The 131066-nt window shown below is 41.7% G+C and overlaps 7 protein-coding genes and 2 long non-coding RNA genes across 27 annotated transcripts in view; 5 read left to right on the top strand and 4 right to left on the bottom strand.

Moving 5' to 3' along the window:
• LOC148678363 (ADP-ribosylation factor 3) overlaps positions 1-7636 on the top strand; it is a 10364-nt gene extending 2728 nt beyond the window's left edge. For both annotated transcript variants that reach the window (XM_088633356.1, XM_088633357.1), the window contains exons 2-5: positions 132-388; positions 1964-2074; positions 2201-2325; positions 2708-7636. In XM_088633356.1, the coding sequence (XP_088489482.1) occupies positions 241-388; positions 1964-2074; positions 2201-2325; positions 2708-2869 (546 nt within the window). In that variant the 5' untranslated portion in view covers positions 132-240 and the 3' untranslated portion in view covers positions 2870-7636. The remainder of the gene's footprint in view (positions 1-131; positions 389-1963; positions 2075-2200; positions 2326-2707) is intronic.
• A 12391-nt stretch (positions 7637-20027) lies between these two features.
• LOC148678362 (5-aminolevulinate synthase, non-specific, mitochondrial-like) lies at positions 20028-35437 on the top strand. Its single transcript, XM_088633346.1, has 11 exons — positions 20028-20181; positions 20348-20436; positions 23122-23281; positions 26650-26760; positions 26971-27193; positions 28092-28276; positions 28375-28554; positions 29201-29365; positions 31382-31650; positions 33434-33596; positions 34176-35437. Exons 3-11 carry the CDS (start codon positions 23146-23148, stop codon positions 34232-34234), a joined length of 1491 nt encoding a protein of 496 aa, XP_088489472.1. The 5' UTR covers positions 20028-20181; positions 20348-20436; positions 23122-23145; the 3' UTR covers positions 34235-35437.
• Positions 35438-37629: 2192 nt separating this feature from the next.
• On the top strand, positions 37630-52392 carry LOC148678361 (butyrophilin subfamily 2 member A1-like). Of its 8 annotated transcripts, XM_088633345.1 has the most exons (12): positions 37632-38327; positions 38653-38821; positions 39341-39742; positions 40545-40656; positions 41870-42217; positions 42314-42595; positions 43877-43984; positions 45560-45586; positions 47313-47351; positions 49254-49280; positions 49390-49416; positions 50401-52392. In XM_088633345.1, exons 5-12 carry the CDS (start codon positions 41971-41973, stop codon positions 50985-50987), a joined length of 1344 nt encoding a protein of 447 aa, XP_088489471.1. In that variant the 5' UTR covers positions 37632-38327; positions 38653-38821; positions 39341-39742; positions 40545-40656; positions 41870-41970; the 3' UTR covers positions 50988-52392. The 8 variants fall into 8 exon arrangements, with proteins under 8 accessions (XP_088489470.1, XP_088489467.1, XP_088489466.1 ...); XM_088633344.1 differs by lacking the exon at positions 40545-40656 and having other exon boundaries at positions 37630-38327; positions 43880-43984; XM_088633341.1 differs by lacking the exon at positions 40545-40656 and having other exon boundaries at positions 37631-38110.
• A 1763-nt stretch (positions 52393-54155) lies between these two features.
• On the bottom strand, positions 54156-63813 carry LOC148678360 (uncharacterized). 5 transcript variants are annotated; one of them, XR_015938758.1, is made up of 7 exons: positions 63445-63813; positions 61309-61577; positions 60765-60845; positions 57117-58587; positions 55694-55963; positions 54680-54730; positions 54156-54571 (listed from the first exon to the last, which is right to left on the bottom strand). It is a non-coding gene; the product is annotated as an uncharacterized LOC148678360 (long non-coding RNA). The 5 variants fall into 5 exon arrangements; XR_015938759.1 differs by lacking the exon at positions 61309-61577 and having other exon boundaries at positions 57117-57456; positions 58537-58587; positions 63445-63666; XR_015938757.1 differs by lacking the exon at positions 61309-61577 and having other exon boundaries at positions 57117-57479; positions 58537-58587; positions 63445-63665.
• A 1535-nt stretch (positions 63814-65348) lies between these two features.
• LOC148678359 (uncharacterized) lies at positions 65349-76585 on the top strand. Of its 3 annotated transcripts, none has more exons than XM_088633354.1 (5): positions 65350-65526; positions 70252-70599; positions 73033-73143; positions 75408-75475; positions 75998-76585. In XM_088633354.1, the coding sequence occupies exons 1-5, from the start codon at positions 65496-65498 to the stop codon at positions 75998-76000; spliced, it is 561 nt and encodes a 186-aa protein (XP_088489480.1). In that variant the 5' UTR covers positions 65350-65495; the 3' UTR covers positions 76001-76585. The 3 variants fall into 3 exon arrangements, with proteins under 3 accessions (XP_088489481.1, XP_088489480.1, XP_088489479.1); XM_088633353.1 differs by having other exon boundaries at positions 65352-65526; positions 76052-76585; XM_088633355.1 differs by lacking the exon at positions 73033-73143 and having other exon boundaries at positions 65349-65526; positions 76052-76585.
• Positions 76586-79633: 3048 nt separating this feature from the next.
• LOC148678358 (uncharacterized) lies at positions 79634-93260 on the bottom strand. Of its 2 annotated transcripts, none has more exons than XM_088633348.1 (11): positions 93172-93260; positions 92422-92467; positions 90549-90608; positions 90272-90329; positions 89014-89346; positions 87326-87610; positions 86359-86646; positions 85771-86043; positions 84726-84758; positions 83545-83577; positions 79634-81985 (listed from the first exon to the last, which is right to left on the bottom strand). In XM_088633348.1, the coding sequence occupies exons 4-11, from the start codon at positions 90309-90311 to the stop codon at positions 81792-81794; spliced, it is 1479 nt and encodes a 492-aa protein (XP_088489474.1). In that variant the 5' UTR covers positions 90312-90329; positions 90549-90608; positions 92422-92467; positions 93172-93260; the 3' UTR covers positions 79634-81791. The 2 variants fall into 2 exon arrangements, with proteins under 2 accessions (XP_088489474.1, XP_088489473.1); XM_088633347.1 differs by having other exon boundaries at positions 90272-90321.
• Positions 93261-99075: 5815 nt separating this feature from the next.
• LOC148678357 (uracil nucleotide/cysteinyl leukotriene receptor-like) lies at positions 99076-104515 on the bottom strand. Its single transcript, XM_088633350.1, has one exon. The coding sequence runs from the start codon at positions 100792-100794 to the stop codon at positions 99643-99645; it is 1152 nt and encodes a 383-aa protein (XP_088489476.1). The 5' UTR covers positions 100795-104515; the 3' UTR covers positions 99076-99642.
• A 126-nt stretch (positions 104516-104641) lies between these two features.
• LOC148678355 (uncharacterized) lies at positions 104642-124002 on the bottom strand. Of its 4 annotated transcripts, none has more exons than XM_088633326.1 (5): positions 121311-124002; positions 118671-118843; positions 118272-118387; positions 107450-107617; positions 104642-106771 (listed from the first exon to the last, which is right to left on the bottom strand). In XM_088633326.1, exons 1-4 carry the CDS (start codon positions 124000-124002, stop codon positions 107491-107493), a joined length of 3108 nt encoding a protein of 1035 aa, XP_088489452.1. In that variant the 3' UTR covers positions 104642-106771; positions 107450-107490. The 4 variants fall into 4 exon arrangements, 3 of the variants coding, with proteins under 3 accessions (XP_088489452.1, XP_088489453.1, XP_088489451.1); XR_015938719.1 differs by lacking the exon at positions 104642-106771 and adding an exon at positions 108305-108398 and having other exon boundaries at positions 107478-107617; XM_088633327.1 differs by lacking the exon at positions 107450-107617.
• LOC148678356 (uncharacterized) lies at positions 116515-122742 on the top strand. The gene is made up of 2 exons (XR_015938761.1): positions 116515-116983; positions 121282-122742. It is a non-coding gene; the product is annotated as an uncharacterized LOC148678356 (long non-coding RNA).
• Positions 124003-131066: the final 7064 nt, after the last annotated feature.

Genomic DNA, 131066 nt, shown 5'->3' with positions numbered 1-131066 from the left:
GTGCCACATGTCATTTCTGAATCCCTGCAGAGATCTAAGCCCAGACTTGACGTGTCATTATACACACAGCAGACGAGTGAGATTCAGCGATAGTGCTCTTTCTAACTGGCCTGGTTCTGTCTCCCCCAAAGTCTGCGATCCCACTGGACGAGCCAGGCGCCGCCGTGAACCAGTCACTCATCCAGGAGCTGCCAGTGCCCACTGCTACCAGCACCGCCCGCTGAGGGAAGGACAGCCGCCATGGGGAATATTTTCGGGAACCTGCTGAAGAGCCTGATTGGGAAGAAGGAGATGCGAATCCTGATGGTGGGGCTGGACGCGGCCGGCAAGACGACCATCCTGTACAAGCTGAAGCTCGGCGAGATCGTCACCACCATCCCCACCATTGGTACAGCATGCTGTTCTCACCCACTTCCAGCCTGCCTGGGTGTAAACCACAGTCCCTCTCGTCGGATTGTTATCCGGGTTGGCTTCCTCTGTAGACCTCAGCATGTGGTTATGTGTTTTTCAGGCTTTGTTCAGTCCTAGAAGCTCGCTTCAGCCTTATTATTCTGCTTGTATTTGCTTCTGGCGTAATACAAAAGGTGGATTGTGGGTGACCGGCAGGGCTGGCAGTATGGAGCTGTTCACCCATTGTAGCACCGGTTGCGCCCACCTCTGTGCAGATAAATGAGCTGTGATCCAGCAAGGTTAGAGCTGGGAGCTGTCACTGCGTGGGCTGAAGGGAATATGTAGAGGTTCCAAGGTTTCTTTTTACTGTGCAGCGAGGAATTGACTTCGGCTTGTCACCTGAAAGGAGCAGAGTCTGTGCATGGTGTTTGCAGTGTGGTGACAATTTACAGTGCTCAGTGTCAGTGCTGACGCATCGGTGGTGCCCGGTGTCGGGGGAGAGGGCTGGCGTGTTGGTGGTGTCGTGTCGGGGAGAGGGCTGGCGTGTCGGTGGTGCCTGGTGCCCGGTGTCGGGGGAGAGGGCTGGCGTGTCGGTGGTGTCGTGTCGGGGGAGAGGGCTGGCGTGTCGGTGGTGTCGTGTCGGGGGAGAGGGCTGGCGTGTCGGTGGTGCCCGGTGTCGGGGGAGAGGGCTGGCGTGTCGGTGGTGGCGTGTCGGGGGAGAGGGCTGGCGTGTCGGTGGTGTCGTGTCGGGGGAGAGGGCTGGCGTGTCGGTGGTGTCGTGTCGGGGGAGAGGGCTGGCGTGTCGGTGGTGCCCGGTGTCGGGGGAGAGGGCTGGCGTGTCGGTGGTGCCCGGTGTCGGGGGAGAGGGCTGGCGTGTCGGTGGTGTCGTGTCGGGGGAGAGGGCTGGCGTGTCGGTGGTGTCGTGTCGGGGGAGAGGGCTGGCGTGTCGGTGGTGTCGTGTCGGGGGAGAGGGCTGGCGTGTCGGTGGTGCCCGGTGTCGGGGGAGAGGGCTGGCGTGTCGGTGGTGGCGTGTCGGGGGAGAGGGCTGGCGTGTCGGTGGTGGCGTGTCGGGGGAGAGGGCTGGCGTGTCGGTGGTGGCGTGTCGGGGGAGAGGGCTGGCGTGTCGGTGGTGGCGTGTCGGGGGAGAGGGCTGGCGTGTCGGTGGTGCCCGGTGTCGGAGTGTCATTTAAGTGTGTGTTTCACTGTTATGCAGTTTATAGAATCATGATTTTTTGTGGTTGGGTGGAGAATTAGTATAAAAAATCGCATTGAATAATCACTGTCAATTGTTCATGTGTTGACTGAATTACCAGTTGCTGTTTGAATTGGGACAACCAAACCATGACTGAGGAGTTAATATTACAGACTAATATATGGGGTATCCAGATATTTCTTGTGTTACGTGATGTAAGTCAGTCAGTAATCATATCCATGTTGGAGTATTTCAGCATTTGCTCGCTGTGTGCCGAGTCATGCTGAGAGTGTGGTTGCTGGAGGCTGGTGCCGAGTCGTGCCGGAGGTGTTGGGAGAAGTCGTGTGCAGCGGCTCAGGCCTGTTCTCTCCTCCTTCGCAGGGTTCAACGTGGAGACTGTGGAATACAAGAACATCAGCTTCACGGTTTGGGACGTCGGCGGGCAGGACAAGATCAGACCCCTCTGGAGACATTACTTCCAGAACACGCAAGGTGAGGCTCTGTGTTTCCCTGGATGAGGGTAAAATACCACCTGAGGCGCCAGGTGTATGTTTGAGACGGCAGGACCGAGCGCCCGTGACGAGAGAGTGACCGATACTGTCTGCTCCCGCTGCCCAGGGCTGATCTTCGTGGTGGACAGCAATGACCGGGAGCGGGTGAACGAGGCGAGGGAGGAGCTGATGAGGATGCTGGCAGAGGATGAGCTGAGGGACGCTGTTCTCCTGGTCTTTGCAAACAAGCAGGTGATCCCCCTCTTCCCCCCCGGCCCCTCGCTCTCTCACTGAGCCGGAGCTTGAAGTATTCTTTCGCTAATACTCTTTTCCTTATTTCTCTCCTCCTCCTCTCCCCCCCCCGTCCTCCTCTCTTCTCTCCTCCCTCTCTCTCTCCTCTCCCTCCTCCTCTCTCCTCTGTCTCTCTCTCTCCTCCCTCCTCCTCCTCTCTCCTCCGTCTCTCTCTCCCTCCTTGTCTAACCTCCCTCTCTCTCCTCTCCCTCCTCCTCTCTCCTCCATATCTCTCTCCCCCCCTCTGTCCTTCTCTCTTCTCTCCTCCCTCCTCCCTCTCTCTCTCCTCCATCTCTCTCTCTACCCCCTCTCTTATCTCCTCCCTCTCTCTCTCTGTCTCCAGGACCTGCCCAACGCGATGAACGCGGCGGAGATCACCGACAAGCTGGGCTTGCACTCGCTCCGCCACCGGAACTGGTACATCCAGGCCACCTGCGCCACCAGCGGCGACGGGCTGTACGAGGGGCTGGACTGGCTGGCCAACCAGCTCAAGAACAAGAAATGAGAGGGTGTTGTCTGGTGTGGGGGGGAGGTTGAGGGGGTTTGGAAGCATCACCGCTTCAGACCCCATCACCCCTGCCCCCGACTCCTGCCCCTCTGCCTCTCCCTCCTCGCGCTCGGCTGTCGGTATCTGTACTCAGCCCCCCTTCTGCAGCACGGTTCTCATCTGGCCACGCAGTTGTCCCTCGGCTCCCCCTTCTCACTGAATTCGAATCGGTAACTTGGTGTGCGTGCTTGATGGGTTGTGTCTCATCCCTTCCCCCAAAACCTGTAAAAACCAAGTCAGTGCTCCCGCATCGGGGATCCCCGATCTCCCATCTCTTTCCCCCCTGAGCTCCGAGGAGATGGGGGCTCCCTGTGTTGAAGTGCTTTGAAAGAGAACACAGCCTGTGCTCTGTTTGAGTGGTGTGACTACGCAGCCTTGCAAGCCAAGCTGTGTCAATCTGCTCTGCTTTCTGCCCACCCCGAGACAAGAATTAGGCTTGTATATGATGTCAGTGCTGCACACTGGGGAGGGGGTGAGTACAGACACTGGTCTTGAAAAGAATCAACAGCAAGAGAAATCCTCTCTTTCCACAGTCTGGGTGCAACAGGCCCAGCTTTCCTCCCCTCTTCACTTACAGGTCTTATAGTTACCCAGTTAACCCAACTACCACGTTAATTGTTACTTATGTCACTGTTTCACAGTTTGCTTTCCTCTCCCTTGTGGTTAATTGTGTGTGTGTTTCGGTATTCTGGAGCTCTGCCTCCGAACGCTTTGAGTGTAGGGGACAGAGTTGTGAGCCGGCAGAATCCATGAAGCTGGAGCTCCCAGATTTGTCGTTTTGTCTCTAGGCTGACCTGACTCGAGGGCATTTCTGGGCGTGGTTATGGATCTCGCAGAACTCAGCTCCTTAAACTGCAAAATACACACAGACGCCAAGGGCAAGGAGACACAATTTCAGACGTGAAGTGTTGGCCTATCTGTGTCGGAAACGAGCTCATTCACGCGATCAGCTTCACGACCCCTTACAGAAAATCACACAAGTTTAATCGCTTCGCGAATGACCTTGTTTCAGATACGTGGTGCTAATTCTTAGGTCTGCATCTGTAAGTAAGGTTGTATATATTTTGTCTTTTCGGTAGCACGCAAGTTTAATTCAGTCATTCCCAGCCTGTGTGGAAGAGTTGCGAAAATTGTGCAATTTGTCAGGAATGCGTAGTTCCTCCTCCTGCGCTGACACCCCGTAAGAATTCCTGCCCGCCTTGCAACAGGCCCGCAGCAGGAGACTGAGCCATTCCGACCCCTGGAGTCACACAAAAGAGCCGATCTCTTTTGCGGTAGTCCACAGCATCCCGCAGCGCCTCTGAGTCACAAACTGCAGCACCTCCGTGCTGCAGCAGACCAGGACTGGGAGGGCGTTTTCTGGGAGGCCTGCTGAAGCATCGGTTCTGAGGGAACAAGTAGATTCACCATTTCTGTTTTCTTGTACACCCTGTGACTTAATGGACCGTGACCACATTCACTGCAGTTCGGCATTGAAGACGTATCGGAATGGGTGACATGTAACCAGGGGTGTATCCCGCCTTGTGCCTGTTGCTTGCTGGGATAGGCTCTGGCTCCCCCGTGACCCTGGACTGGATGAAGAGGGATGGATTCATTGGAATAGCCTCTCCCTAACGCAGGAATTTCGGTGTATCCATGTCTCCCACAATGACTGGTTCCTGTAGCCTCCCAGTAAACAAAGCTCCGGTCCTGCGTCGTGCGGCTCTGCTGCCCTGTTACTGTCTCTGTGGATTCGGGATCAAGCGTGCTGCAGTGTCCGTATCGAGGCTGTCCCTGGGGCTGTGCCTGGATTTGAACGGCACGGATAGTCTTGTCATAGGAAGAGGGACCATTCTGGATTTAAGCTAAACTAATGTCATTACGGGAAAAACAAAATCCCGATTCTCGTATAGAGCCTTCGAGATTTTACCTGTTTGACAGGGAAAGAGTGTCGAGTGTGTTGCTCATGAGATGGGGCTAGACACTCCTTAAATCTCGCTGCATTATGAAATCTGGGTGTGAGATCGAGCCTCAGCCCTGAAGCTGAGGAGTGTTTGTCATTGTGATGCAAGCTTTTTTCAACACAATGCCCGCATTAGATTCCATTTAAAAACATCTTTAACTGACGGACATACGGTTTCCGATAGAAAAGTCTTTGCTTCAGTTGTAGTCACTGTGTGCCAAAATGAGCTACAAAGATGCCACACTAGAATTAAACAATTTCTTTGGATTTGCTAGTAGTATATTCCATGTTGATGCTATATTGAAGAGCAGGTTTGGCTGTAATTTCCGATTTCCATTAGGACAGGAAGCAGAGCTATGGAGCTGGAATCAGGCTGTTCCTGTCTCGAGTCAAGTGCTCTGCTTAGCCGACCTGTCCAATGAATTCTTCTCCATTTGTTTCCTGGGAGTGCTTTTTGTTGCGGGCAGCAGTGTGAGGTGATTCCCAAGGACGACGTTCCTTCCTCATGTCCAGGAAAATGCTTGGAGAGCGATTCCCGAATTTCCCCAGAAAGGACCTGATGGTTACGTTGAGCATCAGCCATTAGGTGGGCTTTTTTCCCCCATGTTTGATTGTAAATATTTTTCACTATGAGGCTCTACTTAGCTGATGTACTTTTTGTTACTGTTCTTTATTGATTATTGATAATTGATTTGCTGCACTGGGTCTGTTGGACAGTTATAGTCTGTAATCTTATGTCTCAAAGGCAGGGTATTTTGGTTTTTTTTTTGTCAAAGATGAAGTTGTTTATTTTATGAAATATTCCGCCCAAAAATCAAAGAAGATTTTTTATTCCACTCGTTCCACTAGCTGTCCATGGGTGTTCATGGACTCTCTCACACCACCACAGTTGTCACAGCTCTACACGAGATGTGGGTAGTGGGTCAGCAGCTTTTTTTGTGGCCTGATCGGACTTCCTCTGGGTGTTTTTTTTTTATTTGCCAACCACTGCTTGTGATCCCCGGATGCTGCCTGAGCTAACACATTAGCCGGGTCTGCTGTTGCCTTCGGGAGCGCACCAGTGTCACTTGGCCACAGCCATGCTATTTGTCAGGTCATATTCCCATAGCATGGCACACTGAAGAAAAAGCCTGGTTTTGCGCTCCTGTACACTCTGCAGGAATCATGGGACAAACCAAGTGCTTGGTTGTTCCTGCTGCTCTGGAGGGAACGAGTCAGTTCTATGAAACATGTCATTCTGTAGAGTTCTGCAAGGCTGAGGAAGATAAAGTGAGCTACGGTTTCTTTAGCACACTCTCTTTGGGCTTGTCCGATCCAGAGCCTGTTTTCAGCAGATCGTTTAAATGAGTGTGCCTGGTGAGAATAGGAATGGCAGACTTCTAAGGGGAAAATGTAGGTGGCATTGGTGGACCAGTAGGTGGTGGTCTTCCATCTGGACTACAATTTACAAAATTTCCCTGTGTGATGGCAATGGAAAAGGTGCTGTCCTTTGGAAGTGATACTTAACAAAGGCCCTGGAGATGTGAGATCCCAGGACACTTTGTAAGAGTAGGATTGCCACCCCATGTGTGCTGGCTGGATTCCACTCTGGCCTACCTACCATTTCCCCTTTAATTTGATCACTTCTCCCCTGATCTGCAGTGTCGTGGGCCTGCTGTGGGTCACGAAGGGGGGTGGACTAAGTGGGACCCCTCCTGTATGTAAAATGCTTTAGTATCCTTTTGGATGGAAAGTGCTGAATACATCCAACAGCAATAACAGGACTGCTCCCGAGCCTGCGCTCATCTCTCTGTCGATCAGGGGCGGAGGGGATGGAAGGCCCCTCTTGCTCTGGCATGGGAAGAGTGGAGGGAGTGCTTTCGGGACAGGGGGTTTGGGAAGGCCCTGTGCTGGACTGGCGTCCCGGCCAGGGTGAACCCTGCCTTGCACCTGTTGCTTGCAGGGATAGGCTCTGGCTCCCCTGCAACCCTGAACTGGCATCTCCCAGTAAAGAGGGAGAGACGAGCGCAGACTCGATGAATGGGTCCCGGTGCGACAACAGAGGCCAAGCCTACTGGCCAGGGCTGCACAATGCAATCGTGTTGCCTCTTCTCTGCAGACATTTTGCACTGGTAACATGAAGAGTAGCTGCATGTACATTATGCACACATGATAATTCCTGGGTGTACTTCCTCATGCTTTGCGAGTAACAGCCTTGAAAAGAGAGGTGAAGAATGGGCCTCTGGTCACATGACACGGCTGTTCACCCGTTGCCACGGTTACTGCCAGACAGGGAAGCGGTTACCTGTACATAAATCACCCAGCCGAACTGTCACCTGGATTTGTTGGGGTCTAAAACTCGCCTGCGATTTTACATTGACACTTGTACTTTGAGCCATTTATTTGTGTGGCCTTATAGCAATTTTTTTGATGGTATCAGTGTTTTAAGAATTTCAGCTTCTGTTTTTTTTTAAGTTGGTTTAAATGTGAATTATTAATGAAAAGGGATGTAGTTTCATATTTATCTCTCTGTTCACTTCTAGGTTTTTATGACATTTTTGTCCTTTTGGTCGGCTGTTTTATTTATTCTTTTCTTTCTTCAGCTCCTGTGTTTTTTTCCGGGAATGTGCTTGATTATTTTGTAGTAGGGTTAGTGTTTCCAGTCAGTTTTTCGATGGATAGTGTAATATTAATGCTACGTGGAGATCTGAAAGTCACAGTTTCCCCTGTGTCGGGGTGCACTCAGTTTGTGGCTGTACGTCCTGAACGTGATCAGAATAAACCTGTTTTGCGTATGAACTGTCCCACTGCCTCAGTCTTCACTCTGTCCCCCTCCTGTCTAATTACTGACGTCTCCAGGCCGCCTCCGGTTTGGATTTCTCACCTGAGGAGCCCGCTGGGGCTGTCGGTGTCCATCACAGCAGAGGAGAGGTGCCGTCAGGTAATGCGCTCGAGCACTGGGCTAAGTATTGGGAACCCCCCAGTCTACTGAACCTACTCTCCCAGTGGGGGTGCTGGAGAGAGACTCCCATTACCTTCCCTGGCCAGAATAGTCCCTTGACCTCACTCCCGCTGGGAACCAGTGGACCTGTCCAGTTCTGTCCCCACACACCACCACCCTCCTCACAACCCCAGCTGAAGGCTGTCCTGCTGAAAATAACGGTGTCCTGTTATTAGCAGCCCTTCTGCTTTTAACAGTACCAGATCTGCTCTTGCTGGGCAAAATACTAGGAACCCCCATCCAATGAACAGATCCCTCCAGCAGCAGACGGTGTGTGTGTGTGGTTGGGCTAGGAGAGCAGGAAACAGACTTCTATCACCTTCCCTGGCCAGAACAATCTCCAGGCCTCACTCCTGCTGGGAACCAGTGGGACCAGTGGATCTGTGCTGTCAGGCTAAAGGTTAACACTAACGAGGTTGTGTGAGGCAGACAGGCAGCAAGTGTAGGTGATACTGCTCCAGCACATGGTGCCCTCAAGTGATGGAGGGCAGATGAGAGCAATTGGGATACAAGTGCAGCATCCATCCAGAGCCCTGCCCCCTACTGCTGAGACGGTGCTGGCTTTATCTTTAAAGATGGAAAAGATTTTTCAGGGTTTCAGAATGGGTATTTTAAGTGTTTGATAAGGAAGCAAATAAGGGCATTAAAATAGGTCCTGCATGGAACTGACATTATTGTATTATTCTTGACTGTTGACTGTAACCAACAGCTGACATACAGCATCTTGACAGTAAATGCTTTATTCTAAAAAAGATACACAATGTGAACAAATCGATTAACCCATGCTTACTATCAAAGAAAACACTTCAGAAATAATTTAAAAACTCTCCTTCCATACCACCTCCATTAATAAATGGCAATTACTGTATGTACCCTTACAAAGCCTGAAGTAAATGTTAATTGATTGCAGATAAGAAGTTGATCCATCAGTGTTCAGCCATGTTTTGAACTATAAGAATGAGAAAATACTTGCATTAACACCAGGAGGAAGACAGGTTCTTCTGAAGTTCTGGTCCTGTTTGTAGATCACTGGTTTTCAGCCCTTATCTTGCGGATCCCCAATATTGAGTCACCCTAAATCGCTAATTTGATTGTAAATGCTTGGCAGTTATTGATCACGTAATGTGTTAAATGTGTTAAAAACTCTGGTCTTAAAGAGCTTAAGGGAATTCTGACAATGTTCACCAATGAGTAATAGATTACCAGCTGGAATGCTAAGAATCTCTTTCGTACTATTTAAAGAATATATTGGTTTTATGTTAGCGTAGTTAATTTCATACAAAGTACCACTGAAACTGGGGAGAATTACACAGCACTGAAATAACTGAGAAATCTACAATTTCTCACTGCAATGTGTGCAGTGTCAGGTTGGTCACACAGTACAGAAATAGCAGTGAGAATTATACACTGTGTGCGACGTCAGGTCACAGAGTACAGGAATAGTGAGAATTATACAGTGTGTGTGCAGTCAAAGGTCTAGTCACTAGTAACTAGTCTCACCAGAAACACAAAACCTCACTCGAGGCTAACATTGAACTAATTTACCCCCCTGCACAGCGCAGCAGCTGCTCTTAATTCAGAGATCTACACAGCCTGCTGCCAGAATGGAGCGGATAAGGAACGCTGGCCTTGGCTTCACCGATCCGGTTCTGTTTCAGGCAGGTTAAGGCATTCCCATTATCCAGGGACAGGCCAGAACGTGTTCTCCCAAAAGAGGAGTCCATATTGGACTGAACCTGCAGGATTGGGAGTTTCCAGACCAGGTGGATGAATCTGCAAGTTTCAGAAGAGGCTGGGAAAAAAAAACTGGAAAAAGATAAAGGCATCTTTTTGGAACAAGGATTGCCAAAGGAGGAAAATAAGCAACAGTGAACACTGGAATTTAAATCAAAGTGATTCGTGTTGGTTTGTGGCTCAGAAATGTATTGCCAAGGACTGCCTGTTAGAAAATGCAAAATGTACTGTTGTAAACCAGTGGTGTCCAGTCCTTGTCCTGGGGGGTCAGTGTGTCTGCAGGGTGTCCAGTCCTGGTCCTGGGGGGGTCAGTGTGTCTGCAGGGTGTTCAGTTCCAGTCCTGGGGGGGGTCAGTGTGTCTGCAGGGTGTCCAGTCCCGGTCCTGGGGGGTCAGTGTGTCTGCAGGGTGTCCAGTCCTGGTCCTGGGGGGGTGGTCAGTGTGTCTGCAGGGTGTCCAGTCCCGGTCCTGGGGGGGTCAGTGTGTTTGCAGGGTGTCCAGTCCCGGTCCTGGGGGGGTCAGTGTGTCTGCAGGGTGTCCAGTCCTGGTCCTGGGGGTGGTCAGTGTATCTGCCATGCTGGGAGAAGCAGATAAACTGGTCCATTTAATCCGGTAACCAGCTGGTTTAGCTCCGTAAGGGCTGTGATGTAATGAAAACACATCAGCCCTGCAGGACCTGGATTGTTCCCTACTGGTGTAAACAAAAGTTTAAATTGTTTCAGAGACGTTACAGCTTCAATAAGGTATATTTGTAAAAGAACATCATGATCTGTGTTTGGCTGAGCCTAGGTTCAGGGGTATATTAACAGTACGAGCCTGTTAATCCTGAACCATGAATAGGGTTAGAGTGCCACCTAGTGGCACAGCTGCAGATCAAACTATGAGTAAAGACCTACAGATGTCCGAGTCCACATCAACCTTTCTGACCTACAGATATCTCTTAAAGGTGATACCTCGAAACAAAATGACTGAAATATGACTAAATTAGTATAATTCATGTAATAAATAATGTACCCTTTTAATTACTTTGCACCCTAATTGCAAGTTTTTCCAAGTTTTTATTTTCTAAATTTAGTGGGACATAATTTCAGTAAGGTGAAACTGTTAAGTCGAGAGACGAGTGCAGCTACAAATTGTGGATATTGGTGAATTGGATAAAATGACAATCAGGCAACAGAGGCAGGACGTTCCGTGCACAGGCTGTGCTGAGCACAACAAGCCCCGAGTTTCCAGGTCCTGCTGATCCCAGTGACGGCTGGGTTTCATTCCCCTGGAGCCCTTGGTTTAACTCATTATTTACCAATTAGAAATTGCTAATTGTTTTTACATCTTTAAATTCACCCGTGAGTAATAGGAAGTAAACTGAAAACTGCAACTTGTTTTTTGGTCTAACCAGACACTGTTTTATTTCAGTGAGTGGCTGAGTTAAGACCCCATGTGATCACACAGAGGGAACATGAGGTCCAAGATGCCCTCACATGAGGGGACTGAGCTCGAGGAGGGGGAATCTGTGGAGCACAGGACCTAGTGTCGGGAATCAGGTGCACACTGGCATCTTGCCCCTGAAGTAAGAAATGACGCCATATTGATGCGTCTTTGCCCATAATTAGTGCTTCAGGTTCAAAACCCCTTCAGGAGCAGGCTCTGAAAGAATAGACCTAGAGCGGCGTTGACCTTTCTCTTTTATACTGAGACATCCCCTCAATAGCAACAGCTGTGCTTCATGACCCAGCCCCCAGGAAGTTAACAATCCTCCTCCCAGTGCTAACTGGGAAATGTAGTTTCCTCCTGCTCTGCTCGGTGAGAAGACTGCAAACATTACCAAAAACACATACAGAGGCTTCTTCTCATTCATATGGGCACACTACACTACCCTATAACCCCACCTGTCACTGTATTGTCAGTCACACTACAAGAACATGCGATTGCTATAATTGCTAATTGCTTACATGTATATAGCGCTTTTCTGGACACTCCACTCAAAGCACTTTACAGGTAATGGGGACCCCCCTCCACCACCAGAACTCTCACCACACATCACCTATCAGTGGGGAGGAGAACAGAGTGATGAAGCCCGCTCAGAGATGGGGATTATTAGGAGGCCATGGTTGGTAAAGGCCAATGGGAAATTTGGCCAGGACGCCGCGGTTAATGACCACAGAGAGTCAGGACCTCGGTTTTACGTCTCATCCGAAGGACGGTGCCTGTTTACAGTATAGTATCCCCGTCACTATACAGGTGCATTCGGAACCACACAGACCGCAGGGTGAGCGCCCCCTGCTGGCCCCACTAACACCTCTTCCAGCCGCAACCTTAGTTTTTCCCAGAAGGTCTCCCATCCAGGTACTGACCAGGCTCACACCTGCTGAGCTTCAGTGTGTTGTCAGTTATGAGTTGCAGGGTGATGTAGCTGCTGGCGAACATGTGGACTGTCTCCCCTCATCCCATTGTGAGAACTGTCCCACTGTGCACACCTTCTCCCCTTGTCTGTCCATGAGCTCTGTCCCACTGTGGACACATATCCCTCTGTCCCAGTGTGGAGAGTATCTCGGGTCTCTTCAGAAGGTCCAGTCCTCAGTAAGTGCAAGTTTGATGGAGTATAGAAGGACAGGAGAAAAGAGGGAACTACAGTATCCCCTCACCCTCGCCCTCTCTCACTTCTTCCCTGAACGCTCTTTAGTGCCAGCAGACTCACATTTCAGAAGCTGTGGCTTGTCCCTGTGCTCTCCAGCATGGTCCAGGCTGTAAGAAAACAAAAGCACACAGCTCAAAATATAAATATGCTGCAAAGAGGCACACAGAAACTCAGGAATGCCGACCACCAGTGTGGACAGCAGAAAAAAAGTCTGTTTGTATTTCAGAACCCGGGGTTCTCTGAAACAGCCCTCTGGAAATCTGGTGCTCTTGGGTTCCAAATTAAGTGTGCTGTTTTCAATGTTTAGCCAGCATCAAGTGCAATAGGTGCTTAGTTTATCAATGAACTGATAGGATCAAGGATTTGCTGTGGTCAGATCAAGAAGATAAACTGGCATAGCAAATGCATCCAAAGCTGTCATTGGAGACACAGGCAGGGTTCATCACTGGAAAGACACTGGGACAAAGCACACAGGGGAATCCACAAAAAAGGGTCAAAGTAACAAAGCAAAGTTCTTAGCAAGGAGAAAAACACAAGGGAGAATCCAAAGCAAAGTTAACGCAAGCCAGATCAAGTCCAGGAATAAACAACAAGCAGAGGGCGCTGAGGTAAGAGGATGGAAATCTGTCGTCTAAGCGAGAATGTGACATAGCCTGGTGTTAAATATCTGTTCCTAATGAGGCAAGGGAGGTGATTAATTATGCGCAGGTGGAACCGATCTTCCATCAGATCACGTAGTAACAGCAACTAGCTGATTGACAGGACAAGTAGAGACTCTGCCAGTTGCTATGGAGTTTCTTGTGCAGTGCTCCGATAGGAGTGAGTGTGACAATGAGGATTGTCCTGCTGGAATGTTGTCACTTGGACGAGCACGTAGAAAGAGCAGCAAGTCAGATTCCAGAACTTGATCCATGTAGCACGAAGCTGTCAGGTTGCCTTCGGTAGCTACAAGTGGAGCTCTGGAGCAATCAGATACTCCGCCCAGTCCATCACACTTGGGCCTCCTCATCAACTGGCCTGTTGTGCGCAACAGTTAGAGTATGGGTCTGCACTTCTGCAGTGCACTTGCTGATACCCGTTAGAGTGGTCGACCTCGACTCATTGGGCTCCAGGCTGAGTGACAGTGCCCTGACCAGTCCAGAGCCCCAGACACAGGGGACACAGAGGCATCATTCTCTGGATAAACTCAGCATTTTGGTATTCTGTATTTTTCTTTCTTGAATTTTACTGCGCTTGACATTGTCTTGCACTCTTTATTTGAACTGCGGGGAAAATCCAAAATCAAAGCTATCTTCATGCTCTAACTGCATTTCGTCAGTGTCCTCTGTTGGCCTGTGACTGTCTCTGAATGGGATTAACTGCTGTTCGGACATCATCTGTTCTTCCCGAGCTATTTTAACATTCGCTGCTGCTTTCTGTGTCCTCATCGGCAGTTCTGCTGTTACTCATCACTGCAGCTCCATCTAAAGACGAAGACAAAATGCACAAATCAGGAATCCCAGGAAGAAGCTGAAACCCCTCTATTAATGGCAGTGTGGAGCAGTGTGTGTGTGTGGGGGGGTTCTGGTCTTATAACTGGAAGGTTGTGGGTTTGAATTCCTGGTTTGACCCTCCTGTTGTAGAACCACTAGAGAAAGTCAAGGGGCTTTTCAAGCAGGGAGGATATTATCAGAATTGCAAAAAGAATTTTATACCACAGTCAATAACAGTATTACCATTTAATAGCTATCACGACAAAACAGGGTACTGCAGTGTTTTAGCTGCAGTTGTATTGAGAGGGGTAGTCTCTGTAAAACAAGAGCTTTAAAATGTGCCTTTAAGCATACAGAAGCGGCATGAAATAAACTGGTAAATTAGAATCATGTCAGTGGGATAGAACGAGGCATGCTGAGTGTTACTGGACAGTACTCTAATGCCTTTTGGCAGGCAGATCTACAGGGACAGGTTTTTCAACCCAAAACATAGCTAGGTACTGACTACATATTTTCTTATGAGGTGACTTGACTGCTTGAGGGAAAGGGACTCATTTTCTCTAAAAACGAATGTCACCCAGGTATGTCTACTTGTAGTGTAAGTGTTACAGCTCTTCCTTGATCTGTGCACAAGAGCATGTGTGTGCACAAGAGTGTGTGTGTGGAAGTGAATGGAAATGGGGAAAGTACAGTCATTCTTGCTCGTATACTCGGACTATACCCAAACCACAAGTCGTCACAAACGTGAGTGACGCAGCTATGATAAAGGGATCTGAAACTGCCACAGGGTGGTGATCACAGGCCTGTCTCTTCCAGTTGGTCGAGCTCAGTGTTCAGCTGTGTGGGTCAGACATCAAGCTCTCTAGCTGCATCAGCAGGAGGAGTGTTGGTGAACTCTCACCAGATACTTAAATGAGCAGCAATAAAAGTGTACAGTATAATTTTCTGAAAAAAATCAAAACATTGACGTGGGGTAATAATAAAGGATTGTTAATTTTAAAAAGTCTACAAAAACTGGTCGTTTTCATGGGTTGTCAGTGATAAATTATCTGCAATGAATCATTGTTCACGTGCTGTGTAGGAAAGTATTAGGATAAATGAATTAGTGAAACCGTTTTCTTCAAATACTCACCAGTTTTGTGACTAGACTACAGGTGTTGAGCATTGGTTTTCATTTTGCTTTGTATGAAAGTGTTAGATTTCAAAATCTCTGTTTCTGGAAATGCAGCTCCTGGTTTTGAATCTGAATAGAGAACCGCCTGAGTGGAGTTGCACGTTCTCTCCATTAAGTAAATCAGAACATATCTGCTTGCTGTTCTCTGGGTTGATTCCAATCTTCTCTGGATTGATTCCAGAGAATATCATGCTGTATAATACAGATAATTTTAAAATACTCTACCTCATATTTTGATCAAGATAAAAGTTCAGAATTGAACTTTAAGAAGTCCTTCAATCACGTCAGAAAATTATTATCCTACAGTCTGTAAAAACCAGCTATTGTTAAATGCTATTTATCATAGATCGAGCAAGGATTGTTCTCTGTCTTACTTAAAAAGAGAAGAGGCATGTTTTTATACCATTCTGGGCTGCAAGCCCTTTTTTCAAAAACTTAGAGTATCACTATTTATGCTAATATTTCTGATCTGATTGATTTGCAGTGCATTTCAGGTCAAAGTTGTTACGCCTCAGCTGTACATGAAGCAGAACTGGTGTGGGGTTAGGTCAGAACCCCGTGGCACTGGAGCTGACAGACCTGGCGCTCAGCGTCAAGATACATAATGAGCAGTGGGCACTCGGGTCGAGTGCAGGGCGCCCAGGAAAAAGAAGGTGAAAAGGAGAGAGTCACCCAGGCCTGGAGCTGGGTGCAGGCAGTCCAGGGAGAGCTCTAGGACTGCGCAGAGTGACAGGTGAGTCAGCAGCTGGGTGCAGGCAGTCCAGGGAGAGCTCTAGGACTGCGCAGGGTGACAGGTGAGTCAGGAGCTGGGTGCAGGCAGTCCAGGGAGAGCTCTAGGACTGCGCAGGGTGACAGGTGAGTCAGGAGCTGGGTGCAGGCAGTCCAGGGAGAGCTCTAGGACTGCGCAGGGTGACGGGTGAGTCAGGAGCTGGGTGCAGGCAGTACAGGGAGAGCTCTAGGACTGCGCAGGGTGACGGGTGAGTCAGGAGCTGGGTGCAGGCAGTCCAGGGAGAGCTCTAGGACTGCGCAGGGTGACGGGTGAGTCAGGAGCTGGGTGCAGGCAGTCCAGGGAGAGCTCTAGGACTGCGCAGAGTTCCTAGATTCTTCTCATAATCATCCTCCTTGGCACTTTGGCTTTCCAGTTTAGCAAGGAGACTCTCGCTTCCTTCCTTTATCTTCTGCTATCAGCACAAAAAAATGGGTAAGCAGTTAAAGCTCTGATTTTGCCTGAGTCTGACCACAACAAAAGTAATTTGGTTTCAATGCATGGTGAAATAATGATAAAATGTATTTATATATTAAGTATCAAAACCATTTATAATATAGAAATCATTCATAGCTCCCAAAAATTCACAGGAATATGAGGAAAATGAAATAATTGCAGCATGGACACTGAGATTTTATTGAACACATATGACTTGTAAATTCACTCTGCTGCTCAGTATTTATAACTACCTGGGCTGATCAATAGGGGGCGCTCTATGAAAGTCAAAGGTGTGTGGTGTATGTGTAGCCACAACAGGAAGAAATGCAGGCTGTACCCCTGTGACATCAGTGATTTTAGTGTGATTCTGTCCCATTCCTCTCTCAGAGCGTGGACAAGCTTGTGACTGATCTCTGGTCTCTGAGCCCAAGATGTCACATGTTTGTATAACATCTGACATGAACAAAGAAATTAAAGAACAGTTATTGCTGAAGTACTTCAATGTGCTTTACTGCTCTCAACAATCTCTTTTAAGAACAGAAGAAACGTCCTGAATAACAAATGGCCATTCAGCCCACTGGTCTTTATTGAGAACTAAATCACAGCAGAAATTCCCATCCCAATGTTAAAGATGCCTGAATTGAGTGTGATCAGAAATCTTACTCATTAAAAGTAAGCACGCAGCATGAACAGTTTACTTCAACACGCAGACTCTCCTCACACACAGGAAAACACAAGGCACCATTGTCAGAAGAGAAAGAAAGAGTTCCAGAGCCTGGACACCACGTTATTGTGGGAATTCATTTTAATACTTTAGTGCCATGTCAACAGCTGATTGGAATTAACCCACTTTAAAACAGCTGCCCAGATAGAAACCACAAGAACAAGAAAAACACATATCACACTTACACATACAACATATTGAGGTGCCTAATGGTCTCTGGACAGGTGCTATTTTGGAACCGAGCAGGACCACAATTGATGCTTTGAAACTCCCCAAAAGGAGAAGTATAAAAAAGAAGCTGGAAGGATGGAAGGGGTCTTGGACAACAGAGTGAAACCCATCTCGAAAAACTTCACCTGATACTGAACACAGGTACAGTACCAGCAGTACAGTGGGCAGATACCTGATCTTACAACTTACCTCCACATGTGTCTCTTATGTGTGGGTTTCTCCATCTCCACATGCGACCTTCGCAGATCCAGACTGCTCTGACCTTTTATCAGTGCAATGCTCTAACCTCTAGTTTTCTCCTAACCCTGAGCACATGGGCAAACTACAATACGAAATTACTGTGCCAGGAAATTTTATTTGAGAAAGTTTTTCTCTGTAAACCAAAAGAACCACCTACAGTACATTAACAACCCAACACCAACTCTCACCATGAGTCCTTTTACATATTGGCAGATTAATGGGTTTCTAGGAAAACTGGCCCTGGTGTGACTGTGTGTCTGGGTTTATGTCTGTCTGCTCTGCGGTCTGTGATGGACTGGTGTCCTGTCCAGGGTGTACCCTGCCTTGCGCCTGTTGCTTGCTGGGATAGACACCAGCTCTGCCATGATCCTGTCTTGGATAACAACTTGTTAAGATGTTTACCTTTGTGTTCCACCAAACTGCTCAGATTAAGATAGATTCTCACATGACCCAGAGTCAGTGTGAATACTTTTTTAAAAGCATTTTTCAGCAGTTAAAGTGTTGGCTCATTGTTGTCCAATTTGATTTTTTTGTGGTGTGCATGTCCGTTTCCTGAGTTGCACCACATTCATAGCAGAAATACTAAAGTCGCACACATCAAGCTCGACAGCTGAATCACTTCCTCTCCCTCCAGCATAATTCATAGGTGACGTGACACAAGTTGACATCAGTCCTGTCTTTCTCTGAGCTCTTGGCGCCTCTTTCAGAGGTGGCCGGTGACTGAAGTTCTGCTGGGTTTATAGAGCTGTCTGTGGCCCAGAGTGACTGGAATAGAGTTTGTGCTTCTGGTTCTGACTGGCTGTGAGTTCGTAACATAATAACCAGTGAACTTCCAGACAGAACAAAGGACTCACTAGGACACATGAAGGGAACTGAGTCTTTTTAGTCCATATTTTTTTACAGCCTCAGAAGTACTGTCCAGGTCATTCTGGGGGTACCTGAACTTTGATTCTGATTTTGAACTCGTGATATGATGTCCTGAGACATCCAAGCTTAGAGTTGCAGCATGTTTATTTATCAGTCTCAGCCAATAAAAGCTCTCTGAAATTGCAATGACTACAGTATGTATGCAGGAACACACAGCTTCATTTTATTTCCGGTGTGTGATGTTGTGAAATCTGTGCAAGAGCCCTACTGTTGTTTTGTGTGAATCATGTTAGGTGGGTAGTAAATAAATGCATTGTAACATTTATCTTACCTTGTGCAATACAGAACTCATGTCCAAATTGCTTCTTTAGTCCTGCCTTTCTCTGTGCCTGAGGGAGCTCCATCCATCTGTGCTGGAAATTTCTCTATAACAAGGGCTAATGTAGTCTTTCTAACAGAATAATAATAATAATAATAATAATAATAATAATAATAATAATAATAATAATTGCTTATACTTATATAGCGTTTTTCTGGACACTCCACTCAAAATGCTTTACAGGTAATGGGGACTCCCCTCCACCACCACCAATGTTGCAGAGTGATATGACTACTGGCTAAAATTAAAACCCATAAGATTTGAAATAAGGAAAAGGTTAACTTCTTTATTACATTCTTGCTATTATGTGGTGTCCTCTAATGTTTCATAATGGAGCTGCTAGCTGTGTTTACTCAGTCATGTTTCCACTCTGGATGCTCTGACAGCAATATCATATACAGCACCTATTATATCATCAGCTCAAGGTAGTGTTTTCATTAAAAGCAGTGTTAAAGGCTGGAGAAAAAATGATGGCACACATCTCTGTTTCAGAGCACAGAAACAAGAAGAACTCTTCTCGTGGCTCATCAGACTTTCTCGCAGTCTCCCAGTCAACTTCCGATTCCATATGGCTTGCTTGTCTCTACCTCTCATCTATCAGCTCCACAGATAGCTTCAGTTTAAGGCTGCTTGGCTCTCCCACTGAGCCCCTGTATGTACATTTGCTTCCTCAGCTTCTACCTCCACATTCCTACTAGAAAGAGCAGTAGATCTGTACAGAGAAAGCTGTAGTAGCCACCTTTCGAGGTAATAACTTATAGCAGCTGAGGTCTCTCAGGCAAATACTAACTGTCAGCCTGTCACACACAGGCTCCTGTCTATAGTCTATGGTCATCAAACATTACTTCAAGCACTTCAAAACACTTCATCTATTTTTAACAGTCGGGCTTTGTTTTAAAATGCCAAGTTCATTGCAATGCTGACTTCCCCGAGCAGCCATCTTCAGCATCTTCTCTCTGAGCCCTCTGAATACTTACTACTCTTTGAGATTCTATTCACCCAAATTCTAATCCACATTATCCCGTACAGGGCTGTGGGGGGAGCTGGAGCCTAACCCAGCCAGCAACAGGCACAGAGAGGTCATGCCCTGGACAGGATGTGTCTTCAAGAGTGATTGTGATTGTCATGTGTGATAAGGTAGACCATGACAAACGTTGTAGTCAGTGGGTGTTTAACCCAGATGTTATTCATTCTTACCCCTGTAATCCCCAAGTGAACGATCAACTATTTGTCAGATTGAGTCAAATATTTTATTACTGTTGTTGGTTTGCTGTGCGTATTTTAGTTTGTATATTCTGAAGCAGTGTGCAGTAACTTCTAGTTATAGTATTCCATCCAGTTGATTCCTAACAGCCATCAAAAATCTTGCAATTTACTAAATGTTTCAGTAAATTAAAACTCTCACATTACTACCTGCCAAAGAGCATCTCTGAAAAACAATGAGTAAATATAGAAAAAAAAGAATTCACACACGATGAGGTCCTACCCTCAGTCACTCAGTGACATCAGAAATCCATGCTCATCAGTGGGTTGTGGCTCCTCTGAGAGACTCTAGAAGGAAATGAGAGAGGCTGCAGCTATCGAGTGACCCTGAAGCCACAGGAGCAGAAAGGTGGTTTAGTTTGAACGCGGAACAGAGAAAGTCTGCTTACAGTTCATCACTTCAGAGCAGCAGTAGAGCTTGGAAACGGTAACAACTTTGTTTGTGTTGTATACAGCGGACAGAGCTTATATTTTCAAAGTGGTTTAAGTAAGAAACCAGCTTAGGTCTGCAACTAAAGATAAAAATGACTACATCAAAATCAATTAGGGCTCAGAAGTGATCTAATCACTATTTTGTTTAATTTCCAATCTAGTATGCATAGTTTTGGACAGGTCGGGTGCAGTTTGCCTTGAAGATTAAGAAGACACAGAGGGCACCAGTATTCCTGCTTCCAGAGCCCAGGTAAGCTCTTCCTCGTGTGTGCTGTGACAGAGGAACTGTAGAGTGACTGCACAGTTCAAAGGACAGACATAGTTCCAGTTTCCTCTTAACTTTCAAAACACATATTAGATGAGAAAAGTTAAAATAATTAAGAATCCTGTTATTGTTTTCCTCTCAAGAAATACACATTTTAAAATGGTATATGGTGGAACTATAAGACTCTATGGTTTATTTGGGAGTATTTTACTTCTCTTTATAGACCTGCATTGATTCGAGTCAGGAATTTGATTAAGACTTCTTTTTTTCACCTTAGAAATAATGCCCGCATTAGGCAATTTCTCTCAATGTCTGATGCTGAGTGCCTGATTCATGTATTTATAATATCAAGGCTTGATTTCTGCAGCTCTTTACTCTGTGGGCTCCCCAACACTCCTCTCAGTTAATGTGACCTTACATTGTTTGTGTCTGTGCTGCTCCTTGACAATCATTAGCCCCCAGTTTACCTAGGTACACTAAGGGAAACTTTATAATTTTCCCACCAGACCTCAGCAAACATCCTGTCTGCTTTGAAGCTACAGTAGAAGTGTTTATTCCATGCAAATGTAGTCAGTGTGCTTGTTTCGTGTCCTATATATTTAATCTGGTTTAGTAATACCAGTCCTCCCTGCAGATTTGCATTCCTTATCATTATATAACAGCAGCAGAGAAAACATTCCTGCTTCTCTTATTCATAGGAGCAACAATGGAAAACACACACTCCTTGGTTACACAAGAGCGTATATTCCTGCTGAGCAACAGTTGAAAGTTTCAGTTTCGTTGTGTCTCAGAAGAGATGAGTTTCAACAGCATCCAAAGTTATAGCAAGTTCACATGTCATGCCACTTCTTTTTCAAATTGGCTTGACTGTGGACTTTCCCCCATCAGCTGATGATCATGAGATAAAACTCAGAAGAAAAGGGAATTCACCACAGGCTAGAATACATGGGGAGAAGGGAAAAAGCCCACTAGCAATGACAGTTTTCTTGTGCTCCTAAAATCCAGCTTATTCAATATAATGTAGTATGTAGAGCGATTACACAGCTAGAAGCCTTCTGCATGGGCTTAACATTCAGTGCAGTGCTCGTGCTGTAGTGTACTACAGTATGTCCGTGCCTTGTGTTATTGCACACTAATCATTCAGGTTTGGAAAACAGCGGCTGTATCATGCCAATCTCACCAGCTGCTTGTTTAATTGGAGATCTTTAATTTATTTACTAATCCTTTAACTTCTGTCACTTACTGTACAACAGCAAGAAAAGTGGTGATGTTACTGACTTGTAAGCACAGGTTAACCAGTGACTATTTTCTTTTGTAAGACATACAGTACCAATGAGCATAGGATATGTCCCATCACTGTTCTCCAGACTGATACTAGAGCAGCAGTATTTTTAGTGGTGCACATTCTGGGGTCCAAATTTTGTACAGTCTTTAAATGAGATCTTACTAGTGCATTGCACTATTTAACATAATATTCCCTTCATTTAAACTGTATATATTCTAACATTTTGCTGTCTGTTTAGACTTCCTCCAGGACAGGAGTCTCCAGCCCTGGTTCTGGAGATTCCACTGTCTTGTAAATCTCCTGCGATTGGCTCTTTCAAAAGACCATTTGTTTAAGGGAATTCCAGCACTTTAAGGCTGAAAGATCTTCACATTTTGATTCAATTGACCTCATAATTATGTCATAAATTCTAAGTTTTGTCATTTAGTCATAGTGGCATCTCTGTGGTAGACTAGGTCTGTTTCATACCGGTATACAATACAAACATGCTTTTGATTTTTTCACATGTATCAAGACTAATGTAAAGTGGATTTGTAGTAAAAACCCCTCTGGATAAATTGATACTATTCTATCTGAATAGGCATATGCAAGAATAATTAAGAACTGTGTAGATCCAACAGGCTTCTGGCTTATCATGAATGACTGTTATTCCGGGGAGTAGAGTAAGGGTTGCTAAATTAAAAATGGAAAAGCCGGACTCAAGTAAAGTAAAACTCACGTACTGGATAACAAATCCATTGGTTCATTTGGTTTGAGAGTTTGGGGATTAAATGACCAAATCCTGTCACAGCGGAAGGCTTGGGTGCAGAGATGGTAGATTACCTGGCAAAATCCAAAGGAAGTCAGAGACACAGGGTTTCTGGAGTTAGACCATGTAATACTATTCCCCGGGCTGCAGGATCACGACGGCAGCCATAGTGCGCCAGAACGCTCCCCACACACCAGCTTTCAGTGGGGAGGAGAGCAGAGTGTTGACGCCAGTTCAAAGATGGGAACTATTAGGAGGCCATGATTAGTAAAGACCCAATGGGAAATTTGGTCTGGATGCCAGAGTAATACCCCTACTCTTTTCGAGAAACACTCTGGGATTTTTAATGACCACAGAGAGTCAGGACCTCGTTTTTACGTCTCATCCGAAGGACGGCGTCTCTTTACAGTACAGTGTCCCCGTCACTATACTGGGGCATTAGGACCCACATGAGCCGCAGGGTGAGCGCCCCCTGCTGGCCCCACTAACTCTTCCAGCAGCAACCTTAGTTTTTCCCAGGAGGTCTCCCATCCAGGTACTGACCAGGCTCACACCTGCTGAGCTGCAGAGGGCTGCCAGTTGTGAGTTGCAGGGTGATATGGCTGCATATTGTTTAATTTATCTCTGATTATTTCAGCACTTTGCTATTGGACGTCTCCAGATGTTCCTCCAGAAGGCAGTCAGGTTCCTGGTGGTGTCCCCACAAAAATGTTCTGTGTTGGTGAATCTTGCTTCCAGACCTTTTTCCTGTCCTCTGTGTACATCATCTGCCAAGAAGATTACGCAATCTGACAATGGTGAGCAAATAATCATAACCCCCAATTTGAAAAGATTTTCCCGAGAATGTACCCGAGTGGTTGGTATAATTAGAGGGACGTGAATTCTTTATTCTCTGGCACAGCTTTGATGAAAAAAGTAATAATTCAGGCACACTTGGTTAAACAGATATTTATTAACAATGGCCATGCACACACTAAACTACACACAACATAAACATACAACACACAAGTTTCCATACGTGTAAGTTTACAGACAAGGTGTTTCAGAGACCTGCCTTTACTGTAGATCACTCCAAAATCCCCAGACTGCTATCAAGTATTTGACTGTTAAATAATGCCTACAGAGGCCAAAAGAAGACAGAAGCTTAACTTAACTAAGTAGAATACAACCTACAATTAAATATCAAGCTAACCCACTAAACAGGAGAGGCTGTTTTAAACCGAGGGATTCTTCACTCAGAAACTCTGAGTTCCCTAAAAGCCACAGAATAACAAGTTCACTTAGCAAGGTCTAAATACTTAGATCCAGTGGGTTATTTTTGGATGATCTTGAACAAGGACCTCTCACCTGGAACGCACTTCAGGTTCTCTCCTCCTGTCTCCTTCTCTTTCCTATGGTAGTGTTTCCCCCTTGTTCTGTCCTCTGTCTTTTATTCTACACTTGGTGCTCTTAATCATGTACCCAGAGCTTAATTAACTACGGTAAAGCAGACGATTCTTTTGATCAGTCTGTCTCACACCCAGCACAACTAAGTAAACACCCCTTTGTTTGAAGCTCTAGGAAGTGGAAATATTGATACTAGTTAGGTGTTCCCATTGCATCCTGATTCCTAGAGACCCCTTTATTGCCAATTACCTCAGCGTGTAACTTTAATACATTTTAAAGTTACATATTTGAATACATGTCTTCATTGGTAAATTGAGGCCAGTTTCTATACACCGTAAATACATTATCAGGCCTGGAGAGATTACTTATCTGATTATTAGGTTACTATAGAGTCTGCTAGATCCACCTACTTCTCTCACATCATTGAAAATCACCAAAACAATCCCAGACATCTTTTCTCCACCATCAACAGACTGCTCAAGCCAAACTGCCCTACCACATTACCTGCCTCATCACAACTTTGCAACACATTCTTAGATTTCTTTAGTTCTAAGATTGACAACATCCGGCATCACATTCTCTCCACTACGGATATAATTTCCATACCTCCTCCCTCCTCATCCAACTTCTCTGGTTCCCGTCTCTCCAGCTTCTCTCTTCTTGACTTAGAATCCCTCAACAAACTAGTTACGTGCATGAAGCCCACCACATCTATTTTAGATCCCATTCCCACCACTTTATTCCAGTCCTGTTTCTCTTCTCTCTGTCCCATTGTCCTCAATATAATACATGAATCCTTGAGAACCGGCATTGTACCAACGGTCCTCAAAACTGCTGCTGTTAGTCCCGTGCCAAAGAAGCCTAACATGGCTCTCGACAATCTTAACAACTTTCGCCCCATCTCCAACTTACCCCTTCTCTCTAAAATTCTAGAACGTGCTGTCACACTTCAGTTACATAACCACCTCATGACAAACAACCTTTTCGAACCCCTCCAATCTGGCTTCCGTCAACTTCACAGCACAGAAACCGCCCTAGTCAAGGTCACCAACGATCTTCTAATAGCTTCTGATTCTGGTTCTCTTTCCATACTCATCCTTCTTGATCTCAGTGCTGCCTTTGACACTGTTGACCATAACATCTTACTTTCTCGTCTCGAGACTGTGTTTGGAGTCTCTGACACTGCCCTCAAATGGTTCAAGTCTTACCTCACTGATCGCTGTCACTTTGTCTCTCTCAATGGGTACAGGTCTGAAATTGGTCTTGTCAAGTCTGGTGTCCCCCAGGGCTCAATACTGGGCCCCTTGCTCTTCAGCATTTACATGTTCCCACTTGGTCAGCTTTTAAGATCACATGGCCTCAGCTTTCATTTTTACACTGACGATACTCAAATATACATCCATACCAAACCTGACACTGATGTGGCTGTCTCTATTCTATCTAATTGCATCTCTGACATAAAAATTTGGATGACTCAAAACTTCCTTCATCTTAACTGTGACAAGACTGAAGTCATGCTTATTGGTACCCCCATCAACTTCGTAAAGCAAGTCCTGTAACCCTGTCTGTAGATGGCTCTGTACTTGAGCTTCAATCAAAATTGAAAAGCCTTGGGGTTATATTCGATTCTGGCTTATTATTCGACCCACATGTACAGCATACTTCCAAAACATCTTTTTTTCACCTTAGAAATATTGCAAGACTACGCCCTATGCTATCATTAACTGTGGCTGAAAAGCTGATCAACATATTTGTATTCTCTCGAATTGACTACTGCAATGCTCTACTCCCTGGGGTATCTAAATCTACTCTAAATAAGCTGCAGTATGTCCAAAATTCAGCAGCCAGAATCCTGACCAGGTCTAGTGCAAGTGTTCACATTACTCCTATCCTGGAGTCCTTGCACTGGCTTCCGGTCAAATTCCGCGTAGACTTTAAAATCCTCATGCTCACCTATAAGGCTTTACATGGCTTGGCACCTCAATACCTGTCTGAACTTTTATCGCCCTACTCCCCACCTCGCAACCTCCGCTCTTCAAATTCTGCCCTCCTTACTGTCCCCCAAGCCCGTCTACATTGTATGGGCGACAGGGCCTTCTCCTGCTATGCCCCCAAGCTCTGGAACTCTTTGCCCAAGGATATTAGAGAGTCACCTTCTCTAAACTCCTTCAAATCTAGACTCAAAACCTTCTTCTTCAGAAAAGCCTTTACTTAACTGGTTCCATTCTTCACCCCTCTGCTCTTCTTAGTACCACCTTCCACGGTCTCCTCTATTGTTATTGTTGTATTGTTGTAATTATAATTGTGTCCTATCTTGTGAAATCTTCTTAATTATTGTTGTAGTCTTCTTATTTATTGTTATTGTCATCCTGTAAAGCGCTTTGAGAAGCCACCTTTAAAGGCGCTATATAAAATAAAGTTTATTATTATTATTATTATTATAAATCTATTTTATTACAACTCATGTGCATGGAAGCAAACTTGTTAAAGTAGAGAACAAGAGCACTTCTTTACACAAAGAGTTGTGGGTGTCTGAAACAAGCTACCCAGCCATGCTGTTGAAGCAGACACCTTGGCTTCTCTCAAGAAACAGCTGGATGAAATCCTGAGATCAGTTATCCACTAACTCCTAGAAAAGCTAGATAGTCCCTCATTTGTAACCATGCTCTATAATTTATGCATTTAATATTTTATTAGTAGAAACCTGTCATCTAATTTTTAAGAATACTGTATATTTAACACGTCTGCACATCTTCTTTCTTCATGGGTGTAATTTCAGCTATGGTCCGCATTGCCAGAGCTAGTGGGAAGTATCAGAACTGTCTGGAGAATTTATCACAGCTGTCACCCACCAGAGTCACACACCTTCTGCAAGACAACATGACCAAAAGTAAGAAAAGAAGGATTTCTGAATACAGTATAATTTTAATCATTTTAAAGGGAAATGCTTCTGGAACATTCCAAGTTAAATTTGAAAAAAATATTTGAAGACCTTATCTCAAACTCTCTTTTTTACACATGACTGTGAAAAGCTATTTATAAAGCTTGTTTTTTTTTACAACGGCTATCACATTTCTTTTAATCTCATTTTGCATTGCAGAACGTCCTACCTTCAACTATGACAAATTCTTTCAAAAGAAGGTTGAGGATAAGAAGAGTGAGCACACGTACCGGGTGTTCAGGACGGTGAACAGGAGAGCACAGGCCTTCCCCCTGGCTGATGAGCTCTCCGGCCTGCAGACCCCGGAGAGAGAGATTTCCGTCTGGTGCAGCAGTGACTGCTTGGGCATGAGCTGCCACCCCCAGGTTCTTCGCTCGATCTCGTACGTGCTTTAGTTCTCTACTCTATGTGTTTCCAGATGTCCAGAACGTATCATAATTCAAACCACAGGAATGCAAGAAGTCCCAGCACAGTTCAGCGACTCTGTTACAGGAGCGCCTCTCTGGAGACTGGTCTCTCCCTCTCTGGTCTACATGCAATGCTCACAAGCAACGTCCATTCACCCAGTTTCAAACCACTTCCTCCGAAACACCCAGAGGAAAACCACAACAACACGGAGAGAACATACAAACTCCACACGGATAGCACTTCGGGACCAGAATTGAATCCAGGGTCCCAGCACTGCAAATCAGCAATGCTAACAATGGTACCACCACGCAAGTAACTTATATGCTGTAAAATATCTCCATCAATTGCCGCAAATGTTAGAGAACACACATTTCAGGACTGTTCATTTAGAATGAGGGCGGCGTCAGCATGGCTGTCTCGCAGTACTGGAAAGCTGAGCGGGATTCCTGGAGTGCTATCTGTGTGCAGTCTGTATGTTCTCCTCATGTTGTGGTTTCATCCCAGAGCTCAAAGACATACTGGTAGGATAATTGGCTCTGGTGTGAGCATGTGTGTCTGTGTCTGTGACGGACTGGTGTCCTGTCCAGGGTGAATCCTGTCTTATGCCTGTTGCTTGCTGGTACAGGCTCCGGCTCCCCTGCAACCCTGTACTGGATAAAGTGGTTTAGGAAGTGGATGGACCTTTAGAGTTAATCTTTGATCCTTTGCAGAGATTTCCCTATGTGAGACAACAGTACGCCTTACTCAACTTAACTGTCACAGAAGGTCTTTGTGAATACAGTACAACAGGTGTTTGTCTCTTAGCTCATGCACAGCATTTTCGCACCACTCAAAAAATTCCTAACACAAAAAAGTGTTATTTCTGTCCTCAGGGATGCTCTATGGCAGCACGGAGCGGGATCGGGAGGCTCACGGAACATCTCCGGGACAAGCAGGTTCCACGTGGATCTGGAGCAGGAGCTGGCCGATCTCCACCGCAAAGACGCGGCTCTGCTTTTCTCCTCCTGTTTTGTGGCCAACGATTCCACACTTTTTACACTGGCCAAGATGCTGCCAGGTAGAACATTCAGCCTGAGCCGGCAGACCTTCCCATCCTTATTCGCCGCAGGACGGGACCTTACACTCCGCTGAGTTGTTTGTGTTTTAAATCAAAAGGCTGTGAGATTTACTCAGACGCTGGGAATCACGCCTCCATGATCCAAGGGATCAGGAACAGCGGCGTGCCCAAGTTCATCTTTCGCCACAACGATGTTAATCACCTTCGAGACCTGCTGCGCAAGTCCCACCCCTCCACTCCCAAGATCGTGGCCTTTGAAACCGTTCACTCCATGGATGGTAGGCGGCCATCTTCTTCTTTCAAGCCGTTGCCTGCGCTCGGTCTCCCTCTGTGTAGTGACCAAGCTCCTTGTTCCGAACCCTAACCCACCTGGCTGTGAGGATGAGGAGGCTGGGACCCCCATGCAGAATGAGGATTGACCAAGGGGGAGTGTTATGTTAGCACAGTGTGAGTTTGCAGTTCCGACGCCATTGTGTTAATGTCGATGAAACAGTGTTATTACACTAGGGAGTCTTGGCAGCTTGTGTCCATTTTCTGGTAGTTCTGTGAAGTGTATAACAAAGGGCAGACAGGTGCCATAGGTGTCCACTGCAGTCCCTGCCTTTTCTGTGATACCCCAGTGGGGTGGAGGAGGAAGGCAGAAGAGGAAAGCGGTAGGAGAGAAGTGGCTTATGTGAAGCATTTACAGTTTTTCCAGATTTCCAGAAACAACGTCGGGAATGATTACAAGTGAGAGGTGAGGCGAATGGAACTTGGCTGGCTGTCAGCTCTCCTGAACTGTCAACGTGCCCTCCAGTTAGCCCCGAAGAAATTCAAGAGCGAAACTTTGACCAATGTCCACGTCCGAGCTTTACCAATGCCATCTCTGTTCCCGTTTCTCTGTGATATTTGAGGTCTCAAGTGGGAGGGTGTTTTCCCATGCAGGTGCTGTGTGTCCGCTGGAGGAAATGTGCGATGTTGCCCATGAATTTGGAGCCATCACGTTCGCTGATGAGGTCCACGCGGTTGGGTTGTATGGACCTCGAGGTGGAGGAATAGGTGACCGAGAAGGAGTCATGCATAAGACAGACATCATCTCTGGGACACTTGGTAAGGATTCCTTGCTGTAACGAAAAGTGGCTTTAGATCCCTTACAGTATTATTACACAGGCAACAAGGATGGACTTCTTTATGAACTTATTCTAGGGCACAATAACCATGCTGTCAGTTAGTAGGGCTTAAAGGGGAACTGCAGTCCTATTTTCACAGACCGGTTATTAAATCTTGAAACTATAGAGTCTCCATTTTTTTGCAAACCACTGGTTTTGCCACCAGGACAAGAGCGAGAGATTGCATAAATTGCGATCTGAAGAAGCCTTTCCTGCTCACTAGTCACTGTAATGACTAAAGTAATGCAGTGTATAAGCGATTAAATACAGGTTGTGTAAGAGACCGCAGAAGTGTTCCAACGTGATCTGCATGCAGAGTTAACAAGTAGGTAGTATTTGTCTTGAAGTCGAGAGTAGTATTTCTATTGGATTAAAAGAGAATTATTCACAAGCCTGCTTGTTTACAATGTCATAGAGCCGCTAAACCTCACTGGAAGTTTTGTTGCCTCCTTCTGAATCACAGACACTGAATCATGACGCTGCACGTACCTAGAAATTACTTCTATTTTACGATGTAAATTGGAGGTTTTACACATTACTGTCTACATTTTACTTTCATTGTGGTCTGAAACGCACTCATCAATGCCGATTCTTTCAAACCCCGAAATATCGAAATAGCGTTACAGTTCCCCTTTTTAATGGCATTACTGGACCCCTAGCTACTGTAGGCTAATAACCTGAAACTGCACCCCATCCTCATCCTCATCCGTGGTTTCACATACTCGAGGTGTCGGCCCAGTCCTGGCCTGAGAGGCATTCCTGAAGCTTCTAGAACATTCTCAGAGGTTCCAACTGTCTTAGAAGCTCAATTCAAGATTCACATACCCAGTGTTTCCTCCTTGCTCCCCACCGCATCTCTCCTGCTTCCTCGCGCCCCTCACCTCTTGCCGGCTGCTTGCTGTCATTTCCTTCCTTTTGTTCGCATTTTTTTGGGGCGTTCTTGAATTCTCCGACACTTACCATGAACACATCGCCAGGTATATTTCTGCACATTATTGTAGTTTCATCACAGAATTCCGAAACGTGCAACATTCCTTTTCAACTGTTAAATTATTTTTGTAGTTGTATATTCTTTGCTGCCGTTCAGGCATTTTTATGAGGTCAGTAATGTTAAAACTCTTGGATTTCTATGTCAAATTAGATGCAGTTTATCAAGGAAATTGATAAACATATATACTGTATATTTTGATTAAGAAAGAATGTTGGTAATTAGAGATGGGAAAATAACTAATGTGTCCACTAATTTAATTAATTTAGTCAGACTCCTGTGAAAAGCCTGATCATAACATTTCCTTTATAGCTGATTATTTGGTTTTGACAGATGAGCAATAGTCAGTGTTGTGACTCATGCCAAGCTATAACTAAAATATGTTTTTTAATGGCTATAATAATGGTTTTTCATTTTTATTTCATAAATGTGACTAATTTTCATTTGAAAAGGATATTTCTAGACATTTTCTTTTTTTTAAGAGTTGTATTATTAAGCTCTAGTCATGATACTGTATGTCCTTGTGTGGAGTTTACCCATTTTTCCATAATTGAAATGATGGCAATTGGAATATTTATTTATATCAACAACCTATTGTCAGAACTACCACAAAAAAAGAAAAATGTGCAAATTATCCTTTTTTAAGTGTGGTTTAGATTTTCTCACTTTTAATAAGAGCCCCCGAATCTGAATTTACCACACTGAACTTTTGAGGTCTTGATGTTCCCCTTGTGACTGCAATAATATCCAAAAGAGAATAAACCATCAAAATGTTGCAAAACATTCTATTGTTGATGTTACTGGGCTGGAAAGAGAAAATTAATACAGCTCATTTGTAATGGCAGATATTTATCTTAATCTTTTTCTGAAGAAGGTGTGTTTATGCTTCAACATCATTTCAAGAAACAGGCCTTTATAATACTTGACTTAATCTTAATCTTAGTTCCACTTACAATGATCTCTTTTTAGGTAAAGCCTTTGGCTGTTTTGGAGGTTATATAGCCAGTACTGCCACCCTTGTGGACACAGTACGCTCCTACGCAGCTGGCTTCATCTTCACCATTTCCCTGCCACCGATGCTCTTAGCCGGTGCCAGGAAATCCGTTCAGATACTCAAGAGCGAGGAGGGACGTACTCTGAGGCAGAAGCACCAAGAAAATGTTCAACTGCTCACACAGATGCTCATGAAGGCTGGTCTGCCTGTGGGACACTGCCCGACTCACATCATTCCAGTCAGGGTAAGTCAGAGAAATCCTGCCCTGTCCATACAAACCTGCCTAACCGGTTCGTTCATGTTACTGGTCTCTGCACTGCCTTCTCTTGTTAGAAATTACACACAGAGAATAGGACACTAAATGTATGCCAACTGTACAGTTCAAATGGCCCATAAAAGTTTCCAATGACTGACAATTTGTGGGAAATGAATAAGAGTTGTACCCATGTCTAAACTGTCTTCAACGCTACAGCATGCGCATGTCCAACTGTCCTCATCACTACAGCGTGCTCATGTCCGACTGTCCTCATCACTACAGTGTGCTCGTGTCGGAGTGTCCTCATCACTACAGCGTGCTCGTGTCCAACTGTCCTCATCACTACAGCGTGCTGATGTCTAACTGTCCTCATCACTACAGTGTGCTCATGTGTGACTGTCCTCATCATTACAGCGTACTCGTGTCTGACTGTCCCCATCACTACAGCGTGCTCATGTCTGACTGTCCTCATCACTACAGCGTGCTCATGTCTAACTGTCCTCATCACTACAGTGTGCTCATGTGTGACTGTCCTCATCATTACAGCGTACTCGTGTCTGACTGTCCCCATCACTACAGCGTGCTCATGTCTGACTGTCCTCATCACTACAGCGTGCTCATGTCTGACTGTCCTCATCACTACAGTGTGCTCATGTGTGACTGTCCTCATCATTACAGCGTACTCGAGTCTGACTGTCCCCATCACTACAGCGTGCTCATGTCTGACTGTCCTCATCACTACAGCGTGCTCGTGTCCGACTGTCCTCATCACTACACCGTGCTCATGTCCGACTGTCCTCATCACTACAGCGTGCTTATGTGTGACTGTCTCCATCACTACAGCGTGCTCGTGTCGGACTGTCCTCATCACTACAGTGTGCTCATGTCCGACTGTCCTCATCATTACAGCGTGCTCATGTCTGACTGTCTCCATCACTACAGCGTGCTCATGTCTGACTGTCTCCATCACTACAGCGTGCTTGTGTCCGACTGTCCTCATCACTACAGCGTGCTCATGTGTGACTGTCCTCATCATTACAGCGTGCTCATGTCCGACTGTCCTCATCACTACAGCGTGCTCATGTCCGACTGTCCTCATCACTACAGCGTGCTCATGTGTGACTGTCTCCATCACTACAGCGTGCTCGTGTCGGACTGTCCTCATCACTACAGCGTGCTCATGTCCGACTGTCCTCATCACTACAGCGTGCTCATGTCCGACTGTCCTCATCACTACAGCGTGCTCATGTGTGACTGTCTCCATCACTACAGCGTGCTCATGTGTGACTGTCCTCATCATTACAGCGTGCTCATGTCCGACTGTCCTCATCACTACAGCGTGCTCATGTCCGACTGTCCTCATCACTACAGCGTGCTCATGTCCGACTGTCCTCATCACTACAGCGTGCTCATGTCTGACTGTCTCCATCACTACAGCGTGCTCGTGTCGGACTGTCCTCATCACTACAGCGTGCTCATGTCGGACTGTCCTCATCACTACAGCGTGCTCATGTCTGACTGTCCTCATCACTACAGTACCTGTCTCTCATGGACCAACCTGAATAGCAGAAAATACTCTTAAACAGTTCCAGTTGTCAAACTGAGTTATAAGAAAATTATACGTTAGTTTTTTTTAGGAGAAAAAACAGAATAACTTCTAGTAAAGACACACATTTGCAGATATGAAAATTATAGAACGTTGAAAAAGCTCTTTACATATTAATGCCATGTATTCTTATCTTATTCAAATCAACTCTTTGTCTCAATTAAGGTGGCAGATGCAGCAAAGACCAATGAAGTGTGTGACATGATGATGAGGAGGCACGGTGCCTACGTGCAGGCCATTAATTACCCCACTGTCCCACTGGGGGGAGAGCTCCTCCGAATCATCCCCACCCCTCGTCACACCCCACAGATGATGAGCGACTTCACTGGTGAGACACAAAATGCAAAAGAGCTCAAATGCCGCATCTTCTCTCTATTACTTTTACCCCAGCAACGTTGACCGTTCTGTCATGTGAGGATCTTTTCTGGTATGACACTAATATCGGCTCCTGCGTATCAAATCACTTTTCGTTTGGGAATCTGACACATTAAATAGCTCTGCACATGTTGTTTGGGGGCACAGTGGTACAGTGGTCAGCATTGCTGTCTCGCAGTGCTGGTGGCCCCTGGGCTTAATTCCTGGGGTGCTGTCTGTGTGGAGTTTGGATGTTCTCCCTGTGTTTGCATGGATTTCCTCCTTGCTCTCCAGTTTCCCCCCACAGTTCAGAGCCATTGGCTGGTTAATTGGCTTTTTGGAAACTTGGCCCTGGTGTGATTGTGTTTGTGTGTGTGTGCCCTGCGATGGACTGACGTCTTGCGCCCGTTGCATGCTGGGATAGGTTCTGATTCCTCCGTGACCCTGTACTGAATAGAGCAGTTTAGAAAATGCATTGCTGTTGTTTGGTTTGAATCAATGTTTATAGAAGATGTTGTACTATGAAGAAAATTGTTTTTCATTCTGCCCACAGAACAACTGGTGGAGATCTGGAAAGAGATTGGTCTGGACCTCCACTCTACATCTCTGTAACATTCATATGCAACTTCATGGATTAAAAAGACAGAGAAAAACTGACTTTATCCGAGCAATTGGATACTTCCCAGTCCTGGACATTCTCATATTTCCCATTGTCTGTCCCCTCTCTTCACTTCTGATCGTGTTAATAATAATAAGTAAAATTTTGAATCATTCTAAAATTCAGAAGACAGAAGTATAACATTATTAGATTTTTGACATTATCTGTAAATCAAGCTGCTATATACTTTTTTGTTTCAGTGGGGGTATGATTTAGTCATGAGACTCTGAGGGCACTGTAAGTACTTTAGCTCAACGTGGCACTCTTGGTACTGTAGTTGTAGTTCTTAAACAATGAATAAAATGTATTTAGTTTTAAAAGTTACATTTTAGAGAAAATTCAGTTGTTTTAGCTGGTTGATATATAAAGTCAGAAAACTCACAATATATGAAGCTTAAAGATATAAAGTTTACATTAGCTCACAATCTAATTGCACATCTCAAGGCCGCTCTCAGAACGTGTGCAACAGTGAATATCACCTGAAGGGCTTGTCCAGCTGCAGCTGAGCTAAGGTACACACTAATGAACAAAGGGGACTTCTTGTGGTTTACTCTGGTTAACTAAATAAAGGATAAACACTCAACAAGGATAAAATACAGCACAAACACAGAGAGAAGACAGGCCAGTAGGGAGAAACAGAGACAGAGATGCACTTCCTACTGCACTGTGACAAATACTCTGGGATTAGTCAAACAACAACTCCAATCCCAGAATTCCCACTCCTGCCAGATCAGAACTGTTTCTAATCCTACTGGGGGTGGAAACTCAACACAGCTGCAGCCCAGTATGAGATCTTCTGTCACAGCCTGAGAGACAGAGACTGAACTTCTCTCTCAATATTATTTTATACTGTATGTTTCTTTTGTGATACTTTTGGGCATCCATGTCATAGGAAGGGAGATTTAGTTCTGTTCAGGATCTGTTTATGATGCAGTTTTTTTTTTCTCTTAAGGAACACAGTGTTTTCAGATTACAGAGTCGGAATTGTGGGTTTCTAGGTCTATAGGAAATAGGCCTCTGAAATGCGTTTTTACTTATAGTGTTACTGTGTCGCATTATGTAATTGTCTTAAATATGTATTAACAAAAATTGTCATGTTTGACTACTCTGTCACCAGAACTGTGCTAGAGAATAAAGGGAACTCGTGTCATTTCTCACAGGGCTCACGTTTTTACCTAACACTTGGTTCATTTTACTTAATCACTCTCCCAGTTTGTAACAATATTATAAATAAGCCCCGGTTGGGATGTATCCCGCTTTGCGGCCGTTGCTTGCCGGGATATGCTCCAGTTCCCCCGCGACTCTGTATTGGATTGAGCTTTTTGCAACATATCACAAACTGAGTAATGTTCTATGTAGATACATTAACGTTTCGGGATGGAATAGTTGTGACCTGTAGATCTGCGAGTATTTGTCTCACTGCGAGGGAAAAAGTTGTACCGGTTCCCCCATTGTGGAAAAACTATTCACGACCAAACACAGCCGTCAGAACTTGGCACGTTTTCTGTGAAAACGTCCTTAAGTTTTACGAAAAGACTAGATAATAACTACCCTGGTCCGACAGCAAGCGTATGCTAAATATATTCGTTACAGGCTGGTGATAATGGGAACGCAACTGGGATGGATAGGAAAACGGCACAGTAACGCCTCATTTATTCTGTTCTTAAACAGAATACAAAACGGACACTTAACAGTTCGTCCAGAACTCTCAGTCCGGAGTCCCTGTATTTCTCTCGGTCAGTGGAAGTTCTTTCCGATACTGCAGATTCGCGGTGTGTCCGCTGTACCTCTCCTGGCTCTCTCACACACAGGCCGGCCAGAGGCGCTCACCTCCACAATGAGCTCGCGTTTCACCAGGAACACGACGACTGACACCTGGCTCCTGTCAGGCAGGAACTCACGCTGACTGTACTAAAAAAGTCAACTGTTGATTCTGAATTTTAAACACCATCCACGAATCTGAGTTCGGGAGAGACTAATACTAATGAAGGCCAAATATTCATCATAATTTTACCAAAAAAACACACACACAATTATGGTAACCGAGGTGATGATGTTAAACGAAATTATCTCTAACGTACTTATATTTAAAAACGAGGCACATTATGTAGAACAATTTTAGAAATGCAGTAATTATATTTTATGATAGGCAACCGCAGCCTGTACTTCTTGAATGAATGATCATCTTAGTTGTGCCTTCACAGCAGACACGGGTCTAAATAAATTACAGTAAAATTATAATATATACTTTGGTAATATATTTTATTTATAAATATATAAATATGATTATTTTCAGTGTCAAAACTTAAGATTCGTGGGCATTTATTTAAATCTATATTAAAATAACAGAAGAGATTTTTAAATGCGTGATTTTATTGCTCAACAATAAATTAAGTTTGTTCTTTCAAACTTCATTTGTAAAAAGACAGCTTGGATAAAGCAGGCAAACCCCTCCGTGTTGCTGTTAGAGAGGGGCAGTAACACACACACACGGTCTGACTCTCCCCGCTTGCTCCGCTGCTGAAATCTGGGGTGAAAATTACAGTCCTGCGCCGATTCACGGGCGTCTACCGGGCTCTTCAAAGGAAGCGTCACAAACCGAGATAAAGGAGGAGGTTCTCCAATATATTTAAAGCAAATAGTGACCCACAAAACCGTAAAAGTTTTTTTTTTCCTCCGACATTCTCCGGAAACACGGTTTTGTGGTGATGACTGATTATCTTAATTTTTCATCATCAGAGGGTGTTTTCGGCCTCTGGTGTAGAAGTGTCGGGTGAGTACATACCCATGGAAAAACGTATTGTTAAAAATATACAGTAATAAAACAGTATAATAGACTTATTACTGCCATATACTGTATATGTTTTAAATATGTATCGTTGCATAGCAACAAAATCAGTACACATCCTGGCCATATGGATATATCCAAAACATTGCGTTAAAAAGTCAGGACGGACCATTAAAAATACCGGGCTAGATTAGATTAATACAATTTACACAAGAGAAGAGAGCTTCAATTTTTCACCTTAATCTCAACCGCCCTCTTTTTAACAGGTGGTATCACAGATTTTGTTACAACACTTGTTTAATGATCAATATTTGCGAGTTTTTAAGACCAGAGCTGAGTTTTCTGGGGATCTACTGCACGCTAATTCGCCAGCAGCTACATCAACCTGCAACTCCCAATTGGCAGCGCACTAAAGCTCAGCAGTGTGAGCCTGGTCAGTACCTGGATGGGAGACTCCTGGGAAAACTAAGGGTGCTGCTGGAAGAGGTGTTAGTGGGACCAGTAAGGTGCGCTCACCCTGCGGTCCATGTGAGTCCTAATGCCCCAGTATAGTGACGGGGACACTAAACTGTAAACAGGCGCCGTCCTTTGGATGACACGTTAAACCGAGGTCCTGACTCTCTGTGGTCATTAAAAATCCCAGGGAGTTCTTCGAAAAGACTATGGGTGTCATCCCGGTGTCCTGGCTGAATTTCCCCCTGGCCTTTACCAATCAAGGCCTCCTTCATTACTCTTTAAATTGCTGAAATAAATCACAGAAATTGTTGGGTAAAAACAATAGGAGAACAAGAGAAATAGCTCAAGTCTCCTCACGGACACACCCATAGCTCCACACTCCCCAGCACCAGGTGCACAGCGAAGCGCGAGTCAGAGCCGGCGCGCCTCGCGATCACGAGCCGGTTGTTCATGCAGAAGGAAGTGAAAGACGCTGCGGGCTGCAGCGAGCCCGAGACGCCGGGAGACGCAAAGGGTGGTTTGAACTCAGAACGGGGAAATTGGCTAATAGTTCTTCACTTCAGAGCGCCAGAAGACCTTGGAAACGGTAACAAATTCGTGCCGTATGGAAAGAGTTTACATTTTCAAGTAGGTTTAAATCAGAAACCAGCTTAGGTCTGAAACTAAATATAAGAATTACAACACAACAATACATTTATGTTTCGTTTCGAAACCGATTGCGCATAGTTTTGGACACCTGGGGGGCTGTTTGCCTCGAAGATTAAGACCCAGAGGATAGAAGCATTCGTGCCTCCAGAGTCCAGGTAAACTCTTCCTCATGTCCTTCCTTTGAGCTGCGATAGACCCTCAGAGTTACCGAACAGTTACGGACACCGATATCCACGGAGGTTCTGAATTGGTACCCCCATAAAACACGTTTTGTTCAGTGTAGTGAGAAAGATAAAATAATTCTTTATAACCTAATCATCGTCTTCCCGAGAAATATAAAGTAGAAAACGCCTGTGGAAGAATTCTGGATTGAAAACGGTGCATTTGTTTAAAAATAAAAGCAAATCTAGTATAAATGTACTTGTTTTACAATGTCTTGTACTACACAAAATAATATTTAATTTGGTTTCATATCTCCAGGCCTCCCGGCAAAACATTTTATTAACACGAACTGTAGAGAAAACGCCCCCCCCCCCCGATATTATTCATCAGAGCAACACTGGAAAACCCTGACTCCGTCGTTGCACAAGCGCTGACGAAAGAAAAAAAACAACACGTTTCAGCCAGTGTCCGTCGTGGTTAAGACGAGGTAATTTCAGGAGCTGAATCCAAGCATGAACTCTGTCAGGTCGCCCAGCCGGCTGAATCCGTCTCTCCTCTAAACGTTTGCTAACAGTTTTGTCCCAGTTCCAGCCGAAGAGCGGATCCACTGTTAATTAGTTGGTAATTAGTAATTCTTCCCAGCTCTGGTTGAAGAACAGTTCCATTGCTAACTACTGTTTGTCCCCAGTGCCCCGGAACTGGAAGTGGACAAATCTTTTTTTTTTTACCATAGGACAAGAGTAGTATACTGTAAATAGCCTACTATAAAAAGGGTGTCCTTTTTTATCTCTTCTGTGTAAAACGGGACTGCAGTGCATAACCCCCTGTGAGGTGATTGGCGCAAATGCAAGATTATTTTCTTTTCTTTTCTGGGGGGAAAAAAATCCTGGAAAAAGAAAAAGGAGTTTTTTTTAATTCTCTAGAACAATACAGGCATCTTATTTCTCTGCTGAGAAAGTGGAAGTTGATTTTTTGTTACTTTCGCTTCCCTTATTCACTGGTGTAGAGAGAGTGGAGCAGGTGCTACAACAGGTCACCCGGATGTCCCTGACCCAGCACGAGGCTATCGGAGTCCAACAGGAAGCCACAGGGGTCCAAGAGGGAGCAATCTGGCTACATCTGGAAGATCAGCACCTCAGCCAGCAGCTAATGTGGACTGAACTGCAAAGGCTGAGCGTAGTGCTGCCAAACTTCTTAAAATAATAGCTGAAATCCATTTACGTGAACTGACCACACTTTAATGTTCGCTTCATTCCTAAATGGAGGGCTGAACACCTGCTCCAAACCTGTGAATTGTGAAGGTATTTTCAGTGATTGCTTGTTGTCTTTGACAGTGACATGGGCAGATTCCTGAAGAGGCTGTGTCTTTTCTTCCTCAGTTTCCTACCAGTCATTCTGACACAAACAGGTGAGAGAACTGCTGGTGATTATTGGTGGCATAGTGGTGCAGTAGTGAGGATTGCTGGGGTGCTGGGGCCCTGGGTCCATTCCAGTCCTTGGGTGCTATCTGTGTGGAGTGTGTATGTTCTCACATTCACATGGGTTTGCTCTAGTTTCCTCCTGCAGTCCAAAAACACACTGGTGGGCTAATTGGCTTCTGGGAAGACAGGCCCTGGTGTGAGTGTGTGTGCTCTGCAATGGACTGGCCTTCTGTCCAGGGAGAATCTTGCCTTGTGCTCGTTGCTTGCTGGTGTAGGGATGCGAGGGTTTTAATTCACCGTGACAATTAGAACTTGGAACAGTAAATTGCGAGAGTTTTTGACAACTGTGAGAAATCAAATCTAATCATTGACGCTCTCACACACAGTATACAATTTATTGACACAACCCGAAAACCATGGTCTTTGAACTGAGAACCGCTGAGACGGTGGAGCTGCCTGGCCTGGTCCCTGGTCCGACCTGGCAGCTGCTTGCTCTGTGCTGGGAGTGTCCCAGGCAGAGAGAAGAGAGATCACAGACTAGTGTTGCCGAGGACCACTGTGCTAGAAGTCACTGTCACTGTATTTTGGTTTTTAAAAGCAGTTAGGCTCATTCCAGCTATAACTTTTGCTAAATATACTTGGATATTCAGGATGTTGACAAAAAAAGAGCCCAGTTGTCTTATTTCTTTGATCAGGAAAAAATAACAGTGGGTTTGCAAACACAAGGTTTCTTGTGCATAAAAAAATGTCTCGGTTAGGATTCTGCTTTTTACTGACTCTCTGTCTCAGCCCGGCGTCTTGGAGAGCAGTTTAAGTCCTGACTCGGACTTCTTGCAGTCACGTGGTTGGAAAAGGCAGATCGCTAGTTCAGATGGAGAGAGATAAGGAGCAGTGAGTTGAGGTGGGTGTTAGCTTTTAGGTGCGATGGGTCAGGATGCTATCATGTATAGTCCTGGTACCCACCCTGCTGGTCACTCATTGGTGGATCTTCCTCTGGTTGATGTACAGTGACCTTTGGCCCATTTTCTTGGGGAGAGACGGACTACAGACTCAATGGAGCCCATCTGTGCTTTGTATCATTAGATGGTTAAGTATTGGACACAGAGTTTCAAGGTCTCTTATATGAGGGTCCTGTTAGCCTCATTCCTTTAAATTTACACAGAGTTCCTAGCTACCACGTCAAGCAACAGAACAATTTTTAGAAATCTTAATACTTAATTCTAAGTGAATAATGTGACTTGCTGCTACAGTTGAATAGGCTCCAGCTCCCCTGCGACTCTGAATTGGATGAAGCAGATAGAAAATGGATGTGTGTATTGATATGATTGTTTATTGATCCCTGATGCCCATAAGCAAATGTCCATTTACAAACCTGAACTCCAGCTTTGCACAGAACATTGTACTGAATCCTTTCTGGGCATTTTCAGAATTTAAGAAATATTTGATGGAAAATAAAACCATTGGTATGTCAGAGTGTACTGTTGCATGTGCACAGTGCCTTTTTCGAAGGTATTCAATCCCTTCTAATGATCTGGTATTCTAATTGCAAATGAAGTGCTCACTTTTGTATAGTGAATATTTGTAATTACATTCTCGAATGCTTAATATTTTTATGAGTTGCAGAACTCAAATGTCAGCGAAAACTAAAAAATACAGTTTTTCAGATGCATAAGATACAAGAATATAAAGGTAAATGAGTGGCATCTTACAGAGAAAGCTGTAATACTGATAAAAATACAGGAAAATAAAAATATAACAGGAAAATTGCATGAGACCAAATGGCCAGATGTTAAAATATATCGGAGATAAACATGACTTCTAATAATTTTAATTTAGTCTCGTTGTATAATAAATATATTATTTGTCCTTGCTCTTTCTGTGCAGAGACATTGCTACTGTATAAGATGAGAACAGTCTGTATGTCAGAGGGGACCATTTAGCCTGTCTTGCACATTGGTAGTTTAGCAGTTAAATCAGAGTTACAATTTCATTCAACTGTTTCTTAAAAGTGTCCAGAGTTTAGGCTTCAAGCACCTAGCTGGGAGGCCTGTACCAGACACCCACCCCTCTTTGAGCAAAGAAGTGTTTCCTATTCTCTGCTCTGTTTCTTTCAGTCAAGAGAGTTGTCATCGGCTCTAAACAGCCCCTCCTTGCCTTTCCTGGTGGTGACGTCACCCTGCCCTGTCACATCTACCCCAGAGCCAGTGCTGTGGACATGGAGGTGAGGTGGTACCGACAGGTCATCCAGACTCCTGTCCACCTGTACGAGGATGGAAGAGACCGTACTGATGTTCAGGATAGGGATTACAGGAGTCGGACATATCTTGATAGAGCTGGGCTGCACGATGGGGATCTGTCTCTTAAACTGAACAACCTCCAGGTCTCTGACAATGGGCTCTATAACTGCCTAGCCACTGATGGACTGTGGTATGGAAGAGGACAGGCTGAACTGGTTGTAAGAGGTCAGTATTGCCTTGATGACAATTAAAATCCAACCCGCTGGCACCCAGATGTGTGTCAATAGGTGGCAGATTAAAAAAACAGTGTGTGTCCTGCAGCTCTGGGCTCCCAGCCCACAGTGACTCTGAACAGGACTGAAGCGGAGCAGACCCGCCTCCTGTGCCAATCCGAGGGCTGGTACCCTCCGCCCGCGCTGACCTGGGCAGACGGGCACGGAAACGATGTGACGGCGCTGTCCAGCACCGCAGTGGAGCAGGACAGCCGGGGGCTCCTCCGGGTCAGCAGCCACATCCCAGTCAGACCGCAGTCCGGCGTCTTCGCCTGTCTGCTGAGAAGCACAGCCCCCGAGTCTGACGGGGAGACCCAGGTCCGTGTATCCAGTGAGTACTGAACAAGCTGAAATTCTGGGCAGTGACATGTACTTTACAATCCGATCATAGGTTTCTAGTTTGTTTATTACATAAGAACAACAAATGTACATTTAAACACCAGAATCCATGTTATATTTGAACAACGTGTTATATTTGAAAAGCAGCCCTCCGTTATTAATTTACATTTTTGTTTGTAGCACTACGATCTAAAGTTGGACCCCTGAATCCTCGAGATGTATATGGAAGTAGAGGAAGGAATGTGATAGTCGTCCAAAATATCTTGAAACAAAAGGACCATGCGTGTTTGGTAGCTTACTAGATTAGCATGGGCGGGAAGCCTACTTTAGACTTTCACAACTCTTTGTATAATGTTTTTCTGTTCTCTTTCCTCAGTTTCATTTCAGTTTCCTTTTGTGGTCCTGTGTTGTTGTTACACCACCTGGTGAACTAGCCCCCTCCGCAGACCCTAGATACAACCCTTATATTATAGGATTTTATATACTTAAATCACAGATTAATTTGTGAAATTAAGAATATAAGCAAAAGAAGAAGTGGTTTTGGTGGGAGACTTCAATTTTCCACACACAGACTGGGAAATATCAGTAGCAGAAAATGAAACGGTAGATGGTTAATGATAGCTTTCTTTAATTAATAGTTCATTGGCAGTATATGCTTTGCTCATCATACATGTGGTGGTAACGTAATTTACACTAAGGATAAGCCCACCTGAGGAAAACCGTTAACATTGCAAGATAATAAGCCAAAGAATTGCATGTTATCAGTAGGTACTCACGACATCCCTCGCACAATACATTCTAAATGCTTTGATTGAACTTATCATTCTAAATATGAAGTTTATAATTTTTGTCTTAAGTACAAGTGAAATGCACATTGATGCCAAAGTCCAGTGTGTTTGCATTAGTTGGGCCAAGAGGAAGAAGGGAGACAGTCCTGTACTTAGGAGACATACAGTATGGACAGCAGGCAAAATCCCAATGCCAATCCGACTTAAGGCATCACAAAGCTGATTCCCCTAAATGCATCCTTCAGCACTCTTACTGAAAAGCCCAACTGTACCACTGCGAGTCAGGAACTGTCAAAACCCTAAAGAACCCTGGAGTGCTTTGCCTGTTTAGCCCTCTAAAATTATGGTAGAACCAATGTTCAATGTTTAAAACGTGCAATGTGAACTTATTTGTAAGTTATCCTGTCTCTCCTTGATTTGTAATGAGCCGGATCACAGATCAGGAAATCCAGTGACGGGAGGTTTCTTTCTCTGTGATTTTCCAGAAGATTTTTTCCCTGCAGTCTCAGGATGGGCGGTGACTCTGTTCATAATGCTGGTTCTTGCTGTGGCAGCACTCCCCCTTCTGGTGATCCAGTGGAGAAGGATGAACAGTATGTGAACCGTTTATGTCCATGTATATGGCCATACCACCCAGTCCTGCAGGTCCAATCTCGTCTAGTATTAACAGAGTACATCATGGTTTAGAATTGTGCTACTCTGTGGTCAGAACAGTTCAGAGTACATACAGTACTAAGCGCCCTGCATACTAATAATATATGAAAGTGGCTTTGCCTTAGAACTGGAAAATCAAGAGATTTCACTTGTCGGTATGACTTGGGTCTCCTGCCCTCTCACTGTAACAGTTGAATACTGTGATGTTCAGGGTTCAAGGAAACTCTTTGCCTCCATTAGTGAAGCAGCAGTCCTCAGCCGTGCAGCTGCTACGATTTGGTTTCCGTCAGGCAAATCCACATGGTGACTTTTGACATAGACTGTTGTCACTATTCTTCACCATTATACTTCATAATTATAAGTCACCCTGATATATCTGAACTAATGTCATTAAGATGTTGGGGACACAACTTGAGCAAGTTTGGAAAAAGTGTTGTACTTGGCGTTTCGTGCACATGGAGGTGAGCATCAGCGCTGAGGCCTTTTTATGATATTTTATCTTTGCATCTGTTCAATAACTGCATTAACAATCGAGCACAACTCATCCTCTCCTCAGGGGAAGATCAAATCAGCAAGTGTCTGATTAAGATGAGTATGTTGAAAATGTTGATTAAAATGACAGTATCTTTAAAGATTGGTAAGTTGAGATAAAAGTAGGTGTAAGGATAGAGTACAAATAGGCAGGCCCAGGAAAACAGACACACGAACACAGCAGTGAGGTACAAAACCTTGTGAAACCCGTACTCTTTATTTACAGTGCAGGGAAACACAAACAAAACAAAAGCCCTAAGCTCCTTTTAAAACTCCTGACTGACCTCTACAGCTTCCTAACCAGCCCACTGGGCATCTAAGTGCTTACCAGCCTCAAAACAAAACACGTTTTAAACTGCAGTCTCTCCCTCAGACTCTTCACAAAAACCCCCCAGTCTCTCCCTGAGGCTCCCTCGTCCCCCAGACAGCAAATCGAAGCTTAGGGCTTGTGAGGCCTCTGGGCTCTGGGTGAGAGAGGCTTATGGAGGCTAGGAGCGCCAGACAGGTCTGTGAGTGAAACTACTGATTGTGCGCTGAGGGAGATAAGTATCTACTCTGGGCAGAAGCTAAAGTGTGATTGAGAAATAAAACTGGGGGCTATTGAGGAGTTTATTCTAATTTCCCTCCTGAGTCCCATCTCAAGTCACGTGAAACCATATGAATTTCTTTTACATGATTCTCTAATCATTGGCATGTTACTATGCTGAATAATATAAGTATTAAACCACACACCACTGTGATACCACTATTAATAATTGCTCACGCTTGTATACAGTAGCACTTTTCTGGGCACTCCACTTGAAGCACTTTACAGGTAGCAGGGCCTCCCCTCCACATCTGCAGGGCATACAGAATTCACTTGTAAAAGTGTAAGTGAAAATGGATGGATGGAATGGGACAAGAGATGTGGTTCGTTTTTTGAGAACAAAAATGTAAATAGAAAACTAAAATGTGTACTGATGCATGGCTATTTTTTCTTTCAGAGCTGGAGAAAATTTGTGAAAGAAACGGTAAGTCCGTCAATAATAAAATTCTGAGGTTGTCTCTGAATTTTGAATGTCAAATGTCAGACATATTCATGGTAATTATTCCAGGCTTCTGTTCAAACCTTAAATACGTTTTTGAGCTCATTTAGAAAGTCTGTGTAAAACAAACGCAGTGAAATTACAGGTCCATGTGTCACAGGTGTTACTCAAAATACTGAAGATGACTAAAGATATAGATGTAGATTCACTTTTTGAGAAATGGAGAAAAAGGCTGCCTGCAGTTGAAAGATGTTGTAGTTGGAGAATGGGGAATGCTGAAATAACATGTTTAAGTTGACTTCTTTCTAGGGTCGTATAATGTATTTTGCAACACTTAACATATTTAGTCTTAACATATAATTTAACATGATGACCTAGTGGTACAGTGGTCAGTATTGCTGACCTGCATTCAATTCTAGGCCTGGGGTGCTGTCTGTGTGGAGTTTGCATGTTCATTATGCTATCTGTCGATCACGTTTTTTATTTCAGTTAATCACCATAATTGTGCTGGAAAATAAAAATAACTTGTTTTCCTTTTCATTTTACTGAACCACTCTTTCAGCTTTGACACTATTTTCAAAATTAACCAAATTTACAATCATAAGAAATACAAGAAAAGAAGACCTTGAATTTTTTTAAAAACACAATACCCACCTACTGTACGTTATAACAAAGTCTTGTAAGACATTTGTATCCTATTCTTCCTGTTGGTCTGTAAGACTGGGAACTAAACTTAATGTTTTATTTTCAAAAACTGTGTGTTAATGTTGTGTGTTATAATATCACACTGGGGCAGCCTATTGGCGCAGTGGTTAGTATTGCTGTGTGGAGTTTGCGTGTTCTCCCTGTGTTCACGTGGGTTTCCTCCTACAGCCAAAGACTGGTGGGTTAATTGGCTTCTGGGAAAATTGGCCCTGGTGTGAGTGTCTGTGTGCTCTGTGATGGACTGAAGTCCTGTCCAGGGTGTACCCTGCCTTGTGCCCTTTGCTAGCAGGATAGGGTGTGGCTTGCCCATGACCCTGTATTAGATCAAACTCTTTTCATGCATGACTTTTTCCTGTTGATACAGTTCTGATCTTTCATGATCTGTCCTGTAGTGACCAGCAGTCATACGATATATGAAATGTAAGCAGGGTGATAAATACAGCATTCAGCTGGGACTTGTTGGAGAAATTGTTCCGCTTCCCCTTAAAAGAGTCATTTTGTATTTTTATCTATCATGCTTCCCTGTGCTTATCCGATTGGCAGCATTCCAGCATCACACATATCTTCCTCTTCCCTATTTGCCAAAGATAATGTCTTTTAACACCATTGGTTACTTAGTTTCGTAGCCATAGCATTCCTACTGTATATAACAGAGTATAGAATTTCATAGAAGTCCTTGTGTCCAGCATTCTTCCATTCCAGTGCAAACCATCTTTAAAATACTGCAGTGTCAGCAGAAAAACTGTGTACAAAGTTCACAAAGACCCTCAGAACATGTCTGTGGCTTCACACAACTGAGTGTTTTGTCATCACGTGAATGCATGTCTGGTACCCAGCTGTGTTAATTGAGCATCTTTTACCAGCCGTGTTCAGCATACAGTATGCTAAAGCAATTCTTTTTAAAAACAAGGGAGTAACACCACAGCCTCCATTTTCCTTTTTAGATTTTGAATGTCTTCATTTATGGTTGCATTAAAAACTGTCTTAACACGTTTGGTTATTGCAGCCATGCATGCAGCTATTTTTATACTTCAGAAAGAACAGGGTAAGTATTTTTTTAATGATTTTATTAATAATAATAAACTTTGTTTTATATAGCGCCTTTAAAGGTGGCTTCTCAAAGTGCTATACAGAATTAAACAACAACAATAAATAAAAAGAATACACAAGATAAAACACAATTACAATACACAGAGGAGACTGGGGATGGTGGTACTACAATAAGTAAAGTAGAAGCAGAGGGGTAAAGAATGGAACCAGTTAAGTAAAGGCTCGTCTAAAGAAGAAGTCTGGATTTGAAGGAGTTTAGAGAAGGTATCCTCTGATATCCTTGGGCAGAAAGTTCCAGAGCTTGGGGGCATAACAGGAGAAGGCCCTGTCACCCATACAATGTAGACAGGCTTGGGGGACAGTTAGGAGACCAGAATTAGAAGAGCGAAGGTTGCGAGGTGGGGAGTAGGGCGATAATAGTTCAGACAGGTACTGAGGTGCCCAGCCATGCAGAGCCTTATAGGTGAGCATGAGGATTTTAAAGTCCGCACGGAATTTGACAGGAAGCCAGTGCAAGGACTCCAGGATAGGAGTAATGTGAGCACTTGCACTAGACCTGGACAGGATTCTAGCTGCCGAATTTTGGACATATTGGAGTTTGTTCAATGTAGATTTAGATACCCCAGTGAGCAGAGCTTTACAGTAGTCAATTTGAAAGAACACAAATGTGTTGATCAGCTTTTCAGCCACAGTTAGTGATATTTCTGAGATGGAAAAAAAGATGTTTTGACAATATGCTGTACATGTGGGTCGAATGTTAAACCAGAATCGAATATTACCCCAAGGTACCCCAATAAGAATTACTTCAGTGTTGTCACAGTTAAGATGAAGGAAATTTTGAGTCATCCAAGTTTTTATGTCAGTGATGCAATTGGATAGAATAGAGACAGCCACGTCATTGTCAGGCTTAGTATGGATGTATATTTGAGTATCATCAGCATAGGATTGATAGCTGAGGTCATGTGATCTTAAAAGCTGATCAAGTGGAATCAAGTGGGTGGTGTATATTAAAGTCCGCTAGAATAAGGATCCTTTTTAACATAAGGCATAAAAATGAGAGTAAATCCGCAAACCCACCTAAAAAGGCTTCGCTGGGTTTGGGTGGTCTATAAATTATGGCAATGATAGTAGATTGGGGGATAGAGATATTTATAACAAGGCACTCAAAAGAAGAGGGGGAGGTATAGTAATAGGACTTAAATTGTAAAAAAAAAGTTTGTAAATAACGCCCCCACCTCTGCCTGAGAGACGCCAAAGATAAAACAAGCCATACCCAGGAGGGACTAGTTGGTTAAACAGCAGTCCATTGTTTTGTCTGTGCCAGGCAAATAATGGGCATTTTAAAAAATCCTTGAATATTGAATCGTTTGCTTGCTAGATTCACAAATACACCTGTCTGTTCTTATCGTTATTGTTACTACAGTAGGTTTAAGCATTGTGAATATTTGTTCCAACACACAGTAATATTGTCATTTCATTCGAATTCTAAAGTAAATATGCAAAAAATCCACTCCAAAGTGGGAAAAATAGTTTTGGGGACAAAAAAAATATTGAGTTTGAAGTCAGTTATTTAACAGAGGTCTTTTACATTGATTTGTATAGTATGGGCACTAGTTTTTATAGAGCTCATCCTTCAAAACTGCAGGAATCAGTTCCTGTCAGTGGACTTTGGTTTACAGTATATAAGTAATGAGTATTACAGGAGGCAGAGAGGCAGGGAGACAAAGCAGTACAGAGAGAAAGGTTTGAAAAAAAATGATAATTTAGTGAAGAAAGCTGAAGTTGGAAAATATAGGAATTGAACGGAAAATTGTGTGCTACTACGAACTGTTAGTTTGTAACTGCTAAGTAGTTTTTAAAAAGCTCAGGTAATGATGCTTTACTTTCAATTTTACAGATGCAGTTAGACGTACTCTTACATCAGGTAAGTAGACTGTGTGGGAAAACGCAGCCACTGATAAAGACTAATATTTGCCATCTTATTGAGAAGCACTGAGTGCTGTGAGTTTAAACTGTCCTTCTCTCTTTTCCAGAGTGGCAGTGGCTGAGCAGTGCAGCAGGTAGGACTGTTTCCTCCCTCGATGATGATGATGATGAAGACAGACATTGCTGGTCAATTGTGGCACACGGGGGCGTTTTCAAAGCTGGGGGTTCTGGGATTATTGAGGGCATTGCTGTGCAAGAGCTGTGTTCTAATGAAATCTGTAGTTCAGATCCACAAATTAATATGAGACAGGAGTATAGAATCTCAGCTCATGTCATTGGGTATTCTTTTACATCCATGTTTAGCCATGTTAAACAATGTCATTTATTGAGTTAAATCCTCTCATTTCAGTTGTGCATAAATGCATAGGTGCTTTTCAGTTAAACAGCTTAAGCTTTTACAAGATTAGCCAGGTTAAGACAAGTGAAATTCTTTTCATCATGATGAAGTTCTTGGTTCCACCTGACTTTGTTGTGGATTCCATGCTTTGATTTGTCTGGCCTAGCAATCTTGGAGGAGAAACTGCAATATTTACAAATTATCACTTACATAACTCAGAGACTCTGATGTGTTGAGCTCATCTTAACCCTTAATGCACAGTTCTGCATCTTTAACTACTCTGGGCTTTTTCACAAAGCAGGTTTAACTAATTCAGGATTTTCTCAAGTTATCTGGGGAGAATTAACCCAACAACTGAGCTCAGGTTAACTCAGGTTTAAGTTATCCGATTCAAGCATCAAAGGTTTAAATAATCCGACTAACTGTGCCTTTACGCCCTACTTTAGTAAACAGGGTGGGTTGAGTATCAAATCCTTCACCTGTGCCAAAGAACCTGCCTCTTAACCCAACGATCATGGAAATTAGGAAGATCTTTTGTAATAGTAAGGAGCTATAGTCTAATCACTGCCAAAGCCAGAGAAGACTTCTGGCAAACAATCACGGATCAGTTGGATGTCTAAGTTAAGGATGTTAATGGTGGATGGAGGGAAGGCTGGCTGGATGAACGGCTCTTGAGCGCTGGTCTTTAGCGTCCGATGTTTCCTGGTTTTGCTCCCCACAGCTGCAGTAACTCTGGACCCCGACACAGCGCACGGCGAGCTGACCCTGTCTGAAGACGGGATGAAAATGAGAGTGGGCGGGTGGCACAGTGTCCCCGACAGTCCACGCAGGTTTGATTACTGGGACTGTGCTGTGAGCAGGGAGGGCTTCACCTCGGGGAGGCACTACTGGGAGGTGGAGAGCAACGGCATGTGGACCATAGGAGTCAGCCGAGAATCTGCCGAGAGGAAAGGGATGTTCAGCTTTACTCCCCGGGAGGGTTACTGGGGTCTGGAGACGGATTCTTCTTCTTTCTGCGCTCTGACTGCCCCTCAAACCCCCCTCCCCCTCCGGCTGCTGCCCCAAACTCTGGGGGTCTGTGTAGACATGGAAGAGAGGCAGGTCTCGTTTTACAAGGTGGAGTCCAGAGCTCATATCTACACCTTCACCGCCATGGACCTGAGAGAGGGGGAGAAAATCTATCCGTTTTTCCGGACCCTGGATTGGAACAAAGACCTCGTGTTACTGTCTCCTCAGCTCTGCACATCGGACAGCTCACTGACTCCTGAGGCAGCGAGGGCCGATAATGACAAAACACTGAAAGAATAGGTATCATTTAAGTAAGCAAGTGCAATTTATTATAAAATGGAGTTTTACAATACTGTAAGTTGCGTTCTGGCGCACTGTGGCTGCCGTCGCATCATCCAGGTGGGGCTGCACATTGGTGGTGGTGGAGGAGAGTCCCCATTACCTGTAAAGCACTTTGAGTGGAGTGTCCAGAAAAGCGCTATATAAGTGTACGCAATTATTAGTATTATTAAAAACCTGCACGTGGATATTGTAACAGAAAGAAATATAGTCTTGTTTTAACAAGGCCTCCCTCTAAACAGATGACTCCCGAGGCTCGAACACATGAAAATCGCAATGCACAGCAAAGATATTGTGCCAAGAGGCTTTATTCAGACAAAAGCATTTTTTCCTAACAGAGAAATAGGTTTATTCCATGCTGAAAAGAGAAGAGAGAAAACACAACGTTTCAGATGTGGAGTCACACTGGCACCCTTCCAGCCACAGGCGCAGTTTCTTAGCCACAGAGACACTGCACCGCCCCGTTACGTACAGTATTACTTAAATTGAAGCAAATAGGAGATTCACCCTGTATGACTTACAGTACATGTAACATTCTCAAACTGTGTATAGCAAAATCAAAGTCTTGTCAGAATGCAAGCTTTGCAGAATGCCATTGAAAACCATTTCTGATTTACTTGTCATACAGTATGTCGAACACAGTTTCAAAAACCTGCTTTTGTGAAATTGAGAAGCAGATGTCATAAGGTCATGCAGAAGTACGGAAAAGTAACACTGATCCTTTAGAAAAAGATTGATATTATGTTAATACCACAAAGGAAACAAACTGTGCTGTGACGGCAGTGGCTTTACTGACTTTCCATGGAAAAAATACAGTTTGACTTCAAATCAATAGCAAAAGAACAATAACATTATCTTCACAGAATTTTGTATCTGAAAAGTCAGAAATGTAAAGGGGAGCTACTGTACTGACCTCAAAGGTAAACAAAACTTGTTACTATGTGTTTTTAAAGTGAAAATATGAATAGAAGTTAGGAGATGTGGGAAGAAAAAGAGAAATTTAAGTAGTTCTTTGTGTAGCAGATTGCCCTAATTAAGAAGTGTAATGACTATTGAGCTGTAACCAGAGGCTGTCAAACCGATAACACAGCAGCAGCACAGCACTGGCAGTATTGTTGCTCACTGTGTTGGGTAGTCTCAGTGTACTCACTGGGCTTCTGTAGGAATGTGTGGCTGTTGCACTGGGGGCTGTTGGTAGGTTGAGGTGGTGATATCCACTGTGTGTGTGCACCTGGGTGTGTGTGTTTCTGTGTGGCGAATGTGGTGGGATCAGCAGTAGTATGTTACTTAGTGCCTATGTTTTATTTTTGTTCTTCATTTAAAACTTTAATAAAGACAGGATCTCCTCCTGGTCCTTTTGTCTTTATCAACTGTGTGTCATGCCCCTGCCGTCAGCAATATTCTCAGGAGCACTCGACCTGCCACTTTTTTCTGAATTGTTTTTACCGGGCTGGCCGGCCAACCATACCTGTTTTTTCGGTTTCGACTAGGAGCTTTGCTTTTCTAAGACAGTTCCTTACCACCTGCCCACATCACATCTCCCTCTCTGAATCCCCTGATCTAGCAGCAGTTTGCTGTAGTATTAGAAGCAGTAGTAATAGCTCTAACAGTTTGCTGTAGTATTAGAAGCACTAGCAGTAGCTCTAACAGTTTGCTGGCCATTACAAATAACCCTTTTAATGATGTGACAGGGTGGCACTGTCTGATATCTGCAGTCATGTCAGTCCAGAGGCATTTCTTAATCAAATCTGCATTCAGAGATGCGCTTATACCAGTTAGGAATGATATTACTCTCACGGCGTCAGGCCTAAAGCAGTACTGTTTCAGTTTGTATAGAATAAGATCAGCATGAAGCCATAAAAGTAATATTAAAAGCGTTCACTGTTGTAGCAGGCGGGACTTTCGAGGTATTGTAATAACACCACTCTGCCACTAGAGGCCGCCAAAACGCCTCCATTACTTCTAAAAGCAGATGAGTTATTGCTGAAGGGGTTACTTTTCCCATTTGTATATTGTAAAAAAACTAAGTAAATCTACCAGGACCCATGAGCATGATTCAAGGATTCTGAGTAGCTACTTTAGTTGGCAAATTCACTAATAAATCGAAGACATTCCTTTAGCTTGGTGTTGTGTGCTCGAACCTTACTTTGCACATTGCCCAGGAAACAGATAGGCATTGGGCCACTTTGTGAGGCCTTTCAGGAGTTAGAATTTTTGCATCAAGTCCCATTGTAGTCTTCTCTGCTCACAGCTTTTCTCTGGCCTAATTCCAGAGCAGTAATACCTTTTCTCTAACATGACAATCAAACGGTACACATTATTCTAAATACAGCCTTTAGAGTGCATTATACAATTATACCATTACATCCCTCGATTTAAATTCTACACTTCTGACTAGCAGCATACTTAGTCTGCCTTTTTTTATCAGGTTGTTTCAGAAGAAGTCTTCTTGAAAACGACTGAATGGCCTCTGTCCTAGTAGTGGTTCACATGATTTCTGAGTAAATACCCCTTCAGTATCTTTGTAAGTTCCCTCCATCGAGTGGTCAAGGTGTATTTCAAATAGACATTCAACCATGAAGACCAAGGATCTTTCAAAACAAAAGCAAACAGTCTGTCCTCCTCAGCTTTAATCAAATTGTTTGATCATTGATTTCCTGTAGTTTTCAATGATTTCACTATGCTTTACTACTGTACATTGAATAGTCTATATGACAGCCTATGACAGTCTGTACCTTCAGAAACCTGATGTATTATGGTTACAGGTTGTGAATCTTGTGTAGTGCTATTATTGGTCAGAATATTTCAGATTTCACATATTGTTGTACGTGTGAGATGTTTCACATGTGGATGTTTGCCTATTATGCCACCTTCCGGCATGTAGGGGCACCAACATCCTGTTGCTGTTTCCATTACATTAGTTTTTTACAGGACAGGGTTGTTGGCCTTGTGCCCAACCTCCAACATGGAGGTCCTTGCGCCCGACGTGGGACACGAACCCTCTACCCTGAGATTATGAGTCTCAGGCTCTACCAACGGAGCTAGTCGGGGCTCATTATTTCACATGTACAATGTTTAAAATGTAGTTGCACACAAGCATCTCACGGAAATGGCAAAGCTGTTACAGCCTTGTTTTAAAGTTAAAGCTTTATTTAAACAGAGGAAGAAAATACAACAGCTAGTTGAAGTTTAAAAAGTTTTCAAAGAAGAGCAAAAAAACAAAATGGCTGAACTCGGGTAGATCAGAAAGAAAGACTATGCAACTATTTTAATTGTTTATAGATGAGCGGTTTACAGGTTTACCAGGTCCAGGTAAGTAATTGAGCTCATCAAGGTGACGAATTTCCCAGGAGAACGGTAGAAATAGTACAATGCATGTACTATTGGGGGTAGCTGATAATGTTACAGTATGTTTCCCAGCATCACCTCCCCAGAAGAGAGATGCTTTCTTCTTCTTAACCAGAGCAAGGCAATAATAATTACCAACAATAAGAAAGAGATTCCAATGATGATGCATGAAAATATTCGACATCGGCTATTTCTTTCTGAAAGAAAAAATACATTTTTTTAAAAAAGTCAGTCATTCTCATGTTGAGCAACTCTTAAAAATATTTTGTTGATGTATGGTATATATTTGTTTACATGCTACTTACCTTGGCTACTTTTTGTCTCCTGAGTTTTATTATCTGAAGGCTGACCGTCACCTGCCAGTAGATCAAATCAGTTACAACTGCAGGACCTCAAGTGTTTGAGAGAAAAGTGAGCTTTGCAACACTGTGGGTCATATGTGTGGGATCACAAAACCCATATTATATAACATAAATACCACACATTTTTTGCAACATTTGATCATTTCACCCGAATTAAAAGGACCAATGAAGGGGGAGTAATGAGATAAACCTAAGACTGATCAGTCAGTCTTACTGTGTTTGTTAATTTTTGAAATATGAATAAAAAAAATACTTATAAGTTCAACAGTTTTCAACTTAAGATATTGCACAATATCAGTCTAAATCCCTTTATTTATGTATTTTTCTTAATTACCCCACCTCATGCATGTTCAAAATAAGTATGAATGATTATATAATGATTAAGATGGCATGAAATATCTTGCCAAATGATTTGATGTTTATTTCCTTCATTGATAAGCCAAACACATTTTGTTCCCTCTAAATGAGGAGTATTTCACTGACGAGGTTCAGGGCAAAGCTGCTTAAAATTGAGTTTGCTGGAGCATTTTGGGATAAAATCCCAAGATGACCCCTCAGTTACTTCATCCCTTTGCTGGTACTACAAGATCAGTTATCAGGAAGCCTTAATGAAAATGATTACACTTACCTGACAATGAAAGAAGGAAAAGGAAGGTAAAGTGCATACAGGGACAAAGATTTCATACAGACAAATGTTGAGTTCTTAGGTGTGTATATATACACATTTAAATTTCAATATAAGTAGACATCATTTTCTAATTATTAGGTCTCTCTTAGATCTCAAATTTGTTTGAAGAAATGGCCAGAGATCCTACTCATTAGATACAAATAAATGGACATTTTTATGTTACAATGGCATTTTATGAGCAATATCTGATCTTTGAAATAACTGACCCACGACCCACAGTGTTATCACACCAACAATACAAGGTTTTTTTAAATACAGGGGGATCTCACCTTCCACAGTGAGTGACACAGTGTTGATTGCCTTCTGACTGTCAGAGCACTTCACTGTGTAGTTCCCTTGGTCTTTTGGCTTGACTTTGTGTAGTGTCAAGGTCTTATCCATCATGGTGAAACGCGTATTATACGGGTTAGTGCACAGATTCACCTGGTTTGTCACATTACATATGAGATTGTGGCTGAAAAACACATTGACGTCGTCTCCTGTGAACAGATTCACAGTCAAGTCGCCTCCGCTTGGTATCTTATGGTGTTCAGATCGACCTGAAATTGAGTTAAAAGGATTAATTAAGATATGTTTAATAATTAGTATATGAGATTTAATTATTTTAAAATTAAAATGCAGTGAGCAACTTTCTAACATTACTTAAAGGGGAACTGCAGTTCCAGTTTCTCAGACCGGTTATTAAATCTCAGTAACAAAATAAACAAATTCTGAATGAAGCACAAAATTGTGAACTTTGTGAATGTACTGCATAGTCACCATTTTGTCGCAAAGTACTATGTAGTTGTGCGAGCGCGAGTTCCCATGAATTGCGACGTGACGTGGCCCTTCCTGCTCGCTAGTCACCGTAATGACTAATGTAATGCAATGTATGAGCTCATAAGTACAGCAATGTTATTTCACAGTATTTCTATTGGATTAAAAGAGATGTATTCACAGGCCTGCTTGTTTACAATGTCATAGAGCCACTAAACCTCACCCAACATATTGTATCACACATAAGGCGCTGTGCTTACCTGGAGGTTTTGTCTATTTTGTGATGTAAATTGGAGGTTTTACACATTACTGTGTACATTTGACTTTTCTTGTGGTTTGAAAATCATTAATACTGATTCTTTCTTACCCCAATGTATAAAAACAGCGTTGCAGTTCCCCTTCAATATAGACGTTTGCAGTCTGCTGTTTTTGAGGACATTCACTTCAAGCAGTGGAATGTAGTCATAAAACAAATCAACTTTGTGGAGTAAAGCCTTTTTTATATTGAGATAAAGCATTAACACTAATACTATTAGTCTGCACATTTTCATTCGCCCTTACAAAAACTCCTCTGGGGACAGCATGAGCTAGCAATTGAACACTCTACAATATATAGTTTCAGAAGGAACCTATCACTTATAAGCATAACAAATTCACAAGGTTATTAGCAAGAATATGATGAAAATGTATGAATCTCCTATTGCTGTCATGTTCACACAAAGTTGAGGACGAAAGAAATCCCAGGCAAGTCTGTGGCCCTTGATGACTGTAGAGTGATGCTTATAGACTGATGTGTCTTACTTGGATCTCCTCACTTCTGTATTCAAGTTAATAGACCAAAGTGCTCAGTATGAGTTCTGTGTCTGAGACTCCTGATACCTTACAGCCTCATCACTGCCATGTACAAATACAGAGATTAGGTTACTCTGTGCCTACCTTGGACAGTCAGTCTGATACTTGCACATTTCTTCATGTTCTCTGCTTCTGTTCTTTGTACAGAGCATTCATAGTTGCCTTCGTCAGAAAACTGGACTGACTCAATGGTCACGGAAAAGTTTCCTTTCCTAAGATGTTCTTCTCCAAAGGTCAGGTTTCTTTTATTCTTGATGACCCTTCCATTATAGAACGTAAAAACCTCCTCGCCACAATATTTCCATAAACTATATACATCGTGTGAGGGGTGTTCTGCATCACATAGCAGGGTGGCTGACTCTCCAAATTTCACTGCCGTTGTTGTGCCATCTGGCTCCGAGGAGGCTACAACACAAAAGAGAGACTGCGAGGCAAGATGGACAGATCCTTCTCGCAAGAGAATTAAACATTTTGGAGTGTGTAACGAACCTTTGGAAGGGATGACAACAAGTTCAATCAGCCTCAGCTGTCAGTAATTAGCAACACTCCTAACGTCATTTCCTCTCCTACAACACCATCAACACTGTACATGATCCCCTTCTGTCCCTCGCATCCCATCCACGTCTTTACATCCAGCCCATCTCCATTTGTAAGTGCCCCTTGGGCACTCCTCACTCTGCAGGGGTGTCAGGGAGGTTATTCAGGCACTCCAAACACTCCCTAATCCTTTCAGTACACTTAATTCCTGGGTGTTGTTATTCCTACTGAACATATATACATTCCATACAGCATACTGTATGTGTAAGACTGATAACTCAGCCTGAATTACTCTACTAAAACATTGGATATTTTAAGAGATTGGGAATCTCGCGAAATTGTGAATTCTGCCGAGTAATTAAACACAGTGTGGACACCAGGTTCACCAGCACTTCAACTTTTAAGAACTGACATCTACTGTTGTGCTAAACTGATGCCTAACTAGCAAAAACCGACTGCATTACTAGCATATCCTACTGCCTGGAGAAGAAACAAAATAACAAACCCTGGATTCCCATTTGATTTGAAACAAGTGACAGAAACATGTAACAGCAAAAAGCAAAGCTATATTAATATCCAATTTCAATATCTGAGCCACCTCAGCTCAGTTGACTCTGGTTCCCATGGCGATAAGAGACCATGTGACTGCTCCCCCCTGGATGGGATACTGGTTCATTGTAGCGATGTTGGGCCCTATTTATACAGGTGGGTGGACTGGAGCAAGTGGGGTAAAGTATCTCACTCAAGGTACACCTGCAGTGTCTTCAGCTGGAACTCGAACCCACAACCAAGCCAGAGACTTACCCACCACACTATAGCACACCTCTGTTATCATTAACACTCAATGCTAATATTATAGAAATCACATTCCAGTTATCCAGATTCCAAAGTATACTTTGTGAGCCAAACTGTGGCGAACAGTAACTTTAATTTTAAGATGATCATTTCAGGGTTTGTCAATATTTACCTGAAAAAATGAAGCTCAGCAAGATCCAGGCTAGCATTGTCCCGAAAACATCTAAAGACAAAAGAATAATCATGGTCACCACTCTATAGAACAGATCTGAATTGGAATCTGTACAGAGAAGAGCGACCAGATACATTCCAGGGTTGATAGGAATGTCCCACACTGACAGGCTGAAGGAACTGAGTCTCTTTAGTCTGAAGGGCGTGTCCCACACTAACAGGCTAATATTGCATACTACACTGACAGGCTGAAGGAACTGAAACATTTTAGTCTTGAACAGAGATAATTGAGTTTCAAGTATATAAGTATTCAAAATCCTCAAAGTCATTGACAAAGTCAACCCAGTGGATTTCTTCAGAATGAACACTGAAACACAAACCAGAGGGCACAAGTGGAAACTATATGAAACTTCTTTACACAAAAGATTGTGGGAGTGTGGAGCAAGCTACCCAGCCATGTTCTTGAAGCTTGTGCTGTGGTTTCTTTCAAGAAACAGGATGAGATCCTGGGATCAATTAGTTACTAAGTACCAAATGTGTTAGATGGGCCACATGATTCCTCTTGTTTGTCACCTTTATTTTCTAAATCTGGAAAAAGCTGTTTTGGTAGCTTAACTCATTTCACACTTGTGTTAGTATTTAAAGAAATAATAGAAAGATCTGTTTACAAATGCACCACCTGTAATCAATTTTCGAGAGATGAAGTGATTTACACTTGATTTACTTTCTTATCCGTTATTGCTGTGTACTTTATTATTCAGTCTCACTTCTTCCTAGACAACTTCTATCTGGAGTCATATTGTATGCAAAAATATGTTAACTTGGAAATTTAACAAATTCTCCATCAGATAATAAAAGTGGCCAAAAGTGCCAAGAACACTGAATTAGTTGGCACAGCACACAAGAGCTCAGTTACCCCAGGCATATGCTCAGAAATGACAATACTCTGCTATTTTCATGAAGTTGGAGAATGTTGCAACTTGTTTTCTAAAAAATAATCAACCCACAGGTACAACTGGTGAATTGGAGAGAAAAAGAACATTCTCCTGCAGAAGGAATTAACACCATGGGTCAGAAATGTAACATGCCTCAGGAATTCATGAACAGCAGTGGTAGGTTCAAAGTGGGATGTAGATTTAGTATTTGAACAGCTCCAGCAGGGACCTGGGAACAAGTCTCCACTCAGGATCAGATGGGAAGACAGTCTCGTATATGTATTAACCAGAATCACCGGCTTATTCAGTGGTGTGAACATCGGTATAATCAAATGGCCTTTAGCATCAGAAAGGCTGTGGTTAGTTCAGGAACAATGTGCACGAGGAGTGTTGCTCCTTTCACTTTAGAAAAGAAGAATGGAACTGCAGCCCCACGATTATAACTTATACAAGATGAAAAGAGAAGAAAAGAGAAGCACTAAGAGAAGCACAACGTTTCGGCTGTGGAGTCTTCTTCGGGTGTGCGGGACGGAACGCTGGTTTGGTGAGAGAATAGCCCAGGGAGGAGGAGGAGGAATGAGGAAGAGATCTAGAGAAAGAGTTAGCAGACAGCATAGCGGGTTGAAGCAGAAGTGGGTTGAAGTAGTTCAGGTGGGTAGCTGTGTCAGCATGCGTAGGCTGTCAAGGAACAAGTAAAGGTTTTTTCCATGCTGAAAAGAGAACCTTCTTCAGGTATGACACACCCCAAGAAGGCTGCATAGCTGAATTGTTGTGTCTCTTTTCTTCTCTTTTCAGCATGGTATAAACCTTTACTTGTTCCTGTGCAGCCTACTTGAACTACTGATACAAGATCTCTGCTTCATGCATGTGGGCCTCCTGCAAATGGACAATATGAATTTTCCGTCCATTTTTAACTATCAACAGAGTTGCAGGGCATACAGAGCCTATTCAGACAGGCAACAGGCGCAAGATGGGTCACACCCTGGGTGAGATGCCAGTCCATCTCAAAGGCACGCACACAGAAACACACATGCGCACGCTCACACCAGAGCCAGTTTCCCCAGAAGCAAATTAACCCAGCAGCATGTCTTTGGACTGTGGGATGAAATCGGAGCACCCAGAGGAAACCCACATGATCACTGGGAGAACATACAAACTCTACACACATATTTGGAATTGAACCCAGGGCCCTGAACGGGGAAGATTACTAAAAAAATTGGCATGCATACGCAGATACAGGGAAAAAAACAGGAAACAGGTCCAAGAACTCAGTTTCAGCTTCTGATGTTCTTACCCTGCCGACTGGATAGTATTCCTCGACACCGTTGCCCAAACCTTCACCTCAGCAGGGGAGGCTGGCTGGATTCTGTAGCACCTAAGGAGCACAAGAAAACCCACAGATGAAATGAGAGCTGTGCAATACAAAGTAGTCAAGAAACAGCAAAAGTCTGATAAGCCAGTACGCAATTTTCCATTGGACGTGAGAACATGAAAAGCTGGCAGGAGTCAGCCTTCTCCACCTGGACTCAACTGGGAGACAAAACCTTTGTTTCCGGCACGACACAAAACTTCAAGGATAAAGGGAACATGGCAATGATTTGTGGAAAAAGGTAGCACCCATATGTCATACGTATCTCATACACACATACAAAATTATAGGAAGGACACGGGAAGGGCCTTCAATCTCATAACAGAGAGAAGGTACATTGTCACAAGGCCTTTCAGGAAACTACATAAACATTCACATTCTTCCCTTGTGTAGCTTCCACGCTCATGCAATATGTACAGTATATCTTTCTAATCCCGACATACAAAGTCACAAAGTCAAAGTCACACACCTGAAGATGGCTCCACAACCAAAACGTTGTGTTTCTATTCTTCTCTTTTCAGCCTGGAATACACCTGAACTTGTTCCTTTGCTGCCTACGCATGCTGACGCAGGTCCCTGCTTGAACTTCCACAAAGTCATTTAACACTTATCAGTTTTAAATTGCCAATGTCAGCCCTGTCCATGATGTTTTCCGAGTCTCTTTGTATCTCCCGTGATGCTTGTTTCTGTTTGCCTCTCCCCATTTTTAATCTTCTGCGAATTCACCTAGTTCACTAACTGTAACAGAATTTAAATCAGAAGAAAAGACAGAGTAACATCCTTATAACGGACTCCTGCAGATCCCCTGCTTATATCCACCCATTCAGAGGCTATGCCCCTTCCAATGAGGATCAGTTGACTATTTGCTGACCAGTTCTCACGTAGCACGAGTGTATGTACAGTCTTTCTGCCCTGGGTTGAAAGACTTTATTGGAAGATGGCGGTACAGTACGTTGAGGTGTAAATTCTCTTCACTCCCTCCTACAGGACTTCCGTCCTGGCCTGAGCTGGCAGTGTGCTGAGCATTACTGTGTTTATCACCCTGATTTCAACCGTTCTGATCTGCACCCCCATCTGGTCCTCCCACACTGAGCTCTCCCTCATTTCCCCTGCGCAGCCAGAGAGGCGCAGGGGTCAGCTTTGCTGGGGCCCTGGGATCAACTGCAGACTTGGAGTGCTGTGCGTGTGGAGTTTGTATGTTCTCCCTGTGTTTGGGCGGGTTCTCTCCCAGTCTATACTGACAGGTTAATGTGGTGTGAGTATGTCTGCCCTGTGATGGACTGGCATCCCATCCAGGGTGTACCCTACCTTGCTCCCTTTGCTTAGAGAGACTTCAAGTGATTAGGAAATGAATGAATGAATGTAGAATCCTATTACTCATAATAATAATAATTCTTCAAATGACTTTTTCCATCTCATTAACACGAACATCACAAAATATGATTAACTATATTGTTACAGTACCATTTTTTGAAACCACTGTCGTTACATTACCTGTGACTCAGGTACAGAATTTGCTAATCATTGATAACATGATTTGACAGACATGCCATTAGCTGCTAATAATCATATGAGCAGAAAATACAGAATAGACTCCTTTCGTTTTTTTGTGCTTCATGTATTCTTATTATTAAACAGTGCAAATGTTATCTTCAGGTTTCGAGTTCATATAACATGTTTATACAAATTCTTGCTTAAAGATAAATATGTTGAATGCAAATAAATCAATATCAGCTTTTCTATTACCGATGTAAAACAAATATTGCGGTTCTTGAAGTTATTTTTTTAATCCGGCTATTTTCATTATTTCTAATATGTTTTCTTCATCCTTGGCGATTCCCCCCACCCCATGGAAATCTAATCGTTTCCATTTTTATGCTACTTGGTACACAAACCAATATTATTTTAATAAAATACTAAGTCGGTTCTTTGTGACACGAACGCGTTAGTTCGAAGAAAGATTGATGTCTTTCTTTTTAAAGAGAAGTGAAGCTAAAGCTCAAATTATTCTGTTTTATCATTCTTCCCCTGAAGTCCTTTCTAGAAAGTGCAGTATGCGCTTACTACGGCAAAACATCGACGCCTTCATTTTTATCAGAGCTACTGTAGGCAAAGCTCGAGTAACGCGGGTAAAATCGGTGGTGCGATTTGTAATGACTCCAAATGAAGATTTTTCATACATGAAATTATATAAGTATATATCATTTTAATACATAAGTCATTTGCCCCCACACTGATTCATCTACTTTCTTTTTCAAAAGGGAGCGGTCAATGCCTTCACATAACTTTAACTGTCCACAAAATAACATTTTAAAAAATAGTACATCGTAAAATGATAAACCGCGCTCAATCTGGATATACCATGTCACGTTAAACATATTTTGGCAAATCTGATCTTTGTTGGAGTTTCACGTATGGCGAAAATAAAATAACGTGCTGTACCTTTAGGAGAAACTACAACGCTACCCAAAAGTTTAAAAGTTTTCTTAATTCATGAATTTATCTAAATATTTCATTCATTTCACAGCCCACGCTGAAAACTAGATATCTTACATAGCATACTCTCCTCTCACTCAAAAACAAAACGTTAAATTCAAACCCATACCGATTTCCCCATCTCTCGTCCTTGGACAGTACGTCCGGAAAAATACAGTAAATTGTATTCTTTATAAGACTTCCATCCGGCTTTATCCTAATAAGATTTATCCTATTTCTTCTGTTTTACACTTGTATTATGCTTTCGCCTTCTCCTGAGTATTTGTAAGCAGCCAGCGATGTTGTAAAAGGAAGTAGAGATGTAAAAAATGACGAACGTATTTTAGACGTGAGTCATTTGCAGTCTTGACTATTGAACACAACTTTAAACATTGTTATATACATAATACTATATGCCAAATATAATTTCAGTTCTGAAACAGGACACATTTCGCAGAGCGAAAAAATGCTTTCGTTGAAATTAAATATATGTTTAGGGTTAAAATAAGAGGGTAAAACGAACAGGAACGGCAGCTGCTGTAAATTGGAGTAAAAAAATAGAAATCGGGAAGCATACTGCGCTGTGATTGATGTCTTTCTTTTTAAAGAGAATTGAAGCTAAATCACCACTGATTCTGCATTAGTTACACGTACAGTAAGCGAAGCTTAAAATAAATGTATTAACCCAGGTGACAGGTAACCAAGCACAGTGGTTAGCCCATCTTCTCTCATCTCAAGCATTGAACTCCGTATCTCTTTCAACGTCAGCCTTGGCCTCACACTGACATCAATCACTAGATTCCTCCTTACCAGGTGCTCTGGTAGGAGAGACAGACTGATATAGTGTACAGTACAGTAGACTGTCTCTGGGTGCCTTCTAGTTCTTATTGATTTACATCATCATGCCCAGAGATATATTCTTTGTCTTTGAAGTATTTCTACACCCTTCTCCTTATACAACTTTATCCCAGAGTTATTTTGACAGATCCTTTGTCTTCATGGTTGAATCTCTGTTTGAGATTCACCATCTAACTGAGACACCTTACAGAGACCTATACAGAGTGTAACAACAATACACCATTATCTACTTATCTACAAATTGTGCGAACAACTACTATGACAGGGCATTAACTAAATGTGTCAACTCATTGCGTGACTCATTAAAGTAATTTTGTGCTAATGTAGGTTACCCTTAGCAAAGGTGCTGAATACTTATGCAATCAGCCTGTTTTAGTTTTTGATTTACTTTGCAGTTTCTGCTGACATGTAACTTCTTTCACCCATAACTGGTCAGGTTTTGATGGCAATATTCACGTCACAAATGTGTGTGCTTTTGAAATACAGCAAAAATAAGAGTTCATTGACAGAGGGTGAATACTTTTACAAAGCACTGGGAATCACCGTTAGCAGTGATGAGTGACACTCAAAACATGATTAAAACAACTTTACAAACGAAGTAAGTCTTGTTCTTCAAACTATCAAAATGTTGTGGTTTGTGAGGAATTTTAAAACCTCACAGTACCTCTTAAAACCTCACATATGCTTTTTTGAAATTCTTCTAGAGAGCACTTTACATGGGATGCAATGTATTTCAAGAGTGTAGCAATCTACTGTAAATGTGGGGATGGGTGTCTGAGATTCTTTGTAGGACCTCAAGTGACTAATGTACTGTAGGAACTCTAGAGGGTGCTACTGTACATAGTAGTCTCTTTGTTGCTAAAGGTACAGATATTTACAATAGTTTCTTTAATTGGATTTAATTGGGTTTTGTTTTGTACTTTTAAAACATAAGGACAATTGAAAGGTTGAAGTAAATGATTTGCTTTGAACTATCAAGTCCCTGTTGGTTTGATAACAGCTCAAAGAGAAAAACGCTAATATTCAGCATATTTTACACGTTTTGGTTTCTGAGTGGTTGTGTAGTGATCAAATGAAGAGGACTTTAAATGGCATTATTCCGAACGAAAACTTAACGTGCTCTTCCTGTTTGTGATTGAAATAATATGCAGTAATAGAGCAGATTTGATTTCATATGTGCAACCAACCGATATGTTGGTAATGAAACAGTTGCACCTTTTTCGCCCTATCAGCCCACCTCCTCACATTCGCTCAGTACCAGTGTCAGCACCTACTGCACCTGCCCCCTGTTAAATTCGAAAGCGGAGCTTCTCTTAGTCGGAAATGAAGATAGTGCTTCTTCTCTTCGTGTTTTGTAAGTTTAGTATTTTATTACGACCTTGCTTCAATATATTTCTTCGCGAAATGTTGCTTAAACTATAATAATGGATGTAAACGATTTACGGAGACCACATCTTTTTGTAAAATTCAAGATACTTTGAGAAAATATGGAGTTTCTAGATCTCCCTTGATATGAAAGAAAGGAACGCGTAAAACGCTACAAATTTGCCAAAACAAAAATACCGTATCAAGTGCGGCCAATGAGAGTAAGGCTGCTGCTACGAGCGAATTGAATTTCCCTGGGACAGATTAAATGACTAAATGACCAGCAGATCGAAATGTCTAACGTGTTCAGAAGGGAATTCCAAAGCACTCTAAAAACGGAAATGAAGTGTTTGTTTTTTTTTCTCCAATAATACATATACTGTATATACAGTGTACAGGTTAGTCCCCTTTTGCGTTTGTTCAGTAGTAAATAAAAACTAACAAATATACAATTTATCAACAGTATGGTTGATTTATTCTTCTCGTGTGCTGTGCAATACGATTAACTCGATACCTTGGTTATAATTATTTTCAAAAAAAAATCTCTGGGGATTTATTGACTTTAGGAGTTCCTCAAATTAATTTAAATGATCATTCAGAATGTACGGTACTACTTTCACAATAGAGCAAAGGTCATCGTGGGATGATAAACACAGTACAAGTGAAATTCACAAGGAACCTCAAATGTAGGCACTGCTTCCCAGACAACACTTAGTTACCTCTGGATTTTATCAACATAGTAATGTCTTTTACATATAATAATAATAATTCATGCAAATATTACTATCAAATACCGCCCAAAGGTACTGTAAGTATAACATGCAAACAGTATTCCCTGGGAGCTCCCATCCAAGTCCAGCAGGTTTTGAGTAACACTATTTAATCCCCCATTACTAAATATCTGGAACAGGTTTATTGTAATTGAACAAGTGGGTGATTTGTTAATGTAAGGTTTGTAAAGATCATTTGCAATTACAAAGCGAGCGCTGTTCAGTCCTCTAATTTCTTAATTAAACAAAAGTCAGTAACAGTTGTTTTCAGTCGTTAGGAGCAGGTGATCAATAGGACTAATGAAATTGGGGCTCTCAAAGACCAGGGCTAGGGGATCCCCTGTGCTGAAGGGTTTCCAGTGAGTAATAATATTATTTTAATCAAGGGTTTTCTGACAATCCAATGTAGAAATAATTAACAAATAATAAAGGGTACTTGGAGATGGAATCAGCTGGCCAGCCATGTTGGTGAAGCCGTTACATGGCTTCTTTCAGGAAATGGCTGGATAAGATTCTTAGAATAATTCGCTTCAACTACCAAGCAGGCTAAAAAGGTTAGAGATGAGGGGAGGCCGTTTGGCCTCTTATGGGAGGTGGGCCAAACCGCAGGCAGGATGCTCATCTGTCACTGGGTAAGTACAGTATATATTATATGTGAAGAAGAGCACCACGACAGTGTGGAGGTAGGAGTTCACCCAGACAGCATGCCTTTGGAATGTGAGAGGAAGAATTGAGAGAAAACCTGTGTGGACTTTGGCAGAACAGGTAAACTCCACACAGAATCAGACCCAGGGCCCAGGATTGATGAGGCAGAAGCATTAACACCCATGCCTTTGTGATGATTCATGAAAGATTGTTGAGGTTTTTAAACATATACCGTACACGGTGGTGCCATATGTAGCATTACTAAATTAAGCGGTAATTACAAAATGACCACAAAACTAAACTAGAATTGTGCAACATACTGGCATGATCTGTCTTTCAGACCCTTTCAGGATTCTAGGTCTTTCACGCCAGTCCCCTTCAAGAGAAAGCTTCATGATCATCTTCCCTCTCAGTTGCTTTTACAATTTTTGATTCAACACTTTCACTGTCATGTTTGCTGAGTTACAGCTGCCTTCTCATGCAGAAGAGTATAACTCCTATCAGTAGGCAATGGATAATTAACTTCATGTCACAATTGCAATATTCATGAAAACAACTAAGCACAGAGACCCTAGGGCACTGTAGGCATTAAGGATAAAGTAGTTTTCCAATCTTAACATTGTTCACTACAACGGGACTTTTGTTATTCACAGAGTATCACCACTAGTTTCACGCAGTAACAACGTCTGGCTGATCATGTTTGGCCAGGAACACTGCTCTTTAATCAGACATGCTTCACTGACTGCAGCAGCCAGTTCTCTCCAATTACACATTTTAAGAGTGTGACCGTAGCGGTTCTGCATGGTCTCATGGCCTCCCTGCTGCACCCCGCCAGCTTGTCTCGCAACACCTGGGTGCGAACCCAGGTCTCCAGTGTAACACAACAGGGAACCAGCTGAGCGAGCTAAAGGAGACCTCACCCAACCCAGCCGCCTGAGGCCCCTGCTACGCGCAGGGTGGGCGATGACGTCACCATGCTCAAACTAGCTCCTCCACATGAGCACCTGTTAATTTCGGGGATATTCAGGATTCAATCTCTTTTAGACTCCTACCAACAGTCACTTAAGAGAGGACCATACTGTCACGACCACCAGGCAGTCAAGACCAACTCGTAAGCGAGCTAATCAGCCCCAGCAGCGGGTGATTATTAACAAACGCCGCCGCACGAGTTAAACCACCTGCTCACATTCCACCGTGCGGTGCGCACTGCTATTTATACCATCTTCACCTGCTTCCCACTGCTCGGTATTGAGTCTACTCCTTGAGAGCTCTACCTGGCGGTTCCCCCCCTCGTACCACGGTTTTTCTGGTTATTGGACTCCCCTTCTGCCTTTTCGACTTTGCACCTCGCCTCTCGCCTCGGACTGTTTGCTACCGGAGATCTCCTTGGATTACGATTTGCCTTTCGCCTTTTGACCACGACCTTGCCTCTCGTTTTTGGATTGTTCACCTGCCTCATCTATTACCCGCGTCTGCGTCTGCGTCTGCGTCTGCGTCTGCGTCTGCGTCTGCGTCTGCGTCTGCGTCTGCGTCTGCGTCTGCGTCTGCACAGGATCCTTGTATCTTCCCACCAGGGATTCCTAACAGAATACCGAGCCGCAGGAAGCAGGTGAAGATGGTATAAGTAGCACTGCGCACCGCACGGTGGAATGTGAGCAGGTGGTTTAACTCGTGCGGCGGCGTTCGTTAATAATCACCCGCTGCTGGGGCTGATTAGCTCGCTTACGAGTTGGTCTTGACTGCCTGGTGGTCGTGACACATACACTGCCACATGCATATAGCATAGTCCAATTACTGTACTTCAGGTCTAACATCTAGTTGTCATATCAGCTTCAGCCTTCAGCCTCTACCCATCAGCCAGCTATCTGGCTCTGGCTGCTCTCAGAAGCCTCTTCATGAGCCCAAGCTGTCACTAATTCCACACAGAGCCTATCCGATCAGCTCCTTTTCCCTCACGTGGAAAGTCCCTCCCTCTGAGCTCTTATTACTCAAGCCGGTGACCAGGTGTTCCTGATTCCACCTGGTAATCCCATTACCGGGTTGCTCCCTTATTTCTTGTATTTGCTGATAGTTATGCAGCATCATACAGGCTCCACTGACACACTAGAAGAATACCGGGTCATTAGAGCCGCCAAGGGGGTTGTATAGATCCCGGTTTAGCATCATGTCTTTCCTGGGGTGGTGAGAGTGCTCTGTATAGTCTACCATCACATTACAACATAATACAACCATACTTATGTATTTGGAAGGAAACCAAATTTTTGAAAGTGAAGTTCTGAAACCATCAGGTGCATTTACTCATGATAACATTATTGTTAGGTCACTTATTTTTCAGCAACATTGTATATCATTTATCATTTTAAAAACATGAAGTGTTCTTATGTTACAGATCATGTTCACATGGTGTTTTTCCATGCTTTCAAGGGCTGGGGTAATGTTTTTGCTCACTTCCCAATTTCTTGCAATGTGCCTTAATTGTCTCACACATAGTACTTGAAAGATATTAGCCGTGTTTCTAGTTCAGCATTTCTCTTCTTGATGTCATAAAATGATCTAGAGAAAGCATGAAGAAAATTAAGGAACACAGTGTTTAAACTGCAAATTAAAATTCCTGATATGCAAATGTGCATGTTTTCATGAAAGAGAAGCACATCAATAGTGTTAGCCTATTTCTATTGATCCATCTTCCTTCTGATAGAGTCTACAATTTATTTTAACTAATGTCTTCAAATGCCACTCAGCACTTGAATGTGTCTTTTGCTGATACACAGAAAAGGCTAATAAAATTCAGCTAGAAATATGGAAAATGATCTAATTTTAAACAAAGCCACTACCTCACCTGCATGAGTTTTGCTGCTTCAAACTCCTATTTTAAAACAATTTGTTTAATACTTTTCATCAATCCAACATCCAAATAACTACAGAAATATTTTTCTGAAAATTTTTTTTTCTTCAGTATTAATAGATATTATTATGGCAGATAAGAATTGAAAATGGTTTATATTAAAAGCAGTGTCTTTCAGGACTTTAAATGAACAAGAATTCACTTAAAGATATCTCTAAAAGGACTTCAGATAGATATCTTGTTTTAAAGAAATATGTTTTAAGGAAATCTCTAAAAGGCTTTGAATAGATATCTTTGATGTAAAAACATCTTGAAAAATTTAAAGATGCCATTAAATTCATTTGGACATATCTGTGAGTGGTACTTTGGCTTGCCATCCAAAACAACCACCAAGAATAACTCTAAACACTCAACAGTGTTCAATGTTTCCTACGTTCTCACTGTGTTCCTTCAGGTTCCAGTGTGAAGAAGGTCACTGGAGCAGAGAAGCTGAGGGTCCAGCCTGGGGACACTGTCACCTTAACCTGTAACAGGGAGTTCGAGGAGACAATGTGGTTTAGTCATCAGTCAGACCAGACTCCCGTCCTTATTAGTATATCCAAAATTCCTTCGACAATACGGACTATCTACCGAAACGATGACTACAGGTCTCGGTTTACTCTTGTGCTGAATTCCTTGGCTCCAACCATTGACCTGAAAATTGAGAACATAACTGAACAAGACCTGCTGAAACTATATTACTGTGGTGGGATGAAGGACATCCAGATGTATTTTGGACAGAGTTTCAGGCTTTTTGCCACAGGTGAGAAATTTATCTCATTATTTCCCTTGTACAAAACAATCAGAGACATCTGAATATGAGGGATATTATGTAATTTTACTAAACAAAAATCAATTTGATCATTACATCCTCTAAGAAGTACAGAATCTTGCCAGCGAGCATACCATTGCGTTGCATATCATATGACATATTGTTGTTCGTGCATATTGTCCCAAAACCTCCGTTTTCTTCTCGCGCATTAAGCTGCCTCAGACTTGCCATCCACTGTACTGATTAAATGTCTCTCTTGGCAACTACTATCCTGATTAAATCGAATTAATGGAATTGCCTGATTTCATGGACAACCAAAGCTGCTTCTGATTTCCCCCTCACAAGTCGCTGTGATAATTTTCTAAAGTGGGTCCGGAACTGTTTGGTGACATGTGGCCTCTTCTGTAAACTGTTCATGGTTAAGGCCAAGTGGCCATGTTATTCCACACATCATTTCAGTGTCGACACAGGGAACAAGTGGCGATTTAGGGGTTTCTGCGTAAACCACAATGGTGGCTTGTTGACCATGGTGCTCACAAGACCCAAACTACCATTGTCTTAGACCTGCTGCTGCTTCAGACCTGCTTCAGAATTGCACCTCCCACGTCACTGCAATACTTTATGGAGTTTATAGAGGAAGTTCGGGAGGAAGGTTCGATCCTAAGCTCACACACGTCTGCTCACCTATGAATATAATTCTTGCAGGACTTCCCTTTGTGTATTTCTTCCACATCTCCCCCGCCTCCCCATCTATACCCTTGAGGCAGCTCTCTAGCTCCTTCCTTTCAATAGTGAGGGGGGAGTTTGGGCAGTCTCATCCTGAGTCACACCAAATACCTTCCACACATTTCATCACCCTATCACATTCATTAGGATCCAACCCAACTCCTGAAAGGCAGGGATCCAAACATTCCACTCACCTCGTCCAATGCTGGCTGCCTGCCAACAGTGAAATCATTGATACAATTTAATATATAGTAACTTCTGGGAATTCACTGGAAAACTTCTGTTCTCCTAGGTAACTTCCTGCTGCTTACAAAAAAAAGATGTTTGAGTGAGGGCAAAGGACAGCTCATAATTGTGGAATGTTATTATAGGGGATTGGGTTTGAATTGTATGACAAATCCAGAACTCCCATGGAACAGTAATCGGGATTCCTCAATGAGCACTGACGAATGTTGCACTGACTGAAGGAATGGCCAGAGGGAGTTCAGTGCCTTAGTTCAACTTCAAGGAGAGGTGTCAGAATCAGCACCATGTTACCCACTATCAATTTATCGAGTTTTCAATCGAAGTTCAAGAGGAAGTTTAGATTCTACTCTCACACACTTCTGCTCGCTTATGTATATAAATCTCACACTAAGGCACTTCCTTTCTCATCTCCCCTTGGCCTCCCTTTTACACTCTTGCAGCAGCTCCCTGGCTCATTCCTTGCAATAGCAGGATTGGGGGGCTGCCATTCCCTCAGCCTGGGGAGTCACTCCACCTACTCAGAGCATATTTCGCCTCTCTAGCAGTCTGCACGCTGATGCTACTCCTGCACCTAGGCAATACTTTCTATCCCCACGCCAGGTCGTCACACATGTGGGTGAATGTGCCCTGTGATGCTAGCTAGTTTATCATTCCACTGACAAGGCAGTTACAAAATGATTAAATAGGGACTGTGCTTCAACTCTAATGTTTGCCACCACTTGCCAATACTTGAATCATACTGTACCTCACCTGAGCACCAACTGCCTCCAAACTTGGCAGATGGCCTTCTACTGACATTACAGTTAACGTGTGGAGAATTGGGATTATTGCACGAAACCCATGGGGTTCAAATCACCTCGGCCTTGTAACAGCTGCACCAGTTGACCAAATGGCAGATTTAAGATGGTCCTGCTTGAGAAACGCACCTCCCATGTCCCGTACGTCCACACTGGGCTATCACCTGCTTGCCAATAGCTGTACCACCATCTTCTCTTCTGCAAAACCTGTTTGGCCAATGAGCACTAAACCCAGTAGTAACATCTAGTTTCTACTTTCATTGCTTGCAGTTAACTTACACTCTTTACGTATGTAAGGTTTTGTTTCCGTCAGTCATTTTTAGTATTCTAAAAAGTACATTGTACGCTTCGGCATGCATTGCAAATATGTACAGTATTATTCTTATTTAATTGTACAGTGTAACACTGGACAGTGTGAAAGGGTCTACATGTTCAACTAGTGGAGACCACAAGTTTTGTTTTAACTTAACACTCCGAAAACAGCCCACTGTGGAGTCCATCCACAGCCATGTCTAGGCTGAACTATTAAACTCATTTCACTTGTGAAATGAATCTACAGACCCAGGGCTCTAAAGCTAATGGACTTTTAAATGGGAAATAATTCTCTTGGTTTTCACAGTGTTTTAGAATTAAAATTGTTCTTTTTAATTTTCAGAGGAGCAGGATGGATCCCAGTGGTTCCCTCTCGTCATGTTTCTTCTGCCAAAAGTTGCTGTATTAGGCATCCTTCTCGTGGTCTTTGTATCCTACTTCTCCTGCATAAAATGTACGTATGCTGTTTTAAAGAGGGTCTCGCACATTGCTGTGAAAGCTCAAGGAAAGTACTGTGAATTCTCAGCTTGTCGCACTACTTTTATGAAAGAGTTACATAAAATTACATAAACTGCACTCCACCCACACATGACTTACAATTCTACATCCTGTGCTTGAGGTAGTTTTTGCATTTGATAAGTAACACACCTGTAACAAGCAGGAAAGGGCATTCAGTGCCTCTGTAAGAGGACGAGACACTAAATGGAACAATGCAGGGTGTGGCCACTCAGATGTTACAGGATTAGGCTCATTTCCTCCTAAGAGGGTTTATATGTTATGTCTTGACTGAATCTTTCCGGTGAATAATTATACTTATATATGTAACAGTGAGATAAGCTATTTTGCAAAATTTCACAGGTTCCATTAACACTCTTCACATCAAATGCAAATTCAATCATATTTAATATCATTCAAATAGTAACATTTAAAACATTGTTGGAAGGTAACGAAAATAAAAAATGATTCAATAATTTGTGTTCAAATTGGCAGTTCAGTAATATTTATTATACAGTATATCATATATTGTACATACCAGATTTAATGCACATTAAGTTTTTAACTAATATTAAATATATTCAAACATCTGTTATATATTGACATAGAAGTATTTTAATGGTATTATCAGTGTTTTGAAACTAAAAGTTTGTACATATTAAACAAGGTTATTTTAGGCACGCATCATTTTAATTAGACTCGAATATTAGTCTGATTAGGTATTAAAATCATCAAAAGACTGTTCCATTCCCCAGAAATAAATTATTCCCCACTTAAGTGTCCAATAAAAGGCACGAAAACTGAATTGTCTTTTTTCATATACATTTTATAATACATTGAAATTTTAATATAACAAGTTGTCATTTGTAATATAATTGCAAAAAAAAACTAACATGTGTAATACACAGCAGCCAGATATCACCCCCACTGATCACAACATCACATTCACGTTGCATTGACCACAGTGTTACTGTTATCTGTGTGTAGTCATTTGCAGTCTACCAGTTTGTGAACAAAACAAATAAGAAAGTCACTTGCTATGGAGGTGTGAACTGACTCAGCAGCTCAGTCTGCACCCAAACTAGTCCACCACCACTTTTGACAGGTAGTGGCAGTCACCCCCTTACAGACCCACATTTTAATCATGATTAGACAATGCTACGTTCTAATTAGTTGACTTGAGTGGCTCACTGCTCTTTATCCATCCATTTTCTAACTGCTTCTTCCAATTCAGAGTTGTGGGGGAGCCGTAGCCCATGGGCGGAGTGGTAGCTCTGTGGCTAAAGATCTACACCTGTGGCTGGAAGGTTGCAGGTTCTAATCCTGCGGCCGGCAGAGGAATCCTACTCTGTTGGGCCCCGGAGCAAGGCCCTTAATCCCACTTGCTCTAGGGGTGCCATGCAAACCACCTGTGCTCTGACCCAACCTGTGCTCTTCTCTCCCTGTCTGTGTGTCTCATGGAGAGCAAGCTGGGGTATGCGAAAAGACATATTCCTAATACAAGAAATTGTATATGGCCAATAAAGTGATCTGATCTGATCTGATCTTCTCTATCTTTTCCCAGCAAGCAATGAGCACAAGGCAGGATACACCCTGGGTGGGATGCCAGTCTATTGAACCCTGCACCCCACGCTGGACTTTATTTCATATGTAAATACTTCACTGTGGCATTGTGGCCTGGTGGCTTGCACCACTGCCTCGAAGCTCGGTCCTGTGTCCAATTCTCGCTTGTTCGAAGTTTGCTCTATGATCATGGGGGTTTCTTAGCTAATACGATCTCCCCCCACCTCCCAGAGATGTCAGTTTCAGTCAAACCATAAACCATGCAGGTCTACTAGATACTCCAAGTTAAGTGGATTCCATACTTGTACCTGTGTGTGTGTCGGGGGGACGGTCAGTCATTCCCAGTACTAAAGCACCATAGAGGAATCAGACCACCTGAGCACAAGGTGCTGAATGATCTCCTCTAGTCAATATTTTTTATTTTATACTGCTTTTGTTCATTAGAATGCTGTTAAATTAAAATTAAGTGATTAGCAATGAAAAAGACAATGAACAATGCCATCTAACCCCTGATGTCATCATTTCCTTCTTTACAACTGAGATCTCTGGTGTGGGGGTGTATGTTACCAAAAATGAAAGCGACCACATTTCCAGTCCTCTGTAACACTATGTTCTTGATCATATGTCCTGTTTCCTGTCTTGCAAACCACCGCAATGCAGACACTGAGAAGCACAGAGCTCACCAGCAGCAGAGAGTGCAGAGGAAGAGAAGAGACTGCAATGTGGAGGTATTCTGGCATTCTGACTGACTCTACACATGCAGTCAAATCTGTATACAAGCAATTGCGATTTCTTTTAAATTTTGTTTGAAAAAATGTAGGATGACAGAAGTTCTATTGTAGTTGGCCACGTTCTAAGAGTTTTACCGACTGATACCAAAAGTCCAGCCCGGTTGAGAAGATGAAACAACACTCTTTTATTGTCATTTCCACAAATATGAATATAATCTTCAGTTTTATTCCTGGGTAGAAAACATTTACAATGGCACACATTTTCAGTCTGACTTGAGCCCTAAAAATGTTGAAAGAATGATTGAATGCTCAAGGACAACTCTTTCAAATAATGACATTGAATATGTGTGCCCAAATTAAATTTGGTTAATATGCACAAAGATATGATTCTGCTTTGAAACGTTTCGTTACACAACAATTACATAAAAGCTGAACCAATTTCTATTTTTCATCCTTGTTGAAAATTCATCTAAAGTTTCTAAATACAAGATTGACCCATTCTGGTTAATCTTTTTGCAGTAGAATGAAACTGATTTGAAGCGAGTCTGCCCTGCATTTGCTGTGTTTCCTCAGGGGGAGCACAGAACCTGACTGGTCAGAGAGCAGGAACACACAGTGTGGACTTCATGTGCACCAACAGGAACATCAGAGTGGAGGAGAGAAGCAGGAAGCCCCTTCAATCCCACGGACTCTTGTGTGTCCATGGCTGGTGGGACCAGGCCTCCCAGTGCTGGTGGTCTAGAGTTTTTCATTCCCTGATGGACCTGATTTGTTTCTTTTTTTCTGAACTGTCAAATTATGTGTTTTGTATACTATATGTTGTAGTTTTTTAATCTACAGTAAAACCACTTCCAGGATATAAATATTTTCAAGAGTATATTTAACTAAATGAGTAAATGAGTAATTCAGGTAAGTGAAAATAGAATAGGGAGAAATCATTTAGAGCAAATATATTGTCAGGAAGGCAGCTTCTAGCAAAGGAAAAAATATTTTTTATAGGCGATGAAAATCACATTTCAAAGTGTTTTTTTTTTTACTGTGAGCACGTTTGACCTAAAAGTTAATATACACTTCTTTGTGCAAATAAAAAAATGTTTGAAAATGAAACATCTCTTCTTGTATATTTTATAATCTCTTATCATATAAAAAACGTGCAACAGTACAAACAAATTAGAGGGCGGTTAAGAATGTGGAGCTTCTTGTTGAGTGACAATTCATAACTGAGAACACAGAGCAGCACCTGGCAGAATCTACCTGGCAGGGGGCCAGAACCCAGAAGTTAGACAGCAATGTACCACAAAAGTCTGAATTTGATGTTTTGAGAATATAGAAAATTCTCTCTCAAGTGCCCAGCTTTTGTCAAAAAGACACTGGACGACAGGCAAAGTTAAGTTAGAGCTCGGGTTTTGTTTTCAGTGTCTTTCTCACCTAGCAGTAAAGAGGATTGTGCTACCTTATGACTGTCTCTGTTGCCTATTGAAATGATTCACCTATGACACTGGTTCTTCCAATGGCGTCACAATAAATAGTAAGATTTGAAATGCATGCAATTCCTTGTATTTTTTGCAAAGCATTTACAGAGAATTGACTGTAATCCAAGTCCTCCGTATTGTCTTCACTTGTGAATTCATTAATCCTTTAGTGAAGTGAATAACATCACTCGATGTTAAGGTATCTCCACCTGTGAATATCCCTTGTGTTCTGTTTTTTAACTATCTTTTACTCTTATGTACACATTGCTATAGTTTTGTGTTTGAGGATAAATGTTTCTGAAAGAACAAAAGTATAACACATTATATTTGTAAAGCTAGCAGTAGTACACTTCCTCAAATCCAGGTGGCTACTGTAGGTCAATTTATCTCAAATACATTGATTTATTGATTTAATTCGGATATGATTGGGTTTAGATGGGAGGTTTTGCAATTCACACATCACACACATTACAACGGGCACATCCCCTGTCCCAACACTCATTTGAAACGTCCTAGTGCGTATTCTGTAAATGACCTTCCTCATTGCTTCCAGCACTAGGCAATATCATCTCCAATCTTTTTAAAGCCTCATCTTCTGATGTACAGTACTGAAATTACAGTATGTAGAACTGAGGGTCTTGTCTTTTATCCTATCACACACCATATCCTTCTTTGTCAATATCTGTGTAAATCAATCATTTAATACTTCTAGTTTCCTGCTTGTCTTCTTAATAACCAGTTTATATCCCTGAGATACTTTTCCATCTTTTTTACATGCTCATTTCTTATTATGATATCAGCCACCACAGCTATATTTCTTTCTCTCCCACTCCTCTTTTAGGTTAAAACCGTTTAAACCTGAAACCTTCCCGTTTCTGTTCAGAGTATTCTCTTGATCAGCTCTTCTTCCAGCCTTGAGAAAGAGTGCCCAGAGTCCTGAGGTTGACCCCTGCTCTCCCCTGTGAGAACTACAGGAGCCAAAGCCTTTGGAGTTCATCTTAAAGGGGGAAATTTTGAAACTGCCGTTAGCTGTGCTTGATGTGGCCCCTGTGGAAAATCACAATGTGTCTTTGTTCTGCTTCATTAGCACCCCAGACCGCAGCGCAGCTTCTGCTGTTTTGTCACAGCTAGCAGGTTATCAAAGCCACACAGCACACCAACTTCCTATAAAATACCAAGAAGAGACTGTTGCACTATATGGACATTAAATGACCATTTCACTTTTCTAACTATGAACTATAATTGTGGATCTTCAGCGTGATAGCCCCTCTAATCATAATGTGAATGGTTAAGGCTTCTCTCTCTCCCCTGACCTGGGTACACCATGTGACATCCATCCATTTTCTACACTGCTTCATGCGTACAGCGTCGCAGGGGAGCCGGAGCCTATCCCAGCAAGCAGTGGGCGCAGGGCAGGACACACTCTGGACAGTTAACCTACCAGGATGCCTATTGACAGCAGGAGGAAGTTGGAACACCAGGAGGAAACTGAAGTGAACACGGGAGAACATCTGGACTCCGCACATGCCTTCTCTTTTTTGCTGCCTCACCTCTCTTTCCTCCTTTGTCTGCTTTTCTCTCTCTTTGATCATTGTGAGCAATTGGTACAAGTAATTAATAAAAATTTATCTACGTGTTATCATCATGTTTCCATCCTGTATACTGTGCTTTTCAGAATTTAACATGAATGACCAGATTTTTTTTAAACAGACCTTGTTTTCCAAAATTAACTGTTAGTATTCATTTGAGTTATCTTATACTAATATTAGTAAAAATATGAATAATACTAAGATGAACATTAAAATCAACAAGGGGTCATTGCTATGTGTGTGGTAGGGTAGGGTGGGGTGGGAGTGTGGGTGTTAGGGTTGAGGCAGAGTGACTTCTGATTAACTGCAAACCACAACACTGAGTACATTTGAACTGCCTTTATCTGCTCACGAGCAGAGGATGTACTACTGTATATATTTTACTGAGAAACTGCACAAGCTACTGGACTTCTTGTACAGCCTATAGTTATTTATTAAGACACGAGCTTAAAATAAACTGGAACTAGATCATTCAGTGCCTTATGTATTACCAGCAGTATCTTAGACTTTCACTGAAAGCCAGTTTGATCTGTTAATCTGTTTCTAGAGGATGGGAGTTAAATGCTGATGCGGAGAAGTTTAAATTTGCATGCGGATTTCAGAAATATGGAAATATTGAAGCATATATAGTACCTTACTGAAGACCTTAGCTTGTTATCTGTGTCATTGAAAATATCTACTGTATCTGGCTTGTTTGATAAAAATATTTTCTACTTAATTGTTTCAGATGGAGGGGCCTTTAAATTTGGGGTTTTCATTCGAGGTGTTTGCATATCTGTAAGTGAGCTTAAAGGCAGGTAAAACAGTGATAAAGGGGGGTTTCTGCAGAATTGCTCTAGTAAAAGAAAGGGATAAACTTAACACAGGGTAAAAAGGGAGGAGGACAGAGAGAAAGGAAGGTAACAGAAGGAAGACAGGAGAGGACAGAGACAGACCATCACACTCCTCTTCCTCTAAGCTTACTTAAGTGCTAATAAGGACTCAATATATCAGTAACTCTACAGCTTGTATACTAATTGAAAGTACCCTGCATCAGCTGATCTGAAAGAATCTGTGCAATAACATCAGCAAATAGGAAAAAAAACATACAGTAGTTTTGTTCAGGTCTGCCTTTTCACTTTATTTGTATAAAAAAATATGACAGTCATTTTACCCTCCACTCTTACGTATATCACTGTTATTTGCAATATTTAGACAGAAAATATGTATACAGAAAATATCAAACAGAAGCGTAGCTATCACAGACCCCTCAAGACAGGCATCATTTGGAATAGTCAGTAAAGCCACACCCCAAGTCAGAGGTTACTGTGGAGAGTGATTGGTTAAACACACAAAATGATTATTCTGGAACGGCAAATGATCATGTGAAACTACACCCTCTAGTTATCTACAATCAGCTACAAAACAGATTAATTTTCTAACAGGAAATGTTAGTGCTTCCTGGGACCCACTCCAGTATTTCCTACAATTCAACAATGTTTGTGTTTGGCTCATTTCAGTTTCTCTTTAGATTCTGGCACAACAGATCCTGTACAGAATACAGCTTAAGACTAACACTCAAACTAAAAATATATATATACAGTAGTAATGCAGTGAGTGATACATTTTATTATTTACAAAAATAGAATTTAAAATGAGAATATCTGTCCCTTTAATAGTCTATCTTTTGAATTGTGAGTTACATAAGGAATGTTATTTCTCCCCTAACACACCTCCTGTCAGTGCATATCATCTTGCATTTTTCTCTCCTCTCCTGAACTGTTTAAACATTAAAATTTGTTTTAAAATATTAAAATGAAATATATTAAAATAGGTATGAAAATAATTGAATAATATGTTAATAATGTGATTTAATAATATTATATGAATCATATCCTATATGATTCGATCAATCATATAATATTAATTTAATATTATATTAATCATATCTTACATGGTTTAATGATTAAATTAGATTATATTAATTTAATATTATATTAGTTATATCTTATATGATTTAATTATTCAGTTATATGAAATTGATTTAATATTATATTAATCATATTAAAAGAAAGTATTAAAATAAATATTTGAAGTATTTTTAAATGATGAGAATAAAATAAAGCAGGTGAAAAGTTAATAACTGGATACTTCTAAGCACTTGGACTACAAGGTGACTGCTTGACAAGGACTGATAACTTGTGATCAAACAGCAGGCACAGTGCCACCTTAAGGTGCATGAGCTGTCCTTGGGAAGTTGTTAGCACCGGTGTACTACAGGGACCTGTTTTAGGCTCACTGCTCTTCCTTACTCGTATCAACAAGTGAGATCCCGATGCAGTTAGTAAACCTATTACATTCTGCAGACAACAACAAAAGAGTGGCGAACACAGAAACAACAAAAAGACTTGAACAAATTATAGACCCTGAGTCGCCGTTTCCATAATACAGTAGGTATACAAATTTCTACCAGGATCTATTCCTGTCACATTCGTAAACCCCTTCTCTTAAGGACGCTCCAGCCCTTCCTTGTTCTTTACTCATCTCCCGCACCTGCTCCCTGTTCCAGACCCCTTTTCAGTTCCCCTTAAAAGCCAGACGCCTACTCTGTTCCGGGCTCTGCATTGGTTTCCATACCAGGCGAATCCGGGACCTGGAAGCGCCTGGTCACGTCAAGCTTTTAAGTTCCTGTTCCTGCCGGTTCCGACCTGGTTCCCGTTTTTATTCTGTTCGTCTTGGATGGACCGCCTGGTTTTGGATTTTCGTCTTCTCTTGGATTCCCCCTTGGACCTTCTCCTGGATTGTTTGCCTCAGCCACACCTCCCCCGAACACCAGCACACCATGGACACGCCCCCTGTTTTTATTCCCAACTCCTACATGCTTTCCCCCCGTGTTTTCCCCACTCATCCCCGGATTGTGTCGTCTGCATAGAGTCCTGAAAGAACGCTTTTGTTACAATACCCCTTCAAAATTTGTATATTTGTATACTATAATTTTGGTGGGTAGCTACGTCAGCAAGCGTAGGCTGCAAAGGAACAAGTAATAGGTTTATTCCATGCTAAAAAGAAGAAGAAAGAAAACACAACGTTTCGTCCGTGGAGCCTTCTCATTTTGTATACTTCTCTTAATATCCATTACACTAGATTGAAGATACCAACCTTATTTAATCTTTCTCCATGATAGAAAGGTATGTATTGGTCAAACGTAATACATTCTTCATCATAAACTCTTTGTCTATGACAAGTTGGTGCATTTTTATACTTCCAGAACACCTACGCTGTACAGTTTAATTCCCTGCTAGGACTGATGTCATCCTCCAACCCTGTGGGAACTGGCAATTTACCATTAACGTCCGACCACCTCCTTCTCAGCCCGACTGACAGCATCACCAGAATTATCACCACCAAAACACCAATAACAGCAAACACTGCTAGAAATTTGGGATCTTGGAGCAGATTTTCAGAACCTAGAAGGAAAACAAAACAGGGGTTATAAAACTTAAATAAAACAATTATTACAGTCAGAGGAAAAATAACAATAAAAGGCTAGGGAGCTTGAATAGGGACCAGCATCAGTAAAAAGGATTATACAGACCAAGAAACACAGCAACAAAAGGATATTAGAAAGAGCAAGAGCAAGCTAGAATATTGCAAAATATTGCTAAAACAGTCATAAAAGTTTTTTCTTACACGAGCAAAGGAACAGTAAAGGATTCAATTATTAAATGATGAATAATTTACTTAATTATTTTTCCCCATTCTCTATTCTACCCCCTAATTTGTAACAGTATGCTTGAGGATGAGGATGGAGGATTTTAAGCAGGGTTAGATAGGGCTTGACTCACCAGGCTGAGGGGCAGCCCCCAGGCCACAGCGCGAGGAGGCCTGGACCCCTGCAGACGGAGGAGGTAGCCCAGGGGGAGCTCCTCAGGTGGACAGGGGGTAGAGGAGGGATGCAGAAAGCCGAGCATGAAGAAGAAAGAGGGGCCCGCTGCGGTATGTCTGGACTTTCAGGAAGTGACATCACAGGTGTTTGAGTAGTAGTGATGGAGACCTTGGTTGCTGTCATCCCTCCCAAGGACATTCACTTATAAACACATTCGTTTTTAGTCATTTTAGTCAACTATTGATTTTGTTCTGTCCTTTTACTCCAAATGCTGTTTGACTTTGAGAGGCCATCTTCCTGGAAGCTGCTTCAAGGCCTGTGTCTGCACCACAAGTGTGGCCTGGCATCAGAGCAGCCTGCTAAGATCCCCCTGGTTGCAAGAAGAATTGATATCGCCAGCCCAGTTCTATTACATGTACAGTATATTTCTACACATATGTTGTTGCATAGAAATATAAATATCAGACACAGAAGAGAAGCTGGGATCTATCCTTTTCTTTCATATTACAGGCCAAAGGCAAACACCCCGTATGGATTGTGTAAACTCTAAGGCTTATGTAACTCAGCTGGACGACAGGAGGTACACATGTACTGTATATACTGGAGAGCACGAAAACACTTATACAGATGAAGCCTGAACAATGATCTCATCTCTTTTTCTAATCGGTTCCTCTTACTGAGGGTCACAGTGGTAACAGGCTGAGCAGGGCTGAGCGGGGCCGAGCAGGCCAGACCAGACTTCCTTTCCCCAACAGTTTCCAGCTCTTCCTGGGGGATTCCCAGGTGCCCCGAGGCCGGCTGAGACACAATCCCTCCAGTGTGTCCTGGATCTGCCTTGGGGTCTCCCCACCAGCAGGAGCCACCCAGGGGGCAACCTCACCAGATGCCTGAGCCACCTCAACCGCGACTCTTCTCCAGTGACCCCCCGGACTGCCGAGCTCCTCACCCCGTCAAGGAGAGTCGGCCCAGCAGCCCGAGGGAGCGAGCGCGATGCCTGTCTGGAGAGGGGCATGAACGGGACTAGACCGGGCCAATGGAAACGGGCTGAAGAGTGACAATACTGCTTAACCAAGCTCTGTACAATCCACCGAGAGTCTGGCGTCTTCAGCACAGAACAACAGTAAACTGTAGTGTACTTACCTGTGTCTTTGCCGCTGATCCTTTTCTCAAAATCTGAAAAAACACGGAGGGGAACAATATTATGTTTAGTTACAGTGCAAGATGTAAGCTACTGTATCTCAGTCAAATGGAAATCACACCAACAGAGGGTCTTCAAGAAAGGACAGCTCATTTCTGTCATCATTTTTACAAATCACATTTAGGATTTTTTAAAATAGTTTGATACAGCTGCCATTATCTCCAGATCAGTTTGGGGGAGGGAAGGGAAGTTTATGGACCTCTTTTCCACTAGCCACTGGTAGGTACACCTCATCTGGGCCATCTAGCTAGGGAGCATGTAAAGATGGGTCTTCTTCTCCAGGTATGGCTCTACTAGGCCCATACTGTATCCAAATCAGTCTCTTCTAACACCTCAGACCTCACTGAAACCATCAGTTACTCATCATGACTGCAATCAGACATTTCTAGCATCCATTTCTCACTCAATACAATGCGACATTCTAATTTGCATACAGTTTCCACCCACCAGTCTATCCAGTATATCTTATTATATACTGACTACCAACACCACCAGAGATTTTAGTTTAGTAACATGTTTCAGGCCCAAAACTAAACAAAGGTTGAAACAGATTGATAAAAGAAATCTAAATGAGCTCCAATCAGAAAACACAAACTAAAACTAAAAGCAACTAAACCAAAAAAAAGTTCAATTGATTTACTTCCATGCTTTCAGCCATTTGTATTGTATTTGTATTTAAAATACCAATATCAATGACTAAAATGTAGAATTGTTAAATTTGAAAAGAAAGGCTTCATGACAGCAGCTTGAAATACACAGAACATGAAGTAATAAAGCTAATTAAAACTGGAAAAAGAGACCAGCTGAACTTTGGACTAACTCTAATGACTAGAAAAACAATGTTTAGTCCAAAACAAAATGTTCGTGGGTGCGTATACAACACACGGTGGTCCTTCCTGAAAAGAAACATGTTTACAGGTATTACTAAGCTTCTGCTTACTGGATCACGCTTGTAAAGGAAATTACCAACTAAATGTGGCTTGTTGTGAACAATAGTATTATTTATTTTTTAAGGCCTTTCTTGAAAGATCTGTAACTACTATCTATCTATTCCTACATTCAAAAACCTGAATTATGACAATTGTGATCCTTTCTTTCTAAAACAGTAGCAAAACAAACTCACATGGGCTTCCAAAGTCACTCAGTCTCTCTGAATCTGAAAAAGGGGGATAGGAACAAACTTCAAGGATTGGATATGATACAAATGCGTGCAATATCTCTGCTGGATCACTGAAAAAGCAATCTCTACATGTTTTCCAGGATGTGGGAAGGGCACATAGAGTTTCCTTCAGACCTCTTGTCTGAAGACAAAGTTCAGAGTGATTATTTTTAAGCTTCCCAGATACCCTGATAAACAGCTTTCTATCTTTCTATCTCCCATACTTTCATTTCACAAGAATCAGGAAATAACTTGTGCTGGCAAGTATCAGTTTACTTTGGCACAGAATGCAAAGGAGGTCCTTAAAGCTTTAGGGCTTTTGTTGTGTCAAAACAGAGCACAACCTGCTGTTCTGCATTTTAGTTCATACTGTACATGGTGTCATGTGTTTTCTTTCTTGTGGTTGTGCAAGTGGATAGCAACAAGCCTACAGTTCCTCTTTTTATGAACTTGTATGTGCACTTATTGTACATAATTTGAATTTCTTGCACTCTCTTTTGTATGTTTGCTTTGTTGGAATTTTTTTAAGGTGCTGTTACTGCTGTTATAGGGAACTGAGATCTTACCGAATATACGTTGTCATCCAGATTGTCAACAGACTCCTTGCATTTCCTCTTTTTCGGTTTGAAGATCTGAACGGCGCCTTGCGAAAGTATTCACCCCCTTCCAATGATGTCTTGTTTTGAAGGGGGTGAGTCCTTTCGCAAGGTGCCTGCATTTTTACAAGGGCATGTCCTTCACAACGATTTAGTGTGCTAAAATGCTTTTTTAGTGACTAACGGGAAGAGAATGTCTTGTGGTTCTGTCCTACAACCACTACTGTAGGTCCAAGTATAGATCCGACTGATTCCCACACATTGCATCTTTTGAGAGAAGTTAATCTTCACACAGGAGGGACGATTAACACATGACCTCATTAGCGTCACAGATTCAGCGGGGTCGAGGGATGTGTGTGGCTGCAGAGTCTTAGAGGCAGCTCTTTATGCGTGAGATCTCAGGGCTCTCTTACCTGCCACAGTGACCGCTACCGTGTTGATATTGATTTCCTTGCTGATGTACTGCACTTTGTAAATGCCTTGATGTGCTGGTGTGACTCTTTTCAGCACCAGGCATCCTTTCTTCAGTAAGAAGTCCTCGGGGACAAGAACCTCACTGTGGTTTAGCAGAGTTCGGGGGGGCTGATGTCCCCCCGGGGGGAAAAACAGCACCTTCACTGGCGTATCAGTGTAGAAGCGGATAACAAGGACAGCTCCAGTCTGCAGGGTGATGTGTTCTTTGTGATCTAGGAGGGGATTGCAAGGATGTATACATTTGTAGTCATTTGTTCTGTTAGCAAATACATACTGTACTGTACACAGATGCTTTACATAAAGGTGTAAATGTGATTGCAGCCATTGGGATAAAATTCTATCTTAAAAAACCTGAGGATCATTTCTAAAGAAGCCGGTGGGAATAATTTATTCCACTCATTTTCAAAAACAGAACTCGAACAATAAAAATATTAATTTTAACATTCTTGGTAAAACTAATTTCAAATAGTTAAGCATCTGCATGGAGGGATGGAAATCATACTTTTTGTAGAGGCCAGCTTCCTTACCTTTTACTGTCAGTGACACATGGCTGAGGAGCACATTTCTCTCCCTGTGGAGCACTTCGAATTTCCCATGGTATTCTGGTGTTAAGCCATGTAACACCAGACCTTCCCCCTTAAAGGATATCGCATGCTTGTACTCATCGTGGCAGTCTGCTATTCCATTCTCTAGAGTACACAGTTCGAAAGAATTCCCGTTTCTAGAAGGATGGAACAGCATCACCACTTTCTCCCTCGTGTACACAGGGATAGTCAGACTGCCTCCAGCTGGCAGAGTATGGTGCTCTCTGTACTCTGAGAGAAAACAGGAAAGGCTCAGCGATCACCGGACATTTTCCAGCTGCTGCTGAAACATGCAGAGTTCTGTCAATTGGGTTGATGTTCAGAATGATGATGGAAAGATCTCCGAATTTTCTCAGCATCTAAATCATCATCAAGTAAGCGCTCATTGTGCTTTATTCACATTTTCCACATTAGTCAAGAAAAACTCCCTTTGCCTCTCCTTTCCAAAACCGTTCAGCAACAATGTTTAAAAAGGTACAATTAAACCATGGAAGTGTTTTTCCAGTAGCTATAAAAATAAAACTACATGTATTTATTATTTATGTATTTACAAAGGTAAAAAAATCCAATCTGGTAATCTATTATAAGATGTAAAATTATTTAATTTTAAGTTCTAAATGTAAAGGCTGGCACAGTGACACAGTGGTTAACATTACTGGCTCACCCTGCGCTCTGATCCCCAGCTTCTCTCCCTGCCTGTGTGTCTCATGGAGAGCGAGCTGGGGTATGTGAAAAGACAAACTCTTCATGCAAGAAAATTGTATATGGCCAGTAAAGTGATCTGATCTTATACTCTGAGTGCAGAGTCTGTGCCAGTTTATGCCAAACTGTTGGCATGTGTCTGAGTGAATGGTTTTAATCAGCCTCAAGGGTGCCCATGTTTGTTTTATAGGTACTAGCAATCACTTACCTTTCACATTGGCTGACACAATATTGATGACATGCCCCAGAGTGTTCCGCACGATGTACTGACCCTGATCAGCTGGCGTGATCTTTGGCACTAGCAGTGAGCCATCTTGCACAGTGGCACGCTGTTGGTATTTGTCAATACAGTTTATGTTGTTATTCTGAAGCTGACATACTTGGATAGAGTCTCCCTCTCCTTCAGGATCAAACAGCACAGACAGTGGCTCACTGGAGTACAGAGACACAGAGAGTGTGTCTCCTGACTCCAGAGTTACTGCTTCTTCATATCCTGAGAGGAGGTACAATAAAGCCAGCATTATGGATGTGTCATGGCATATAGAAAACAATACATATACAAATTTTAATTTTAAATATTTAAGTGCATTCAAATAAACTACATATGAATCTACATTAAAGATATGCTGCATTTTAACAGTGCCGGATCCGTTGAACCTGAGACCGTATGCAAAACAAAACTATATCGACTTTGTGGAAGTTGGGCAAAAGCAAATTCTTCTTATAAAGTTGAAGCATAGATATAGTAAACATGAGTACTGATGTTCACAACTGACAAATTTCATATTACACAAATTACACAAGTTTACTAAATTTTTCACCATAATCCTTGTAATTGTATACAAGCACAAATCTTCTAAAACCAATTTGTAATCAAATAATGTGAAAACACTGTATATAGGAAAACCCTGGGCTGCCATTTTATTTATTTAATAATAATAATAATAATAATAATAATAATAATAATAATAATAATAATAATAATAATTATTATTATTATTATTATTATTATTATTATTATTAATAATAATAATACTAATAATAATGCCTGCAGTCTATTAGAACTGAATGAAGATCAATTTTACACTAATGTGTAATGTGTAATGTACTGTAATGTTAATGGTAATGTACATCACATGACAGGATCAAATAAGATACAATAAACCTTGAAACTTGGCCGCTTTTAACTGAGAAAGCTCTCAAAACAAATAATGCCTTACAGTATTCTACAACAGCAGTACATGCAGATATACAGGGTTAGTCAAACTGTTGTCGTCAAGTATAAATGCCAATTAATTTACTTAAGTTTTGTTTTCTCCTCCACAGTTGGTGAAGGACTGTAAGGTGACTGTTAGAAACTTTGATATTTATGCTTTCGTTTGAAACCTTTTTTGTTACAGTAACCCATAAGATTAATTTGTAATAAACTGCCAACATTGTGGACAGCATTTTGACTAACCCTGTACTATGATGTCCTGTAATAGCAGAAGTGATCTAAACTAAAACATATAACGCAGAGATGACAAAGGATTGGCTTGTACAGAAACAACGGCTCCATTGTACTTGATGTCACATGCCTCTGCTATGGCACCTTACACTTGGAAAAGGCCTTTCCATGTATGGACATTATATTGTAGCACTCTGGGGTTCACATGTGTATGCACCCTCACCACTACCGCCTCAGGTCAGCCCCCTACCATCAGGGACTTGACCCCAGGCCTCCGGCATCACTCAACAGGGACCCAGCCTCTTGAGCCAAAGGGAAACCTCCCGTCAACCCGGCGGCTGCGGTCCCTGCTATTCACAGGGAAGGGCGGTGACGTCACCGCGCTGGTAAGCCGGCTCTCACAACCTGCAATGGTGGCCGTATGTGTTACAATATTTATGTGTCCTCACCTGACACATTCAAGTGAACTTCCTGAAGCAGCTCATTATGAAGATCTCTTCTTACAAAGCACTTATAGGTATTTGTGTCAGAGATCTGAGCATCCTGAATGGTCAGGCTGTAATTGCTCGAAATGAGTTTGTCTCTTGACGTCTTAACTCTCTTCTCAAAGCCAGGGCCAGGTGCAGCCGTACCCCCGCAGAAGGTCAACACATTCTGGTCTTCTGCGTTTTGCCAAATGATGCAGAGCTGGTCTTCAGCAAACTGTGTGTCGACTGTTACATTGCAGAATAGAGTGACTTCATCCCCAAGTTTCACTGATACGGTCTCAGCATCCACAGAAACTATACAGGTAAAAGGAACACAACGCAAGACAGAGAGATTGAAGAAAACTACATCTGTTTTTACCCCGGTGTTGAGTTGGTTTAAGAAGGGAAATCTTTTATATCAATATACAGTGAATATTTGCTTTAAATTCATCCCTTCATTTTCTAACTGCTTCATCCAATTCAGGGTTGCAGAGGAGCCAGAACCCATCCCAGCAAGAAACAGACACAAGGCAAAATACGCCCTGGATGGGACACTTGTCCATCACTGGGCACAAACAGACACTCACACACTCACTCAGAAAGCGAACATGTAACTGTGAGCGAGTTGACATTCCTGCAACTGTGTAGCTGAGGTGTCCCTGTGCAGTTTCTGTAGGAAGTAGCCATTTTGGCTCAAACAAGGGGAGTCATAGAGCCAAAATGGCTAATTCCACTGGAGACCTCCCAGGGGCACCACAGCTGTGAGTCCCCTCAAGAAAGTCAACTCCCTCACATACAGTACACTGCATTTTTTTGTTTTGTTGACAACATTTGAGTAAAATTCTACACTATATTAGCTGAAATTTAACAAACAGGAAGATTCATGCCGATCTCTGTAGGATCCTGTGTCAATACCCATGGGTCACCAGCTCTACCTGGACAAGCTGCACTTAGCTGGAACTAAGTGAACTCCAATATTTTGGTGATTTTAAAACACAACAACTCTCCATTATTTAAATGCTGCTGTTCCAGTTCTTTATGACTTTTGTATTAAATTATGATGTTACTTTAAAGGAAAAGAAAAAGGTAAAAAGAAATCAAGTATAGTATGTACAGTACTCCATTGATGCTTAACCTGCTTTAATCCACACTCTTGACTTCCAGAAATTGAGCACCGAAGGATGACATATTCTAATCTTCATGTCACATGTAATGGCACATTACACATTCTGTGACTTACCCAAGAACAGAGCAAGGCTCCAAACAGTGTAGCAAATCATGGTCAGTCAGCTGTTGAGCTGTTGAGAAATGAAAGTCAAACTACATTCATTTTTAAGTATTAATAACTATAAATTCTTCAATTTTCAGTTTGCTTCTGTTGCGGATTGCAGTTATGACACCATTGCCATTATTATTATTATTATTATTATTATTATTATTATTATTATTATTATTAAGCATGTCTTTAACCACTCCACTCTCCATGACATCACTGATTGAATCAAAGTACTACTCACTTTCCAAAGATGTTCTTTCACACCTTAACGTCCATTTTCCACTGACAGGTATGTCTGCACCTTAAAATGAAATAAAGACTCTGGTCTACTGCAGTAAGGGGTTTTCCACTGCAATGCACAGTATCAGTATGATTATACAACAGAATGTAAGGTGATATGACCCCTCACGCTCACTCTGGTTCCTCTCCCAGTTTCCAAGGAAGTGACTTTAAAAACATATCTTGGCTACTTCTTGCAGATATTCCACCACCTTTGGTGTAAAATATACATATCCTGTTCCTGGTCCTAAAGGCACTTCCTTGTGCTCACACTGTATGTTGTTTCTTGGTCTAAAATACTCCTTTTCATGGCTTTATCTATTCTAATCATATCAAGTCTCCTCATAATTAAGACCCTGAGAAAATTACAAATTTATGGGCTTCACAAAAATAATTAAATTAGCCAAAGTCATCGAAGTGGTCCACTTTTAATCATTTTTGTAAGCTTATTCCTATGTATGCATGTAAGTACAATGTACTGTACATCAAGGCATATTTCAAGCCTTAACTATGAACTGGCTTCATTACTCTGCTCTCCTCCCCACTGATAGCTGATGTGTGGTGAGCGTTCTGGCGCACTATGGCTGCCGTCGCATCATCCAGGTGGGGCTGCACATTGGTGGTGTTGGAGGGGAGTCCCCATTACCTGTAAAGCGCTTTGAGTGGAGTGTCCAGAAAAGCGCTATATAAATGTAAGCAATTAATTATTAATTATTATTATTATTAACTAAAGGCTCTACAATCACATGTCAAATGGAAGTTCTTATTGGGAGGGATGACGACGTCCAAGCAAATTTAGTTCCCTTCTATTCTAAATGGTAATTATTGTCTATATACAGTAATTGCCAATTACTTTCAAAACCAGTCAGAGATAAAGAAAATGAAATAATAATAATAATTGCTTACACTTATATAGCGCTTTTCTGGACACTCCACTCAAAGCACTTTACAGGAAATGGGGACTCCCCACCAATGTGCAGTATCCACCTGGATGATGCGACGGCAGCCATAGTGCGCCAGAACGCTCACCACACATCAGCTATCAGTGGGGAGGAGAGCAGAGTAATGAAGCTAACTCATAGATGGGGATTATTTGGAGGCCATGATCAGTAAGGGCCAATGGGAAATTTGGCCTGGACGCCGGGGTTACACCCCTACTCTTTTAGAGAAACGCCCTGGGATTTTTAATGACCACAGAGAGTCAGGACCTCACTTTTACATCTCATCCAAAGGACAGCGCCTGTTTAAGGTATAGTACCCTTTACTATAGTGGGGCATTAGGACCCACATGGACCGCAGGGTGAGCACCCCCTGCTGGCCCCACTAACACCTCTTCCAGCAGCAACCTTAGTTTTTCCCAGAAGGTCTCTTATCCAGGTACTGACCAGGCTCACACCTGCTAAGCTTCAGTGGGCTGTCAGTTGAGAGCTGTAGGGTGATATGGCTGCTGGCTTTATGCTGCCACTCTGATGTCAACAATTTTGAAAGAGCTACAGAGCTCCAAAGCAGTGATGGGAGACAATATCCAGGAGTCAGCATTATCCTGGTCACTCCACACAGCTGGCCAATGGAGAAGAGACGAAAGTGCAGCGGAGCTAGTTCGGATACGGCGACGTCATCGCCCTCCCTGCGCGTAACGGGGGACCTCAGCTGGCTGGGCTGCGGGAGGTCTCCTTTAGCTCATGCGGCAGATTCCCTGCTCCGTTACACCGGAGACCAGGTGTTGCGGGAACCGCAACGGTCAGAAAGCTCCTCTCATATTTAGTTTGTAAAAAAGCACCTGACTGATCCTGCAAACTGTGATGGACTGGTGTCCGGTACAGAGTGTAACCCACCTTGCTCCCCTTGCTTGCCAGGATAGGCTCCAGCTCCCCTACGACCCTGTGTGGAGAAGAGGTTAGAAACTGGATAATCTGAATGAATGTGGGAAAAGGTGTTGTAACTTTGACATTTACTGTAAATTATCTTACCATTTGAAGACTTCAATTTGAGCATTCAAGCTTTGAATAGTAAGCTTCAAATCGGCTTACTTTTTTACAAAGAAAAAATATTGCTTATTCAATTTTAAACATTGAAATACTGGTAGCTTCCTCATGATCTCATGACCAGTCACACCTCAACACTATTATTCTAAAAAGTCTAAAGAGCTAGTAAATTTGTTTTGTACACTATACTGCTTAAATAAGTATTACATATAAAAGTAAGACTTAAAACGTTGAAATGTCAAGAAAACCACAGTAAATCAAAATATTGAGGCTCGGGAGATTTTTCAGCCCGACTCCCAGCTTTCGGTTTATATGAAGTATGAGAAAGCAAACTAATGAACTTTAAAAACGGGAGAACAAATCTGCTTCAACCTTGACTGTCGTTAAAGTAACGCAAATATTATTTCGTTAGCAAATGGGTAAGCTAAATATTCTTTAAAACAGAACTGTAATACCCATATTTTAAAGTACTTTACATAATGTTTACTTTTAGTTTCAAAAGTTTTGTTTAGATTTAATTATCTTTGGAATACTTTTCCTTCCGTCAGTTATTATTATTATTATTATTATTATTATTATTAATATAAAATTATTATTTACCTGCGATCGTAATAGAAGTGGATTCGACCCTTTCGATTTACCAGAACAGAAAAATGAAACGGAAAGCAACTGAACATTGGGAGTGGTAAAAGGCGGTACTACAGTACGAATTCAAATGAGTCAACAGTTTGAATACAATATACTGTACATTTTACATATACAAATATATATTAGGTAACAGAAAGTAATGATCAATAGCGTATGTTGATAATAATGTCCCATTATTGTATTTTTTTGGATACGATGTCCTTTAAGAGCAGGTCTCGAGGGAATCATTATTGAGTAGTAAACAAAACATTCATTTGCCTTTCAAATTAATATATGACAGTGGGGATGCAAATATTTATGGAAGAACGTTTCCGCCAGGGAGTAAAAAAAACGCGCTATGGTATCTCAGAATTGCGACTTTGTATGTCAGAACTCCGACTTTAAATCTCTGAATTCTGACTTTATATCTCGCAATTGCGACTTTTTATCTCACATTTAAGACTTCGAAATAGACAACATTTCATTGTCTGTCCCCGTCTGTTGATCTATTGGAAAGCACGAATTGTATACAGTATATACCTGGATACGAAGTGCGTCACAACCAAGCTAAAAAATTTTAAAAAGGTAGTCATTTTATTTCAAATTTACAAGTGCATTTTTTTCATTAATTTCCATTTCTTTTTCATTCAAGCTAATAATATAAGAAATTACTCTTTACTAATACGTAAACAGTTTTTGTCCGATTAGTACACTAATCCTATTTATACCTGAGTGACGGTAAAACTGCTTTTCTTTCTCGTGGAAAAACAAAGGGAAATGATAGCGGTGCCTTATCAGTTTTAGGTCAGTGGCGCCACCTAGAGGCATGGCTCTACCTTTTTGTTAATCTCAACAAACTGATCAGCATCAAACGTTTTTATGACTATTTTAAGTTTTACATTCCGCTGTAAGCATTTTTTATCATGTGAAGTAGTACACATTTCAAACCGTTAATATTAAACAGGTGCAGAGATGGAGTTTAACTCTCCATGGCATATATAGCCATCCATCCATTTTCTAACTGCTTCTTCCAATTCGCAGGGGAGCCCGAGCCTGTCCAGGCAAACAATGGGCGCAAGGGGAGAGACAGCAGGCCAGACGGTCACACAGACACAGACACACTCACACCGGGGCCAGTTTCCCCCCCAATTAACCCACCAGTGCGTCTTTGGACTGCAGGAAGAAGCCGAAGGAAGCAGAAAACCCACGTGAATATGGGCAGAACATCCAGACTCCACACAAACAGCACCCCAGGAATTGAACCCAGGGCCCCAGTGCTGCAAGGCAGCAGTGCTGGCCAGTGCCACCATACCTCCCCTGTTAACGAATTCCAATACATACTTGCGTCTGGGCAGAGGCAACATTGACAGTGACCTGTTTCTGGACTGAACGCATCTACACATCTACTGCTACATCTGTTCTCTTTCTTTTCTTTTCCCGTTTACAACCGTTTTTTGTGCAATATATGCCAGGGACCTGTGCAATACATTTATATCTATATCTATATTTATATTCATATGTGTGATACGATTTTTCTGTGTACTGTTCTGTTCTAGTTTGTTCTTTGTGTGTCCGGACTGTGAGTAACTCTTTTAGTGCACCCCTCACTGTACTGATTGTATTGTATGTATTATATTATTATTATTATTATTATTATTATTATTATTATTATTATTATTATTATTATTATTATTGTATCATTTGTTACACTGTGGCTGTGTTGTCTGTGTTAAGCTGCTGTTGCACTGCAATTTAAAGTATCTTTCTATATATATCAATGTAGGCTGATGAGCCATGAAATCTCATTTACAGTAACACGCTGGAGTAGGGCGCACAAAAGTCACTCAAGACATTAAATGTGCAGCACAAAACTAATAATGCAATAAAAACAGTATAACCCATCATCTGATAAATAGCTCTTCGCACCAGTCACTTCAAAACGACACATGGTATAGCTGTAAAAAAGAAAGGGGAAAAGGCATACGTTTAGTCCAGTCTCCATGCTGTATGCCAGGGCACATATTTTCATTGACAAGATGATTTCTCTAGTAATGCAGAGAAAGAAATACCTCCTGGCATGCCTGAGCCACCCCTGGTGATCCATTCCAGAGATCTCCTGACAACCTCCATTTATACCATCCAGTATGGCTGGTGTTCATGGGAACCTTCAATCGCCAGGATGAAAAGAACTCCTTGATGGGGTGAAGGAATGGAGAGTGCAGAGGGAGGAATTACAGACATGTGTGGGTGGGCTTCAAGTCAATCTCTCACTCCAGGTCAGTAGTGGATGGGAACATTGTCCCAGCTCACCACATACAGTAGTTTAGACTGCTAGCCCCAACCTCCTGTCCCTCTTCAGGTGGGATATGTTTTCTACAGTAAACAGAACATCAAGAAACATGATCAGGTGTTTGGTGTTGTAAGGCCCAATTGTAGAGATGTGGGTAAAACTCTCTTGTTATAGCTGCACACAATTATGTTGGGTGGGGGGGAGCAATAACACAACATAATACACAACGTGGTTAACCATTCACAGTACAGTGTCTACAATGAAATACTATCTAAGGCACAGCAGAACTATGGTGGCACCTCACCTGTAAAACCTAGTTCCTCAGCTCCTTCACTCTTTCACTGTTTCTTTAATTGCTGCAGTACTGACACTACTAACATTTGAAAATATGGTATTGTCTGCAAAAATAGTTGCCTGGATTTCCTGTCAACATATGACATTGTTTGCAAGCATCAGTTTAACAATTGCAGCTTCCTGTCTAGCATTGAAAACCTTGATTTGGCAACCAGAGCAGGGTTTTCCGTCAGTTCTATAAAGGATCACAATATTTTTCTGCGTGACAGAAAATATGACTCCATAAATACAGGAAGAGAGAAACCTCCTCTCACGAATTTCATACAGGAACGTATAACTGAAGTTATATATGATCTCTTATGTATTCTCAAGTCGGAATACTCTAACAATTGATGCCACAGTTAAACAAGTCAAATTGGGCTGCACCATTGGTCCAGCCTCATGCAGAGAAAGACCATGATTTGTGGTCATTTACAATGGTTGCCCATACTTCATCTGGTACCTCAACTCTCGGTCTTCCTCTACCCTTTGAGAAGCTCGTCCTCTCTGAGCTTATGGTATCCCTCTTCCTTCTCTTTGACCATCAATCTCCAACCACAACCAACTCAACAGTGACTTCTTTTATATGTGTTTATAAATTGAGTGAGAATTTAATAATTATTGGAAGATCATTTCAGTGTGTGTAATAGGGTGTCACCCATGTGGGAGTAATATCTATCAACTGGGAGCAAATGACTGAGGTTTGTTTAATTAGATATTTCTATTCGATTTTTGTGTCATCTGTAGAGCATTGATTTTAATGTTTTTCACTGGAGGTGCTTGTGTAAGCAATGATAAAGTACTTACGGTTTTGCAGAAAATGATACTGTTTGCTCGTTTGGGTTTTGGTTCTGATGCTGTGAGCCACAGTTCCATTTGAATTGTCTTAGAAATCAAGAAAAACTGTAATAATAACACCTCCTCTCGGGGGCAACAGATAGCTGCAATGTCATAATTGCTAACTTCCTGTGGCTGTCAGGTGAAGCTTCCTTTAATTTAGCATGGAGGGCGTTCTGCCACGTCACAATGAAGCTGGTCCCACAATGATCCAACCTGTGATCTTGATGTAGCAAGTCCCCTGGAAGGTTTCAAAGCATGGTTCATGATCTGTACAAAGCACTAGACTAGACCATTGGGGCTGGAGTGTTGAGGACCACATGCCACTGGACCTCAGAAATGCTGGAAAGTCATTAGAAATGAGCTGCGGTCCATTGTCACTGAGAACCTCTGGACTTCAGATTGCCCTGCAAAGATCACATCCAGGTGTCGTGAACTCCTGGGACACACCCAGGGGCGAAGAGGTAAACGATACTGATTTTCCTGTAGATAGCAATTACATATCTTTACCTGTCAGTCAATTTGTGAGTCAGTTCCTGGCTACCAGATAGCCAGGAAGCTGTAGCTTCTAGTTAAAATCTTCATTGTCACAATGCCAGAACATCTTACATGTTGCTCTTCCAAGAGGTGGCTCCATAGTTTTGAGTGGATACACACGTCAAACAACCTTGTCACAGGGAAAGTTAACATCTTCTAGCAATCATTGGTGACAGCTCATTACTGGTATTCCATTTGACAACAGAGCGTTCTCTAGTATAAATGCTCTCCAAGATTTGAGACAGTATATGGTCAGTCGTAACCTTCCTTTTATTTTTAGAACCTGATATAAACAATGTCAATGCTATAGATCAGAATCATAGAATAAGAATCCCCCTGTTTCATTCTGGATGTGGCATATCCTTGCAAACGTAATAGCTGACAGAGCGCAATTTTCTAGTCTTGCCACAGATTTTCTATCAGAAATTAGGACTGGGGCACTCAAGGACATTCACTTTCACCTTTGGTCTTGTTCTTATATTATCCTTATGAAAAGTGCATTTTGCCCTGGTTTGAGGTCTTTAGTAGACTGAATCAGGTTTTCCCCTAAGATCTGCCTGCCTTTGGCTCTATTCATGTTCACCTCAATCTTGACAATCTTCCCAGTCTTTGTTGATGGAAAAAAAGACCCATAACAATATACTGCCACCACTGTACTCAAGAATGGGGATGGTGTTGACTGCATGATGCACTGTGTTGGTTTTCAACAGACATGACACATTGCATTTAGAAGAAAAAAGTGTGACTTAAATGTATTGATGCAAACTCAATGTGAGGTATTTTAGATGGGTTTGCCACTCTATCATACGTACCTTAGCAAAGGGGTTAAAAACACAGCTTTGTAGAGTACTGTTGGATATTTGCAGGATTGTGTCGTAAGGTATTTCTGACCCGTGGAGATTTGCTTCCATCCTAGCCATTGAACTCTGGTGCTCTTTCAAAGTCGCAGTTAAACTCGTGGTGGCATCCCAATCCAGTTTCCTTCTTGCCTGGCTGCTCAGTTTGGATCTAGGCAGTGACTGGGTAGACCACCCATTCGCCTTCCTTTTCTTCATGACTTCACTGTGATCAAAGGACTACGTGGTCTCTTTTTGACTTTTTACACTCTCCTACTGATCTGTGATTGTCTACAACTACATCCCTGAGGTGTTTTAAAAGATCCTTTGGTCTTCATGGTAGAATCTTCGCTTGAAATTCACTACCTGACTGAGAAGCCACACAGAGATATTTACAAGTATATTTTTTTCTGAAATCTTGTGAACCACTGTCATTGCACACAGAAGCTAACTCATGTTGTGCCCCTTGGCTAATTCAGGTTTGCCTTAGCAAAGGGGTTAAAAACTTATGGAGCCTGCATATATTAGGTTTTGAGTTTTCTTTCTAGTTTTTGCTTAAATTTTCAGTCCTTTGATTTTTTTAGTTTGAGCATTCGAAGTTTGATTAAAAATAATCACTTTACAAAATGTGTATATGTCTTTTGAAATTCGATAAAATGGAAGATCATTGGAAGGGTGTGCATCCCCATTACAAGGTTGCATTTATATTGCATATAAAGGGCTAAAAGTGCTTTATAAGTACAAGAAATTATAATTATAATAATTATTATTGTTATAAATTTGGGAGTGTTTTAGGTAAACATGTAAACATTTTGACACCGACTTACAGTGAAAGGTAAATCGGCCACTAAAAACAGGAAAGTTATCAGCTTGTTGGGTTCTACGCAATAGTGGCGTTGACACTTAGTTCATTCAAAAACCATCAAGAAATTATAGACTTGGTCAAATGTAAAAATACTAACTTGGGAATTAATAATTATTATTTAAGTGTAGTTTAAGTTTAGAAAGGAGATGTCTATTTGGTATTGTAGCAAACCTTTATTGTAACACATTTGAACAATATGGCTAAAGTGAGCAACCGAGTATCAGGAATAAATGTGTCTTGACTGTCAGCCACGTAGGAAGATGTCTTTGTAACACTGATCATTCCCTCACTTTGCTTGGGTGATCTCTGAACAAATGAGTCTAAAACACAGGAGGCTACATGTCCTTTTTTCCACTGTCACATGTCAAAGAAATAATAATTATTATTAATTCAGTATTATTAAAAAAGGCAACAGAATGTGTCTTTAAGAAGATCTGACAGTCAAACCTTTCCTTCATTATTTAATTTACTCAAACAAAACATCTTTCTAATGTGAAACTGTAGTGTGAAGGATGACTTAAAAGCATAACATAATCTCAGCTATCTTTATTCTGTATCAGAAGGATATAAATATATGACATCTACTGACTGCATTTTAGAATGTTTACACATCTCAGTTCCTAGGTGTTTATTTTTGACAAGTTACCCCATGTACAGTACCACATGTTCAGCAAAGTGATGCATGTGATGCGTGAGAAGGTTAGAAAATAACACTCCCTGTACGGTACATGTTCAGGTACTCAGTTTCATTGGCCAGGTGTGTCTGCTGTGCAGCACAGTTTACAGATTGAGCTTGACAGGCAAGGTAACTTCCGCACTCCGGAGAGGTACAGCAAAGGCTGAGTGCTGCTGCTGATGTTGTAGAAAGAGAAAGCAACATCCTGCACATAGCAAATAAAGACATCGGCGGAGAAATAGCCCTGGAAGGGGAAGAGAGCCACCGGGGGGAGGTAATTGAATACTAAAATACCCAGAATCGAGAGAACCACCCTGAAGGCCTTCTTCTTCATGGGATGCATCTCGTCTCGCCCCGGTCCCGAGCGCCTCAGAGCCCACAGGATGGAGAGGTTGCAGAAGACCATGAAGGTGAAGGCAGAGAGGATCATGACAGTGAAGATCTTGTCAAAGTTCAGGATCCCTCCGATGGTCTTGGCCAGCGCGTAGGCCACAGTGACGGCCAGCACCGTGGCCGTGAAGACAGCCCTGTACTTCTGATCTTTGAAGCTGGAGAACATGATGGGGTGCAGCACCGCCATGTACCTTCCCAGGCAGATGCAGCACAGCAGCAGAGGGCCCCCCATGTCTTTGACGCCATAAGCAAACTCTTGGGCGTGCCAGATCGATTTGTTGTTGTTAAGGACAAACACGTTGACCAGCCGCAGGGGCAGCAGGAAGGTGAAGAAAGTGTCCAGGAACGCGAGGTGAAAGATGAAGACGTCGGTGCTGGAGGAGATGCCTCTCTTTCGCAGGAGCAGCCAGAGCACGATCACGTTGGCCGGCAGACCCACGATGACGACGATGACCCGCAAGCTCAGGTTGAAGAGCGCACCGGCGGGCCGCTGCTCGCAGCCCGCAGCCACAGCCCACGGCCCCCCGGTGGCGTTGGCAGGGCGGGAGTGAAGCTGGAGGCTTGAACTGGAGTTGAGCGCATCCATCACTGCCTGTGGGATACAGAGAGAAACAACCGCTGCTTCGGGCTCCTGAAAGAAACAGGAAGGGATATTATGGGTCAGTAAACGAGAGAAGATGGGGAGCGAAGTGGCGCTATCCTCTTCCAGCCCAAATACACTTGGGTGCTCTAAACTGGAGCAGCATTTGATCACTCTCATTGTGATCTGTAACAGCAGTGCTGTGATCTGTAACAGCAGTGTTTCACATAATGTGCGAGTTATAAGCATTATCTGCAAAATGTTTCCTTGAAATGTAATAAATTGTATCTGAACAATTGTATCTGTTAAGAGCAGGCTCGAACCCAGAGTTTTCTGCCCTATAATTTCAGGTCCAGTTTGATGAGCCAATGGGAACTTACAATTACTCCGGCCGACTGTGTCATAGCACACGACTGAAGTGAAGTAAACATTTAAGACTTGGGTTCTGTTGATGTCGTAATGTTCTGGTTGAGCTTTGAGAAATATCCCAAGAGCTTTTTTATTCAAAACGAACAGAGGTTTTGTTGTGACTGTTTAGTTTCCAGCATGAAATCTCTTTGTACTACCCAAACTGTCAAAATACATTTAAGAATTATTTTTTGTGACTTCCCACTGTGCAAAGAGATGCTGGTAGGTTAATTGGCTTCTGAGAAAATTGGCCCGGGTGTGTGTGTGTGGTTGTCCTGTGATGATGGACTGCTGTCCAGTCCAGGGTGTGTCCTGCCTTGTGCCTGTTGCTTGCCAGGACAGGCTCCAGCTCCTCTGCAACCCTGTATTGGATAAAATGGTTAGAAAATGGATGGATGGATTTCTTTTCAGGTAATATTTTCCAATATGGTGATTATGAAGTGAAACAAATTCAGACAGTCAGGAGGGCTCACTATAAAGGAATAAGCAATATGTATTTTAGTGATGTGATTCACAATGCTGCGTAGAAAGTTGTTTTCTCAAACGCGAGAGGTTCCATAAGCCCTCAGACATGATGATCAAGCATGAAGCCACAGGTCCTGTCCCAGCAGTTCAGATGGAGATGCATCAACCACAGCTGACAGACGTTTATGCCTTTCCCGAAAGCAATGCTGATAACAATTAACGAATTGCTGCTCATTATCAGTGTGCCAAAAGCATGTCCTGCAGTCACTCACAGCTGTTCTATCTGCGGTTTTCCCGCTTGATTTCAGTCACAGAGATAAAACTCAGAGATGTGCAGACACTTTTATCATCATCATCTCCATTATCATCAATCTACATCAAGAAGGCATTTGAAGGGCTCTGTGCAATAAAGATGTAACAGACCTGGAAAAACTCTGACACGTATTCCACTGATACAGAAGGTCTTCATTCGCCTTATTAGAGACACACAAACTGATGCAGAAAGAAGCAATGTCTGTCTCCAATCACACAAATATAGTATTTAATATACTGGAAAGGACTGTGGGAGGAGAACGCTGTTCCTTTGAGCTCCTGCAGAAGACTAGCTGACCGGAGTTGCAGAGCCTGGACAGGGAAAAGGCACGGACAACAGCAAGTGGTAGGGCTGGGAGGGACTCTTTTATTTAATTGTGCAAATCCAGCCCCAGCCTCCACTCTGAGAAAGGGCAATCACCCTTTTAAGAAGTTTTAGAGATTGCAGGACTTGTCAGAGTGTGTGCTCATTGTCTACTGTGAAATAAAGTTTATTTTGTTAGAACAAAATACCCAAATATACAATTGCTTACTTTAAGAAAAAAATAGAAAAGAAAAACAGTTTACCCTTTTTGTGAAAGCAATGCACATATAAACCATCCATATAAACAGTTTTAAAAAATCAGTTTCCATATAAATAGCATTAGAGATACAGTATATGAAGATAAAACTGGCTGGTTCTGTACTATATTTTAGTATTTGCTTTTCTGCATGAAGTGAATATCTCCTTACCTTATCATATTTATCAACATTTCTCACAACAAAACAGAATTTGTTCTCACCATGTACAGTATTTCAGTTTTAAGGTCTAATTACTGTAAACATATAGATTTCTTTTAAAATAAGACTGTTATGTGTAATAAACAAGCAGCTGTGATAAACGTATAGGATTTTACCAAAATCTAAAGTCTTAAATTGGTATTAAATCCTGTAGCCCTAGTAATAGATATATACTGTAATACACTTGCTGCGGAAGCGCATCGGTGCCATAAAAAATAATGGGTTTATGTCATAATTACGAGAAAATTATCTCGTAATTACGATGTAGCAATGATCATTTGAGTGCATGAACAACCAGTTATATTGTGCAATAACAGCACCTAAAAGCTACCGATGGCTTTGAATTGTGGGTTCAGTGTTCGTGACAATAACGCAACACTCCGAAATGTGCACGGAGTGACTTTCCATTCGGGTTTATTCACAATGAAATGTTAAAGTAAAGTATTAAGGGTTCGTTAGATTGACATTAGAATTTGTACCTAATGTGAGTACAGTTTTAACCATGAGGACATCCTTAAAGAAGAACGAGTGGGCCGGTGGAATCGGATTCCACTGCTTAAAACTGAAAGTCATGGTAATGTAGGTATTGTACGACTATTGTTCTATCCCGTTATAATCACGTACAGTACAGTACGCGTTCATATATTACAGTATGTCGTTATTATAGATAACATTCTATCTTGTGATTACGAGTTAATTACAAGATAACACGATTCTCCCCCCTTGAAATCAGACATGTCCCTCCGTATCCTACTGAAGTGAAAATCCGAAATGTAACTAGCACGCAGTCTCACAATAATGGAAAAACAGATAAGATAACATTACAGAAATAATTACTAAGCAATTTAAGAACAATAGATCCAGGTTAAAACAAAGAGTCTGTTTCAAAGACACAGAGATTGATTTAAAAAACAGGTGGAAACTAAGTCTCATAGCCACATTTTTTTCCGGAAAGGGAAAAAATAATACTTTATATATATATAATCATAATTATATATACTGTAGACTTTATATAGAATTTGAACAAAATCTCCTTGAATACTCTCAGTAAGATGACCATTTCAATGTCTAGGAAACAAAATGTGGATGGAGAGCGCGAGAACGTTACCTGGGTGAATATTTCAGTATTTACAGCATCTTTCATGGACACTACAGTAACACAGGTTACAAACTTTTATGCTATATCAATCAAGCTTTGATAATATATCAATACTCTCACTAATATATTTCTTGTCAATGTGCGGATACGCAGGCAATATTATTATTACAAAATAATTTAGATATTTTGTTTTGGTAGGAAGATTTTGGGATAGAAAGCAAAGGGAGATTTCCAGGTGAAGTAAAGGAGTAAAATCAGAAGTTATGCTTTTTGTTTTCTGAAAGGCTGTATTTACACATTTGAGATACCATTAATTGATACATAAATATGTATTTCACTTTATAAAGTGCTCTACTCCAGTACAGTTTTCTTCTTCTGCTTATTCTTCTAAAAAACTCCAACACATTTTCAAAACATGTAAGAATTTTCATTAATCTCCATATGCAGTATATATAATCTGGTCTTCTAACGTTTGCATGCCCTTTCAGAAAATTTGGCAATATTTTATAGTATATGAACAAATAACTTTGTCTTCATGTTATTAGTTTCCAAAATTGTTCATACAATATTATTCTTTTGAATTGTTTTATTATTAATATATTTGTGTTGTGACCCCCATCATTAGATGGATATTGTATACTTTAAAATGTTGCTAAAAAGGGAAAACATTAATTCCTAAAGCAATTTTGATTCAACTTCTCTTGGGGTTGTGATTTATTGGTATTTAAAGTGTTGCAGTGTAAAATATTTCACCTGACACAAAGCAAATATAAAATAATTGAAAAGATATACTGTATATTTATTTCCTGTGAAGACTAACTATTAATACCTTTCACCGACAAAAGATAGATTAATCTGGAAATAAAGATTCTATATTTTTATCAAATATCAAGTGCAGTGTTAGAAACAAACTATAATTTTTGGAAGCTATTTTAATAGCTGTAAGACTGTGACACCAACTGAATTAAAGTCTTATTGACTGAAGAAATGTATTGTCAAAAAAATAAAAGTCAAAAGAATCTCCAATGACACTTTCTGTTTTCTGTGTGGATTTTTTTTAATGTCTCGGTGCATTACTACAAAAACAAAAGAAATTATATTAATATAAATACTGTACACATATTGTCGGGAATTCATATTAGTTATATTTGTGCACTATGTGTAAAAGACAGCACAAATTCGCATTGATAAAGATTTTTCACAAACTCTTCAGCCCCAAGCCACCACATTTTTGTTTTAGAAGGCGTATGAGTTCATGATCTGTCACATCCTGGATAAATAATAGATTGAGGTGTATGGATGCATTGCATGTATTTTATAAGACCTAAGGATCTACATGTATAAGAACAAGAGTGCAAAATCTTTATCTTACCACAATAAAACCCCTGTCTCCACTCAGGTTAGTTTGTCTTCATGTGTGGCTTTCTTGTAACACAGTTGTTAGTGTGTCAAATCCTGCCAGAAACCCTCAATAAATATGAATTTTGAGCTCCTTGGGCAGACTTATATTTGGGTGGCTGCACCCCGTTCTCCAGAGAAGTTCAAGGTCAGGCGTTTTGTTGCATCCAATCAAAACGCAGCGAGCAGGGGAAAACATGTTTTTCCAGGAGTTGTCATATGGTAGGACTGAGGCTTGAAATCAGAACAGTGCCTGCTCAGAAGAGAGTACAAAGATAATTCGAGTCCCTGAGGTCCAGGGCTGACCTGAGCTCCCTGTCCTTCTTCTGGAGTCGACAATGACATGCCCATACTTCAAGTGGAGTGTGCTTCCAGCCCCTGTGGGGGATGATGGGCTGCCTTCTCTCTTGTAGGTCATGGTGATCAGTCTTGGCTTTTGGAAATTCCAGAAATTCCAGTGGGGAAGGAACTACCTTGAAAGGTCCTAACATAACACTTGCCAATCGCTCAGCGTGTTGAACCATGACTGCATTGGCCAACGTCAGAGTAAGCCCAGCAGTAGTTCAGTGGAGACAGTAATCATTAGGTCCAGGAGCCACTGACGTGACCATTCTTCCCAAACTGACATGGGCATGGCTCTTCATGAGCGATGCTATCCTGTCACCAGACAGTGAGGCTCTCATCTCACAGGAGTCCAGTTTTGGAGGCCCAGAGACATAGTCTGTTGTGGTAAGGGAGTTTGTCCAGGCTGAATGTGAGGCAGAGCTGATGAAGGTGGTCGTTGATGAGGGCTGTGTGGAACACAATCGAATTGCTGGACTTCTGTCACATCAGCCCATTATCCAGATAACTCAGGGCAGTGAAGCTCTGCAGCAGCAGGGACGGAAGAGCCTGTTCCGTGCACTTGACTGCAGTGAATTTTACAGTACAGTGACTCAGGACCGACAAGAATGTGAAAGTAAATCAAGCTACTTCATCCATCCAACTGTTTTCTAACCGTTTCTTCCAATTCAGGAGCAAGCGATGCAAGGCTGGGTACATCCTGGATGGGGCGACAGACCCAATGAGGGAAGGCTAATAAATGAACTGATGGTATACAGTTCACGAGATGTAATGGTGCACTGTCCCTTCCTCCTTCGTCTCTTCTGCTTCCACTTTGTCCCCCTGTTGCAGGACAGGTCCAGCCTCTTCCACAGTCGCACACGGTCTAAAGTATCATCAATGACTTTGTGATAATTGGGCAAAACAATGTGTTATTCAATCTTTATTTGATTGGCACCTACCCCACTGTTAGTGCCAGGAGACCTTGATTAAATACAGGGAGGAAGCAGACACAAAGAAAAACAAAAACACTTTGACAAATACATTTTATGCATGGCTGATATATGCATACTTATAGTCAATATGGACTGTGAAACCTGCTGCATGAAACCCTTTGTCACTCTGTGACATAAGCATCATTTAAATCCACCAAAGTGACCAGACAAGACTACACAAACTCCAGAGCATCTTTGTCTGCAATCACTCTGAAGTGCCCTTCTCTGACAAACCTGCTGAGGATTCTCAGATCTGGGACAGAGGAGCCACTGCCTTCCTTTCGCACATCACCAAGTAGTTTTTCTATAGATAAGGGTGCAGAATGCTTTGAGAAGCATAACTGGTGAGAAGCACATCTATCTCCGGAGCATGAGTGAAGACTTGTGTGCTTGAACCTGTAGCCTCTCTCCACTCGCTTCTTTTTATGACATTTTCTCCACTTTTAACCTGAAAGAAACGAAGATGGAAGAAGGGGTGACTGTGTAAGCAACCAAGATAAAGTACACAAAAAACAGTGGGGCAAATTTGGTCCTGGAAGAGAAAGAAAACCGGTCTTTTTTATCTTTCTCAGAGCAACAAATACTGTATAATACGAATAATAAAGGAACAAGTAATGGGTTTATTCCATGCTGAAAAGAGAAGAAAAAACAACGTACCGGCTGTGGAGCCTTCTTCTCACACCCGAAGAAGGCTCCACCGCCTAAACGTTGTGTTTTCTTTCTTCTCTTTTCAGCCTGGAATAAACCTATGACTTGTTCCTTTGCTGACACAGCTACCCACCTAAACTAATACGAATAATGGTGCCAAAGCAACCTAACACACAGTACACAAAGACTAGAAGTAACAATCTGCACTCAAACGTCCCTTTAGGAGTGCCTTATCAGCAACCGGAACTCACTGATGTACAGTAACCGAATATAGATCTCTGCTTTGTCCTGGTAATAACAGCGGAAAACCCACACCCAGTCAAACACATTTGTCCAGTCCACCATTCCTTTTAATCTGCAGCTGACACGGCTACAGCTGTTATTCACGCCTCAGAAGGTGGTTATTGTCTTTAACCTGGATTGGTTTTCTTTCTTTTCAGGCTGTATAAAATCTCACCCAGAGATTTTCGTGACTCACCCTTTCAATGAATTGTGAGGATCTGAACAGACACCCCCTTGTCATTCCGTATGGCTTTTATAGGAAAGGCTGTGTGTGGGTATGGCTGTGCAGTAGTTCCCCAATTCCCCGTGCAAATGTAGTATATAGGATGTCTCATTGTCGCCCATCGGCTTCATCCTTGCATATCTTGTTTGAGTCAAGGGAAACATAATGTCATAAAAATAATTTAAATGCATTAATAATTCTGGTTAACAACATTTAAAGTTGTTCTGGGAGGGATAGAGGTGAATACTTTCTGAAGGCACTGACACGGTTTTATGATTACAGTGATACTCATGCCCAAACATATATGAGACAAACGTGCATTACAATATCATAACTATACAACACACACTATAAAAAGATATGTACAATTTGTAGTTTTCAGAGGTGAATTATTTAGTATTCTTTAGCTAAAAATGGATGAAACATAGTTTATTAAAATTAGTTTAACTTTAAATATTTGTCTCGTTTTGTGTTTCTTTGTAGAGATCAGTCAATAACCCCATTCACATTGGTCAGATCAGATCAGTCAACATCAACATTTTTTGTTCTGAAAACCATAGGTTTCTTTGAAACGGGTACTAATCGGAGTGCTGAGTAAAAGTGTACAGTAGCTGCTATTTGATTGCAGTGCAACTCTGACTATTTGTCTGTCACATCTAAACAACAGCTGAAACTTACTTGGAAAAAAAACATATACTTTAAAATAATGATAGTTACATCAAGTTAGGGTTGACTAGTTATACAACTAAAGGATCAGCAATTAAAATGTCCCAGATGATCAGGCACATGTGAAAAAAACAAACCAGGTACTGCACACAATAATCTTACCAATGCAACAGAATTAGCTTCCTTCAGGCTGTATTTTGATAGTGTGTTGTTTTGTCCTTGAAGTCATCAATGCACTATTTCCCTTGAGAACCCCCTAGAAATGAGATTTTATTCTCTTGGTGCAGGGATTTGTATGAGAACAGAAAAACATAACTTACGTTAAGGGTGTAAATGTGTTACTCAATTCATCAGTGGTTTTCATTAGAACTACGCTAAGTCAGAACTAATTTTGACATATTCATGAATCTCTGATTTCATAGCATGACCTACACTTAGTCTATTTATTTAGGGAAGGCAAAGTCCTGAGACAAGCGATAGCTCCTGGTCCAGCTGGGTTGAGAGTGTGTAGTCCCCCACAGAGCCTGAGGATTGGGCAGTCCTCTAGGATGAGCTGTGAGCTGCATAGTTTTCTCCACCCCACAGGGATAAAGAGGACTTGCACTAGACCCCATCTGTCGAGAACCCCATCTAAAAAAAGGTTGTTTATAAAATTGGTGCAAAACAGGATTTTGATCAATTCCCTCTGCCTTTGTTTTCTATCTGCTGAAGATTAGATGAAGCAGCTTTGGTCATCTTTCTTTTTATCACACGTTTCTTCCCTTTGCCATGCTGTCCCCAGTTTCTTCCCGCACTCCGGACGCCATCTCTCCACAGACCTCCAGATTTATCGTGGCCTCTTCCCTCCCTCAGTAGTTACTAAAGTTATCCAGCTAACTGATCAACCTCACTTTGTGAAACCCCCTGGTGCTCAACCAATCTGTACACCCTCAATAACGCAAATACAATACCACCTGGGCATTAATAACTTCAGGTTTCAAAGATTTCAAATTTGTTTTAGAATTTTAGATATCTAGCGGGTATTTGGCGCTAAATTGTATTTAGCGAGTATCTGTTCTAACTATGAAAACCATGGCAAATATAATTGTGATTCTATTGTTAATTGCCTAATATCACAAGTCATACAGTAACAGTGATGTGGTTGAGTATGCAATACTTTTAAACAGGTTCAGTTGAACTATTATCACAATGAAAGTATGGTAATATGCAGTGACTTTATTGATTTCAGTTGTGTTTCATTATGTCCTTTTCCATGCAAACCCACACTGAAAAATATTTCCTTGTGATGTATTTTTTGGCTATGATTTTTTTTAGATCTGAAGATCCTACCTGATTGCAGATACTACCAATATCAGAACTGCTGACACCAGGGAATTGTTCTAAAGAGAAACACCGTGGGCCATTAGAATAATTGATGTCTGGGTCGACAAAGACATCTCTTAGCAATGTTTTGAGCGGGGGGCAGGGAAATTCTAAGATTAATTCATTGTCATGGTTTTATAATAAATCTTAAATGCATTTTTAGATATTCGTGGAATAATTTGTCTTACATATATTTAAGTAACATTGTCAGACTACCTGTATATACTATCCAACCAAACATTTTTTAAAATACAAAATACATTTTTATGGATTGGGGGATTTTCATTTCAGTAACAGGGTTGACAATGATTTTAGGGACTGCTTTAAAAATCTGTATTAAATGCTGAAAATATTAGTTAAGGTAAAAATATATATTTTGTCCACATTATTTTATGTAGTTTTTCAAAATAATGGTATAATACACAAAATTTAACAAAATCTCATAAATGTTATGAATACCAGAATGTACAGAGATTACAATAGGGACATCCCAAAATGACGCATTTGACATATCTGACACGCATTATTTACTATAGTGATCATTTATATTACATGAACTCATAGTAAAATAGCATAATTTCACTGGATAATTTGTAATGGCATCCTGGTTTTCCAAAATTTCGTTCTCAAATTTACACCATTAATGCTCTGGGACATATCAGAATTATAGAATTACCCTGGCTTTAATAAAACATTTTGCGTGGGGGAAATGTAGTTTATGTGTCAATGTATTTGGCTCATGTGCCAAATTAAAACTACATTACTATGGTTATGTTACATTACTACAGTACATATGTTATATTTTCAAAGCATATTATTATATCTATATATAATATATTATATATATTTATAAAACTAAGAAGAACACAGAATAAAGCTGCCATTTCAGTAATATGTAACCCAACACTAGTGCCACCTACAGTTTTAATCTGTTTTGAACAGCGAAAGGCTATTTAAGGCACACCAGCCAAAACCATGGTATAATGCAGTGTGCTAACTGTTGTAAGTGTTTCTGAGCTTCCCAAATGAGGCCCCATTTCTCTGTTCATCTCTGTGGTGCAGCCACAGAGAAACTATTCATGCAGGCTGATTTAAGATGTTTTCTTTTGATAAGGACAGCTCCCAAAGGGGGATGCACTTAGCTAAGCCTGGCTATCATGATCAATGGTCATCCATTGGCGCCTATCTGTCTAGGGAGTGCCAGTTGGACATCTGGACTGCATTCCTAAGTGTCAGGAGTAAGTGACTCATATCTCACCTTGATCAACCAATCAGGGACTGGTAGGGCCGAGTAACGCACGTGGGACTCTGATGCCCATGGAACTTTCAGCCAATCAACGAGCTGAAGTTCCTCCAGGTAAAAACAGGCAACACAGAGAGCCTGAGAGATTCAGTAAGATTCAGGGAGATTCAGTAATATTCTGGAGAGGATTCTGTGGACTGTTCTAAAGGGAATTCAAAGGAGAATTCCAGGGCAGGACGGCCCAGGAGTAGAAGGCTCCCAAGGGCAGGACATTCTCGCAGCGCGCCTCCTGACCATCCTGAGACTCAGCCCGGACAACCACGGAACGGCCAGTGTGTCCGAGTGCCAGAACTTTCCTTTGTTCTAAGAGTCTAGAGCGGAGGTTGCAAGAGAATAACCAGAGGATCAACCCGAGGTTAGCACCAGCAGCAGGCCTCGTGAACAGGTCGGAACTGTGGACAGCTGAATCACTATTCAGAACTCGCTCTTCATGAGGAACGAACCGGTCCTCTTCCTGACTTGCTGGGACCCACAGTCATCTTTTCTCCTGTGCACAAACTTTGCTAACTAGCCGGTCAGTGAGCATCAGCAGCGCACCGTTGCAAGCCGCACAGCACAGCCTGGCACGGAGCCAGAGAGCGCGGATTGGACAGCAACAGCCTGCAACTGTTTCTTTGTGCCCGCAGGAGATCTGAATCCCCAAAGATTGGATGAGTATTCAACTTCAATGCATTACAGCTCGAGAATTCAATTGTTATCCCAACCAGTTGATATCAATTTAATTCCTAAGAGTTATGTACTTGTTTCGAGTATCTAATGTAGAAGTTATAACCAAGTTCATTTATGAAACGGTCTTATTGAATGATATACTGAACGTATGTCCTCTTGATATATGTAACTCTTTGTAACTGACCGAATATACCTTTTGTATTCTGATAACCCTCTCGATAAGATCTGTTAGGTTTACATGCATATTTTATGTATTAATAAATGTTTCCTCGTGTATTAGTACCTGTGTGTGTGCGTTGTTTGAGTTATGTCGCATGGTTGGATTCTAAAGCCATCAAAAGAATCAACTTTGTGATTTACTGCTACAATTAATAATTGTCTCAGGAAATGCCCAAACCCTACAGAACTGGTGCCTTCAGAGAGCCACTACATTTAATTTTGCTACGGCTATGATTACATATTTGGCGTCCCTGAACCGGTTTTTCCTACACTGTTAATGCAAGATCTGATGCTCATTCTAGATCGCTGCATCTGTATGATACCTACAATATTATCGTTTTTGTAGGAACTGTGTAGTTTCAGAAAATCTTAAAAGAAAGTCCTGTGGTATATGGGAGTAAAAACAAAAAAATATCTGTGATATCTTGATAATATTTTTTTAGTTTCTGTTTGTTTTAAAATTGTTTCTAGTATGGATCCTTGACAAGAATTCAATTTACTTTTTAGACTACAGGTGTAAACTCGAGTTTTGGTTTGTGTGATATACTGTACAGTACCTTTAGCTTACATTTTGTTAGTACTGTATACAGTATGTCTTAAAGGGGAACTGCAATGCCATTTTTTCTTTTGGGGTTAGAAAGAATCAGCATTGATGAGTGCATTAAAATTTAAATACTACTTACTTGTTAACTCTGCAAGACCTCCATCACAAAATAGACTACATTTCCAGGTATGCACAGTGCCATATTCTGGGTTTCAGAACAAGGCAACAAATCTTCCGGAGACATGAATCAGCCCTATTACATTGTAGACAAGCAGGCTTGTGAGTACATCTCTTAATCCAATAGAAATACTGCTCTTGACTTCAAGATGGTTTCGCTGACAAATACTACTTACTTGTTAACTCTGCATGCTGCTCACTTTGGAACATTTCTGCGATGAAATATCTGCCACATAACCTGTACTTATTCGCTCGTACATCACATTACATTCGTCACTACAGTGACTAGTGAGCAGGAAGGGCCGCTTCATGTCACAATTGGTGGGAACTCGCGCTCTTGCCCAGGGGTCTGAGACAACATGGCGACTTACAGTACTTTAACAAAGTTGATGATTTTGTGCTTAATTCGAAATTTGTTAACGTTTTGTATATTGTCAACGGATTTTTTTTTTCCGGGATTAATTACTCGGTCTGAGAAAATGGTACTGCAGTTCCCCTTTAACTTTCAGCAACGTCTTACGATTACACAACGTGGAAGACCTGCTTTGATAACTGAGGCTGTATCGATCTGAGTCGTGCTAATTAAATGGCTAGGGATTTTACATGCCGAATAAACAAATTATAAGTAATGGAAATGTACATCAGGCCCCTGAAGACAGGCCTTTAGCAAGAGCACAGCCCTTATGGGATCTTAATAAAGCACCAGAAGTGAGTGTCTTCAGGCTATTTTTTGTTTTTGTGTTTCATGCACGAACTCATTAATGTGTTAAACCCCTCAGGTTTCCCCTGCATGGCCATGGATTTTGTACACCTGGGTAACGGTGTTGTAAGGGAAACTTCAGACCCTTCTCTAAATATTCTTTGTTTACCCTGGTCTTAACTTGTTATACTTTAACATACAGTTCTGAAGGCATGAGAGTTTAGGACAGCCCCCACAGAGACACCAGAGACAGCAGAGAGGAGCTGACTTGCCTTAGTATGGTGCTGGGAGACCACCCTCTCACTGTATGTTGAGTGAAGGGTGTTCTTAACCAAATAAAGGATTACGTGGCTTTATAAAAACACCCTCTCAGGGACATGTGCAAGGTTATTTAGTTATGTAGGATTGACAGAGCTTTAATATTTGATTATATTTCATGCATGTTTTGCATAGTAACATGCAAATTACTGGAGGTTCATGTGAAAGAAATTCAATGAGGTTCATGTGACTTGACATGGGGCTTGTGAGTGAAATGAGAATAAACTTCCTAAAGCAACAGGACCAACGAGACCAGCATAATTCCACTATGAGCTGTGCTTTGCACAGAGAATTCCAAACTTAGCAACCAAGATAGTGCCCCCCTTCTTCAACACCTATCTCCCAGCACACCCTGAGGAGTCTCACTCTCAGACCTGTCTCCCCCTCACAAGCCTGTCTCTAAGCCTCTCAAACTTTCAGTACATGTCAATACTTGAAAATAGAGAATATAATACAGTACAAAGTTTAAAGCAATGGAGGAAAATGGATAATGCTAAGGTTACTGAGACGGGGTCATCCACCAGCCATAGGCCTTCCATTAGTACTGTTTTCTATAGCTGGGTTAGATCCTAATGAGTGCGATAGAGGGAGGAAATGTGTAGAGGGTATTTAGCACAAAGTACCTAGCTGAGGGAATGGCAGCCATCACTATTGCAAAGAATGAGTTAGGGAGCTGCTGCAAGGGTGCACATCAGGTTGTGGGAGGAGTGTGAGAGAGATACAAGGGAAGTCCTGGGTGCGAGATTTATAAGTAAACATCTCGTACAGTAGGCGATATACTGTACTGTACAGTATATCTTGGTTGCATAGGAGATCAGAAGTGTATAAGATTAGGATTTAACCTTCCTCCTGAATTTATATTCTGAACTCCATCAGTTGTTTGAAAACCACTCATTAAGATATTCAAAAGAGCCTTAAGGAACGGAGTACGGTATGTTTACTTTAAAAATGTAATATCCATTTCTATTAAAGGAGAGGCAAAACATAACCATACACATCTCAGTAGTATTTCACTTATATCAAGGACCAAATTAGAAGAGCATCTAAACGAAAACAGGATGTTCAAGGCCATAATCCTCATTGATTTAGACATTAATGAATTAGTCGAGTCAGTAACTAGTGTGGCTTCATCTGCTTTATGACATGAGATGCTGATAATCAAGAGGAACCTAGGTAGTGGCTCAGGGGGTTGGGGGGTGTGCGGCTCTGCTGTGTTTCTTATTATTTATGTGGTTATACATTTTTCTATCATTTTTGATAACATTCGGGGACAATGGAGTTTCTTCTCTCCCTCCGCAACAAGGGGGAGAACTAGGGATCTTTAATGGCCACTGAGAGTCAGGACCTCGGTTTAACGTCTCATCCGAAAGAGGGCTGATAAAATATAAAACTGTGAAATTATAAATGTTATCATTTAGGGGAATGTGTGTATTTGAATCTAGAACCGATTAATACATTACTGGCAGTACAGATAATGGGGCGAATGATCTAATTGGACTGCTGCTCTCTCTAATTTATATCAAGGATCTGTTCTGTATCAGTTAGTAACCTTGTCCCGTTTGCAGACAATACCACAATAGGAGGACTGGCAAACACTGTAAAGTAGCAAATTGAGTTCAGAAAGTTTCATATGCAAATTTTATTTATGTAATCAAGAGGAAAATATTACAAGATGTTAGCAAAAACAAACTATATGTAAAAAACAGAAAACACTGAGCTAGAAGAGGCTACAGATGAAAAAGACGTGTTAATGTTTACACATTAATTACATCTTCTAGACAATGTGAGGAAGCGATTAAAAGGCAAACAAAATTCTAGGATATACATTTCAATTCAGTCTGAAAAAGATATGTTACTACAATCATGTATCATTCCATCACAAATGTGTATAATGTTGAAATGAGGCCACATTTCCTAATGTGCCTGGACATACTGTATGGTATTAGCAATGCAAATTTAAATTGTAAACATTTTCAAAACTTGCTGCCACAATGATGTTCAGTTTTCAATGTGAAAGCATTCCCATGGTATTACTTGGTAAGTTTGGTTAAGAAAATCAGAATATCTAGCACGTTTGTTAGAAATTAATTAATCCAGAGATTTTATCCATACTTTTCATCAAGGATTCCAGGACAGTAGCTTCAAGAGGAGCGTGGGGCTGCCTCTTTCAGATTCTCACCCCCCTTTGTCTAAGATGATCTTATTTTTTACAAGCCCTGCCACTGAGTTTTTACTGAAGTTTCCTAATTCAAGTTTCATTGTTCATACAGTACATTAAGGATTCCAAACATTTAAAACAGGACCCCTTGTTTTCTTTCTTCAAGACTTAAAGGATTTATTTTTTCAATCAGTGCGGAAAATTCCACTGGACCCAAGAAATGTACTAGTTGCCATTCTTTGGATGAATTCTGTAATCTGATATTTCTGTATTTGCTTCAGTAGATAACCCTACATGAATACAACCCTACAGAGAATAAATATTTAAAAACAAGGGAAAAAATCTAAAACTTATAAAATGCTAGAAGAATAGAATAAAATAGGAATGATTTCTTATACAGGATGCTGAATGCATCGAATCTTAATAAAAGTTGCATTCTATCAACACATTCCAGTTCTACATTAGTCACATGGCAGGTGTTTCAATGATTGAAACGAGGAAAGTAAGCGATCATAAAGAAGGAAGCCAATATGACATCTCCAACCACGTCGGGTGTTGAAAAGTTTTCCAGGATGATAAACCCCATTAAGGATCCCCCTGAAAAAAAGCACCTTTGTTTATGAATTATTCTGCGGTTCGCATTTCAAATGAATCATTCAGAGGCATCCACCCCCTTCTGAACAACACTAATGTGTAACTACTGTAGATCTGGGGTTCTTAACCTGGCAGCCGCGACCCCCGCAGTCCCGGAGAGATCAACAGTAGGCAGCAAAAACAATCACCGCGGCTTTCACACACTAGGGCGGCAAACGGGACACGTACGCAGAATCAGGGGGGTTACACGTCAGAGGTAAACAATAAATTATTGTATACACCTGCACAGTTCAGACTGTTTACATTAGCAGGGTGACTTAGTGGTCACTCTGCGAGCCCACAGACTATCCCCCAGCTACAACTCCCAGCCTGCTGTGCGGTGCGCCCGGCGAAGGCGCTACATTAATGCCTATTGGGCGGGCCACGATTGCATTTATATTTGTAGCACTTTTTTCTTTTGCGCAATGGAGTATTTTTGAATAGGTGACGCTGGAAGAGTGAGGGCTAAAGACAATGTGGAGAAACGCACAGTAGAAAACTCCAAACAGAAGAAAACGAGAAAATGCGACAAGAAGTATCTGAAGTATGAATTTACACAGACAAGTGATTGAGACGATGCACGAACTCTACAGTATGTGCGGTTTGTGGCGAAGTGTTAGCTAAGTAAATCCTCAAGCCCTCCAAACTGCTATACCACTTGCAGACCGGACACTCAGCCTTGCAGTATAAACCTGTTCGTTTTTTTAACGAAAACTACAGAAGCTAAGAGGCCAAAACTGGGAAGCCACACACATTAGGTGAGACTTTTTTCTTACCGTGCGCTAAGGAAACCTGGTTTCAGTCATGTGTGGGAAAAGCGCTGCAGAGCAACTAGCACTGATACCACCGTGAAATTATACTGTGTCTAACCGCATTGGGCGTATGGCAAGAGACGTGAAAGAGCAGGTGATCGCTAAGATAAAATCTAGTGTGTATTTTTCTTTGCAGTGAGCATGAAACTGACTGGAACAGGAGTGTGGGAATCTGCTCAGTCGGTGCACCAGCTATGACTGGCTCTCACAGTGGGCTCGTCACGAAAGTACGGGCCGTTCGCGTTGTGGACGCATTGCATGATTCGTAGACAAGCTCTCGCGGATAAGAACATGCCCCCTGAACCAGTAATGGATGAAGCTGTTCGTACTGTTAATTCCATCAAGGCCAGTGCAACAAGCGCATGACTTTTAAAGATTATTCCAACATTAAGCATAGGACTGGAGAGGCAGCCTTTTGCTACAACGCCCCCAAACTTTGGAATAGTATTCCTAAAATATTAGCGAGGCTGGCTAATTATAATTATATGCAAATTATAATGCTAAGTGTTTCTGTATTACAATTAACATATTGTTTAGCAGAATTTCATAATTATAAAGCTATACGTTTACAGTTAAAAGAAGATTTCTTTTAGCTGGGAAAAGTAACTGTTTAGGCTGGCATTTAGTGGGAGGTACAGTATATAGACAGTTTAAAACAACAGTGAAAGAATAAATTGTGATTAACGGCCATAGAGACTAATATCTCTGGGCACCACCAGTTCATTAATTAATGTACAGTATTTTCACTTCACTGCCTTCAAAACGATTGAGTTCACAAAAGCAACATCTTTCTTTTCTTGAGTTTTTATCTTCACTTTTTCTGGTTCTATTCAGGTTTAGTGGATGACTTGTATACAGTACATTTTGCAAAAGTTCTCACAGTAGGTATTAACATGTTTGATAGCTAAACATTTGGCAAATCTCCATGAACTGATAATTAAGTATTTATTTAATGGTGTTCCGAGACTACTTCTCCCACCTCCTTTTCGCTGTTGCTGTTATTTTATATTCTTTAAATAAAGGAGATATAGGCAGCTTTAAGCACTCCTGGGAACATCTAAGAGTTTGAAATGAGGTCATGTTGAACTCCATTTCACTGAATGACCATTCTGTTGACCAATAAGTACTGTTTGAAATAAAAAGTCATATAGGCGTCTGCCAGAATATCTCTAAAATTATTAATGATTAAGAGGATAATTCATATGTAAATGACATTATAATTGTTTCCACAAACCTGCACACATAGTAGTTTACGTTCCACTGGGCTGCTTTTCCAGTTATTATGGATTCTCTGTGAACTCCGTCTGCCCATTCTACACCTTTATTTCCTGGACAGGGATACAGAAGAGCCTGAAGGACAGAGGATGTTGTGAATATTTTATGGATGTTGCATTATATAAACATCCCCAAACACACAATTGTGCAAACAGTATACTGTATATACTGTCACATATATACAGTACACAGAGCAAAAATGAATGTGTCTGAGCATTGATACCACATTTTTGCATTCGCCTAGATTGGCGCTATTCACTGTGATGCTATTGCTGCAACTGTGCCCTTCACATTTTCATCCAACAGTGTTTATACAGCACAGATAACATTCAATTCTGCATATTGCCTCAGATCTTACCTGATACACTGAAGCAAATATCTCCCTTCCTCCGTATTCATAAGAACAAACAAACTTTTTCTGCTGTCCGTAATAAAAAAGCTTCCCGCCATGCCATGCTTTATCAACGGCTTGTGCACGACACACATAGTAGTTAATTTTAGATTTTCCGTCCCAGCCTCCGTGAACTGCATCTGTTTCAGAGAGAAATCATGAGAGGAGATCATTTAGCCCGTCCAGATTGTTTGTTAGTAAGTGATCAATCCCAAGATCTCATCTAGATGTATCTTGAAAGTAGCCAGGATATCAGCTTCAACAGCATGGCTGAGAACCTTGTTCTATACCTCCACAAACCTATGTATAAAGAAGTGCCTCTTTCTCTGAGTTTTGAAAACACTGGAAAAAGTAATTTACCCCTGAAATGAAATTATCAGAAATATTCCATTCAGTAAGGCAGCCATTTGAAAACAGGCTGTAATGGTCCAAACGTAGGTAGTTGTGGTCCTAACTGGATTCCAGCTATATTTTCATTGAATTATTTTTTTTAGAATTTAATTAATTAATTGCTTACACTTATATAGCACCTTTCTGGACACTCCACTCAAAGCGCTTTATAGGTAATGGGGACTCCCCTCCACCACCAACAATGTGCAGCATCCACCTGGATGATGAGACAGCAGCCATAGTGCGCCAGAACGCTCACCACACACCAGCTATCAGTGGGGAGGAGAGCAGAGTGATGAAGCCAATTCATAGATGGGGATTATTAGGAGGCCATGATTAGTAAGGGCCAATGGGAATTTGCCCAGGATGCCTGGGTTACACCCCTACTCTTTTCAAGAAATACCCTGGGATTTTTAATGACCACGGAGAGTCAGGACCTCGGTTTTACATCTCATCCAGAGGACGGCGCCTGTTTACAGTCCCCGTCACTATACTGGGGAAATGAGATGATTGTGGCTACAACAAGTAAAGGACTTAAGGTCAGTGGAAGGCGTCAATATTAATATTGGATAAAAATAGAGAACAGGTTGATTCTCCGAATGCAACCCCCTCCCATCCACAAACGCACACAGGGAGCAATGTTTTACAAAGGCACAGAGAAAATCTTTTAATGCAAAAACTGGCCTTTCCCTTATTTCAAAGAGGAAATAAAGAAACAGTTCAGCTGGCCATTGCAATGATATGATGACCAGTAAAGTTTGAAAGGAAGACAAAAGGTAAGAGCACTGAGCAAAAAGGACACAGTCCTTTATCAAGCCTTAATTCGTCTACTGCTTGTTTCACATGTGACATTCCCTTGTGTGGGATGGATATAGAAAACAGGCAAAATGATCCAGTAATTCTTGTTGCACAACAGATTTTGGAAAGAGTTTGTAAAAATTCTTACAAGTCACCGTCACTTTCAGAGAGCTCAATCATTTACCAGGAAAAACCCTTCTTCTACCTACTCGCAAGCCACTCCCACTTCATTTAGCAGAGGACACGTCATTTTAAATAATGGGAGAGAGAATGAGATAAAGCCTGGAAATATTTTTTTTCTGTAGAGTAGAATAAATACACAGATGAAGTGGTGAAGAGTGGTTAGACACTATGTACGTTAGACTGGATTTCCTGTGGGTATGTCCTACAGAGATCTGTAGAAATGGCATGGCTACACTGCCTGTGTGGCTACTGGGAAATGTTTGAATGTGAAGTATGTGACAGAGACACTGACCACTTCAGTGATGTTTCTCAAATAAGAATAAACAGCCCGGTGTAATTTTGCTTCTATAAAAACATACAGTAATATAGGCTCTTCTCAGATTAATGATCCCAATATAATAAATTGAGACAATTAGGATTTAACCCTGATGCACCCTGAGGCTTATTTTAAAATTACTCATTACTTTGCCAATTATTTGGTTATATTCCTGTCCAATAAGAAACCAAACAACTGTTTTTCAGGCAGCACAGCCTGAACCCTCCAAGGACACCACACCTAAACACACTCTTATGGGTCTTTCACGTCAGACGAACACTCCTTATTTAAAGGAGATTTGAAGGTGTATGTGTAATACCTGCTCGCACCAAAGGTCACGGAATTCCTTCAGGACCTCTAACACAACAGGTGGACCTACTGTTTAGGCAATTGCCACTCGCCGTGGCGGAAGATCCATCCCACCTGCACACATTCAGCTCGGGGCTATTTAAGATCCACCTGTGCATTTCTAGGAAGCTCAGTCACAATAATTCATTGTGTGTCTTGGTGTTCTTATTGTGCTTACCTACTGTGCTCTGACAGTGTTTGCTTGTGTGTCTGCGATTCTTTGATTACTGCTTGTTGGGTTTTCCTGGCCTTGGACTTGCTTGAGCTAATTACAGATCTCCCTTTGGTACCTTTGCCTGCGTCCTCTGGTTTGCCTGCCTTTGGATTATGGTTCTACACAGTGTGTTGTTTCCATCGGTATCTCACTGCCTTGTTACTGCTCACCTGCTGCTGTGTGCTTTTCACCTGGCTGACTGCTTACCTTTGCCTGCTTCTGGATCCAGCCTCTAGCCTCCAATCACTGCACTGTATTGATATTTAAAAAGCTAGTTTTGTGGAGACTATGCTGATTATTTTGTAAGTACTGTATGCTGTGTGTTGCAGAGGTACTGGGAGAGAGAGAACTTGCTTACCAGATGGGATGTTATTGGTGGCCACCCACTTCAGAGGTCTGTAGACACAACCCCTTCCTGCGATGAGTTCAAACCAGCAAGCCTTACACGAACACTTTGGGACGTGGTTAGCTGTGCTACATTCAGCATTTCGTCCGCACCTGAACCCTCCAGAACTGCAGGCGGGCTCACAGGTGTGCCTGCTCAAATTACAGACTTCATGTGGTTCGCAAGTCGAGTGACTTCTGCAGCCTGTACAATTAGACGGTGTGAACTGAGGGCACGGCTGCTTGGCACATAAGAAGGTTTGTTCAGTAAGGCCCGTGGGCGTTGTCCAGCCAGAATGACAAGATGCTGTGCAATTTATTTTTGTTGTTGTTCCACTACTGCTTGTTTCACATGTGACTCTCCCATTCGTAGGATGGATATAGCAAACAGGCAGAATGCTCCAAGAATTCTTGTTGCACGTGACAGATTCTGGAAAGGGTTTGTAAGAGTTCTCACAAGTCACTGTCACTTTCAGAGAGCTCCTGCTGTGGTGGGCTGAGGTACAAAATCTGTTGGAAAGCAAGTTTGCTCCAAGAGGACCACAGCCATTGGAGTTGTACAGCCTCCACTGTGTGGAGACCCAGTCGGTGAATTCGTTCTTTTCTTGTGGAAGTTTATGAGACTGCTCTGTGAGTATTAAGTATTTTAACCATGCCAAATAGAATTGTTCCTGAAAAGCAAACATGTACTTCAAGAAGAAGTCAATTTTCTGGCTAAAACCTTCACTGCAAGGTTCATCTTTCAGGGTGTTTCGATAAGAATCTAAGATATTGTTGGTATCCAAAAGACTGGTGCCTGTCATCATTTTATGATAGGTATCTGAAAGATACTTGTATGACGTGGACTGTAAATGTTTACTAAGTTCTACTTTATAGTCATATTCATTCATCTTTCCTTCTTCCAATTCTTGATAACAATTATTCATAAACTGGAGTTTCAAGATAATATTGCTGTACTTGGAAACAACAATCCCCCACTCAATGTGAGACTGCATGATGAGGGCCAAACTGTTTGTGAAATTTTTCAAATCCTGGATGCTGAAGAATATGGAAGTCATGTCTGGAACTGGATAGATGACAAAGTTATCTGTATCCTTTTTAATGGTTTCCCAGTTAAAGTCATCCAGGATATTGTTTTTGCAAGTCAGACCATAGTAATTATTAGTGCACATGCAAATGTCTCCTGCTGTGTCAGGAATGGGCTTGCATTTCCCGTTAATACATACAGGTCTCCTGCAAGGAGGGTTTTCTACTTCATCTCTGCCCTTTAAAACAAACCCTAAATGGACACTGACACTGAAAATGTTTGTTAGAATGTTAGAATGTTTTAACGTTGCACTGTTTTCTGTTTGTTGGTAATCTTTGACATTACACACTGCATAAAACCCTGCAATATTATTCATTTCTTCATTGTTAAATGTATTCATGATTTCAAAATAATGATTCTTGATCCATGGGAAGTCCATCCATGCCTTTTGTTCTATCTTGTTCTTAATTTGTGTTTTCATTTGCTCGTTAACTTTAGCTCCCTTCTCCCGGTGGAAGACGATCACATCACCTTTGTTTTGAACGTTTCTGAGTACAACAGTTGGCCTGTATTGGGTGTGAAACTCTGTTTGGTCATGCACAATAACAATCCATTCGTACCAGTCAAACTTTTTGTTTAGGTGGCTCTGAATCTGAGAAGCCATGTCCTTGTTGCTTGTCCACTTTTCCAAAGCAATCTCTCGAACATCTGCTTGTGCTTGCTCAGCAAAATTAAACACACAGTCCTCAGCTGCTTCTTGCACAGCACGAATCACGTCAGAGAACTTTTCCACAACTTCCTTGGACTTGGCGACACCATCATATCCTTTCAAACCACTGTAATAGAGCTGGAGTTGGAAGCCTTTAATCATCAGGGATGTAAAATAAGATGAAAAGTTCAGTATAGTCTTCAAATCCCTTTTAAATTTCTGATTAACCAACTTCAATATGTTTTCGGTGAGAGATAAATGCTTGTGTGTAAGATACCGATAGAAATTTTCGATACTGTTGGCTGTAGCAGAATGTTCAAAAAAGGCTGTAAATTTTTCTGCTAGCTTCAACTTCCCCTGCTGTGTTTCAGCTGTCAACACTGCTTTTCTAAATGCTTCAAATTCCTTCCATGCATTCTCAATAGTGTTTTCATCTCTAGCATAAACACTAGCATATGCATTCCACTTCACATCCCTTTTCAATTCACCGATATTGTGCGCAATGGAATCCAGTTTCCTGTTCACCTCTGTAAATTGCTCTTTCATAAGCTCCATAACTGGGTCATGCGTAGGCAGGAAGGCAAAAATGACACTGAGCAAAGCTCCAACAACGCTGAATGCAGACAGCACTTTTGTTATTGCTTCAGTGCATTTCATAATCTTTGAAAGGGCTTTCCCTGCAGAATTTCTCACTTCATTTAAAACCTTTCTGTGTGAGCTGGGTTCGTGTAGCAGTTTGACTGCTTGGTCCACACCTTTCTGTGCATCTTGAGCATAATCAGCCCATGTTTTAACTGCATCAATGACTTCCTTCACTGCATCCAACGAGCTTTCCACCTGCTTCACAGTGTCTTCTGTAAGTTCAGCACTGGAGAAGCTTCCATAGCCAATTAGGTAAACAAATACAATTCCCCATTTCTGGGAGGTCATCGTGGAATCTGGAAAAAAATCACAGTCATTTCTATGTCTGGTTCGGTTTTGCTTTTCCATATTTAAACACTTGAATTGTATACATGTACTTCACTTTTATTTCTAAGGAACTTTTGTTAAAATGCATTGGGAAAGTGTTAATGTATGGTAGCTTATACACATAATGTTTTTTATTTGCTTCCTGCTTGTCACCTGGTAACCAAGGTGGTGGCACAGTCACAGTTTGGTAGTTACTTCCCCACCACCAGCTGCAGGCCTCGTGTCCTGTGCCATCCTGGGAAAGCTTCTGGAAACCCACCCATGGTGTTTTCCATTTTTTTTAGAAAATAAACCTGTAAATAAGGAATCGCATAAGAGTTCATTCTCAGTGCGCCTGTGACAGCAGATCGACACCAGTGAAGCCACCAGCTCCCGTTACCACGACCAGGCAGCTTAGGGACTCCTGACATAGACGTCGTCAGGAAGTTGTCCAGCGGATTTATGGGATGTGTAGTTCTGCTGAAATTATATTATTTCCAACAACTTTAGAACACCGAACTCTGTAGTTTCTCCACAACTTGCTAATGAATAATTTAGCATCTTAATTGTGCCTGAACAGCTCTTAATACAGGATGATGTGATGTGGAACAGTCATGGGCAGGACTGGACCTGTATTATACACGCTCACAGCGAGTCAGTGCTTTTCATTCTGCTGGAGTCCATTTGGCATAAATGAGTGCAGTCCTGAAACTCAGATTTGTACAGGACTCATAAAGATGACAGATCTTGGTCAGTTTTTTGAAAAGATGAAAGCAAAAGGACTTGAATAAAGTGCTTACTGTATGTACGCTAGCGGGCTAATCAGTTCCCTAATCAGTTTTTGGGATTTGTTCTAGGGAGAAAACTGTGGACTTTGTTGACTGAAGGCTGGTAATGTGTTTTACATATGGCAATCATTTTTATCAAATGTTTAATGCACATCCAGAATTCATAAAATTTAGACTGATAAACTAACTAACATGTGGAAAATGACATGCAGTAAAACTGCCATGTAGTTTCATGTTTGCAGGCAAATTTTATATCTACATACCTCCTGAAGAGTGGTCACCTGCTGATTTCACTGTTGAGTCTGAATGTTCATTGGATTGACTTTGAAAGTGCCATTGAATACTTGAAGAAGGTCACATTGTAGCCTTCTCTTATCAAAACATAGGATTCTGTTCGTTCAACTTGTAAGTGTAGGGCATCTGTGTGAGCCCATACTGTCTAATCTGTTTGCTCTTCTGTGAACTGATTCTAGATCAGCTCTCTCACTTTTGATTGAGAGACCAACAAAAAGTGCACAGTATTCTAAACAAATGCTTACCAGTTTATATATTTATCAAAACATTGCTTGATTTAGATTCTGCACCTTTAATCTATAAGAGTAAGAATAACAGTCTAATATTGTTTTTTTAATGCTTCCCCACTTTGTCATTCTCAGTCATGAAAAAATGTGAAGCTATTCTTAAAGCCCTAGCTATCATGTCAAACCCACACATGGAGAGGTGTTGTACCAACAGACCGGAAAAGTGCAACTGTAACACCACCTGATTCAAAAGTGGACAGTACTGAGCCAGGAATCCATAACCCAATTAGCCATACCCCTGTTATCAGCTAAGCTACAGTATGTACATTTTAAAGATAAATAGGAATACTTCAAAAACAAGGGCGTTTTAAGTGCCCTTTCACAGACGTCTGCTCTTTATTGTGCATAACTCCTAACTGACATAGAACAGCAAAATTCTGCCAAGGCCCCTATGTGCCGTTAAGCGGTAACCCCCAAAACCCAAAGTGCAACAGCGTCGTAAACCCCAAACAGACGCTGTGTGCGACATAACAATTTTGAATTATGAAAGGGAATATCATGCTGGAAATCCTCAAACAAGGAACGAGGTGCAGAGATGATACTGTATATTGTGTTGTGATAAGGATCTTCATAAATGTTTGATTCTCAAGTCTAATGTCATTGCAAATGTAACACAACATGTCATAAGAAGGGGCATGACTTTTAATTGCTCTGACGCAATATGTGTTGTTCTGCTGGGTTCATTCTGGGACAATTTCTTTTCACAATCTACAGTATAATAGATTCTGAAATAGTTGTTATACTTAAAATTGTAAATGTTACAAAGATAGTAGAAAGGGAATTACAAAGATTATTATTACAATCTTTCTTGTTTTTTGAGTCTTTGGTTTATTTTTTGTTTATATTGAGTATTTTTAGTTTTATTGTATAAATTTAGCTATTCTGTACTCCAATTTCACCTCCAGAGGCACACGTTAACAACTCATTACATTAAAAACAACACATTTGCTCAAAAATAAAAAAATAAATTCTCAGTGATGTGTAGGTGAAGTATACAAAATGCAGTTTTAAAACATCCTAAATAGCTACTACTAAAACACATTAAATTGGTATACAGCAATTATATCATGCTGACACATACACTGTATTTACTTTTTATTTTATAAAAATAATCTACATTGTTATGTAAAAAATAATACTGATTTATAAAACAGACACTCACCTCATGTGACAGAATCTCAGTAGTCACACTGAGGAGACTACCAGCCTCATTGTTATATCAACATAGGAGTCTGAACACACCCAGTCTCTCCTGTCCTATCACTCCCTATTTTATTGTCAAATATTTGCTCTTTTTTCAATGAAGTTTCTTGTTTTTAATGCTTTTATTATTTTATTGTAGCGTGTCTCAACTTCTCAGTTCCCCTTAACACCTGGATGTTATGTTGTTCTCTGCTGAACGCAATGGAAAAAATGATATTTTCTATTAAAAGGATCTGTTGCATGAAATAGAAACTATATTAATCCTGTAACAATTATGATGACATAGTGTGAAATGTATGGGCTGCACCTCTGATCTAATAAATAATAAACAGCCACTAATAAGACACATTTAGTACCTGTATGGCCTCTTAAATCTTCTCATTCACTTTCAGTAAAACGAGTTCCGTTCTTTGTCTCAGGATCCACTGTCTCTTGTCTTCTTGACTTTAAATGCTGTCGTGGATTATTCTCAAAAATAATTCTCAGACACCGGAGCTTGTGAGTTCAGGATAGCCTTTTTTACAAATGTAACAAGTCGAGTTGCTCCATGGAGCAACTGCCTGTCCCAACTCAGAAGTTTTCTTTTATACAATTTCATTCTTATATAACGCATACAGTTACTCCCTCTTGGCCTTGTGCCCTTGTAGTGTTTTCTGAGCTGCACTCTTTTATCATCACCATTACCACTTCCACAATCTGTCCTCATGCACTTAGAACACCTTAGATTTATGCATTTAAAATAGAAAATGCACATCTAAACCACCTATAGCTAATTTATTAATATCCACCACTTGTATTCCCTATTATTATGTTATTAAGTCCTGAAGGAAAAGTCTGAATGAGATCTGCAGAACAGTTAGCTACTAACTACTAACCAAGCTAGATGGAACAAAGGGTTTATTCTTATTCACAGCCTTTATCTTCTGAATTTAATAATTTAAATGTCAATAAAAAGATGCATATCAGTTTTGAAAAGCGTTTTGAATAGTACAAAAATCCTACACTTCATGTTGTGTTTTGATCCTGGTACTGTATTCATGCGCATTATTAAAAGCTGCATGCCCAGCAGCAGTTTTCTGTCTGTGAGTACAGAGAGTAAATGGTGACGGTGACAAACATAGAAACAAACAAGGGAAGTACACAAAGATACACTTGACAGATCAAATTTAATTTATCTAAACAGGTAGAAGGAACATCCATGAAACAATACATATTGCATGAATGACTTACAGATAGATGTGCAGGAAACTACATGTGAAAAGGACCTGACTGTTTATATGGATTCTTCTATATCTTCATCAAGACTATGTGGAGAATTAATAAAGATAACCAGAATACAGGGGTGTGTGCAAAAAAAATATGGACTTTAAATCCAGACAAATGATTCTCAATCTTTAGTGTGTATTCGTAAGTTTTGTTCTCAGGTCACCATATTACAAATAGTATATTACACCTTCAGAAAAAGTTTTCACTCATTCTTTTTTGAAAAGCAATTTCCTGGGCATAGATAATAGCTTATATAAATTCGAATTTAAGACTTTGGACTCCAGTGGTGAGTAGTTTTACAGATAATGTGTTAGAAGTTATTTTGCCCTTGAAGGCTACACACCTGAAAGTTGTCCAAACTCAACACAGAGCAAATTCTCTGGAATTGTCCCAGACACTTTATCTTTTGGTATTAACAGAACAAATATATCGTGTCAATAAAGGGCAAATGTGTTTTCTAGATAATGATACTGAGACACACCTGAAAGGTACTGTACATGTTGTTTTAAGGAGGAGTATTTTACTATGACACTGTGTATGGTGATGTACTGTATCTCCAAAATAGGTTAGTTACAGTAGGTCACGTGCTATTCTCCTCAAGTACATACAGTACAGGATTGACTGGGATTTAAGCATCCAGCCTAAACCATTTGTCTCACAAGCTTGTAGTCTCTGCAAACTACGTTTTCAATCTGTAAAATTGTGGGAAAATGTTAAAAAATAAGATTTTGTGCAATTACATCTCCTGCTGTCTTAATGTCACTGAAACAGGCATAGTCCTCACTGGTGGCATCACTGTGTGTTACTGTACACCAAAGCTACCATACATGACAGAGATGCACTACAAAGGGTTGTGGCAACAGCACAGAGGATTATAGGATATGATGAACCATCACATGATGAGATTCACACCATCGACAGTCGCAATAAAGCCCAATCCATCATTAAGGATCCCAACCATCCCTGCCACAAACTGTCCTCCCCCTTGCGCTCTGGCAAGCAGTACCGCACTGTTAAAGCAAGGACCGCTAGACTCAAGAACAGCTTCTATCCCACTGCAGTGCGCGTCCTCAACAGCCACCTGCACTGTGACTCAGACTCAATACACCTCTGCACTCCACACTTTTTGCATGGTCTAACATGTTTTTTTTCCTACTATATATTGTCCCACAACATATTTATTGATCTTATTGTTATGATTTATAAAGTTTGTAATGTACTGTCTACATTGTGTGGTGCTGTCTGTTGTACTGTGTATTTCCCGAGAGATCAGCACGATTAAGAATTCCAATGTACGAGTACATATGGCAATAAACTACTCTACTCACCCTTTTCATTTTCATTTGGACAATCAGCAAGAAGAGATCAGCGAGAAAACTGTAATCAGAAAACTGTAAGGACCACAAGCAGCATGTTATATGCTGGATCCTACCAGATTATCCCCTTCTGTAGCTTGCCGTTCACGTTTATGTCAGAACTCTTCCAGGCTCTTAGCTCTCACCTCTTGCTCCCATGCAGGAATATGAGGCAAAAACACAAAATGCCACCTTTTATTTTGGGGTCTTGATGTGTATATATGCTTTAATGTTTTAGAATAACACTACTTTTTGTGTTCGATCCTCCCATTTTAGTTGAGCATAAGTATTGTAACAACTGGCTGCCAGGTGTTTCGTACTGGTTAGGTGTATCCTGTTGTATTGGTTGTGCACGCATAAGAGAGCCGTGAATGGGTAGTGTTAGATCTAGCCTTTGCTCTTCCCTCTGGTGTCTTCCTTGAAATCAATGGGAGTAAACCCATATGAAAACTAGGGAGCTGTCTTTGAAAGAAAAGCAAGCAGTGCTTTGCAAAGCAAGCAAGCGCTGAAAGGAAAGAAGACTTCAAGCAGAGCATAGCACAGAAACTGGGCATAGCACGATCAACGATCTGGAATATCTTGAAAAGAAAATAAATCACAGGTGTTCACGTTGCTGGAGCTGATCACCTCTGGCAGTCAGGAGCTCAGGGTTAGAGAGCTAAATAAGCTGTGAATCAGGCCTCTGTACAGGTGTTAAGTCCATTTAGGGCTTGATTAGTGGATGGGCTGCCTGATTGTAAATAAAGGATTCTGTACAGTGCCTTCTTTGTGAATTATTTTGTTAATTTCTCCATGAACATTTTATAGCCTGAGTGTTTTAGTGTAAAAAAGTAAGATTTCTATTGTAGGATATAATCTCATATATTATAGGAATGCATCCTTTGATAAAAACAATACAAGTAACATTTTCATTGTACGAAAATATTTACAGACAGCAGGACTTAGATGTCCCAGCAGGCCTGTGCTTATGTTAAATGCAATTTACTTTAAATGAAAGCTTATTTTTTAGGTTGTCAGATGATTGTTAGAATAATGATTTAGTTACAGTGACTTAAATGAAAAAAATGCAAGATGATAAACGTGGTTCTTTCTGTCATTCACACAAAGGAAATGTTTGCAGAGTACCTTGAAAAGATCCCATTTTTTAGCAGTACCCAATTAATTCTTCAGTTTAATTTCTTTTGACGTGACTTATAATCCCACTAGGCCAGAAGCCCAGATTCAGAGTTTGTAGATTTTTCAATGTTCTGTAAATGGTTAAATCATTTATAGTTTGTAAACTTTGATGTATTTGTCTTAGGGGTGAATGTCTGTTGAGCCTTTGTTTATGAAGTTTAAACATTTTCTTTTATTGACACTAAATCCAGATATTCCAAGTTTACCACTCATTCCACATATCAAATAAACTATTTTGTGGTCACAATTTCCTGGTACCTCTATCACATCTGTGCCCTTACTGTATATCCTTATATCCTGGTTATTTGAAAAAGTACAGTAGGTCAATAACAGCATCTCTTCCAGCTAGTGCCTTTTCATATTGGAATAAGAATCCACCTTTAACTTTTGCATCCATATTCATTTTAGCTTTTTTATTCACCAATCGTAATACCCCAATTTTCCCACCCGTCTATCTTCTAACCCATCCAATACAGAGTCGTGAGGGAGCTGGAGCCTATCCCAGCAAGTAACGAGCGCAAGGCAGGGTACACCCTGAATGGGGCAGACAAAGACACAAACACATCACAACAGCGCCAATTTTCCCAGAAGCCAATTAACCTGCAAGCATGTCGTTGGACTATGGAAGGAAACCAGAGCACCTGGAGGAAGTCCATATGAACACTAGGAGAGTATTC

The sequence above is a fragment of the Lepisosteus platostomus genome, chromosome 1 (assembly GCF_059453375.1).
Source record: "Lepisosteus platostomus isolate fLepPlt1 chromosome 1, fLepPlt1.hap1, whole genome shotgun sequence".
Classification (NCBI taxonomy): Eukaryota; Metazoa; Chordata; class Actinopteri; order Semionotiformes; family Lepisosteidae; genus Lepisosteus; species Lepisosteus platostomus.
Note: the sequence above shows the minus strand (reverse complement) of the source record. Positions and strands in the feature narration are given on the sequence as shown.

What these genes read in the sequence shown, in the direction of transcription:
- LOC148678362 (XM_088633346.1), top strand. Translation starts at nt 23,146, where the DNA reads ATGTTCCTCCAGAAGGCAGTCAGGTTCCTGGTGGTGTCCCCACAAAAA. An exon ending in ACTGGCCAAGATGCTGCCAG is followed by an intron (nt 28,277 to 28,374) that starts GTAGAACATTCA and finishes TTAAATCAAAAG; the next exon opens with GCTGTGAGATTTACTCAGAC. An exon ending in CATCATCTCTGGGACACTTG is followed by an intron (nt 29,366 to 31,381) that starts GTAAGGATTCCT and finishes ATCTCTTTTTAG; the next exon opens with GTAAAGCCTTTGGCTGTTTT.
- LOC148678361 (XM_088633342.1), top strand. Translation starts at nt 39,673, where the DNA reads ATGGGCAGATTCCTGAAGAGGCTGTGTCTTTTCTTCCTCAGTTTCCTA. An exon ending in GAAAATTTGTGAAAGAAACG is followed by an intron (nt 45,587 to 47,312) that starts GTAAGTCCGTCA and finishes TGGTTATTGCAG; the next exon opens with CCATGCATGCAGCTATTTTT. An exon ending in TAGACGTACTCTTACATCAG is followed by an intron (nt 49,281 to 49,389) that starts GTAAGTAGACTG and finishes TCTCTTTTCCAG; the next exon opens with AGTGGCAGTGGCTGAGCAGT.
- LOC148678359 (XM_088633353.1), top strand. Translation starts at nt 65,496, where the DNA reads ATGAAGATAGTGCTTCTTCTCTTCGTGTTTT. An exon ending in GCTTCTTCTCTTCGTGTTTT is followed by an intron (nt 65,527 to 70,251) that starts GTAAGTTTAGTA and finishes GTGTTCCTTCAG; the next exon opens with GTTCCAGTGTGAAGAAGGTC. An exon ending in TTTCAGGCTTTTTGCCACAG is followed by an intron (nt 70,600 to 73,032) that starts GTGAGAAATTTA and finishes TTTAATTTTCAG; the next exon opens with AGGAGCAGGATGGATCCCAG.
- LOC148678358 (XM_088633348.1), bottom strand. Translation starts at nt 90,311, where the DNA reads ATGATTTGCTACACTGTTTGGAGCCTTGCTCTGTTCTTGG. An exon ending in GAGCCTTGCTCTGTTCTTGG is followed by an intron (nt 89,347 to 90,271) that starts GTAAGTCACAGA and finishes TTACCTGTATAG; the next exon opens with TTTCTGTGGATGCTGAGACC. An exon ending in AGTTCACTTGAATGTGTCAG is followed by an intron (nt 87,611 to 89,013) that starts GTGAGGACACAT and finishes ACCTCCTCTCAG; the next exon opens with GATATGAAGAAGCAGTAACT.
- LOC148678357 (XM_088633350.1), bottom strand. Translation starts at nt 100,794, where the DNA reads ATGCTTATAACTCGCACATTATGTGAAACACTGCTGTTACAGATCACA.
- LOC148678355 (XM_088633325.1), bottom strand. Translation starts at nt 124,002, where the DNA reads ATGACCTCCCAGAAATGGGGAATTGTATTTGTTTACCTAATTGGCTAT. An exon ending in CACCAATAACATCCCATCTG is followed by an intron (nt 118,844 to 121,310) that starts GTAAGCAAGTTC and finishes TCTCTGAAACAG; the next exon opens with ATGCAGTTCACGGAGGCTGG. An exon ending in TATTTGCTTCAGTGTATCAG is followed by an intron (nt 118,388 to 118,670) that starts GTAAGATCTGAG and finishes TCTGTCCTTCAG; the next exon opens with GCTCTTCTGTATCCCTGTCC.